Below are 129,080 nucleotides of genomic sequence, written 5' to 3'. Positions count from 1 at the left end.
TGGCGCTCCAAATACTTAACTATTGTTCTTTGTTGGACTTGACGTGAACGCTTTACTTCTAATTGGGTAATGACATTACGATTATACATTTAACTAGAAGATATTTGTACTGCCTGAAACCTGCCTGTTTTTTATAAAAAAAACTGATAATTGGTACTTTAAAAATGTGGATAATATAAATATATACATGAAGTTTCTTTGGAAACCCCGCATACGGAATTTACAAAAATCTGGAAATCCTCGTAGTTTATTTTATTTAAATCGGATTTTACTTTAACAAAAACTACTTTCGTTAACCTTTAAAAACAGTTTTAGATGTACGCAAATGTATGAAATACCAGTGCCATGAGACCATCTCGACCAAGTTGAATCATGTCTCATAAATTAGAAAGTACAAATGTTTAACTTTCTGCAATATGCAACTTATTGCTTAATTTTCAAGAAACTCCCAATATATGTGTTGATTATTGGTGGAAACCTGCCAAGATCCTAGAGGTGAAATGTATAATATTTTATCATTATAATAAATATACATATTTCGGATAGTTTTAATTTTATTGATTAACTGGGAACTTAATTTTTGTATTTTTTAATATTCCAATATGAGCAATAACTTTCAGTTGACCAGTTCAATTATCTTCTACAATTTCACAGTCACAATCAATTTCATTAATTTATTGGTTTTGAGAACGTAAATTTTACTATCGAATATTAGATGAATTTCCATTGTAACATTTCAGTAATTAGTAAAGAGGAACTATCTTAATGTTGAAGAAGTGTTTAACTTCTTTACGACCAACTACACGATCGTTTCTGAAATGTGTTTTCTTCAGTACTAATGTCCATAATTATTTGACAAAAACTCAATGTTTACTTTTTCTGTTTACGACGACTCACCTTCATCTGGCCTTCAAGTTGTGGAGAAAGACGGGTCTATTGATGGATCCCTGCGAAGAAGGTAAGGAGGGGGAGACCTTGAACTTTAGAGGTCTTTGAATCTGGGGGTCAGGCGTTGACAGCCAGTGGAATATATGAAGATGGCGCTCGACTCTACTCGGCAGGCGAGGCAAGCATATTTTGCTTACTTATATTTAGCTAACAGCGCCCTGATTAACTAATAAGTAAGTTAATACATTCTTGAAAATATCGAGCTGCAAAGTTACCGAGCTATGTGCTGCATACGTTATGTACAAATACGTATTATAACTATTTTATCTTAACTTTGTTTAAGAAAATCCTGCAGGGAGATCAAAAAGCTTGTTGGCTGAGCTCTACCGAAACCTATCACTCGTAGGACTGAAATTTTTTTTCTGTCTGTCTGTCTGTCTGAGAATATCTCGAAACCGAGCTGACCTATAGACTTGAAATTGTGCATAAAGCTTCGTTTATGAATGAGAAACACTTAGTTATATGACGGCACCTGTTACTCCATGGGATTTGGCTGAGCGTTAGAGAATATTTTTACATTGGGCTTATGGGCAACGACGATAGCAATGAGTAAATATCAGAATAAATAGAATTTCAGAGAAACTCAATATACCCATAAGAGATTCAAACGTGTGACATCAACGCATGTAACTATATAACACATACAGCATAATTTTATAGTGACTTGATGTGTAGACTTTTATTATTTAAACACTGATATGAAACCAAATTTAATTAACAAAAATGTGGATATATTATTTTGCGTATGTCGAGAAAGATTTCATACGTAAGCTTTAAAGTTTCCATGAAACATAATTTCTAAAATAAATGAGTTGTACGATAATTAATTTTCGAGTCAACCTCAATGTTGTTTGATTGCTTATAAGTCTATCTGTCCGCAGGTCATCAGAATGAAGAGAGCTAGAGATTTGAAACTTTGCATACAACCATAGCGAAGCCTGTTACGGCACAAGGTGAGGTTACATTGCTTACGTTAGAAGCTCAGCATAGGATTTAATTCAGGACAAAGTTGGGTATTTGCAAGTTTTTGGTTATAGTAAACTTATTTGGCGTTTCTATTTCTTTATAATACGATTTATTTGAAACTTTTAGTATGTTGAACGATCAGCCGTGGAAACAGGTAGGTATTGCTACCTACCTGTAAGCAGATGTGATAACACATCACACATCAATGGATAAAATAAACCATGTATATTGTCTCTTTAAACGTCTCTCAAGTGGCGATTCTATTTCATTCTATTAAATCGTGAGTGTGTCCAGTAATCAGATGTGATAACACATCACACATCAATGGATAAAATAAACCATGTATATTGTCTTTCTAAACGTCTCTCAAGTGGCGATTCTATTTCATTCTATTAAATCGTGAGTGTGTCCAGTAAGCAGATGTGATAACACATCACACATCTATGGATAAAATAAACCATGTATATTGTCTTTCTAAACGTCTCTCAAGTGGCGATTCTATTTCATTCTGAGTGTGACCAGTAAGCAGATGTGATAACACATCACACATCAATGGATAAAACAAACCATGTATATTGTCTCTCTAAACGTCTCTCAAGTGGCGATACTATTTCATTCTGAGTGTGACCAGTAAGCAGATGTGATAACACATCACACATCAATGGATAAAATAAACCATGTATATTGTCTTTCTAAACGTCTCTCAAGTGGCGATTCTATTTCATTCTATTAAATCGTGAGTGTGTTCAGTAAGCAGATGTGATAACACATCACACATCAATGGATAAAACAAACCATGTATATTGTCTTTCTAAACGTCTCTCAAGTGGCGATTCTATTTCATTCTATTAAATCGTGAGTGTGTTCAGTAAGCAGATGTGATAACACATCACACATCAATGGATAAAATAAACCATGTATATTGTCTCTCTAAACGTCTCTCAAGTGGCGATTCTATTTCATTCTATTAAATCGTGAGTGTGACCAGTAAGCAGATGTGATAACACATCACACATCAATGGATAAAACAAACCATGTATATTGTCTCTCTAAACGTCTCTCAAGTGGCGATTCTATTTCATTCTATTAAATCGTGAGTGTGTCCAGTAAGCAGATGTGATAACACATCACACATCAATGGATAAAATAAACCATGTATATTGTCTCTCTAAACGTCTCTCAAGTGGCGATTCTATTTCATTCTATTAAATCGTGAGTGTGTCCAGTAAGCAGATGTGATAACACATCACACATCAATGGATAAAATAAACCATGTATATTGTCTTTCTAAACGTCTCTCAAGTGGCGATTCTATTTCATTCTATTAAATCGTGAGTGTGTTCAGTAAGCAGATGTGATAACACATCACACATCAATGGATAAAATAAACCATGTATATTTGTCTCTAAACGTCTCTCAAGTGGCGATTCTATTTCATTCTATTAAATCGTGAGTGTGTTCAGTAAGCAGATGTGATAACACATCACACATCAATGGATAAAATAAACCATGTATATTGTCTTTCTAAACGTCTCTCAAGTGGCGATTCTATTTCATTCTATTAAATCGTGAGTGTGTCCAGTAAGCAGATGTGATAACACATCACACATCAATGGATAAAATAAACCATGTATATTGTCTTTCTAAACGTCTCTCAAGTGGCGATTCTATTTCATTCTATTAAATCGTGAGTGTGTTCCAGTAAGCAGATGTGATAACACATCACACATCAATGGATAAAATAAACCATGTATATTGTCTTTCTAAACGTCTCTCAAGTGGCGATTCTATTTCATTCTATTAAATCGTGAGTGTGTCCAGTAAGCAGATGTGATAACACATCACACATCAATGGATAAAATAAACCATGTATATTGTCTTTCTAAACGTCTCTCAAGTGGCGATTCTATTTCATTCTATTAAATCGTGAGTGTGTCCAGTAAGCAGATGTGATAACACATCACACATCAATGGATAAAATAAACCATGTATATTGTCTTTCTAAACGTCTCTCAAGTGGCGATTCTATTTCATTCTATTAAATCGTGAGTGTGTCCAGTAAGCAGATGTGATAACACATCACACATCAATGGATAAAATAAACCATGTATATTGTCTTTCTAAACGTCTCTCAAGTGGCGATTCTATTTCATTCTATTAAATCGTGAGTGTGTCCAGTAAGCAGATGTGATAACACATCACACATCAATGGATAAAATAAACCATGTATATTGTCTTTCTAAACGTCTCTCAAGTGGCGATTCTATTTCATTCTATTAAATCGTGAGTGTGTCCAGTAAGCAGATGTGATAACACATCACACATCAATGGATAAAATAAACCATGTATATTGTCTTTCTAAACGTCTCTCAAGTGGCGATTCTATTTCATTCTATTAAATCGTGAGTGTGTCCAGTAAGCAGATGTGATAACACATCACACATCAATGGATAAAATAAACCATGTATATTGTCTTTCTAAACGTCTCTCAAGTGGCGATTCTATTTCATTCTATTAAATCGTGAGTGTGTCCAGTAAGCAGATGTGATAACACATCACACATCAATGGATAAAATAAACCATGTATATTGTCTTTCTAAACGTCTCTCAAGTGGCGATTCTATTTCATTCTATTAAATCGTGAGTGTGTCCAGTAAGCAGATGTGATAACACATCACACATCAATGGATAAAATAAACCATGTATATTGTCTTTCTAAACGTCTCTCAAGTGGCGATTCTATTTCATTCTATTAAATCGTGAGTGTGTCCAGTAAGCAGATGTGATAACACATCACACATCAATGGATAAAATAAACCATGTATATTGTCTTTCTAAACGTCTCTCAAGTGGCGATTCTATTTCATTCTATTAAATCGTGAGTGTGTCCAGTAAGCAGATGTGATAACACATCACACATCAATGGATAAAATAAACCATGTATATTGTCTTTCTAAACGTCTCTCAAGTGGCGATTCTATTTCATTCTATTAAATCGTGAGTGTGTCCAGTAAGCAGATGTGATAACACATCACACATCAATGGATAAAATAAACCATGTATATTGTCTTTCTAAACGTCTCTCAAGTGGCGATTCTATTTCATTCTATTAAATCGTGAGTGTGTCCAGTAAGCAGATGTGATAACACATCACACATCAATGGATAAAATAAACCATGTATATTGTCTTTCTAAACGTCTCTCAAGTGGCGATTCTATTTCATTCTATTAAATCGTGAGTGTGTCCAGTAAGCAGATGTGATAACACATCACACATCAATGGATAAAATAAACCATGTATATTGTCTTTCTAAACGTCTCTCAAGTGGCGATTCTATTTCATTCTATTAAATCGTGAGTGTGTCCAGTAAGCAGATGTGATAACACATCACACATCAATGGATAAAATAAACCATGTATATTGTCTTTCTAAACGTCTCTCAAGTGGCGATTCTATTTCATTCTATTAAATCGTGAGTGTGTCCAGTAAGCAGATGTGATAACACATCACACATCAATGGATAAAATAAACCATGTATATTGTCTTTCTAAACGTCTCTCAAGTGGCGATTCTATTTCATTCTATTAAATCGTGAGTGTGTCCAGTAAGCAGATGTGATAACACATCACACATCAATGGATAAAATAAACCATGTATATTGTCTTTCTAAACGTCTCTCAAGTGGCGATTCTATTTCATTCTATTAAATCGTGAGTGTGTCCAGTAAGCAGATGTGATAACACATCACACATCAATGGATAAAATAAACCATGTATATTGTCTTTCTAAACGTCTCTCAAGTGGCGATTCTATTTCATTCTATTAAATCGTGAGTGTGTCCAGTAAGCAGATGTGATAACACATCACACATCAATGGATAAAATAAACCATGTATATTGTCTTTCTAAACGTCTCTCAAGTGGCGATTCTATTTCATTCTATTAAATCGTGAGTGTGTCCAGTAAGCAGATGTGATAACACATCACACATCAATGGATAAAATAAACCATGTATATTGTCTTTCTAAACGTCTCTCAAGTGGCGATTCTATTTCATTCTATTAAATCGTGAGTGTGTCCAGTAAGCAGATGTGATAACACATCACACATCAATGGATAAAATAAACCATGTATATTGTCTTTCTAAACGTCTCTCAAGTGGCGATTCTATTTCATTCTATTAAATCGTGAGTGTGTCCAGTAAGCAGATGTGATAACACATCACACATCAATGGATAAAATAAACCATGTATATTGTCTTTCTAAACGTCTCTCAAGTGGCGATTCTATTTCATTCTATTAAATCGTGAGTGTGTCCAGTAAGCAGATGTGATAACACATCACACATCAATGGATAAAATAAACCATGTATATTGTCTTTCTAAACGTCTCTCAAGTGGCGATTCTATTTCATTCTATTAAATCGTGAGTGTGTCCAGTAAGCAGATGTGATAACACATCACACATCAATGGATAAAATAAACCATGTATATTGTCTTTCTAAACGTCTCTCAAGTGGCGATTCTATTTCATTCTATTAAATCGTGAGTGTGTCCAGTAAGCAGATGTGATAACACATCACACATCAATGGATAAAATAAACCATGTATATTGTCTTTCTAAACGTCTCTCAAGTGGCGATTCTATTTCATTCTATTAAATCGTGAGTGTGTCCAGTAAGCAGATGTGATAACACATCACACATCAATGGATAAAATAAACCATGTATATTGTCTCTCTCTAAACGTCTCTCAAGTGGCGATTCTATTTCATTCTATTAAATCGTGAGTGTGTCCAGTAAGCAGATGTGATAACACATCACACATCAATGGATAAAATAAACCATGTATATTGTCTTTCTAAACGTCTCTCAAGTGGCGATTCTATTTCATTCTATTAAATCGTGAGTGTGTCCAGTAAGCAGATGTGATAACACATCACACATCAATGGATAAAATAAACCATGTATATTGTCTTTCTAAACGTCTCTCAAGTGGCGATTCTATTTCATTCTATTAAATCGTGAGTGTGTCCAGTAAGCAGATGTGATAACACATCACACATCAATGGATAAAATAAACCATGTATATTGTCTTTCTAAACGTCTCTCAAGTGGCGATTCTATTTCATTCTATTAAATCGTGAGTGTGTCCAGTAAGCAGATGTGATAACACATCACACATCAATGGATAAAATAAACCATGTATATTGTCTTTCTAAACGTCTCTCAAGTGGCGATTCTATTTCATTCTATTAAATCGTGAGTGTGTCCAGTAAGCAGATGTGATAACACATCACACATCAATGGATAAAATAAACCATGTATATTGTCTTTCTAAACGTCTCTCAAGTGGCGATTCTATTTCATTCTATTAAATCGTGAGTGTGTCCAGTAAGCAGATGTGATAACACATCACACATCAATGGATAAAATAAACCATGTATATTGTCTTTCTAAACGTCTCTCAAGTGGCGATTCTATTTCATTCTATTTAAATCGTGAGTGTGTCCAGTAAGCAGATGTGATAACACATCACACATCAATGGATAAAATAAACCATGTATATTGTCTTTCTAAACGTCTCTCAAGTGGCGATTCTATTTCATTCTATTAAATCGTGAGTGTGTCCAGTAAGCAGATGTGATAACACATCACACATCAATGGATAAAATAAACCATGTATATTGTCTTTCTAAACGTCTCTCAAGTGGCGATTCTATTTCATTCTATTAAATCGTGAGTGTGTCCAGTAAGCAGATGTGATAACACATCACACATCAATGGATAAAATAAACCATGTATATTGTCTTTCTAAACGTCTCTCAAGTGGCGATTCTATTTCATTCTATTAAATCGTGAGTGTGTCCAGTAAGCAGATGTGATAACACATCACACATCAATGGATAAAATAAACCATGTATATTGTCTTTCTAAACGTCTCTCAAGTGGCGATTCTATTTCATTCTATTAAATCGTGAGTGTGTCCAGTAAGCAGATGTGATAACACATCACACATCAATGGATAAAATAAACCATGTATATTGTCTTTCTAAACGTCTCTCAAGTGGCGATTCTATTTCATTCTATTAAATCGTGAGTGTGTCCAGTAAGCAGATGTGATAACACATCACACATCAATGGATAAAATAAACCATGTATATTGTCTTTCTAAACGTCTCTCAAGTGGCGATTCTATTTCATTCTATTAAATCGTGAGTGTGTCCAGTAAGCAGATGTGATAACACATCACACATCAATGGATAAAATAAACCATGTATATTGTCTTTCTAAACGTCTCTCAAGTGGCGATTCTATTTCATTCTATTAAATCGTGAGTGTGTCCAGTAAGCAGATGTGATAACACATCACACATCAATGGATAAAATAAACCATGTATATTGTCTTTCTAAACGTCTCTCAAGTGGCGATTCTATTTCATTCTATTAAATCGTGAGTGTGTCCAGTAAGCAGATGTGATAACACATCACACATCAATGGATAAAATAAACCATGTATATTGTCTTTCTAAACGTCTCTCAAGTGGCGATTCTATTTCATTCTATTAAATCGTGAGTGTGTCCAGTAAGCAGATGTGATAACACATCACACATCAATGGATAAAATAAACCATGTATATTGTCTTTCTAAACGTCTCTCAAGTGGCGATTCTATTTCATTCTATTAAATCGTGAGTGTGTCCAGTAAGCAGATGTGATAACACATCACACATCAATGGATAAAATAAACCATGTATATTGTCTTTCTAAACGTCTCTCAAGTGGCGATTCTATTTCATTCTCTGAGTGTGACCAGTAAGCAGATGTGATAACACATCACACATCATCAATGGATAAAATAAACCATGTATATTGTCTCTCTAAACGTCTCTCAAGTGGCGATTCTATTTCATTCTATTAAATCGTGAGTGTGTCTAGTAATCAGATGTGATAACACATCACACATCAATGGATAAAATAAACCATGTATATTGTCTTTCTAAACGTCTCTCAAGTGGCGATTCTATTTCATTCTATTAAATCGTGAGTGTGTCCAGTAATCAGATGTGATAACACATCACACATCAATGGATAAAATAAACCATGTATATTGTCTTTCTAAACGTCTCTCAAGTGGCGATTCTATTTCATTCTATTAAATCGTGAGTGTGTCCAGTAAGCAGATGTGATAACACATCACACATCAATGGATAAAATAAACCATGTATATTGTCTCTCTAAACGTCTCTCAAGTGGCGATTCTATTTCATTCTATTAAATCGTGAGTGTGTCCAGTAAGCAGATGTGATAACACATCACACATCAATGGATAAAATAAACCATGTATATTGTCTTTCTAAACGTCTCTCAAGTGGCGATTCTATTTCATTCTATTAAATCGTGAGTGTGTCTAGTAATCAGATGTGATAACACATCACACATCAATGGATAAAATAAACCATGTATATTGTCTTTCTAAACGTCTCTCAAGTGGCGATTCTATTTCATTCTATTAAATCGTGAGTGTGTCTAGTAATCAGATGTGATAACACATCACACATCAATGGATAAAATAAACCATGTATATTGTCTCTCTAAACGTCTCTCAATTGGCGATTCTATTTCATTCTATTAAATCGTGAGTGTGTCCAGTAAGCAGATGTGATAACACATCACACATCAATGGATAAAATAAACATTACCAATTGCAATAATGAAAAAATCACTTATTCTGTTTAACCCACCACTCATGGCAATTTTCACAATATGGCAGATAGTGTACATGAATTATGAGAACTTCTAATGAAGTCCATGGAATACGTAATCGTTAGTTTATTCTGACCAGGTACGTCCTCCAGGAGGCACGAGTCCACCTTGGTGGCACGAAGTTCGGCACGGTGGTGTGTACGAGCAGATACATAAGGTCATCATTAGCCTTCACCGTGGTTTGGCGGTGGAAGAAGTGTGTCTAGGTCAGAGGCAGACTAGGCGGTACCGGTTCTAGTTCACATTGGGATCCGACTTCGACATAGAGTCACCCCAACCTCGATAGTATAGCTCTGCGGACTCTACAAACACCGCTCTTGCAGACAACAAATTTGTGGTGAAACCCGATTTATTTCAACCTTCCATAATGTTGCAATACATGTAAAATTATCCAACATATTAAAAGTAATTTGTATAAAATATCTTTGATGTTCACCTGATGTGCAAAACGGCATCGTACCAGAGAGTGTACTTCTGATAAATCGAGCTAATCGTTATTAGGTGTATTGTAGTAGTGCACAGATCCATTAGATGGGTTATGTTTTTTAATCCAGAATTTACTGACACTAATCGGTTCTAACACTTCCAGCTAAAGTTCGACAAATTTGCTGAAGCATATGTTTACATGTATATGTTACATTTTTTAAAGTATTAAGTACACAGTGCTTGATCCGTAGTGTAATGCAGATAGCAAAAAGTTTATTCCAGATTGCGCCAGTTACGAATTTAAAACATGCATTGTAAATAATATTTCAACTCTGTTATAAAAAACCAACCTTAATGGACAAATCTGTTAATGTTTTTATTTAAGGTACTACAAACTGGTTGGCTACTATGGTAGGTCTAGATTGGATAGGTACCCTCCAGTTCAGACATTGTGTTTGGTCAATTTTGATTCGCCAACGTTAGGTTGATTGGATGGTGGGAGGTACTTCGAGAGCCTTCCGGTTGATTCAAGTGGGTTTTCAGGGGGAGTCTTTGCTGTGTGCTCAGAGAGAGAAGTTCATGCTAGAAGTGATTAGCCTACTCTTGCCGTGTAGATATTTCGGTAGAAAGGTTGAGTTTAAATTTAAATTCTTTTCAAAATTTGAAGTTTGAATTTACAATTAATTATCATCTGGAAATGTGTGAGGTACTGTGAAAAGTTAGAATTTAACATTTTAAATAGAAAATTACTTGATGGTGTTTTCCTGTTCAAGTTGGTTAAATCAGGAATAGCCTACTGATAAAGAAAATTTATTTGATTTTCTGAGATTCTATATATACATATATTACAAGTTCCTAAATTTAATATTCAAAGGCAAGCAGATTATTCTGGGTAATTCGATAATCCTGTAAATTGGAAATTAGCTGGAAATAAGTACTTAGTAATTGATACAACTTTGAGTTTAACTGGTTGGACATTGTCTCTGTTCCTATATTAAATATTAATATTACCTTAATTTTTTTGATTTTTATTTTGAGAAGAAGTCTTATTTTATTTTTTGTTTCATTTTATATTTGAAGAAGATTATTTTATTTTGAAATTTAATTAAGATTTTTATTTTGAGTTTGTGTAAAAAGTATTAGCACTGAGAACTTGAAGGACACAATAATTGAACGATTTGATTGATTGTTAATTTTAAGGCTGGACATGTGAACATTGGATGGCTTATAAATAAGAAATAGTGAGAATAAATTAAAAGTAAAAAGATAGCTTGGCGTTGCTCTATTATTAATGTTGATTACAATTAAAATTTCTATTAATCTATACTGAGTATAATTATTGGATTCCATTGGAACTTGTGCATTGTTAAAATAAAGGGTTATTAGTTTACAACTCACTTGATCGCTCTTATACTAAAACAAAAAGGTTGTAATTGGTTTATAGAAACTAACCTTCCTATAGACACGTTACAGCTACCTTGAAATTTTGATATGAAATTTAAACAATGGGTTATGGAAAAACAGACAATTGACACTAACACGCCTCGACGATCCACCTTCCTCATACTACAGTTCGAAAACCAACAAGACTTCTATAACGCAAAACAGAGAATTGACACTAACACGACTCGACGATCCACCTTCCTCATACTACAGTTCGAAAACCAACAAGACTTCTATAACGCAAAACAGAGAATTGACACTAACACGCCTCGACGATCCACCTTCCTCATACTACAGTTCGAAAACCAACAAGACTTCTATAACGCAAAACAGAGAATTGACACTAACACGCCTCGACGATCCACCTTCCTCATACTACAGTTCGAAAACCAACAAGACTTCTATAACGCAAAACCTTACAAACGATTACTTTGTATCTGGCATAAACTTAATAAGGAATTCCTCTTTATACCGGAAGTAGGTAAGATTTCTCCCTAAGGCGTAAATAGACTTCTCGTCCTAAGTATGTATGTATCGGGACGACAAGGCAAACTCTATTATGGCACAGGAAATACTGCAGACCGAAAGTATATTACAAGAGCTGGAGTTCCACACATTTTAACCGAAGTAGATTTCCGAGTGCTACTTTCATATATAGTTTTGGATCGGAACGATAAGGCAAACTAAACTGTAGGGCCGCAAATGAATTCAAATGGCCGAAAGTAGATATTTTTTAACCGAAGGAGGCTTCTCTTGAACGCATACCTATCTCTCATACGTATACATTTTTCTTCATCTGGAAACAAGTCAAAATCTATTATGCCACTATTTAAGACCGGAAGTATATGGCAAGGGCTGGAAGTAAAGGTTTCCAATTCACGTGTATCTGTGTACTTTCTTCATTGTGCCAACAAGGCAGACTGTAACGTTAGAAACATAATGAATTAGAACCAAACTTGCTCCTATACAAACAAAAAGATTATATATGAGTCAAAGTTAAACTTTGATACTTTTAACAATGTAAACTTGTATAATATCTACCTAATTTATGTCTACTTATGTTTGAAAGATTTCGTAGGGTTCCAAATTACATCGTAGTGGTTTTGCTTAGTAGTATAAGGGTATTGATTTTTTTGAAAGTGCGTGCGAAACCGCGGGCAACAGCTAGTAATATTAATACCATAGAAGTGCTGGCGTATTAATGTGAATGTCAATGAATGGTGGGAAGGGTTGATTCAACGCGACTGTCGGGTATGGCTCCTCTTACCTAATTCACCTTCCTCTTACATGCAGCATCCGAGATCTGATGCAGACTTGACTCCTGAAATCTGAAGTGAAATTCGTCTGAAGGGATCCAAAAACAGTCGGCGATGATGAATGATGAACGAAGACGCTCAAAAAGATGCCCTGCGATCGTTTCGATATTAGAGACAACCAGACTACTAAAATAAGTGCAAAATAGGTGAAGAGTCATTGTCTCATCAGGTGCACAATTCCATCGTAAAGCAACCGAGTATTCCACTACACATCTGTGCACCCGATGAGAGAATGAGAACCCCTCTTAATCTAGTTTACACTGGATGGCTGCTGGGCAAACCAGGCAGGCCCTTGAAACTAGAGACCATTATTTAAGAAATAAGTTCATTAATAAAACGGATCAACACTTAAACAAGGATAATATTGGAAATTATCATTAATATGATTGCAACAAGTGTTAAGTAAATACCTGTCAAGTAAACAAGAGTAATAGATTTTATGGTTACAATAAAGCTACATGTGTTGGATAGTCGTAAGATCCCCTGGAAATCATTGAACATTATAATATTGAATTATTGAATAATATAACAATGCCTACATACGGCATATTGAAGATGTTAGTACGTTATTTCCTTGTAACACTTTTAGAAATAGTATAAAATTTAAAAAAATGATCTTGCCGCAAACTGTATAAAACGTTAATCCTACATGTTCGCCTTTATAGCCACTTTCAGTGTAAAACTGAAAACCCATTTCTTGCAGCCTCAAAGAAGAAAATTTGCGGGTCCATTTTGTTAGCTCAAACCAGACCACTCAAACTGAAGAAGAAGAAGAATGATTTTATTTCTTGAGAACACATTTTTACAACAAATACAAAATACAGCACTGATCAAGAATTAGTTACATTTGAGTATTTAACTACACACTAATAACAATGTATACTTATAAACTACTAATACGTATTTTTTAAAAACACTGCAATTTTTCTCGAGAAAATATAGGGCCTCTAAGGCAGAGCCTGATTAGAGGTTCCTTCTGCTCACATTAAACATTGAAAATTGAGCGTTCAGAAAGCACTAGTTTACAATGTTGTCGGTTTTTCAAAAAAGCCTCTAATTACTAAAGATATGGCAATAATATGTGTTCTTTACTTAAACTAACTTTAGCTTGAACAAACTGTTGCATTTGTGTGTAAGAAAAACTTTGAGCTAAATTGGTTTTATTAAATAAATTGTGACCAAAATATTAACTAGGACAAACCTATTGTTGAATTGTAAATAGAAAACTTATATCTTCTAATTTAATAAGCCATTTTTTTAATCTGAACTGAAAAAAATACTTGTTTTTTGCAACCTTAATTTTTTTAGGTAGCAAATTGAACATTCTAGGCGCAAGAAAACTGTAGGTTTTAGTAAAAAAGACATTTCTAGGTTTAGGTACTATGAAAGTATCAACATTTCTTAGTTTTTGTTTATAAGCATTGTCGTTTTGGGGCATGTTCCCACTTTTTAAATAAAACAGTTTAAGAACTTTATATACAAACAAATACTTAAGAGGCAATATTCTTAGGGATACAAACAAAGGTTGTGTGTGTTCAAATTTAGACTTGTACAAAATTAATCTTACTATATGTTTTTGTTGAAATAAAATTGGGTTTAGATATGTGTTAAATGTGTTACCCCATAGTATAATTCCGTACTCTAACCTACTTTGCACCAAAGCAAAATACAAAGTTCGTAAAACATCACTGTTACTTAAATGTTTCAAGAAATAAAAGTACCTTAAAACTTTTCTATATGTGTTCTTTGTTCTCTTAGATTTCTTCATGAAGCTTAGAAAATTGCACCTAGTCCTATGAGGACCTTTTGCACTGCTTTCGGAGTAACAGGATATTCAGGATGGGTAAGGTAGAGTGGGGGGGGGGGGGGGGGGGGTAGAGGCCGTCTCCTGTCGAGATTCATGAGGAAAAACGTATGGCACTAATCTCAAGTCATGTTCCCTCGGAAGAAGGGAAAGCAAACTCTGAACCAGGCTCTTCAGTAAAAGCAGGCAGGGAGTTACACACCTTTATGTCTAGAATAGCAAGAACCTTTGACTCTAACAGTCATCTCCCGCAGTAGACTAGTCCTATCGAATCACCCTTGCGCCACAAAAACTCATTTGCGGTTAGTGATGTGCCGCTCCTCGACATCCATAAGGTTGTACAGATTTAAGTAATACATCCGTTTTTGCTGTCCCCAGTGTGGGTTCAACTAAAAGATATAAACCAGCCAGAAGTGATTCCTGCTGGGGATTTCTATAGGCTTCTGTACACTCAAATATTTGAATGCTCTCTTAGGCATTTGTTATCAGACCCTCTAGAATGTTATTGTGTTACATGATAGGCAGTATCTCTTGGGGTGTTTTATATCGTCAATAATATAGAAAAATTACCTCACTACATTATATATATATATATATTTGCAAAATTTGGTGTAGGTCAATAAAATATAATCTTTATTTTGGGCAAACTGGATATTTCTTTTTTTGTTTTCAAGGTATTTTGGATTAACTTTAAAAGTTTAACCCATTTAAAAAAACATTATACATATAATAAAACATTTCAAAAGAATAAAGTATTGCTGATAAATCCTCAACTATGCAAGCAATGTGAACGTAAAAATACAGAATGAACTCTTAACACGACTATAAAGTGGTTTTATTTGCCAATTGATGTTGCAAAAATTGAGACCCAGATGCATCAAATTCACATTAATTTTTGATTGTGCCAACGTTTAGTATTATTTGAAACAGTTATATACAGGATAATTTAACGGTTGTAGAACAAAATGCAAAGGGAGAACCATGTAATGTGGGGTAATATTCAGGAATAATTCAGGTCAGTCAGTCGAGGAACTTTGATTAGGATGACGTCACCTCCATCTTCTGATCCAAACTGCTACATGTGGAAGATGGGTCTCTCGTATGATTGATGTACTAACATATTTAAAGCTGTTCGAATAAAATATATGTTAAAAATAATGCACGGGTCTACTGCATAAGACTATAATGATAAATGTATTAGATTAATATAAGTTCAATTAATTAACTAGAACTTGACCTTGACGCGCGGGGCTATATTTGCACGTGGGTGGTTTCATCGAAGAATTATGGACATTTTTGATAAATTTAAAATATATCAGAAGAAAATGTATTATAGAAAATGTAAAGTATAGAGAGGGTAGGTAGTTCACTCTCAAGAAATTTGTTTAGTTTAATACATTTTCTTTTCGGCCAAGTCATACCTCGCTTGGCGCTATTGAAATATCTGGCTAAATTTCTATAAATACTGTGTTAAATAGTCTATTCAAGATCCCAACAAGTTTTCATATCCGTCTCTTACTCAAAATGATCAATGGTTTATCTAAGTATAAAGTTGAAATCTTGTTACCTACATCAGGCATACAGAAGGAAAGTCTCTATAAAATGACAAACATTACCCTTTAGCAAATGGTTTAAACCCCCATGTAAAGTGTTGAATTTTCCAAAAACACCAAGAGCATCTTTCTATCCAGTCTTAAAATTTCTCTTTAGTCCTAGCATTCAGTAAAATAGTATCAATGAAAGTAATACAATGAATATTATCTGTACTGGTGTATTAGGTTTCAAAGTTATTTTCAAATATCTTCAAAACCAGCAAAGCTAGAACTGGTCGTATAACGTATACAACGTATGTATACAACTTGTAGTCTGAAATTCCAGTTTTAGTGTTTGGAACATTTCTAACTTAATCCTCAAATTTATCAATTTTAGATTGCAAGTTACCTCGATCGCCCTCCACGAAAATTAATGATAGAGTGCTCAAGTTCTATGATGTTCTAATTTCCTTTACAAAATTCTGCGATTGTAGTTTTTATCTGAACTTCTTCCAACCATTTAGTGTAAGTATCTGTGACAACTAGAAAGTAATCTCCGTTAATAGGTCGCAGAAAGCCCAAATGTATTCGATTTTATGGTTCAGCTGGTTAGGTTATTCTCAAGGTCGAGTGTTGTCTGAGGCAGGTTCATTTATCTTTCAATTGTTACTAACACTTTTATATGCGGATTCAATGTGGTTCCAGTATAAATAGCCACGAGTCACACTAAGTGACCATTTCATAAGACTTTTAATTTTAAAGATACTATCGCTACTTTACTCTTTCTGAAAATGCACCCATTGTAAATAGTGAACTCGTTGTAATGAAATCCCATTTTTTCAACACCATTTAAATTTTCGAGTGCAGTTACAAATTTAGCGAGATCCGAGTCTTTCTCTCAGGGTTATGCAATTGAGTCTTCAGTAAACGTGAACATTTAGCGAAATCCGAGTCTTTCTTTCAGGGTTATGCAATTGAGTCTTCAGTAAACGTGAACATTTAGCGAGATCCGAGTCTTTCTTTCAGGGTTATGCAATTGAGTCTTCAGTAAACGTGAACATTTAGCGAGATCCGAGTCTTTCTTTCAGGGTTATGCAATTGAGTCTTCAGTAAACGTGAACATTTCGCGAGATCTGAGTCTTTCTTTCAGGGTTATGCAATTGAGTCTTCAGTAAACGTGAACATTTAGCGAGATCCGAGTCTTTCTTTCAGGGTTATGCAATTGAGTCTTCAGTAAACGTGAACATTTAGCGAGATCCGAGTCTTTCTTTCAGGGTTATGCAATTGAGTCTTCAGTAAACGTGAACATTTCGCGAGATCCGAGTCTTTCTTTCAGGGTTATGCAATTGAGTCTTCAGTAAACGTGAACATTTCGCGAGATCCGAGTCTTTCTTTCAGGGTTATGCAATTGAGTCTTCAGTAAACGTGAACATTTCGCGAGATCCGAGTCTTTCTTTCAGGGTTATGCAATTGAGTCTTCAGTAAACGTGAACATTTCGCGAGATCCGAGTCTTTCTTTCAGGGTTATGCAATTGAGTCTTCAGTAAACGTGAACATTTAGCGAGATCCGAGTCTTTCTTTCAGGGTTATGCAATTGAGTCTTCAGTAAACGTGAACATTTCGCGAGATCCGAGTCTTTCTTTCAGGGTTATGCAATTGAGTCTTCAGTAAACGTGAACATTTCGCGAGATCCGAGTCTTTCTTTCAGGGTTATGCAATTGAGTCTTCAGTAAACGTGAACATTTCGCGAGATCCGAGTCTTTCTTTCAGGGTTATGCAATTGAGTCTTCAGTAAACGTGAACATTTCGCGAGATCCGAGTCTTTCTTTCAGGGTTATGCAATTGAGTCTTCAGTAAACGTGAACATTTCGCGAGATCCGAGTCTTTCTTTCAGGGTTATGCAATTGAGTCTTCAGTAAACGTGAACATTTCGCGAGATCCGAGTCTTTCTTTCAGGGTTATGCAATTGAGTCTTCAGTAAACGTGAACATTTCGCGAGATCCGAGTCTTTCTTTCAGGGTTATGCAATTGAGTCTTCAGTAAACGTGAACATTTCGCGAGATCCGAGTCTTTCTTTCAGGGTTATGCAATTGAGTCTTCAGTAAACGTGAACATTTCGCGAGATCCGAGTCTTTCTTTCAGGGTTATGCAATTGAGTCTTCAGTGAAACGCGAGATGTGAACATTTCGCGAGATCCGAGTCTTTCTTTCAGGGTTATGCAATTGAGTCCAGCGTTAAATCGTGATTTCGCGAGATTTCGCAGATCCGATTGAGTCTTCAGTAAACGTGACTATTTCAGATTCCGAGTCTTCGCGAGATCCGAGATCTGTCTTTCTTTCAGGGTTATGCAATTGAGTCTTCAGTAAACGTGAACATTTCGCGAGATCCGAGTCTTTCTTTCAGGAGTTATGCAATTGAGTCTTCAGTAAACGTGAACATTTCGCGAGATCCGAGTCTTTCTTTCAGGGTTATGCAATTGAGTCTTCAGTAAACGTGAACATTTTCGCGAGATCCGAGTCTTTCTTTCAGGGTTATGCAATTGAGTCTTCAGTAAACGTGAACATTTCGCGAGATCCGAGTCTTTCTTTCAGGGTTATGCAATTGAGTCTTCAGTAAACGTGAAACATTTCGCGAGATCCGAGTCTTTCTTTCAGGGTTTATGCAATTGAGTCTTCAGTAAACGTGAACATTTCGCGAGATCCGAGTCTTTCTTTCAGGGTTATGCAATTGAGTCTTCAGTAAACGTGAACATTTCGCGAGATCCGAGTCTTTCTTTCAGGGTTATGCAATTGAAGTCTTCAGTAAACGTGAACATTTCGCGAGATCCGAGTCTTTCTTTCAGGGTTATGCAATTGAGTCTTCAGTAAACGTGAACATTTTCGCGAGATCCGAGTCTTTCTTTCAGGGTTATGCAATTGAGTCTTCAGTAAACGTGAACATTTCGCGAGATCCGAGTCTTTCTTTCAGGGTTATGCAATTGAGTCTTCAGTAAACGTGAACATTTCGCGAGATCCGAGTCTTTCTTTCAGGGTTATGCAATTGAGTCTTCAGTAAACGTGAACATTTCGCGAGATCCGAGTCTTTCTTTCAGGGTTATGCAATTGAGTCTTCAGTAAACGTGAACATTTCGCGAGATCCGAGTCTTTCTTTCAGGGTTATGCAATTGAGTCTTCAGTAAACGTGAACATTTCGCGAGATCCGAGTCTTTCTTTCAGGGTTATGCAATTGAGTCTTCAGTAAACGTGAACATTTCGCGAGATCCCGAGTCTTTCTTTCAGGGTTATGCAATTGAGTCTTCAGTAAACGTGAACATTTCGCGAGATCCGAGTCTTTCTTTTCAGGGTTATGCAATTGAGTCTTCAGTAAACGTGAACATTTCGCGAGATCAGAGGGAGTCTTTCTTTCAGGGTTATGCAATTGAGTCTTCAGTAAACGTGAACATTTCGCGAGATCCGAGTCTTTCTTTCAGGGTTATGCAATTGAGTCTTCAGTAAACGTGAACATTTCGCGAGATCCGAGTCTTTCTTTCAGGGTTATGCAATTGAGTCTTCAGTAAACGTGAAACATTTCGCGAGATCCGAGTCTTTCTTTCAGGGTTATGCAATTGAGTCTTCAGTTAAACGTGAACATTTCGCGAGATCCGAGTCTTTCTTTCAGGGTTATGCAATTGAGTCTTCAGTAAACGTGAACATTTCGCGAGATCCGAGTCTTTCTTTCAGGGTTATGCAATTGAGTCTTCAGTAAACGTGATCATTTCGCGAGATCCGAGTCTTTCTTTCAGGGTTATGCAATTGAGTCTTCAGTAAACGTGAACATTTCGCGAGATCCGAGTCTTTCTTTCAGGGTTATGCAATTGAGTCTTCAGTAAACGTGAACATTTCGCGAGATCCGAGTCTTTCTTTCAGGGTTATGCAATTGAGTCTTCAGTAAACGTGAACATTTCGCGAGATCCGAGTCTTTTCTTTCAGGGTTATGCAATTGAGTCTTCAGTAAACGTGAACATTTCGCGAGATCCGAGTCTTTCTTTCAGGGTTATGCAAATTGAGTCTTCAGTAAACGTGAACATTTCGCGAGATCCGAGTCTTTCTTTCAGGTTATGCAATTGAGTCTTCAGTAAACGTGAACATTTCGCGAGATCCGAGTCTTTCTTTCAGGGTTATGCAATTGAGTCTTCAGTTAAACGTGAACATTTCGCGAGATCCGAGTCTTTCTTTCAGGGTTATGCAATTGAGTCTTCAGTAAACGTGAACATTTCGCGAGATCCGAGTCTTTCTTTCAGGGTTATGCAATTGAGTCTTCAGTAAACGTGAACATTTCGCGAGATCCGAGTCTTTCTTTCAGGGTTATGCAATTGAGTCTTCAGTAAACGTGATACATTTCGCGAGATCCGAGTCTTTCTTTCAGGGTTATTATGCAATTGAGTCTTCAGTAAACGTGAACATTTCGCGAGATCCGAGTCTTTCTTTCAGGGTTTTATGCAATTGAGTCTTCAGTAAACGTGAAACATTTCGCGAGATCCGAGTCTTTCTTTCAGGTTATGCAATTGAGTCTTCAGGAAACGTGAACATTTCGCGAGATCCGAGTCTTTTCTTTCAGGGTTATGCAATTGAGTCTTCAGTAAACGTGAACATTTCGCGAGATCCGAGTCTTTCTTTCAGGGTTATGCAATTGAGTCTTCAGTAAACGTGAACATTTCGCGAGATCCGAGTCTTCTTTCAGGGTTATGCAATTGAGTGCTTCAGTAAACGTGAACATTTCGCGAGATCCGAGTCTTTCTTTCAGGGTTATGCAATTGAGTCTTCAGTAAACGTGAACATTTCGCGAGATCCGAGTCTTTCTTTCAGGGTTATGCAATTGAGTCTTCAGTAAAACGTGAACATTTCGCGAGATCCGAGTCTTTCTTTCAGGGTTATGCAATTGAGTTCTTCAGTAAACGTGAACATTTCGCGAGATCCGAGTCTTTCTTTCAGGGTTATGCAATTGAGTCTTCAGTAAACGTGAACATTCGCGAGATCCGAGTCTTTCTTTCAGGGTTATGCAATTGAGTCTTCAGTAAACGTGAACATTTCGCGAGATCCGAGTCTTTCTTTCAGGGTTATGCAATTGAGTCTTCAGTAAACGTGAACATTTCGCGAGATCCGAGTCTTTCTTTCAGGGTTATGCAATTGAGTCTTCAGTAAACGTGAACATTTCGCGAGATCCGAGTCTTTCTTTCAGGGTTATGCAATTGAGTCTTCAGTAAACGTGAACATTTCGCGAGATCCGAGTCTTTCTTTCAGGGTTATGCAATTGAGGTCTTCAGTAAACGTGAACATTTCGCGAGATCCGAGTCTTTCTTTCAGGGTTATGCAATTGAGTCTTCAGTAAACGTGAACATTTCGCGAGATCCGAGTCTTTCTTTCAGGGTTATGCAATTGAAGTCTTCAGTAAACGTGAACATTTCGCGAGATCCGAGTCTTCTTTCAGGGTTATGCAATTGAGTCTTCAGTAAACGTGAACATTTCGCGAGATCCGAGTCTTTCTTTCAGGGTTATGCAATTGAGTCTTCAGTAAACGTGAACATTTCGCGAGATCCGAGTCTTTCTTTCAGGGTTATGCAATTGAGTCTTCAGTAAACGTGAACATTTCGCGAGATCCGAGTCTTTCTTTCAGGGTTATGCAATTGAGTCTTCAGTAAACGTGAACATTTTCGCGAGATCCGAGTCTTTCTTTCAGGGTTATGCAATTGAGTCTTCATTAAACGTGAACATTTCGCGAGATCCGAGTCTTTCTTTCAGGGTTATGCAATTGAGTCTTCAGTAAACGTGAACATTTCGCGAGATCCGAGTCCTTTCTTTCAGGGTTATGCAATTGAGTCTTCAGTAAACGTGAACATTTCGCGAGATCCGAGTCTTTCTTTCAGGGTTATGCAATTGAGTCTTCAGTAAGTACGTGAACATTTCGCGAGATCCGAGTCTTTCTTTCAGGGTTATGCAATTGAGTCTTCAGTAAACGTGAAACATTTCGCGAGATCCGAGTCTTTCTTTCAGGGTTATGCAATTGAAGTCTTCAGTAAACGTGAACATTTCGCGAGATCCGAGTCTTTCTTTCAGGTTTTATGCAATTGAGTCTTCAGTAAACGTGAACATTTCGCGAGATCCGAGTCTTTCTTTCAGGGTTATGCAATTGAGTCTTCAGTAAACGTGAACATTTCGCGAGATCCGAGTCTTTCTTTCAGGGTTATGCAATTGAGTCTTCAGTAAACGTGAACATTTCGCGAGATCCGAGTCTTTCTTTCAGGGTTATGCAATTGAGTCTTCAGTAAACGTGAACATTTCGCGAGATCCGAGTCTTTCTTTCAGGGTTATGCAATTGAGTCTTCAGTAAACGTGAACATTTCGCGAGATCCGAGTCTTTCTTTCAGGGTTATGCAATTGAGTCTTCAGTAAACGTGAACATTTCGCGAGATCCGAGTCTTTCTTTCAGGGTTATGCAATTGAGTCTTCAGTAAACGTGAACATTTCGCGAGATCCGAGTCTTTCTTTCAGGGTTATGCAATTGAGTCTTCAGTAAACGTGAACATTTCGCGAGATCCGAGTCTTTCTTTCAGGGTTATGCAATTGAGTCTTCAGTAAACGTGAACATTTCGCGAGATCCGAGTCTTTCTTTCAGGGTTATGCAATTGAGTCTTCAGTAAACGTGAACATTTCGCGAGATCCGAGTCTTTCTTTCAGGGTTATGCAATTGAGTCTTCAGTAAACGTGAACATTTCGCGAGATCCGAGTCTTTCTTTCAGGGTTATGCAATTGAGTCTTCAGTAAACGTGAACATTTAGCGAGATCCGAGTCTTTCTTTCAGGGTTATGCAATTGAGTCTTCAGTAAACGTGAACATTTCGCGTATAGATCATCATTATATTCTACTTTTCATACAGGAAATCTTAATGCAAAATCTGCACTGGAATATTCTTATGTTGTTGTACTCTATGGAAAAATAAAAACCAACTAGAAAAGGTGCTTAATTCAACAAGCGTGTAGCTGAAATTGCAGGTGTGAACTATTGAGGTAGGCCGATACAATACTCCTATGATAAGATTGAATATTTTACCATAGAAGGAAAAACATATTTTATCTGCCCTCCTCCACTCCAATAAAGTAGCCTTTATTACTTTGTTGTAGTGTTTTCACTTCTGGTTAGTGTTCGGGGCGCTAATGCAATGGGTTTTTTTATAATATATCCTGAAAACTGTGTACGACCACAGATCTCAAAACATTTGGAAAGGACTGCTTTGAATGTAGTATATAAGGGTTTCATTATTTGCAATGCCCCTCCTGAGACGTTGAACATCTTTTTTCAAATTATTTAGCTCATTCATTAACATGCTTATTTAGTAGATTTAGTTTCTCTGCTTTCATTGGACGACCATATGTGTAGTAACTTGTCAGTAGGTATTAAGGGAGAAAGCAGATAATTAATATAATAGAGCAATTTTACCGCTGCAGTTGTCTCCACTGTTCCTATGTGTGTATGTTAAACTTCAAGAAGGCCATTTTTATAAATTGCATGTCCAAAATAAACGATTATATAATGAGAAAATTTAAATTTTTTTAATATTCAATCTTACATTTTTTTGCAAGTTTTTACAGAACCAGTTTCAATCTACGCTGTGCAATTTGAACCTTGAATGATGATCTCACCAACTGGTTTATTGAACATGTTGTCCGTAAACGGTTTCCACATGGATGGTGCCACTTTCACTCTAAACACCATTAAAAACCCTTTTTGTATTTATACTCTGTACAATTGCAATTTTCCATGTCCATAGGCAGATGTAGGTGAGCTACTGACTTATGTACACAACAGCTTTCCTCCATCTATTACTGTGGAAAATGTGTCCTATATTGTAGGTATAGGATAATTGCCGTGTTGATTTACCTTTTTAATGTTCCTTTGTAGCCTGACTTAATCCTTACTGACCAGGCTGTCTTTAATACTTGCACAATTTGTATTCCACACTTTGAGTAATTTAGTTTGGAAATAATACCAGAAATCTGTTTTTTTTTTTTCAAGTTTCCCTACAACGTTTTCTTTGGTAGAGTATGAAACTTGTCTGGGCTTGCACTTTCCTTGGACTGACAAGTGGATATCTTCATTGAGAATACAACTTGCCATTCTTGATAATACTGGCGAATTCCTTAAGGAGAATTATAGAAGGAGCATATGAGTTTTGACTTCCCTAAATCCTACATCTCTAAGCCAAATCACATCTTCCAAATTCGTTCAACATCTTGGCTAAAATGTAAAGCTTTCAAAAATATGACTTTCTTTAACATGGAATTGACCAATCATTGATGTTATGGATCTGTTAATTTCATCCATGCAAGAGTTTTAAACAGATTTTTACTATCAATATTCAGCTATATTTTATATTCTCTACAAGAAATAGAAACTGCGCCAGTCTCTAATTCCATTTCGAGTGGCCTACCTTCATATTATAATATCAGTCATTATTAACTCGTCAGAATCACTTGTATTTTGTTTGCATTGTCCAGCTCAGTTAGGTATTCATACCCTCTAAATCATGCTTCTCACTACCCTGCCCATACATACACTTGCTAAGTGACCTACCTTGTGCAATCCATTACAAACGTAATTCTTAAACCGGTATTTGCTATTCAATCAATCTTCACACCGACTTTATCCACGGTTTGACTAATCGCTTAGAGTAGAGTTTTAGCCTTACCAGCCACTGATTGTGTGATTTGTTACCTGCTGCATTACTCTATCTCTGTTTGGCTGACCTGTTACGTTGAGATGTTGCTACTTCCAATGTTCCTTAGAAAGTTTTTAGTTTTTTTTTCTGTACCAACTAACCTCTTATATCTTAAATCCCTTTACAAATTCCATCCAAAGTAACATATACGCATGGACTCGTCACTTTCACAACCAATCTTAGGCCAGCTTTTGAGTATTGTTACAGTGATACATCATTAGGTAATAGTTCCAAATACTCCTTCACTATCTTGATGATAACTGATAACAGTTATAATATAAATCCTACCACCTAGGGTCATCTGGAGCAACTAAGTCATGTGTTAGGTAGGTGGGAAAACTGTTATTAATGGAACAGTTATAATATAAATCCTACCACCTAGGGTCATCTGGAGCAACTAAGTCATGTGTTAGGTAGGTGGGAAAACTGTTATTAATGGAACAGTTATAATACAAATCCTACCACCTAGGGTCATCTGGAGCAACTAAGTCATGTGTTAGGTAGGTGGGAAAACTGTTATTAATGGAACAGTTATAATACAAATCCTACCACCTAGGGTCATCTGGAGCAACTAAGTCATGTGTTAGGTAGGTGGGAAAACTGTTATTAATGGAACAGTTATAATATAAATCCTACCACCTAGGGTCATCTGGAGCAACTAAGTCATGTGTTAGGTAGGTGGGAAAACTGTTATTAATGGAACAGTTAAATTTTACCATATGAAATGTTATTAAGTATCGAGAAATTCTCAAATCTTCTTATGGAGTTGGCGAAACATCTCCTTCTTGAAACGGAACAAAATTAATACCCTACCTAATATAGGAGAGGGTTGTATAGCATACTAAGACGGATAGGAAGTAAAGGAGTAGGTTTTGGTGTTTAGTTCAGTTCCTAATGTTTATTCAGTTGTGATTTACAATTCCTTTAAGCCCACAGTTAGAGTTCTCCTCCTTCAACGGTTAACTCAAGATCAGATTGTCCACTTTCAAATGATATTGTCAATACAATTGCGCAAAAAGGATCACCGTGATCAAATGTTTAGTCGAGGAAGCTGAGAAAGTTTGTAAAATCCACAAAAGAATGTTAAAAGTGAACGGAGACTTTTTTTAGAATCGGTTGAATGTTTACTAATGCGTATAACAGTGACAGAGTGCCCATACAAAAATGTCTTGACGATCAACCCACTGGATGAACGGTCGAAGTTGGGACTTCCTCTCTCAAATCTTGGAATGACGCGTTAATTCAGGACAATAAGGGTATTAATTTTGAACTTATGAGTATAATACGCGAGTGTTGGAACTGTTTATAAAACTATTGACAACAAGCTCAGTACAAAAACACCTGTGCGAGATAGGTGGCCAGACAACTCACGGACACTCACAAAGAAACCCGGATTCAAATCAGTTAACAGATGAAAACTCAATATTCGACTGAAGGAGAAGGATTTTGAAAAACTTTTAATATGTGATGAACACGGATCCACCACTATGAGCCATAGTCAAAACGACAGAGCCTTAAGTGTAAGCATATGACTTCTACTCACTCGCAAAAGATTTAGGACCCTGCCATCTGCCGGTAAAGTCCTGCTTACAGTATTCTGGGATTTTCAGGGGCCACTATATTGCCATTTTCTTGAAGGCCAAAGAACAATCAACAGCCAGTACTACAGTGACATACTGGAAACAATAAGACCTGCCAGTCGAACGAGACGCTGCAGGCTCTTGACCAGCGATCACATAAGACCAATAGATGGAGCACTCCTATTCCTACAACATTACTGGTGTTGAAGCCAGTGGCGGCCATCTTGAGAGCATCTAGAAACGCCAAACGCCGTCCAGAGAAGCTTAAAAATTGCAGTGCGCGCGCATAAATAAATCGCCACCTAGCCCACTTAAGATTAAGCCAAAATGTTCAAATTTGGTGTACGTATATTTCATAAAACACCGATTCCAATGGCGCAACTCAAATTACCAGTTTTGATCTCTATATAATTTTAATGAGCAAAAAACTTTAAAAGTTTTATACACATTTGAAATCGTAACATGAAAAAGTCGGTCTGTGAGGAATTTTTTGTTTTTAGGACAGGCAAGTTTTGTAAGCGGGAAAGTTTGAGATAAAGAGTTGAATTATTTTTTTCATTCGAAACTTTTTTTTCTAAGACCAGTCGTTTTCCTGATATTATCGGCAGAATATAGGCGAAAACCCTGACCGCATCGCCCGACCTAAAACAGATCGCCTACACTCCAGGCCGCTCGACAGCGGCCGACGCTCTTAAATTAAAACTCAACATATCGTTAATTTAAAATTCATTTAAATGTAATTAATTATTTTTAATATGTTAAACATTTTTAAACCCCATTTATAAGGCATTCGCTTATCATTTCATTTAAATAGAAACTGTCATTAAGTGCAATTAAATATTAACTAAACTTGAGACAATATAAGGTACGATAAAGTAAACCACTAGATATAGACTTATTATGTTTATAAACAATGTATTTAATATAATGGAAATTACAATATGAAAATTAGAAACATAAATATCCAAAGCTTACAATAAAACGTACCTCTCTACTGTCCTAAAAATGTTACAGTTTTTAATAAATGACTGCGTATTCTGCTTTTGTGTAATGATGCACTGACATTTTTGCAGTGGTGATGTAGTCGCACTTTGAAGTATTGTTTACAAATAGCTTTTTTAACTAATATAAGGTGATTTACCCCAGGATCTTGTTCAAAACAATGCCCTCCTGGGAACAGATTTACAACGATAAACTTTCGTAACACTATTTACCATTCTGTCCTCTAGTTTTTTCACAGTTGTCACGTCGCCTTTATTAATACGCAACTTTACTTCTGTTTCACATAACAAACAAAGTTTCACAACACCTTCAGAAGGTTGTAAAAGTCCTCCTCGGTTTTTACAACTTATCAAACTGTTGCGGTATTGCGTTTCCTCATTAGCCTGTAACAGCTGTAGGCACACGCTATAGGCTATTTTATTTCTTAACGTTCTTACTATAAAACCAGAAAGGTACTCCACAATATGTGTCGTTACATTTGAAGTGATCCCTACAATATCATAGAAATAGTCGAGATCTTCATCTTCCTTCTCATGTTCTAAGACCTGCCAGACAGCAGCGAACACAGTCTGAGCGCTCGCCACTAGGGTGAATCATCCCAAGGTCGCCGCCATTGTTGTAGCATCGCGCGCCAGAGTCGACTTCCACGGGCAACCCCACTGCTCCATCTATTGGTCTTATGTGATCGCTGCTCTTGACTGAAGGTGTTATTTTGCTTCGTGACAACGCCCGTCCACATACGGCACAGCTGACGAAAGAAAAACTTCAGAAGCAGGGGCGTGAGATCCTTCCACATCTCCCCTACAGCCCAGATCTCGCCCCATCATACTTCATCTGTTTGGACCACTTAAAGAGGGTCTACGTGGGAAACATTTTCAATCCGGTGAAGAGGTCAAAAATCAGGTGCAAAAGTGACAAAATATTCAAGGTCAACACAAATATGCCAAGGGCATTTACAAATTAGCACAAAGATAGGAATAGCAAGAAACGCGTTTCTTGAAACTATCTTGAGAATTAACCAAAAGTTTTTACTTATTTAATAAACTGTTTTTGAGCAGTATTAAACTCTCTCGTAACTTACGGAATGACCCTCGTACTTCCTCTTGTTATTATCTGAACCGTATTATGTATACAATTGTATACTATTCTAACTTTACACAATGTTATAAAATGAATACTATAAAATAGTACTTAAAACTATTTCTTAATGAAAAAAACAAGAAGGATACAATTTGTAACCACAAAAACAATAATCTGAAGAACTGATAAACATAAAAACATGAATATAAACAGATCGTAAACATCAACATCTGTTAGGCTGATGTGATATTCAATCAGCGAAATCAAAAAAGAACAAATAATCTATGTATCATACTTTGGTATACTGCAGTTTTAAAATGACACAAACCTATGTAAAATTTTCATTATTAGAGTTATTGGTACTCAGGTTGGAAGGAATAGTTATTCTGAGGTAAGGGCATGCCTCTAAGCCCTTACATTGACACCACGACAGGCGATAAATGTTGAACAGGAAGAGTACACAAAAAGCTTTAATAGGCAAAAATTAATTAGCACGGCGTAGCTTCAGTTTTTTAACTTACAATATTTTCAGTTGTTATCCATACCTTTGATGAATTCATCACAACATACTTATTATTCCAAACTTAGTGTTTTATATTTGCAATTTTAAAATGTTATTCTATGAAAGTTTAGAGGTGTAAGGTCTGGCACATGATAAACCTTCTAACCAATACATAATCAACCGGTTGCTATATATATTGCCTCTCAACGTAGATCTAGATTCGACACGCGATGATTCTCTTTAAGATAATTCTTACGTCAGGAAATCTCATTTTCTCAACATTACACGAAGAGTGGTAGGAATTTAAAGCAACATGATATAATCAGTGCCAAAATCCCGGTTTCTTATCAGGATATGACATTTTTATAGAATGTACATGAAATATGACTAGAGAATAGACAACACTCTTTATTTGTGTTTGCTATTCTGTAGATTGAATAATGTCAGTTGATTGAAATGGATAATTAACTGTTAAAATTGTAATAATCTATAAAAATACATTAAGATAAAATACTAAAATATTACTGACTGCAAAGCTTTACCAACAATAAAGTTCTTCAAAACCTTTCTAAATGTGTTTTTACCTTGTATGTCAGTAATGCTTTTAGGGATATGTTTTAAAAAGTTTAATCCTTAGTACGAGGTTTTTCCAGTTTGAATCCAGTGAGTGTTAGGCAATCCTGTATAATTCTTCTCTTGTATTGTATGGATGTCGCTTTTAACATAAATTAAAACAATTTTGTTGTCTAACATACGCAATACTTTATAAAATATATAGGACGTAAAGTGTTAAAATTTGGAGGTTTGAAAAATTTTGTTTTATTAAAGGGGATAATATATTTATAATTTTTTATTTTAAATTGTTTAAAACAATCTCTATAGACACATGTAACTTTCTTAAATTATACTGATTATAATTTAGTGAAATCAGAAATCAATAACAGCCATATCACAAATTTACATTCTTATATTGAGTAGTTTTATTTTTAGAGCTATGAATTTAAGATGAAAAATATTTTCTCAACCAAAAATTGATTGCATTACTTTAAACAAATTAGATGAGATAATTACTCGTTTATTTAAAAAAAATCGGAGTTTTGTGAAATGGACCAGTCAGGGTGACACAGAGGAGCTTGTAGCAATACACACGTAGCGTAGCTTGAATTGCGGACCCCTGTATTCACGAGCTCAGGTACACACCGTCAGTACTGTACTGTTGACAACTCCCTGTATTCACGAGCTCAGGTACAAACCGTCAGTACTGTACTGTTGACAACTCCCTGTATTCACGAGCTCAGGTACACACCGTCAGTACTGTACTGTTGACAACTCCCTGTATTCACGAGCTCAGGTACACACCGTCAGTACCGTACTGTTGACAACTCCCTGTATTCACGAGCTCAGGTACACACCGTCAGTACCGTACTGTTGACAACTCCCTGTATTCACGAGCTCAGGTACACACCGTCAGTACTGTACTGTTGACAACACCTTGTATTCACGAGCTCAGGTACACACCGTCAGTACTGTACTGTTGACAACTCCCTGTATTCACGAGCTCAGGTACACACCGTCAGTACTGTACTGTTGACAACACTCTGTATTCACGAGCTCAGGTACACACCGTCAGTACTGTACTGTTGACAACTCCCTGTATTCACGAGCTCAGGTACACACCGTCAGTACTGTACTGTTGACAACACCCTGTATTCACGAGCTCAGGTACACACCGTCAGTACTGTACTGTTGACAATACCCTGTATTCACGAGCTCAGGTACACACCGTCATTATTCACGAGCTCAGGTACACACCGTCAGTACTGTACTGTTGACAATACCTTGTATTCACGAGCTCAGGTACACACCGTCAGCACTGTACTGTTGACAATACACTGTATTCACGAGCTCAGGTACACACCGAAAGTACTGTACTGTTGACAATACCCTGTATTCACGAGCTCAGGTGCACACCGACAGTACTGTACTGTTGACAAGAGACGAGGAAAGCTACAATAATAAGTTGTCACTACTGTAGGCCCATGGCATTATAACAAAAACAGTAAGAATTGTGTATTTCTGTTTCCACAGCTTGTTGTTCAGCAGAAGGGTTGCCGTGCCACTCAGTAAATAATCGTACACTTTGTTCTATCTTCAATCTCTACAACAGTATTCAGGTGTTTTCAATGCGGCAAATGACTTGTTTGTGAAACATCGGAAAACATTTTTATCCTTTCTAATGTTTGTAATATTCCTCACTCACAGGTTTTAATTAGCAATTTAACACAAAGTCTTTTGTTTTTAGTCCGCACCTCTAATTTTCAATTTCAGGTAACCTTTGCCATTGATTTCTTTAAAAATATATACGGTTTATTATATTATTGTAATGTGAGATAATGGAAAACTAATTTTTATACGTTCCTTGTCTTAACATCTTTTAATGGAATAACACCTTTTAATAGTGATTTTAACGCCACTAAAAAGGACTAGATCACTATGATTAACATTAAGATATCTATAAATTATCTTTATCACGAAAATACTCTTTCTATTTTATGTTGAATTTCATATATATTTGACCTTAGCACCAATCTGACAGAGATTAATAATAGTAATTTTAAATATGTATGTCAAAATCCATGTACTTTCAGAATGTTCTCAATTTTGGTTGTATTCTTCACCAAAATTGGAAAATTCCAGTTTGTTTCGCAGAAAAATACTACGACTTCTAACCCCTACTCCTCCGTTACTGAAAAATAAATTTTTGAGACTTAAACATGTTTTTTCTATATTTCACTCGTTTTGATTGAAAGGAAAGATACGAGAGCAAAGTTGTGTATCATGTATCAGTTACATGTATGAAGACATTTCTCTATGTATAAGACCCTTCGATCTTCCTAATTTTTTTATGCCAGCGAGTGATTACATATAGCTTGTACTATAATTTTTGTAAGGTATCATAGACGCATTATACAGCGTATCACATGTAGTTCAGCGTACTATATGTAGCTCAGAGTACTGTATGTAGTTCAGCGTACTGTATGTAGCTAAGAGTACTGTATGTAGTTCAGCGTACTGTATGTAGTTCAGCGTACTGTATGTAGTTCAGCGTACTGTATGTAGCTCAGAGTACTGTATGTAGTTCAGCGTACTATATGTAGCTCAGAGTACTGTATGTAGCTCAGCGTACTGTATGTAGCTCAGCGTACTGTATGTAGCTCAGCGTACTGTATGTAGCTCAGCGTACTGTATGTCGCTCATCGTACTGTATGTAGTTCAGCGTACAGTATGTAGCTCAGAGTACTGTATGTAGTTCAGCGTACTATATTTCGCTCAGAGTACTGTATGTAGCTCAGCGTACTGTATGTAGCTCAGCGTACTATATGAAGTTCTGCGTACTATATTTAGTTCAGCGTACAATAAGCTTTTATAATGTTCTTTGAGATTCAATCGTGTTCGGTACGCTGATGGTTGCAGAAGGTGGCGTAGCTTCAAAGGCCACAATACACGTCTTCCCATTACCATCTTACAGGGAAGTCATCAGCTGAAAAGTAACACAAAATTACATATTATAAATCATATATAGATAAATTATATATGATAGATATTTCACATACAATCGTAATGAAAATGAATCCTTGGTGTATTTTAACGAAGTAATGACAAAGAAAACATTTATTATTTTATTTAACTAAATATTTTTCCTAGTTTTTGAACTCATAGTATTGGTAAGAAAAATTCAAAGTGGGTTTGAATCAAATATAAAATAATTTTTTTACTTAACCTTTTCCTTTTTTCCCCTAGATAGCCCCTCTGGCTTGCCTTCAAGGGCCAATTACACACTCCAGAAGTGAAGAACAGGAAACACACCACGAATAGTCGAAGACCACTGTTTTAGTCCATTTGTGGAAAACCACTGCTATTTTTCAGGTTATAGAGATTATGAAGCAATTGCTTATTTCCAGCGAGTAATCGAATAGTACGTTCTTCCGTATGTATTTCCTCTCTTCGTAGTAGACCGAGCGTAGTAGACCGAGCGTAGTAGACTGAGCGTAGTATCCATAAATCACATACTGTGAAGATCTTAATGTGACCACATCCCAATATTAGTATTTACTGCCAAGATGTGACCCTACCAGGTGTCAGATGTAACACTTTAAAATAGATGCGATTGAAAAATAGTTGGCCACCCAGCAGCATATTCAATTCATTAACTTCTTTATTTTTACGAAACATTCGATCACACTAGTTTATAGAAAAGGTAATATTGTTAGTTTATTTGTAAATACTAATAAATTATAATTAAAAACATACCAAAGATACGATAACTAAGTTCAGCTACATTTTACCATTTACTTAGTGCAGCGTCTGGATCTGGAGTCCACGTCTGTATGAAGAAATCCAAGAAAAGTTTGTGACGTAGACGTTCAAAACGAACTCTTTGCGGCGTTTCGGCATTAGACACACACAGACTACAAAATATCTTTGCCTGACTTACCCAGCAGCCCCCCAGTGTAATGACAGAATAGAAATAAACCAAAAAATTTTAAAGTAATGATCCGTAAGCACTTTGAAAGCAATATGAATGAAGCAGTTTTTTGTATATTTTTCAAATATAATGTCCGACTTAAACACTGATTAAGAAGCCTAGAAATATTGTGCACGTCGAATATACAGATTTGTTGTATATTTTAATGTTTGATAGCCTAGCTGTCCTGATGACAATGACATTTGTAGGCATAACGATGATCAAACGAGACTCGTTATGGATATTACTTGTCTGCCAGCCGCTCTGGGTACTTCCATTCCTTCAGGTCACATACGATTAGTTATGTATCCGATTAGTCGTGTGTTGTGTTGTGTGATTAGTCGTGTGTTGTGTTATGTGATTAGTCGTGTGTTGTGTTGTGTGTGATTAGTCGTGTGTTGTGTTATGTGATTAGTCGTGTGTTGTGTTGTGTGATTAGTCGTGTGTTGTGTTATGTGATTAGTCGTGTGTTGTGTTATGTGATTAGTCGTGTGTTGTGTTATGTGATTAGTCGTGTGTTGTGTTGTGTGATTAGTCGTGTGTTGTGTTATGTGATTAGTCGTGTGTTGTGTTATGTGATTAGTCGTGTGTTGTGTTGTGTGATTAGTCGTGTGTTGTGTTATGTGATTAGTCGTGTGTTGTGTTATGTGATTAGTTGTGAGCTACTGTTTTTATTTAGTTCATTAGCAATTTTAATACTACAAACCGTCTTGTAGTTAATTACACAACGTTGTTTACAAATTCAGATTTATAACTACATATATAATTTATAGAGTAATTCTATGTGTTTAAACTATATATTGTGTGGAGTTAATGATAAAGCGATTTTGATTATTTTAAATATTTTACGGCCTCGCTCCGCCTCCTCAACGAAAATAATGTGCTAAATCCAATCAGACACGCTTTACTGGATATTCAAGTAGACATTAACAAGTAATGTGTTTTGAGTCGTCTATTCTTATAAAAATATATTTACCAAAACTTGAGTTTTTTTAATTTGCTAATAAATACTTTCATAGCTGTTCTATCGTATTAAATAGGAAATTTTACCGAGGACACTAAGTCTCTTTACACTCATAATGTTATGTAGTATATTAGTTGTTCAGTATATGGGCATAAAAGGTGATACGCCTTTATTTTAAACATTACTTTTGAATGTCATTCAATTTATCTATTCTGTTTGTTACTATTGTCATTGGTTCACAATCAAAGTACATATTGATAGGAATGTATTAGGCCTTATTAATAATACTATCAGTGAGTTATTTTCTATAAATATTTCCTAGAATTCTCATACGATCATATAATCAAAGCATTATTGGCCTAATAACATTTCAGACAGTGCCAGCTCATGCGGAGGCCAGCTCGGACTGCGCATCATTGCGATTGGAATCGGAAAGAGGACTGGAAGAATCGTTACCTTAAGACCTTCAGCAACTTGAATGCTTGTTATTACCGTGGGTTTCAGATACATATTTTACGACACTAACATTTACGAATCTGAGCTGCACATTAAACCCAAGGCGTTATTAAAGATATCTAGTTTTCCACTTTAAAGATATCAGGTTAGTCCGGACCCTCCACAAATTTTAATTTTTTAAATTAATTTTTTAGTAAACGATTATTATTATTTAAATAACTCAGTGTTACTGACACGTACTACTGAAAGATCGTGTTCAACAAAGAAAGGAGTCAAGAACTTTTTATGGAACAAAATAGGCCTTACTCTCTGTCCACTACGGGAAAATATCAGTTGCCTGGACCTCCCCCAAATGTTTTCCTGGGTACGTTCTTGCCCATAACGTTGATAATTACACGCTACCACGACAGCATCCGGCAACTGTCGGTTGACTCCAGCGAAGATTCCGAGCTAATCTCTTGTTCCAGTTGCTTGATAGAGCTGCTTCGATTTTAACGCGGCTTTGTTAAGTTATCGCTCTCTTATAACATCTAATCCATCTTACAAGCTTGATAAATTCTTATCTGTTTTAGAACTAAGGAATAAATTATTTATGAACCATCCGCCTCATAGACGGGGCATCTGGGCTAAACACGGTATTAGCTTTCGCAGCTGAATGTAGATAGAAGTCTGTAAACTGTGTCTTGGGAAAGAAGGAATTTATTATGTAACACTAGAACTTCCTTATTACTTGTAAACAGCCTTGGATAGAACATATTTTAGTTACAGACGCTACAGAATACTTCCAGTACAAAGGCAACAATTGTGGAGATAGCCTTAGCCACCAACCAGTCTGCTCATTCATACATCCATTATAGTTGTCCTTGAATGCGGCAGCGTTGTCTGGGGTTGGAAGCGGGAAGAGATGCAGAGGAAATTCTTGTCATGGATGATCCGGAAGTTTCCAGAGTTAATGTAGGACCTCTGAGATAACTGAAAGAGAACTCGATTCCTTATACTTTCAGGTCACCACACTGAAGTAGGCTGAGTTCCGGAGGGAATGTAGGACGTCTAAGACTACTAAAAGAGTATTTGACTCCTTACTCTTTCAGGTCACCGCATTGAAGTGGACTACGAGTTTCGGAGTGAATGTAGGATGTCTGAGATGACTGAAAGAGAATTCGACTCCTTACTCTTTCAGGTCACCGCATTGAAATGGACTACGAGTTCCGGAGTGAATGTAGGACGTCTAAGACTACTAAAAGAGTATTCGACTCCATACTCTTTCAGGTCACCGCATTGAAGTGGACTACGAGTTCCGGAGTGAATGTAGGATGTCTGAGATGACTGAAAGAGAATTCGACTCCTTACAGAATACAGAATACAGAATACAGAAATCTTTATTCACAGTCTTGGAGATCGGAATGGTGTCAATACAATTAAATTACAAAGTCTTCAGTTTAGGTTAAAATTTTGCCAGTCCATGTACTCTTTGGCACTATAAAACGGCATCTTCGAGAACCAGCTAACTAGTTTCTTCTTCAGAGTCATTGGGTTGTCATCCTTCAGTTCTCGAGGAAGATTGTTGAAAAATCTCGCCCCGGCGTATGATGGCTTACGTTCATACAGAGTCAGGCGATGAGCAGGAAGGTTATAGTTTAACCCATTTCTGGTTTCATATTGGTGGACTTGCTCATTGCGTTTCAAAGCTTTGGTAGAGGCCAGAACAATGGATTCGACTATGTAGAGACTAATAACCGTTAACAGATTATGTGCTCTGAATACTTCTCTACAGCTATCACGCCATCCCACACCAAACATGATCTTCATAGCTTTCTTCTGTATTATCAATACTCGCTCCAGATGAGTGTGGGCAGCAGACCCCCAAACAGCAACTCCATATCTCAGATGACTTTCAAATAGGGCGTGATAAGCCACCAGTACAGCGTCTTGAGTGCTAGTAGACTTGACTCTTCTCAATGCAAAAAGAGAACTGCTAAGCTTTCGACAGAGATGGTCTAAATGGTCTTGCCAGGAGAGACGATCATCCAGCACAACTCCAAGATGTTTTGTGTTATTCACAGCAAGCAGATCTGGAAGTGGAGCAATCTCATCCTTTATGCTTCCAAAGGTAAGCTGCTTAGTTTTTGACTCATTAAAAATTAAGTCGTTGCTGCTGCAGTAATCTTCCGCGTAACCAAGCGCCACCAATGAATCGATCTCAAGAGATTCCGCTGAGCTTCCAGATGTCAAGAGAACAGAGTCGTCTGCGTACATGACTGTGTAGCAATGGTTGTTGAGAAATCCTGGAAGGTCGTTCGTAAAGAGGATGAAAAGAACCGGTCCAAGGACCGATCCCTGGGGCACACCCCGTGACATCGGGAGAAGACCGGATCTGATTTTCGACTTGCAATTATTCCGCACATCGTCCAGCTCCACCAACTGCTCTCTACCCTGAAGATAGTTGGAAATCCATCTCAGCGCAGTGTTCTTGAAGCCCAATAAACTAAGCTTCTCCAGAATCAGATCATGGCCAAGGCAATCGAATGCCTTGGTCATGTCAAGAAAGATGCCAGTGACTGTATCCCTTTCTTCAATTTTATCGATGATATGCTCAACCATGTCCGTCAGTGCAGTTAAAGTCGACCTCCTCCTTAAAAATCCATGTTGTCGATCGGATTGAAGGTGATTTCGAGACATGTGATCAAACATTCGCCTGAGGACTATCTTCTCAATAACTTTTGAGAAAGTTGAGATTAGGGATATAGGCCTGAAATTGCCGACATCTTCTTTAGGACCCTTTTTATGCAGAGGAACCACTCTGGAAACTTTCAACTTGCTTGGAAATTCACCGAGCTTGAAGGATAAGTTTGTGATATGGACTAACGGAGCTACTAGCTCGTCACTGCAGTTTTTCAATATTTGAGAGGAGATCTCATCAAGCCCAGCAGATCTTTTTGGTTTTAGCTGTCGAATAATCTCACTCATCTCTTTTACATTAGTTGGGGATAAAACGGTCAGTGGAAACTCTACATCAGGGGGTTGTACATGTACTTTGTATAGATGTCCTGTTTGCTTTTCATTCAATGTTTTGTCAGCCATTGTAGAAAAATACTCATTAAAATGATTTGCAAGCGCTTCGGATTCTGTAACAACTGTACCATCAATTCTGAGCCTTTGCGTTTTGTGTCCTGAATCTTTCTGGGTCCTTTCTAAATTTATAGATTTCCAAATCGCTTGACTTTTATTTTCTGCTTCTTGAATGAGCTTAGCATTTGCATCTTTTCTGAGTTCTTTCAGCTTCATATCGTAAAGCTTTTTTAGATCGGACGTATGGCGTTTGTCAGCCTGACTTCCACTGAGAACATAGGCTTCCTGAGCATCAAGAAATTGGGTCTTCAAACGTCTTGTTTCTTTATCGTAAGAATGAAATTTTCGTTTGCCATTTCTATCACGTGATTTCTTAAGAGGGCACGTGGTGTCAAGCGCCGTTGCAATTATGCCAATAAAGCTGTTGTATGAGCTTTCTAGATCGCATGCTTCATATACTGTGTCCCATGCTACACAACTCAGGTGTGCTTTCAAATTGGACAAGCTCTCAGTGTTGAGGTGGCGCCGAACCGAAGAAGTTGGATTGACAGTGGCGACTTTGAAATTGACCTCTGAAAGCTGGCCTGTATGGTCAGAAATTTCTGTTTTCAGCACCTGAACATTGATATCAGGAATAAGTCGTAAGTTTGAACACACTGTATCGATGGAAGTGGATGAGGTTGCCGTTATCCTTGTGGGTGGTAGTAAGATTCTTGCCATGACATATTCTGCCAGCAGTTCGTTGAACTCCGATTTTTGCCTTGAAGATTTCAGGCCATCAATGTTAATGTCTCCGACTAACACTACCGGTGAGTTTTTCACAGACAATGATTCCAGGGCACTAGATAGAACCTCAAAGGCCTCGGAGGTTTTCTCCAAACTATTACTCGGAGGTAGGTAGGTGCCAAGGATATGTAAATGTTCTTTTCTACTAGACCAGGAAATCTTAACTGCTGCAATTTCACAGACAAGAGGCACACTCAATGAATCAACATTCAAATTCTCTACCTCAATGTCTAGACCGTTTGCATAAAATATTGCAACACCGCCTTTCAAGTTGTGTTCTCTACTAAAAGAAGCTGCTAAAGTGTAGTTCAGGAGACAGGTGTTTGCCAACTTTTCCATTGACTGCCCATGCTCAGTTATAACCAAAATAGCTGGCTGTAATGAACTAAGAAGATGATTGAGTTGGTCAACTTTGTTATTGATTCGGTCGACATTCTGATGAAATATTGTTAGACTTTGCTGAGCTTTAGTTTGGAATTGATGAATAATCTGCTTCTTTGAGGGATTTTCCACCGGGCTTTCGCTGTTGAAGTGTTGCACAAAAAATGGGGATTTGGATTCCGTGTTGGTGAGCCGTCTTCATCCGCATCCACAGTCGGGTTGCCAGGAGATAAGCTTCGGTTAGTTCGATTTGCCGGATTACAGACTCTATATCTTTGAATATTTGCTTCAAAAAACTCTTCTATTGTTTCATCGGGTTTCAATGGTTGCGCACCAACTGGTGGAGTCGATTGAGGTTTCCAACAGGTTTGATCTAGAGAAGAAACCAGGCTTGGTGTGAATTCAACCAATTTTTCTGGTACAGGGGCGACACATGTCTTCATAGTAGCAGAGATGGATTTTTCTTCAAGATCTCTAACTCTTAAATCAAGCCTTTCTATTGTTCGTTTGAGTGCATTGAATCCACAGGAGAAAAGGCCATCACTTATATCATTGCTTGATTGTTTTATTATTTCACATTGAGATTGAACTGAACATTTTACTGGGTCATTTTCAACATATTCAGACTTTTTCTTGGAAATTTCTAGTTTTAAGGCATCTATATTTTCCTCTAACTTGAAGATGGTCAAAGACTGCTCATTATCATAGTCCACATACATTTCTTGTTCTTTTTTCCGTAGGCTGATTTCTTTTTGTAACTGGCGGTCCTTTTCACTTATTAGTTGATGTAGCTCTTCATGGGCCTTGTTAAGACGTTCGTTTTCTTCCACTACACTTTCCAGTTTAGCTTCCAAACTTAGAATAGTTGCAGACAACTTTCCATTTTCCTTTTTTAATTCAGAGTTTCCGTGTAAGAGGGCAGTGCCTAGTTCAGCTGCGATTTTCAAAGAGTTCTCTTTCAGGTCACCGCATTGAAATGGACTACGAGTTCCGGAGTGAATGTAGGACGTCTAAGACTACTAAAAGAGTATTCGACTCCATACTCTTTCAGGTCACCGCATTGAAGTGGACTACGAGTTCCGGAGTGAATGTAGGACGTCTGAGACGACTAACAGAGTATTCGACACCTTACTCTTTCAGGTCACCGCATTGAAGTGGACTACGAGTTCCGGAGTGAATGTAGGATGTCTGAGATGACTGAAAGAGAATTCTAATCCTTACACTTTCAGGTCACCGCATTGAAGTGGACTACGAGTTCCGGAGTGAATGTAGGATGTCTGAGATGACTAAAAGAGAATTCTACTCCTTACACTTTCAGGTCACCGCATTGAAGTGGACTACGAGTTCCGGAGTGAATGTAGGACGTCTGAGACGACTAACAGAGTATTCGACACCTTACTCTTTCAGGTCACCGCATTGAAGTGGACTACGAGTTCCGGAGTGAATGTAGGATGTCTGAGATGACTGAAATAGAATTCTACTCCTTACACTTTCAGGTCACCGCATTGAAGTGGACTACGAGTTCCGGAGTGAATGTAGGATGTCTGAGATGACTGAAAGAGAATTCTACTCCTTACACTTTCAGGTCACCGCATTGAAGTGGACTACGAGTTCCGGAGTGAATGTAGGATGACTGAGATGACTGAAAGAGAATTCGACTCCTTACTCTTTCACGTCACCGCATTAAAATGGACTACGGGTTCCGGAGTGAATTTAGAACGTCTAAGACTACTAAAAGAGTATTCGACTCCATACTCTTTCAGGTCACCCCATTGAAGTGGACTACGAGTTCCGGAGTGAATGTAGGACGTCTGAGACGACTAACAGAGTATTCGACACCTTACTCTTTCAGGTCACCGCATTGAAGTGGACTACGAGTTCCGGAGTGAATGTAGGATGTCTGAGATGACTAAAAGAGAATTCTACTCCTTACACTTTCAGGTCACCGCATTGAAGTGGACTACGAGTTCCGGAGTGAATGTAGGACGTCTGAGACGACTAACAGAGTATTCGACACCTTACTCTTTCAGGTCACCGCATTGAAGTGGACTACGAGTTCCGGAGTGAATGTAGGATGTCTGAGATGACTGAAATAGAATTCTACTCCTTACACTTTCAGGTCACCGCATTGAAGTGGACTACGAGTTCCGGAGTGAATGTAGGATGTCTGAGATGACTGAAAGAGAATTCTACTCCTTACACTTTCAGGTCACCGCATTGAAGTGGACTACGAGTTCCGGAGTGAATGTAGGATGACTGAGATGACTGAAAGAGAATTCGACTCCTTACTCTTTCACGTCACCGCATTAAAATGGACTACGGGTTCCGGAGTGAATTTAGAACGTCTAAGACTACTAAAAGAGTATTCGACTCCATACTCTTTCAGGTCACCCCATTGAAGTGGACTACGAGTTCCGGAGTGAATGTAGGACGTCTGAGACGACTAACAGAGTATTCGACACCTTACTCTTTCAGGTCACCGCATTGAAGTGGACTACGAGTTCCGGAGTGAATGTAGGATGTCTGAGATGACTGAAAGAGAATTCTAATCCTTACACTTTCAGGTCACCGCATTGAAGTGGACTACGAGTTCCGGAGTGAATGTAGGATGTCTGAGATGACTAAAAGAGAATTCTACTCCTTACACTTTCAGGTCACCGCATTGAAGTGGACTACGAGTTCCGGAGTGAATGTAGGACGTCTGAGACGACTAACAGAGTATTCGACACCTTACTCTTTCAGGTCACCGCATTGAAGTGGACTACGAGTTCCGGAGTGAATGTAGGATGTCTGAGATGACTGAAATAGAATTCTACTCCTTACACTTTCAGGTCACCGCATTGAAGTGGACTACGAGTTCCGGAGTGAATGTAGGATGTCTGAGATGACTGAAAGAGAATTCTACTCCTTACAGTTTCAGGTCACCGCTTTACAGTACATCAAGAGTTCCGGAGGAGTATATGGAGACTTGTTACAACTAAGAACGATCGGGGACGACCTGTAGTACTTTGATTTATAATTTAAAATCAATCAAAAGAATCTATTAAATGTACTTTCCTTGTTATTGTTGACATTCTATTCTTCCTTCACAAAATAGAATGTGAATTAGTAGAAACACAACAACACTAAACAACAAGACAGCTGCCTCGCTCGCGGCTACTGAAGCAGTGGTAGCGGGGAGAAGTAGGAATCCACCCAACACATCTTTCAAATCCATGTCAGCATCATAACTTGTAACTTCAGTTTCGTAGAATTTGCCTCCTGCTAGAAACATGAGGATCATTTGTTCCACCGAGGCGACAGCATCAGATGGTATCGGTCAGTTGTTATTCTTACCTCCCACGACTTCGCTGCAACTTTTCAGTAAGCCTTTTCCTCACAAGAACAAGGTTAAATCTTATGCAGTTTTACTATTTATTTTTAACATAGCGTTATGGGGATACCTCAGTTTAAAAATACAATTTATACGTATCCAAACATTCTTTTTTCTTTTTGCGTTTATACTATTAAAGCAATTGAATAAAACAATATTTGAGATCTTTTATGAATAATCTATGAAAATATCGAAAAAACTATAAAGCTTTAGGATGCATATTAATAACACATTTATAATGAGACATCCCTCACAATTCTAAGAGAAAAAATAAGGACGTAAAACTGTATGAGGTTTAACATCGTTTTTATGAGGAAACAATCGAGTGTATTTTAATACTGCCGGTTTAATGCTACTTTTCGATGCTCTATGGAAACAGTCGTGTACCTTTGACCTTGTCAGGTAGAAACTGTGGTTTCACAATAGTAGGATTAAACACGTTTCGAAAACACATTGGTGTAAGAACGTATCCTTAACATTGTAAATGCAAAGACCCACAGCACTGAAGGATACATGAGTCTTTCAAGTCTAATAATAATAATAATTCATCCTTACAAAACATTTATTGCATTTATTAAAACATAAATATTAATACATTTTTGTTGAAAACACTATAGGCGTTGTAAATTAAGAAATGTTCAAAATATTTCGGAAGCACAACTCTTCTTGACCTTGGACGCAGTGGGAGGGGGATATCCGGCGAATATCTCTAGGAATTCGCTTGTTCCATTTGACTCTCTTCGGAAGTATTTATTTAAAATTTTCAAACAGTTTTTGTAATTTTTTTAAACTATATTCGTTTATATATTATATAAAACATCATTGAATTGATATTTAATATTCCTAGTAAAGCTGCAACATTTTTATAAAAAAACTGCAATACTTTCACTATAAAATTCCCTGGAACAGCGATAAAAAATTCTGGCGTGAAGTGCCTACACAGAACCTGCCGTTACTCGTGCACAGCATTGCGTTTAAAGTGCTGCTCCGTGGTTGAAGGCGTTTTGTTTTGCCTCGCCTCGTAACTTGTCCAGCTAAAGGAATACTTTTATATGGTTTACACAGCAATTTATAAACTTTTGAAGATAATAATGATCTGTACAGCATTAAACGATATTGATATCGGTTGAAATCACAGCCAAAGTATTAAGCGGAAGCCTATGTTACTTTGTTCAGAGTCTGTCCGATTGTACACAGTTAAAATGTACAAATATTGGCTTAACAGTGTTGAAAGGTTACATAAATGCATTGCTAGATCTTGGCCATATAGGCTTATCTGTGCTAAGTACACTGGTTATGGGTGTTTAATTAAACATTACACAAGCTCTCTTTAGCTACTGAAAAAGTCTAGCTGGGAAACTGAGGAAAAATACTCAGGAAAACGCTGCTAACCCTTCCCATTACTCGCATATTTAATATGTGTTACATACGGATTGATCGAAGTTGCGATGTCGACCACGTGTGATTGATTGAAACCCACAATTTGTTTATAACAAAACGTATACTTTTATGATCGTAATTTTAAATATCTCAGTGAATTAGTCATATCTGAGAAATCAATCTGTTTTCATTAGTATATTGATTTCAGTGCTACTAAGAGAAGAACTTAAACTATAGGAAAAATATTTAACGTGAATATCTGTCCGTAAGAGATATTTTGTGAGAGCTGTGTGTAGCTCGTAATTTGCCATATTATGTGACGAGTGGTGATAAATCGTTGTGTATACAGTACACAAGTAGTATTTTTGAGAGCTGTGTCGGAACTAGAAATTTGCCATATTATGTGACGAGTGGTGATAAATCGTTGTGTATACAGTACACAAGTAGTATTTTTGAGAGCTGTGTCGGAACTTGAAATTTGCCATATTACGTGACGAGTGGTGATAAATCGTTGTGTATACAGTACACAAGTAGTATTTTTGAGAGCTGTGTCGGAACTTGAAATTTGCCATATTACGTGACGAGTGGTGATAAATCGTTGTGTATACAGTACACAAGTAGTATTTTTGAGAGCTGTGTCGGAACTAGAAATTTGCCATATTATGTGACGAGTGGTGATAAATCGTTGTGTATACAGTACACAAGTAGTATTTTTGAGAGCTGTGTTGGAACTAGAAATTTGCCATATTATGTGACGAGTGGTGATAAATCGTTGTGTATACAGTACACTAGTAGTATTTTTGAGAGCTGTTGGAACTTGAAATTTGCCATATTATGTGACGAGTGGTGATAAATCGTTGTGTATACAGTACACAAGTAGTATTTTTGAGAGCTGTGTCGGAACTTGAAATTTGCCATATTACGTGACGAGTGGTGATAAATCGTTGTGTATACAGTACACAAGTAGTATTTTTGAGAGCTGTGTCGGAACTAGAAATTTGCCATATTATGTGACGAGTGGTGATAAATCGTTGTGTATACAGTACACAAGTAGTATTTTTGAGAGCTGTGTCGGAACTAGAAATTTGCCATATTACGTGACGAGTGGTGATAAATCGTTGTGTATACAGTACACAAGTAGTATTTTTGAGAGCTGTGTCGGAACTAGAAATTTGCCATATTACGTGACGAGTGGTGATAAATCGTTGTGTATACAGTACACAAGTAGTATTTTTGAGAGCTGTGTCGGAACTAGAAATTTGCCATATTACGTGACGAGTGGTGATAAATCGTTGTGTATACAGTACACAAGTAGTATTTTTGAGAGCTGTGTCGGAACTAGAAATTTGCCATATTATGTGACGAGTGGTGATAAATCGTTGTGTATACAGTACACAAGTAGTATTTTTGAGAGCTGTGTTGGAACTTGAAATTTGCCATATTATGTGACGAGTGGTGAAAAATCGTTGTGTATACAGTACACTAGTAGTATTTTTGAGAGCTGTTGGAACTTGAAATTTGCCATATTATGTGACGAGTGGTGATAAATCGTTGTGTATACAGTACATAAGTCTTATTCTCGTATAGAAAAAGCGCTGGAAAGGCCTCATGCTCACAAAGATGACGCATTAAAAGTTGCACCCAAACCAAATGTTGCACTGTTTTCGAATAAACTGATCGACAATAAGATAAAAACTGTTGTGATATAGCCCGACCAAAGACTGCAGAGGCCATACGGTGGAGCTTAACCAGTAGAAGGAGCCGTACCAACGGCACACAAGTAATTCGTCAATTTAAACGCATCAATGTTTTATGTTCATGTTCTTCTAACAATTACTATATCGGCACTAAATTCAGTTAAGCATCTCACTAACTGGCACACAACGCTGGGCAGTCACTCGTAGACATGTCCTGCCGCAAAAATAGCAGACACAAAACTTTGGCAATCGCCAGTAAACAATTTGTTCTTGCACTAGGATTTAATCTACAACGATTTCAGGATGTATATTTAAATACTGTAAAACATTGCTCGACTGCTCTGTTTTAGTTTTCTAGTATTTAGTGAGTGGCCACCTCTACCACTGCCTGATAAGTACATATATGGATGAAAATCCGGTATAAAATATGGTAATCATTAAAATCCCTTTATAATTGGGGTGAAAAAGGCGTTGTAACCTGGAAACCAGGTGCCACTATACACCAATCTTTATTATTCTTGTACACCCATCTTTTATTAGGAGTATTGAAGGTGTTGCAGGCTGAGGTGAAACGTTTTCGGGAGAAGCTTCGTTGGATGACAGATTGCTGACCTAGTTGTAAATGCTGCAACACTCTCGAATTTACAAACACCCGGCAAGTAAACGACATCAAAAATTATCCTGTTCTTAGCCTTTTTTAATGATATCCTAGGGAAAAGACCTTAGATATTAACAATCGCTTATTGTGTTATAAAGTTTTTTTTTTATCTTAATTCATCTAGGAGCTGGGTGTCGGGGATGTGCAGAGTATAATGGTGGGCGTGCAGAGTATAATGGTGGGCGTGCAGAGTATAATGGTGGGCGTGCAGAGTATATTGGTGGGCGTGCAGAGTATAATGGTGGGCGTGCAGAGTATAATGGTGGGCGTGCAGAGTATAATGGTGGGCGTGCAGAGTATAATGGTGGGCGTGCAGAGTATAATGGTGGGCGTGCAGAGTATAATGGTGGGCGTGCAGAGTATAATGGTGGGCGTGCAGAGTATAATGGTGGGCGTGCAGAGTATAGTGGTGGGCGTGCAGAGTATAATGGTGGGCGTGCAGAGTATAATGGTGGGTGTGCAGAGTATAATGGTGGGCATGCAAAGCGAGAAACCCTACATAACATGCCCGACTAGCTTTACACTGTCAAGAATTACTTTCCAAATTCAAAAATCTTCTTAGCCAGCGTTTTAACTCGGAGTGACATTAGCTACAAGTTCCTCTTTGATTTCAATACCCAGTTGGAGCTATATGCAACAATTTGCCTTGGAGTTCGGTAAGGCCTGTGTTGGTAAGAAGGAATGGTGCTCATTTCAACAGAGGTGACGATTGCTTAGGTTCGCCATTTTTGAAAGCTATCTCTGCAGCCTTGTGTATTCCACTAGCGGTGTCAACCTCTCCCCTTGGTGTCCAGGATGAAGTTATCTCGGATCTCGTCGTCGATGACAACCATGGGGTCTGTGGTAGTGTGGAGACTTTGCAGGTATCGGGAAACTTTTTAGGGAAACCTAAAAGTCATCTTAAGATCACGCATTTTAACATAAGATCCCTAAATAAAGGTTTTGATAAAATGAACTCTATTGTGTGCATTTTGATTTAGATGTATTTGATGTTTCCGAAACTTTGATTCATTCTGGAACCCCATCTGACTGCTACATGGTGCCAGGGTACGCTTGTTACGGTATGATCGCCAGGGTAATATACAGGATTGCTATATTCAAGTACTAGGTGGAGGCGTGGCCCTCCCTGCATATTAAAGAGAATATTGCTTACGAGTAATATTCACTCGGTAATGATGTGAACCGTGGTATCGCAATTCTCTGTGTTGTGGTCGAGGTTAAAGGGGTTAGGATTGGTTTATGTGTGGTTTACAGGTCACTACGCGTAAGTTACTCTCTCTTTGTAGTCCTGGCAATGGAAGTAAACACAATTGTGTGTATAGGGGTACATTGACCTAATGTCAAAGAGATGTATTAGAACTCGATATCTGCACCGACTCTTGAAGCAATCAAATTCAATACAAATTATAACTGAACCAACTAGAGTGACAGCTACCTCAGCTACCTTGTTAGACCACTCTCGGCTGAGGTCGAAAGCAACGTCATGGATGAACCAAGTATTGTGGACAATAAAGGAATACAGATCATAGACCACAGGCTGATCTTTTGTACTCTACATTTACGTGAAGTCTACGAAGATTATTTACAGAGATGTTCAATGCAACTCGTGCTATCGCTGCTACAGCTGAGATTGATTGGGATAGTGCAATGAGGATGGGTGAGATCGATAATATTGAATATTTTATTACAATGCGTATTAAGAAAGTGTTTAATGAACAGGCTCCGCTAGTTTGAAAAAGAGTAACGAGAGAGAAAGCATCTTGGAGAGACGATCTCATAATGAATAAGACTAGGGTGAAAAACAAAATGTGCAACATATATTGAAAAACAGCGTCTGTCAAAAATTCGAATATTAAAAAAAAAAGAAAAAAGCGTAATGAATTTGGTGTGGAAGACTAATTTTATGGATAGATTATCATCTGATAATAAACCCAAAGAGTTCTGGACTACTGTGAAGAAGTGTAATGTTGTAGAGAAGTATATTACTAATAGTAAGAAATTATCACTCCATTTTAGTTTAGATTAAAGAAACACGAGTATTTGGCAGAAATGGGAATTACATATTTAGGCTACCGACGAAAACATAAATCTAACAAGAAAATTATTCGTTACCTGATTTAAAATTTTAATTTTACTAACTACAGGGCTATTGTTCCTAGTGATCCTAGTCCTTTTTATTGTCTCAGCAGCAGAGGCGATGACCACCGCTTAACTTGCTGAACCTCAGACATATGCTGAACCGGTGGTCAGCAGTCGCATTCTGTACCACATGTAGATAACATCGTGGTCCACAACTTTTATCAATTTTAACGAAACTGGTTAGTGCTTATAAATTGAACTGCATCTCAACCCTTTTGTTGCTTAGTTATAATAAAGTGAACTGTTATCATTTTTATCCCTTGTGAACTAATCTTTATTAAAAGTATCTGGTCAGTCGCTACGTGCATCTTTCGACATCGAACCTATTCATAGATCTAGTGTCGTAAAAACTACCAAGTTACGTTATTGTTGTTTACACGGGGAAGCAATGTACAACGAAACTAATATTTGTTGCTTACGGGGAGTGACAATTAAGCGGAACCTAGCTCGACTTGACTTTTCGTAGACTCCTTCACCACAATTCAAGACTGTAAACATTGTAAAGTGTAAGTTTCCTTTGTATGATACTTGCTTATATGCATTAACGGTATGATCTTGATTTTAGGTAAATAAGTTATAGTATAGGGGGGATTTAATAATATAATTATTCACACATAATACATATTTACATACCGATAAAATCTATATAATTAACAAAACAAAATATATTAGAGGTTTTTGAGCACCCGTGTTTACTATTACATCAGTTCAAGTGAGGCTTGTCTATAGAGCGATATCTCTGTACTTTTGAAAGTCATCAGAGTCGGACCCAAGAGAATATTTACTCCTAGAGTTGGGCTTGCTCGGGTAGAACGCGTTCATATTTTGTCTATAAATCAAATCACTGCCTTGCACAAACTGTAAATTCGGGTCTACGGGGAAGTCGCCACTCCTGAACGGAGGAAAGTAAGCGCTCTTCAACCTCCCTGAGACGTAAAACCCTTCGATCTGCGGTGGGATGGGTCTCCCGTACGCCGGTAACTTGAGGATTCGTCTGTCCAGACTTTGCGTGTGCGTGGGAGTCTTCTTCTCTACCGGGAAGTCGATGACGGAGGCGGTCTTGCGAGGGGTGTCCGACCCTCCTCCACTGCCCACACTCCTCAGATCCATCATCGAGTAGGACTTGTTCATCTGCAGGCCTGAGAAGCTTTGCAGGCTGGATGTCAAGGAGAGATCGAACTGGGAGGCGTTGAACTCGCTCACTCTCATGGCAGGGTCGGCCGCCAGGAAGGGGTGTAGCGGGAGCGGGAGGGGGGGAGGTGCCATCATCATCGAGGAGTTTGGTGGCCTCGACACCACCGACACCATGGATCCACTCCTGGAAATAGAAAAATTTACTTAAGTTTACCTTTTATAAATGTTCTGTTCATTTGAATTAAGTCAAGAAAATAAGGAGACCATACATTTAACTTAGTTCGAAAAGGACCTTTGTGCTGTTTCCGGAGTGGTTGAATTTTTGGAATGGGTAAGGTTGGGGTAATCCTGTCGAAATCCCATGACGAGGGATAATAAGCACTACTTTAGTCTTGTCACATTGGAAAAGGGGAACCTAGTTTTGTTCCAGCCTCTTCTAGTCAAAGTGGACATAAACCAGCCATAAGGTGCTGCTCCACACTGATGGCGATGAAAGATAAACATCCCTCGTCATAATACCATTCACGTAACAGAATAACATGGCAGAGGGTCTGATCGAAAATGCCTGAGAAACCAAAAAATGTATCAAAATGTATGTAAATCTATATGAAAGCAGCAAAATAGGAAAATTGTAACCTAATTATATTGAATATTAAAACCTTGTAAAAATTTAACTTTAATTTTAATATTGTCCTATTATTGCTTGTAGTTACAGTTTCTACTCTCAATTCCACAAAACAATTCTTAAATGCAATATTATTGAGAATATTACATCCAATTATGTATTAAAATATGCCACAGCAATAAGTGTAAACAATAAATGATTTACTGGCACTTAAAGTAAATGAAAGGGTAGAAAAATACGATCCATATTGATCCTTCAAATATCTTATTGGGCCTGAAATTTAATCTGATGTATTAATTATTACTACAAACTTATGTACCTGCGCAGAGGTGAGACGAAAGCCCCGTTGTTGAGCAGTTGAGGGGGAGGTGTGTATGCTACTGGGGCCACGAGGGGGCTCTTGATGTAACCATTCCCTTGGGAACTCACAGAGTTTCTGCGGTTAGGTATAACTCGTGTCTGAAACAGATTACGTGTTTGGCATTCAATATGTAAAACTATAGATACAGTATCCTGTTTGTTTGTTTTTACACAGTATTAACTTTTGATATTGTATACTTGAAAAAGTTGTTAATGAATTTAAATGTTGTACGAATAACTGATTATAGTTCTCTTTAAAATAGTTCTGAAAAAGTAGATGTGTAACATATATGTAGTATTTAGCAATTGTCTTGTACATTCCGTCCAAAATGTAATGCTGGTATGACTAAAAATCCCTTATATACGAATAGTCATCCAATTGACAAGAGAAGATAATACGTTCTCAGTAGACATTAGCCCTCAATAAATAAATGTTTAGAAATTTGTAATTATGTTACTACTGTAGATAGCATATTTAAAAGTTTCATACTATATGTATTTACTTACATGCTGCTTCCGGACTGACAGGATATTCAGGATGGGTAAGGTTAGGGAGTAGAAGCCGCCTCCTATCGAGATCCATGAGGAAGAATTCGGGCACTAATCTCAAAGTCATTTCCCCCCGGAAGAAGGGGAGGCCAGTTCTGAACCAGCCTCTCCATTCAAACCGGGCAGGGGGTGGCACACCCTTGTTGAGGCTAGCAAGAACCTCTGATACTTAGGGAACGAACCCCACCAACTTCAACAGTCATCTCCCGCAGTAGACTAGACCTATCAAATTATACTTGCACCCCAGAATTTCGACATTTGAGGCTAGTGATGTGCTCCTGGACATCCATAAGGTTGCCCAGATTTAAGTGACACATTTTGCTGTGGCCAGTGGTAGGTCAACTGGAAGGTATAAACCAGCCAGAAGTGATCAATGCTGGGTATTTTAATATAGTTAATTTAATAATTTGGATTCATACATTTTCCATGGAATGACATATTACAAAAGTGTTGTACTTTGTATTTAAAATGTACAGCTGACGCTCTAGTTTCTTGTATTTATATATTTTGATTATTTTGATAAATTATATTTTATTCCATGTTTTAACTCGTTTTAATAACGAAAAACTCGAAACACTAAATGGTGTCAAGAGTTATTTTGTGTTTGTGATATTTAAATCTATTTGCCGATTCACTGGAATATTTTTACATAGCTTTTTTGCTTTATTCAAATTGACAAATGATTGCTTATGCATAAAGATGTGAAGGATATTTATTTATTACATAAGCTATCAAATGATAAACTGTTGTAACTTTGTAGTTCGGTTAGCAAGTAGGTTGTTACGCAGAGCGAGTATGACTGTATACTACTGCGGGTATGACTGTATACTACTGCGGGTATGACTGTATACTACTTCGGGTATGACTGTATACTACTTCGGGTATGACTGTATACTACTGCGGGTATGACTGTATACTACTGCGGGTACGACTGTATACTACTGCGGGTATGATTGTATACTACTGCGGGTATGACTGTATACTACTACGGGTATGACTGTACTACTGCGGGTATGACTGTACTACTGCGGGTATGACTGTACTACTGCGGGTATGACTGTATACTACTGCGGGTATGACTGTATACTACTGCGGGTATGATTGTATACTACTGCGGGTATGACTGTATACTACTACGGGTATGACTGTACTACTGCGGGTATGACTGTACTACTGCGGGTATGACTGTACTACTGCGGGTATGATTGTATACTACTGCGGGTATGACTGTATACTACTGCGGGTATGACTGTATACTACTGCGTACTGCGTGCAGGTAGGATAGCGCAGGCCCAGTCCCAATCCCCTCGTTGTCACAACTTTACTATTTGGTTGAATTATTCACGTTGGATAGGTTTATTTGATATTGTTTGTTTTTGTTCATCCGTAAGAAAGGGTGATATTAGGAAAACTGTTATTCCTGAGGAAATGTTAAATGGAATAAAGACTAGAATTGCTAATTTGCAAAAGGAAAATGCCAAGCGGCCAAATCCCACGCTGTGTTTTTGAATCTAATCTTCGTAACCTAAAGTTCCAAGGAAACGCTAAGACAGTAACAGTACAGCAGTAACAATATTGTTTTATTGTTTAACTGTTTATTTAACAAAAATGTTTCATATTTATAAATTGAAATACGTTTTGAAATATATGTATTCCTAATCGTTTTAAAATTACTCGTAGCATAGTATCTCTGTATGTAGTTCCGTAAATCTGTTAGTTGTATGATGTATATTTGTACCAACTACTGCCAGAAAATACAAACATATATTTACGGATGGAATGAAAGAGTAGATGGCAAAATCTGTGTCGAGTTTTAGACATGCAAAAATGTATTAAATATGAAAGAGGAAAATAGTAACAAAATTTAGTAAACAATATATTATTGTTACAAACTCTTCTCCGTAAGTTTAGAATATCGAACTCTCGTATCAACTAAGTGAGTTATAATATTTATGATAAACACAGTTATACATATTCACGTATCTGCACAATAGTACACTTATATTGTATATAGCGTACCTCAATGTCTTTGCTTATGTCGATTACTTACACTCAGACCTGTAGTAAGGTAGAGAAAACTATTGTCAAAGTTTTTGAATTATAAAGGTGTAATATGCATCAGAGTTGCATCAAAAAACGATTTTCGGCAAATTTGTAACAATAAAATTACTATTACCATTAAATTATTAAACATATTCATAACTAAAGAGATATGCAAGTGATTGTCAATGTGACTTAGGATAACTCTAAGAAGCTATTTATATTTACCATATTAAGATCTCGGAGTCTTCTTAAAACTTCTTTCTCTTCCCTCCAATTAGAGTATAAAGACTGCACACAAATCATTCCCGATACCTGAAATTAAATTTCGAAATTATATCAAATAGAATGTCGGTTATAAAAAATTCGTATTAAACAATATAATAACAATACTTTATATATAAATATAAATAGTATTATATTATGTACTATTCGAATTTTAATCTTCACATACAGTGCACGATAAAACTAATGTCATGATAAGAGAAACATGTCTAAGTATTGTTTTGTGTATGGGTTTGTTTGTTTAATACATACATCAGAGAGTAGCCAGAATTGAAATCGATGAATTTGATGCCCCAGTCTAGACGAGCGAGCTTCAGACTACTAAAAAATTATCGCATACAACATTATTTTTGAAATGACTACTTGTTTTGGCGGGCTATGGATATATGTTTTGCATGGGGGGGGGGAAACTTCGTTTAGCGTCACGGAACGTGACGTCACGCTTGTTCGCTCTGTAGCCGTTTTTTTTTTCTCTTGGGATTTCCTCCATAAGGAATAGTTTAGGCCACTCACTAATCTCAAGTGATGTTCCCTTGGAAGAATCGAAAGCCAGCTCTGAACCAGCCTCTTCAGTCAAAGCAGGCAGAGGGTGGCACATACAAAATTATACACGATAACGAAAATAACGAAACATATCTCTAATCTAGTAGTGTTTTACAACGATTTGTTCTCTAATTGTTCGATCGGTTTACTCATGTTATTATTGACGTAAATGATCGAAGTATCAGATCGTCTGGATCTGTCCCTGTTTCTGCAGACTTTCTTTGGTTATGGAATTGTTCAGGTTAGGTTACTTATGCTCCAATTTAAAAGATGCCAAAATGTACAAAATCAATTCATACTCTGCTATTAGTAGCTATGTTTATTTTAACACAATTAAAAATTCCAACGCCAAACAATCATTATATTGAGCTTATGGATCACTTCTGGGATGTCAGGACACCGACTCTCTGGGCATGAACCTTCATTGCCTGCATATTATCCTCCTCCACCACCCTAGGTAGCCGAACAGGGACATCCTGGATTTCTAGGTTAACTGTGAAAGTACAATACTATCCGTTATAATTCACTCTTTCTGATAAAGATTGGCACTAGCCTCTTATTTCTTGACAATTTTCTTTAATTCTTCTTTAAAATATTTTTTCTTTTGATACAGTACCTTAATTTTTCTAATAAGATCATCGTACTGACTATACAGACACAAAGTTTAATTTGGGATATTTTAGGTATTATCTTCATTAGGCTTTCTAGCTTGGTGTTAATTTCCACAGTCGGAGTTTAATTTTCACCCTGTGACAGGCTTGGGGATGTTTCTTTGTTGCGGCACTGAGCACGTATCAATCAATTTTACTTGTGCAGTTTTTTCCAAAATCTTTCCAAAAAATTAGTCTTCAATGAACAGTGGTATCTCAACTGGCAAAACCTATGCACATTGCATGTTTAAAGTTTTTTGACGATGGAAGGATTGTGAAGGAAACAGGATTTTCCGGTCATTTGCCATCGTTCGGTGATACAAAAAATCAAGATTTAGTGTTAATGATTTATTAGTGTACCATATTCTTCATTATTTTTAAATTAAGCGAGTGTTAATCTTGATAGATTACGTATGTCATGCAGTATGGAAATGTAAAAATAAAACAGGAGAATGTATCAAAATGCTCATACATGTGTATATCAAACATATACAAATATTAGACTGGTCAAATCCTATTTTCGTTAAATATGCAATAATAGCAATTACCATGGTAAGCACTCTAATTGCACAGCTATAAAATCTTCCATCAATATTATAACAATAACTGTTATTTCTGGTATTCTTTCATAAAATTTTAAATACACCTATTTGATAAATTATTGTGGTGATTGCAAATGTGGTTGCTGACTTCCCTATCTCACTCATGTTTGATTATGATACTTTGATGTACCATTTTTCAGAAATTTCTGCACATAGAAGGCTTTCATTAGAATTTACTTTTAATACAAAATCTTCTTTACCCACTGAGTTTTTTCTCCCTCTAACAATATGTTTTCTATACATAAAATTAATTCCAAAACATCAAAATCACTAATTTATTATAGAATGTTACATTTTTTTTTTATTTTACGTCTTACATTGTTGCCAACATTGGAGGTAAACACAGTTTCATTAACATCAAGTGTTAGAGTTGCCAACTGTGCAACAGTGTTTTTGGACATTAGAGTATATTATATTGTTCACCGACTCGTTTTGATTTTGGGTCTTGCTATGCTAATATTTACTCAAAAGTTATCTTAGTGCAAGTCTCGGAAAATTGGTTTTATATTTTTTATTACATCTTTGGGAGGTAGAATAATTTGACCATTTGAGTACACCACCATTCATTTTGACTTTATGAAGTATTACTATATTACCAGTGCAATTTTAGAGATTGAAAAATTCACCATTGCAGTGAATTTTCAAAAATATTTTATACAAGGTTATGTTTACTGAAATGGCACATATTATGCATTATTTAACCGAAAAGAAACAGATTTATGGAAAAAAAACAAAAATAAATTGTGTTAAGATTTTTGAGGTATACAATTTCATATTTAAAAAACCCCGTTTCCTTCACATTGCATGGTCTTCTTCGTTAGGCAAGAATCTTTCGTTCCACTTTCTTTCTTTACATTTCATACGTATATCATATCCCACACTATTACACGTTTGGTACAAAATGAAAATAAAAACTAAAGAAAAAAGTATTCGAATTAAATAATAAAAATTAATGTAAATTGTAAGGAGTAAGTTTGGAACCTGTCCACACTACATCAGTACTAACTGGATAATCAAATATATGTTTTAATATATATAACTTCTCGCTACGAATAAGTAAAATATAATGTGCAACCTAAATATTTTATTTTTTTCAATTCCTATATCAGTTAAATGCGAACAAAGTCATGGTAACACCAGAATAGTAATAGCAACAATTTTGTTTATTATCATAATAAAAATAAAATCTCTCTGTATGTTGCATAATCGTATTACTTATAATCGCAATAGATTTATACATGGCAAATATCAAATGAATACTGAATGACACTTACGTTTACAATAGCTCTGCATATCCAACAGGTCAACTCCATCAGTCCATACAACGAACGGATATTCTGGAAAAGTACAAAACGGTGGAATAAATATTAAATGGAAATTTGCTTGTAGAAAAACAGTTTCATTTTCATGGTTGACAGGACTGGAGTGGCATATTGGTGTTCGTCTGAATAAACGTTGTATTCGTTACATTTTTACTTTGTTCCATGACAAAATTGTTTTAGGCAATGACAGCACATATTTACACAAATCGTTATCAATTGGTGATTACGTTTGTTTATATTTATTACTTTATAAATAGTTTTTTTATGTCCCCCCAAAAAAGAAGGTGGCCAACTTAGAACCAGTTCCACCACCCAGTCCTAACATGTAATATTACAGCAGTTAGTTCCGACTAATGCAGAGTTTCTAATTTTAACGTCTGCTTTATCAAAAACTGCCGTGGCCTTTACTAAAATCAACCTCAACTAACATAAAAATAAAAGTAAAATATTTGTCTTGGGTGGGGATAACGGGAAACTGCCTTCGATTCAACAATGGGACCTGGTTAAATGGCAATAGATTATTTTTAAACTGTCTTCAAAACCAATGAAATAAGATAGAAGCTGTCACCATGAACTCTATGCTGTACAGTATATGGTATATGTTACTGAGCCTACGTCAAGCCTATTATTAAATAAGAAATGTACAACAAATTATTCGTACAGTACTTATGAGAATACGGGCATTCCTACCCGTATCCTTGTACTTAATAGTCTGTTTTAGTGGTCTATTGTTGTGTTTGTCATTATATATAAACTTTTCCCGACTCGAGAGAAACTGATTGAAATTTATATTCCTTAACGGAAATTTACAGAAATTGCTTGTTTGTTCCAGAAAAACTAAGAACGATTGTCAATATAATCACCTAATTTAAATATTGTGATTTACGCAAGCCAATAAAATCAATATACCAAAATATAAATACGAGAAATTAAATGTTACAATTTAAAACATTATATAAAAGAGCAAAATACTACTATTTAGCACACATAAATACTAAAGACAGTAAAACAACTATCAAAGTTTTCCGGAACAAAAATTTGGTATTGCAACCAAATCTTAAAATATTTCGGCCTTGCCGTGGAGAGCCGTGGAGAGCCGTGGAGAGCCGTGGAGAGCTGTGGAGAGCGGTGGAGAGCTGTGGAGAGCCATCTTCAGTCAACAGATGTTCGACCGAAACCGAAAAAAAGAGTATTCACAACGAAGCCAAAATATTGTAAGGTTTAAACCCGTGATGGTAGTTATGAAACTGTAAGTGTAAAAACTACTTTACTATACAAATTAAAGATAAAATATGTAATTATTCTTATTATCAAGAAAAATTATAATCAAAATATGAAACTCCCGCAGAATTTGTACGTAAAATGGTTACTCGTATATCTGTAAATCTGTTTAAGCTGTCAATACTAAGTTTCTATGCGTTGGTGGTTTAAAAATGCTGTAACTTATTAAAAAATAAGTCAAGTAAACATATTGCATGTGTTCTTGATGTCTAAAGAGTATAAATTATGAAAAACAGAAGGAAGTATGAATAATTAAAAGTAATAACTAGGTGAGAAATGTTTAAGTACGGGCAAGGACTAGTTATAAATCTGGTATATGTTTGAAAAGAGGTACTATACATATTATGTAACAACTGGGGATACAATAGGACCATCAATTTCCGACGATTTATTGATGGACAGAGATGGCTCTAAATACAAGCAAACAAACGCAAAGGGAGGAAGGTGTATCTACCTAGGGTTGAACCTCAGGGTTGAACCTCAGGGTTGAACCTCAGGGTTGAACCTCACCAAAAGTCCTCTAAAACCATTGCCTAAAATAGAGAAAGGGTGACACATTGCTGGCCAAGAATGTGTCACTAGAGTTCGTACCAACAAACTGAAATGTCAAAAATAATGTGATACATCACTTTAAAAATTACTTGATACACGTATGAGAAGGAGAGAAAGGGTGACACATTGCTCGCCAAGAATGTGTCACTAGAGTTCGTACCAACAAACTGAAATGTCAAAAATAATGTGATACATCACTTTAAAAATTACTTGATACACGTATGAGAAGGAGAGAAAGGGTGACACATTGCTCGCCAAGAATGTGTCACTAGAGTTCGTACCAACAAACTGAAATGTCAAAAATAATGTGATACATCACTTTAAAAATTACTTGATACACGTATGAGAAGGAGAGAAAGGGTGACACATTGCTCGCCAAGAATGTGTCACTAGAGTTCGTACCAACAAACTGAAATGTCAAAAATAATGTGATACATCACTTTAAAAATTACTTGATACACGTATGAGAAGGAGAGAAAGGGTGACACATTGCTCGCCAAGAATGTGTCACTAGAGTTCGTACCAACAAACTGAAATGTCAAAAATAATGTGATACATCACTTTAAAAATTACTTGACACACGTATGAGAAGGAGAGAAAGGGTGACACATTGCTCGCCAAAAATGTGTCACTAGAGTTCGTACCAACAAACTGAAATGTCAAAAACAATGTGATACATCACTTTAAAAATTACTTGAGACACGTATGAGAAGGAGAGAAAGGGTGACACATTGCTCGCCAAGAATGTGTCACTAGAGTTCGTACCAACAAACTGAAATGTCAAAAATAATGTGATACATCACTTTAAAAATTACTTGACACACGTATGAGAAGGAGAGAAAGGGTGATACATTGCTCGCCAAGAATGTGTCACTAGAGTTCGTACCAACAAACTGAAATGTCAAAAATAATGTGATACATCACTTTAAAAATTACTTGATACACGTATGAGAAGGAGAGAAAGGGTGACACATTGCTCGCCAAGAATGTGTCACTAGAGTTCGTACCAACAAACTGAAATGTCAAAAATAATGTGATACATCACTTTAAAAATTACTTGATACACGTATGAGAAGGAGAGAAAGGGTGACACATTGCTCGCCAAGAATGTGTCACTAGAGTTCGTACCAACAAACTGAAATGTCAAAAATAATGTGATACATCACTTTAAAAATTACTTGATACACGTATGAGAAGGAGAGAAAGGGTGACACATTGCTCGCCAAGAATGTGTCACTAGAGTTCGTACCAACAAACTGAAATGTCAAAAATAATGTGATACATCACTTTAAAAATTACTTGATACACGTATGAGAAGGAGAGAAAGGGTGACACATTGCTCGCCAAGAATGTGTCACTAGAGTTCGTACCAACAAACTGAAATGTCAAAAACAATGTGATACATCACTTTAAAAATTACTTGATACACGTATGAGAAGGAGAGAAAGGGTGACACATTGCTCGCCAAGAATGTGTCACTAGAGTTCGTACCAACAAACTGAAATGTCAAAAACAATGTGATACATCACTTTAAAAATTACTTGAGACACGTATGAGAAGGAGAGAAAGATTGAGGAATTGATATATTGAGTAGTATAAAAATAATGTGATACATCACTGCAATAAATTCTTGACACACTTATGTAAGTGAGGGAAAGGATTTAGGAATTAATTAATAAGTCAAGTGGTTTAAAAATAGGAGATTTGAACAATTTAATTACGAAACACTAGAGAGGGATGGTATAGAAGCATCTTCTACTAGTGGGTTAATGGTTACCGCAGCTAAAACAGTAGTGGTCACATGGTACACTTCTCCGCTCTTTCTTTTGTCGATTTCTTACTTACAATTTATAGTCTGTTAATAAGAAATGGACTTTTGGCTAGGTATCTAGTTAAGAATTAACACAAACATATCATGTAAGAAGATCGATTGGTAGAATCTACCTACCCAGTAATGAATGCTCATAAAGTAGACCAAGACACCCTCTGGAACTGATAACGCTGCCACGACCACCAACCACTCCAACAGGTACAGGGAGTTCTTCTGCAGAACAAGACATCAGCGATAACGGCAATAGTCCATTACAAGGTGGGTTATCTCGTACATACATGCCTTCACATTGTTGAGCAGTAAATACTTTTCTTCGCATAGTGACTATTGCTTTGTGTCAATATTTTGGGATTATTATTTGTGTTATGAACTTTATAGTGTTTTGTGGTCTGGGACTACCTTTCGTGATCAATCTGATTTTTGAAACTGTGTCCCTTTATTATTTTTATTTCGTTCTCAAGATGAAATATAATTATACTTAATACAAACAAAATCCAATTTTCCATGTATTATTGCATTTGAGATGACTCTTTGCCGACGTTTGTTCAGTATGGAACTGCTTTCAAGACTATTGAAAGGGGAATAAGAAAGCACTAATATGATCCTCGCATACTACTGTCAGAACTCATAGAAACAGTCCTGTACTCATACTTTAGAACTTAATTTCTTTGTTCTCTCCTTAATCGTTGATCAAGCAGTTGAATCCTAAACTTAATTTTAAAATTGATGTGATATTTTCCCATTTTAAAATGTTTAGTTGATAGAAATCTCAAAGCTTACCTTTCAAATTTACATTTATAACATAATAAGATTCAAAACTACAAGTTACTTATCAACTAAGGCTTATATAAAACTTTTTCGGTATTTAGGTACGTACACTTGTGCTGATAGTGTAGAGCTTCAAATTGCAGGGCTATGATGGGGTGGGCTCCCCATGTTTATAGTGGGTAGCGTTTTGGACGACGTATGTTTTAATTTTTACATTTTGTGGATTTAATTTTATAAGAAAATAAAAAACGAGTTCTTGTTATTAAGTAGATTTTCAGACGGTAGGTAATGAAATGTACTCCTTTGAAAAGTCTGCTCTTGTTACTTGAGGATAATAAATTAATTCTGAGTTGAGCCTTTGTTGTACCGGTCCAACTATTACTGGGTTTTGGTTGGTCCAGGTCAGGAAAACTGTAGGTTAATTTGTTGGTACGGTTGGGCTAATGAAGTAGCTCGGTTATGACATCAAGAACGTAAATAAGAAAAAGTTTTGGGGGAGGGTCAAGACAACTGATATTTTCTCAAAGTGGACAGAATGATCTTTCAGCAGTACATGTCAGTAAAGCTTTAAGAATTATTTAAATGATAACAATCGTGATTGAAAAAAGTTATTGAAACCATTGTAAACTTGAGGGGAGGGTCCGGACCCCTTGGAACCCTTCGCTGGCCAGCCCTTTTCGACATCCGTCCTGATGTTTCTGTTATAAGAGTGTGTGGATCAGTCAGTCCATTCCGTGAGTGATTTTGGGTGAGTACCAAATTTCTTTCCGAATTACATTAGATATTTTTCCTGGCCTGCACCTACTTTAGGGGTTTTCTTGTTATAGGGAATTTTACGCAAGACTGGATTGAAGATTTATTTAAGTAATCCATTGAAAAATGCGTTACAAGAAAGAAAATTTTCATGTACGATACTTGTTTTTCCTATTTGAAGAAAGAATTAATTTCATCTTTATAACATTTAAGATTTGAACTCTTTGTGACTAATTTGTGTATTTTTGAACATTAATAAGAGTTCAATTTGTACCAAAGGATTTTTTTAATAAAAACTTTTTCCAAATTTGATAGTAATACAAAGATTGAAAATTTTACAGCAAAGTGACTTAATATTGAGTTTTCCATGCGACATTATTTTTTTTAAATTTACATTGAACTCCGAGTTTGATTTTAAAACACTCCAGTAATATTCCGTGGGTTTAGATGTAGTAGGTGTTCACTGATTAAGCATTGCTCAAGTATAACTAATCAAGAAATATTGTTATAACCGACTTGGAGAGTTTATTACAATTTAATCGTTGGATTTTAGTAAAGGTTTTGTGACCGACAACACAAATATATACAGTGATAGACCGATCATTGAACTAAATGCTGCCTTCTATTAAAAATAGGGGGTTTACAAATAAATTCCGCGACGGTTTGTACATTCACCCGCTTACACTTAGAAACTGATGGCAGTGAGCGGTTCTTACTTTATTCATCGATTTACCCTCAAGCGTGACAGCGCGCTCTCGAAGTGGTACTAATCATGTAGACGTAATTGGTAACACATCCACTGAAAAAGCGAAACCTTCCAGTATTTCAGGTCTTGTACACTAGGTGTGTTAAACTTTCACAGCAGGTTCATCGAATAACGGCACCGACACTCAAGAGAAGTTTAAGGATTTGTTGCACCATTCTCATAATTTGACATACATATAATTTTTCTTTCACGGTGCGCCTAATTTTTGGGACGCACTTTCTAGAAGCGTTTACATTGCTTTTTGGACTGCAACTTGAAAGTATTCGGCAACGCCTCAATAGACCGATCTATCCTGTACACGGTCAAGGGTTTATCGTTCACGATCGGTAACTGCCCAGTGTGGTTGTTTACTGACACGACCGTTGCGCGACCTGGCGTCATCAATATAAGGGGCCTCGCGAAAGAATGGATTACGTTTTGTGGTATACTATTTATAGATTTAAATGATTTACTCTCGAGAAATAAGTGCCTAATAAATTTCGAGAACAGTCTTGATTTGATGGGACGAATGTTAAATTCAAAGTCGTTTCCTTTTCGTAGAAAAAGTTAAGTTCCACTGTGACAGGCCAAAATTAGTTGATTCTATCGAGTAACGTAGCGTCTATAAGGAGCAACATGTTGTTGACAGTTTAAGCCTAGGTAGTAATAAAATTGCTTTTAAACTTGCCGATGATAATTATTGTTGGTGATTATGATAGAATGCGTACAGATCTGCATTCCGTTAGACCTACCAAGCTATGTGCAGTGACTGACCGTACTGGGGAAGAGTTAAGTGCAGGTCACCCTACCGCAGGTGCTCCCAGAATGGGTCTATTGAATGTAGTAATGTCGATTGTTTCGGGACTCATGAGTCGGTGGGACGCACGTTGCAACAAGACGCCTACGCCTAAAGTATTACAATATAAGGTGTCCTTGATTTTGATTGAAAAGTACAATCATAAAATCATGCATTAAAGCGATGTGGTTATTTATAATTAATTATACTAAGTCACGTTTAAAGCATTAATGTTTACTTTTAAACCGGTTTGACATTTAAAGTCATGAACGGTTAGGAAGTTATGTAAATATTACTCTATTATCCGTTGAAGTTTGTGGTTTTATTTATTTAAAACTCTTGACTAACTCCGATGGAATGATAAAATGTTTAGTACTCAGCGATATGAAGATGTCTACTAGTTGAACACATAAATGTTACAGGACATGTTTTAAATCTATTTTACTTAAATAAAGTTTCTATTGTAAAAACATTGTATAAGACAAGTCTGCTTTTTTCTTTAAAGGGAGACTCCACCCTTTCATTTTTATCTCTAGCGGTAGCCTGTTAAATGCCGAAGTGCATAGATATATTATGCCCCTTTTGGAAAATTCTAGTTGAATGTTGCTGCTCAGCCAGCCGCTCCCCACCCCTCGTTGAATACGAGTAGCAAGCCCCTCTGATAGTAAACAGACATAGTCATGCAGATATTTATGTTCAATTGCAGAAAAATCCAAGATGAGACCATTATGTTATTAGTAGATCTTCAACTCACTACCGCAAGCATAAATAATTTCCATGGTAGTAAGTCAGCCGTTTTGTACCGAAGATGAGTCACAGAGTGACTCAAAACTTGCACAGCACCAAACAAAGACAATATAATCTAGTATAGCTTCCTTTGTGTTCCGATGCTGTTACCGTGATAACTAGAATATTGTTTTAGGTGTTTGGTTATTTATGATTACTCTGACCTTGAAACGATTGGGCGCATGCGCAGATAGTTCAGAGGCTTAACCTCGTCTTTCACTTCACTGCAGTCACGCATAAGTCGCAGTGGCGTAGGCGTCCAGGGTTATTGTATCTATACTTTGAGACCTGTTCTTCTACGTTGGCGAAACCAGTTTTTTAAGAAAGTATACGCTAGCTATGAAATTGCTGTAAAAAAATGATGTAAAAACTTTGTATGTCGAGTTCGTATCCACATTATAGTTCTATAAATCTCTGGTTTATTCGTAATAGAATATTTCTCGCTAAATTCCAGGCTTGATATTATTTGCTCGATGTGACATTGTTTACTCTGTTAGTTAAATGTTTTATAATTCAACCATGTGCGGCTTTCTGAAATAATTCAACTAAAAGAACGAGCTGACATGTCACAGTCATACGCCAGTAGCTTTTGTAATGTTATTTGAAATATTCATATGTTAATGCATTATTTTAGTAATGAAATATTACGATTCGTTTTAGTTAAAAATGTGTGTCTTGAAACTTACAATAGAAAGTCCTCGAAGCAAAAGGCCGGAGAAAACGAAGACGAGAAGATATCCCGCACACAGTACATAGGCAGGAGATGGTAGAGACACTGTAACACACATACGTCATAGTGATATAATAACACACAACATACACGACAGTATGAACATAAGGAATATGTCTGGGTTAATAGGACTGTGGCTGAGGGTCTTATATATAACTTATAAATTATAGCATTTTATAGGTTAAGGGGAAGAGAGGAGTTTTTAGTCCTAACTTCACCTCTTTAAATAATATATTTTCGATTTCATTTCATTTTTAATTTAATTTTTATGGTCAATATCTAGAAAACAAATAAATACTAAAACCTTCTGCTTGCTTCAAAATACTTTGATGTTGTCTTCTCTCTGATAAGAAACGAAAGAGAAATCACGCAACCAAATGGATTAAATTAACTGTATTTCAGTATTTTAATGTTGAAATTAATACCGATGCTGAATATTTGGAAAAAAATATAAAAACCTTAATTTTGCTCCTAGAATGATAGGTTTTCCATTTACTTGTCTGTTTGTGGGTTTTAAATTATTGTAAAAATTGTGGTAGAAAAAATAATGTTTTTTCTGAGTAACTGTTAAAACTAAAGCTACAACGAGAAACTGAAATGTTTTGGCAAAAAATTTTAAAATAGTGGGCTCTTAAATAAATTAATGTTACATTTTATGAAATCCTGTTTGTGTATAAATATTTCATGTCAACTATATTTTATGGGGTTGTATTAATCAAAAACTCATAACAAATGGTAACATTCTTCTTATGACTAATAATTTAGCCGTAAGCCTATACAACTATTTTTCTCCACCTTTTTCTAATAATTCTGTGTGATTCCACAACTACCATCACATTTCTACTAGCTCACACATAATTTGTGAATGTATTAATGTAAACTTCATGGGTAAATTCCGTGAATCTTTACATTTTAATTTTGTCTCACTTAAGAGAACTTGTATGACGTAGTATTTAACATGCGTTTAACAATTATGTGGTATAGTGTCTGGCACAGTAAAGTTTAAATTGGGGGAAAATATAAAACAAAAGGACTTTTACTTTATTACACATAAAAGCTGCAGGAGAATGAATGTGGTTGAAAGTAAGAAAAGGAAGGTTGTTATGTACCAATTACCATAGTGTTTAACTAAATGTTGATTTAATCTCCTCGGTAATCAACTAACTGGGTCAATTATCACTTGGCTCTATGCAAACTGCACCACCTGCATCATACAATGGGAAAAGCAGGACTTTCTAATAACGATAGTGTTCTCTGTACTTTTATTTTAATTGTTGTTGTCATAGGTGTATCTTTCAACAAGAGTCCATCAAAACAAATAGAGTTGGAAATAATTGGATTTCACGAACTCACCTAAGTTGTTGAACAGTTATGTTTAGTACACACAAATTACTCATGAACCACAGAGGATCGCTACAGTTTCAAAGAATTGTAACTACCATATTGCATTCTACATAAAACGTATTCTGGGTTTGACTGTTAATTGATATAAAACAGAATAATGAGCGAGAATGTGTAAAGCAATATGAGCAGGAAGTGGTTTTAAGTCGTCTTAAGCCCTAAGTATATTGACAGAATTAATATATTATTATTTTATGTTGAATGTGAGCTTTAATAAGGTTCATAAACACGTCATCAAAGTTGGTTTCCAAATTATTAATGGTCAATTAACACCACTCCATAACTCTGCAGAGAGTTTATTGCATTGTTCATTCCAGTTTTTGTTTCTGGTTATTTATTTATGGCCCATAAAATGTCTATCCTACTTTATTAATCTGGGTGTAAAAGCTTTTAATTTTGAGCGTGTAATCGCCGATTAAGTTCTATTAAATACACCGCTCCATATCACTGTCTACTCGGTTTTTGCGGGCTTGAAGGAAGTGAGTGGGTACTACGAAAAACACTCATTGACAGTGAATATTGAGTTTATCTCCAGACACTGTAATAAAAAGAAGGTGGACTGGAGCGAAAATAAACATTCAAATTTAACCAACCCTTCTTCCTACCATAGCTACGTTATGTGTAGAAAACACGGTTCTTCGCCGTGCTTAGAGATCGTGTCACAAGCATCGTGGTGCACTCAGCTGTGCACCTGATGAGACAATGAGACTGCCACTTAACCTATATATATATATATATATATATATATATATATATATATATATATATATATATATATATATATATATAGTTGGCCGATGTCGAAACGATGTAAAGGTTCGTTTTAAGCTTCTTCGTCAGCGACTTTCTTTGGGTCTCTTCAGACGAACATTAATCCAGATTCCGGGAGTAAAGTCTGAGACAGCGTCAGATACCAGACGCTGTAATGAAAGGAAGGGGAACTGGAGTTAAATTAAACATTCAAATTGAATAAACCCTTCCAACCATACCTACGCTATGTGCAGAAAGCTCATTGAAAATATTGTAAATTACTCACTGTACTGTGTTTTGGTTCTAAAAATGTTAAAATATAAAAAAATCTCATAGCACTAAGTTAAATTATAATAAATGTCATTTAAGGGCCATTACATTTTTTACTAATATACTGCCAATTACATAGGACACTTTACCACAAGATACGACATAATCAGTTGTAACTTTCCCCATAAGACTGTTATCTCTTGAGGGTCTATAAATTTGTTGAACTGTCTTGTATGGGACATCAGGTAAGGTATATCTTAGGTATCTTGCTCTATATCTGTAAATGTAAGTAGTGTCCTGTGTGTAACTGGCTGTCTTGTATGGGACATCAAGTAAGGTATATCTTGCTCTATATCTGTTAAATGTAAGTAGTGTCCTTGTTGAACTGTCTTGTATGGGAGATCAGTAAGGTATATCTTGCTCTATATCTGTAAATGTAAGTAGTGTCCTTGTTGAACTGTCTTGTATGGGAGATCAGTAAGGTATATCTTGCTCTATATCTGTAAATGTAAGTAGTGTCCTTGTTGAACTGTCTTGTATGGGAGATCAGTAAGGTATATCTTGCTCTATATCTGTAAATGTAAGTAGTGTCCTTGTTGAAACTGTCTTGTATGGGACATTCAGTAAGGTATATCTTGCTCTATATCTGTAAAATGTAAGTAGTGTCCTTTGTTGAACTGTCTTGTATGGGACATCAGTAAGGTATATCTTGCTCTATATCTGTAAATGTAAGTAGTGTCCTTGTTTGAACTGTCTTGTATGGGAGATCAGTAAGGTATATCTTGCTCTATATCTGTAAATGTAAGTAGTGTCCTTGTTGAACTGTCTTGTATGGGAGATCAGTAAGGTATATCTTGCTCTATATCTGTAAATGTAAGTAGTGTCCTTGTTGAACTGTCTTGTATGGGAGATCAGTAAGGTATATCTTGCTCTATATCTGTAAATGTAAGTAGTGTCCTTGTTGAAACTGTCTTGTATGGGAGATCAGTAAGGTATATCTTGCTCTATATATCTGTAAAAGTAAGTAGTGTCCTTGTTGAACTGTCTTGTATGGGAGATCAGTAAGGTATATCTTGCTCTATATCTGTAAATGTAAGTAGTGTCCTTGTTGAACTGTCTTGTATGGGACATCAGTAAGGTATATCTTGCTCTATATCTGTAAATGTAAGTAGTGTCCTTGTTGAACTGTCTTGTATGGGACATCAGTAAGGTATATCTTGCTCTATATCTGTAAATGTAAGTAGTGTCCTTGTTGAACTGTCTTGTATGGGAGATCAGTAAGGTATATCTTGCTCTATATCTGTAAATGTAAGTAGTGTCCTTGTTGAACTGTCTTGTATGGGACATCAGTAAGGTATATCTTGCTCTATATCTGTAAATGTAAGTAGTGTCCTTGTTGAACTGTCCTTGTATGGGAGATCAGTAAGGTATATCTTGCTCTATATCTGTAAATGTAAGTAGTGTCCTTGTTGAACTGTCTTGTATGGGAGATCAGTAAGGTATATCTTGCTCTATATCTGTAAATGTAAGTAGTGTCCTTGTTGAACTGTCTTGTATGGGACATCAGTAAGGTATATCTTGCTCTATATCTGTAAATGTAAGTAGTGTCCTTGTTGAACTGTCTTGTATGGGAGATCAGTAAGGTATATCTTGCTCTATATCTGTAAATGTAAGTAGTGTCCTTGTTGAAACTGTCTTGTATGGGAGATCAGTAAGGTATATCTTGCTCTATATCTGTAAATGTAAGTAGTGTCCTTGTTGAACTGTCTTGTATGGGAGATCAGTAAGGTATATCTTGCTCTATATCTGTAAATGTAAGTAGTGTCCTTGTTGAACTGTCTTGTATGGGAGATCAGTAAGGTATATCTTGCTCTATATCTGTAAATGTATGTAGTGTCCTTGTTGAACTGTCTTGTATGGGACATCAGTAAGGTATATCTTGCTCTATATCTGTAAATGTAAGTAGTGTCCTTGTTGAACTGTCTTGTATGGGAGATCAGTAAGGTATATCTTGCTCTATATCTGTAAATGTAAGTAGTGTCCTTGTTGAACTGTCTTGTATGGGAGATCAGTAAGGTATATCTTGCTCTATATCTGTAAATGTAAGTAGTGTCCTTGTTGACACTGTCTTGTATGGGAGATCAGTAAGGTATATCTTGCTCTATATCTGTAAATGTAAGTAGTGTCCTTGTTGAACTGTCTTGTATGGGAGATCAGTAAGGTATATCTTGCTCTATATCTGTAAATGTAAGTAGTGTCCTTGTTGAACTGTCTTGTATGTGGGAGATCAGTAAGGTATATCTTGCTCTATATCTGTAAATGTAAGTAGTGTCCTTGTTGAACTGTCTTGTATGGGAGATCAGTAAGGTATATCTTGCTCTATATCTGTAAATGTAAGTAGTGTCCTTGTTGAACTGGTCTTGTATGGGAGATCAGTAAGGTATATCTTGCTCTATATCTGTAAATGTAAGTAGTGTCCTTGTTGAACTGTTCTTGTATGGGAGATCAGTAAGGTATATCTTGCTCTATATCTGTAAATGTAAGTAGTGTCCTTGTTGAACTGTCTTGTATGGGACATCAGTAAGGTATATCTTGCTCTATATCTGTAAATGTAAGTAGTGTCCTTGTTGAACTGTCTTGTATGGGAGATCAGTAAGGTATATCTTGCTCTATATTCTGTAAATGTAAGTAGTGTCCTTGTTGAACTGTCTTGTATGGGACATCAGTAAGTATATCTTGCTCTATATCTGTAAATGTAAGTAGTGTCCCTTGTTGAAACTGTCTTGTATGGGAGATCAGTAAGGTATATCTTGCTCTATATCTGTAAATGTAAGTAGTGTTCCCTTGTTGAACTGTCTTGTATGGGAGATCAGTAAGGTATATCTTGCTCTATATCTGTAAATGTAAGTAGTGTCCTTGTTGAACTGTCTTGTATGGGACATCAGTAAGGTATATCTTGCTCTATATCTGTAAATGTAAGTAGTGTCCTTGTTGAACTGTCTTGTATGGGACATCAGTAAGGTATATCTTGCTCTATATCTGTAAATGTAAGTAGTGTCCTTGTTGAACTGTCTTGTATGGGACATCAGTAAGGTATATCTTGCTCTATATCTGTAAATGTAAGTAGTGTCCTTGTTGAACTGTCTTGTATGGGACATCAGTAAGGTATATCTTGCTCTATATCTGTAAATGTAAGTAGTGTCCTTGTTGAACTGTCTTGTATGGGACATCAGTAAGGTATATCTTGCTCTATATCTGTAAATGTAAGTAGTGTCCTTGTTGAAACTGTCTTGTATGGGAGATCAGTAAGGTATATCTTGCTCTATATCTGTAAATGTAAGTAGTGTCCTTGTTGAACTGTCTTGTATGGGAGATCAGTAAGGTATATCTTGCTCTATATCTGTAAATGTAAGTAGTGTCCTTGTTGAACTGTCTTGTATGGGACATCAGTAAGGTATATCTTGCTCTATATCTGTAAATGTAAGTAGTGTCCTTGTTGAACTGTCTTGTATGGGAGATCAGTAAGGTATATCTTGCTCCTATATCTGTAAATGTAAGTAGTGTCCTTGTTGAACTGTCTTGTATGGGAGATCAGTAAGGTATATCTTGCTCTATATCTGTAAATGTAAGTAGCTGTCCTTGTTGAACTGTCTTGTATGGGAGATCAGTAAGGTATATCTTGCTCTATATCTGTAAAATGTAAGTAGTGTCCTTGTTGAACTGTCTTGTATGGGAGATCAGTAAGGTATATCTTGCTCTATATCTGTAAATGTAAGTAGTGTCCTTGTTGAACTGTCTTGTATGGGAGATCAGTAAGGTATATCTTGCTCTATATCTGTAAATGTAAGTAGTTGTCCTTGTTGAACTGTCTTGTATGGGACATCAGTAAAGGTATATCTTGCTCTATATCTGTAAATGTAAGTAGTGTCCTTGTTGAACTGTCTTGTATGGGAGATCAGTAAGGTTTATCTTGCTCTATATCTGTAAATGTAAGTAGTGTCCTTGTTGAACTGTCTTGTATGGGAGATCGGGAGATCAGTTAGGTATATCTTGCTCTATATCTGTAAATGTAAGTAGTGTCCTTGTTGAACTGTCTTGTATGGGAGATCAGTAAGGTATATCTTGCTCTATATCTGTAAATGTAAGTAGTGTCCTTGTTGAACTGTCCTTGTATGGGAGATCAGTAAGGTATATCTTGCTCTATATCTGTAAATGTAAGTAGTGTCCTTGTTGAACTGTCTTGTATGGGAGATCAGTAAGGTATATCTTGCTCTATATCTGTAAATGTAAGTAGTGTCCTTGTTGAACTGTCTTGTTATGGGACATCAGTAAGGTATATCTTGCTCTATATCTGTAAATGTAAGTAGTGTCCTTGTTGAACTGTCTTGTATGGGAGATCAGTAAGGTATATCTTGCTCTATATCTGTAAATGTAAGTAGTGTCCTTGTTGAACTGTCTTGTATGGGAGATCAGTAAGGTATATCTTGCTCTATATCTGTAAATGTAAGTAGTGTCCTTGTTGAACTGTCTTGGTATGGGAGATCAGTTAAGGTATATCTTGCTCTATATCTGTAAATGTAAGTAGTGTCCTTGTTGAACTGTCTTGTATGGGACATCAGTAAGGTATATCTTGCTCTATATCTGTAAATTGTAAGTAGTGTCCTTGTTGAACTGTCTTGTATGGGACATCAGTAAGGTATATCTTGCTCTATATCTGTAAATGTAAGTAGTGTCCTTGTTGAACTGTCTTGTATGGGACATCAGTAAGGTATATCTTGCTCTATATCTGTAAATGTAAGTAGTGTCCTTGTTGAACTGTCTTGTATGGGACATCAGTAAGGTATATCTTGCTCTATATCTGTAAATGTAAGTAGTGTCCTTGTTGAACTGTCTTGTATGGGACATCAGTAAGGTATATCTTGCTCTATATCTGTAAATGTAAGTAGTGTCCTTGTTGAACTGTCTTGTATGGGACATCAGTAAGGTATATCTTGCTCTATATCTGTAAATGTAAGTAGTGTCCTTGTTGAACTGTCTTGTATGGGACATCAGTAAGGTATATCTTGCTCTATATCTGTAAATGTAAGTAGTGTCCTTCGTTGAACTGTCTTGTATGGGACATCAGTAAGGTATATCTTGCTCTATATCTGTAAATGTAAGTAGTGTCCTTGTTGAACTGTCTTGTATGGGAGATCAGTAAGGTATATCTTGCTCTATATCTGTAAATGTAAGTAGGTGTCCTTGTTGAACTGTCTTGTATGGGAGATCAGTAAGGTATATCTTGCTCTATATCTGTAAATGTAAGTAGTGTCCTTGTTGAACTGTCTTGTATGGGAGATCTGTAAGGTATATCTTGCTCTATATCTGTAAATGTAAGTAGTGTCCTTGTTGAACTGTCTTGTATGGGAGATCAGTAAGGTATATCTTGCTCTATATCTGTAAATGTAAGTAGTGTCCTTGTTGAACTGTCTTGTATGGGACATCAGTAAGGTATATCTTGCTCTATATCTGTAAATGTAAGTAGTGTCCTTGTTGAACTGTCTTGTATGGGAGATCTGTAAGGTATATCTTGCTCTATATCTGTAAATGTAAGTAGTGTCCTTGTTGAACTGTCTTGTATGGGACATCAGTAAGGTATATCTTGCTCTATATCTGTAAATGTAAGTAGTGTCCTTGTTGAAACTGTCTTGTATGGGAGATCAGTAAGGTATATCTTGCTCTATATCTGTAAATGTAAGTAGTGTCCTTGTTGAACTGTCTTGTATGGGAGATCAGTAAGGTATATCTTGCTCTATATTCTGTAAATGTAAGTAGTGTCCTTGTTGAACTGTCTTGGTATGGGAGATCAGTAAGTTATATCTTGCTCTATATCTGTAAATGTAAGTAGTGTCCTTGTTGAACTGTCTTGTATGGGAGATCAGTAAGGTATATCTTGCTCTATATCTGTAAATGTAAGTAGTGTCCTTGTTGAACTGTCTTGTATGGGAGATCAGTAAGGTATATCTTGCTCTATATCTGTAAATGTAAGTAGTGTCCTTGTTGAACTGTCTTGTATGGGACATCAGTAAAGGTATATCTTGCTCTATATCTGTAAATGTAAGTAGTGTCCTTGTTGAACTGTCTTGTATGGGACATCAGTAAGGTATATCTTGCTCTATATCTGTAAATGTAAGTAGTGTCCTTGTTGAACTGTCTTGTATGGGACCATCAGTAAGGTATATCTTGCTCTATATCTGTAAATGTAAGTAGTGTCCTTGTTGAACTGTCTTGTATGGGACATCAGTAAGGTATATCTTGCTCTATATCTGTAAATGTAAGTAGTGTCCTTGTTGAACTGTCTTGTATGGGACATCAGTAAGGTATATCTTGCTCTATATCTGTAAATGTAAGTAGTGTCCTTGTTGAACTGTCTTGTATGGGAGATCAGTAAGGTATTTCTTGCTCTATATCTGTAAATGTAAGTAGTGTCCTTGTTGAACTGTCTTGTATGGGACATCAGTAAGGTATATCTTGCTCTATATCTGTAAATGTAAGTAGTGTCCCTTGTTGAACTGTCTTGTATGGGGACATCAGTAAGGTATATCTTGCTCTATATCTGTTAAATGTAAGTAGTGTCCTTGTTGAAACTGTCTTGTATGGGAGATCAGTAAGGTATATCTTGCTCTATATCTGTAAATGTAAGTAGTGTCCTTGTTGAACTGTCTTGTATGGGAGATCAGTAAGGTATATCTTGCTCTATATCTGTAAAATGTAAGTAGTGTCCTTGTTGAACTGTCTTGTATGGGAGATCAGTAAGGTATATCTTGCTCTATATCTGTAAAATGTAAGTAGTGTCCTTGTTGAAACTGTATTGTATGGGAGATCAGTAAGGTATATCTTGCTCTATATCTGTAAATGTAAGTAGTGTCCTTGTTGAACTGTCTTGTATGGGGACATCAGTAAGGTAATATCTTGCTCTATATCTGTAAATGTAAGTAGTGTCCTTGTTGAACTGTCTTGTATGGGACATCAGTAAGGTATATCTTGCTCTATATCTGTAAATGTAAGTAGTGTCCTTGTTGAACTGTCTTGTATGGGGACATCAGTAAGGTATATCCTTGCTCTATATCTGTAAATGTAAGTAGTGTCCTTGTTGAACTGTCTTGTATGGGACATCAGTAAGGTATATCTTGCTCTATATCTGTAAATGTAAGTAGTGTCCTTGTTGAACTGTCTTGTATGGGAGATCAGTAAGGTATATCTTGCTCTATATCTGTAAATGTAAGTAGTGTCCTTGTTGAACTGTCTTGTATGGGAGATCAGTAAGGTATATCTTGCTCTATATCTGTAAATGTAAGTAGTGTCCTTGTTGAACTGTCTTGTATGGGAGATCAGTAAGGTATATCTTGCTCTATATCTGTAAATGTAAGTAGTGTCCTTGTTGAACTGTCTTGTATGGGAGATCAGTAAGGTATATCTTGATCTATATCTGTAAAATGTAAGTAGTGTCCTTGTTGAACTGTCTTGTATGGGAGAGATCAGTAAGGTATATTCTTGCTCTATATCTGTAAATGTAAGTAGTGTGTCCTTGTTGAACTGTCTTGTATGGGACATCAGTAAGGTATATCTTGCTCTATATCTGTAAATGTAAGTAGTGTCCTTGTTGAACTGTCTTGTATGGGAGATCAGTAAGGTATATCTTGCTCTATATCTGTAAATGTAAGGTAGTGTCCCTTGTTGAACTGTCTTGTATGGGAGATCAGTAAGGTATATCTTGCTCTATATCTGTAAATGTAAGTAGTGTCCTTGTTGAACTGTCTTGTATGGGACATCAGTAAGGTATATCTTGCTCTATATCTGTAAATGTAAGTAGTGTCCTTGTTGAACTGTCTTGTATGGGAGATCAGTAAGGTATATCTTGCTCTATATCTGTAAATGTAAGTAGTGTCCTTGTTGAACTGTCTTGTATGGGACATCAGTAAGGTATATCTTGCTCTATATCTGTAAATGTAAGTAGTGTCCTTGTTGAACTGTCTTGTATGGGAGATCAGTAAGGTATATCTTGCTCTATATCTGTAAATGTAAGTAGTGTCCTTGTTGAACTGTCTTGTATGGGAGATCAGTAAGGTATATCTTGCTCTATTTCTGTAAATGTAAGTAGTGTCCTTGTTGAACTGTCTTGTATGGGAGATCAGTAAGGTATATCTTGCTCTATATCTGTAAATGTAAGTAGTGTCCTTGTTGAACTGTCTTGTATGGGGACATCAGTAAGGGTTATATCTTGCTCTATATCTGTAAATGTAAGTAGTGTCCTTGTTGAACTGTCTTGTATGGGACATCAGTAAGGTATATCTTGCTCTATATCTGTAAATGTAAGTAGTGTCCTTGTTGAACTGTCTTGTATGGGAGATCAGTAAGGTATATCTTGCTCTATATCTGTAAATGTAAGTAGTGTCCTTGTTGAACTGTCTTGTATGGGACATCAGTAAGGTATATCTTGCTCTATATCTGTAAATGTAAGTAGTGTCCTTGTTGAACTGTCTTGTATGGGAGATCAGTAAGGTATATCTTGCTCTATATCTGTAAATGTAAGTAGTGTCCTTGTTGAACTGTCTTGTATGGGAGATCAGTAAGGTATATCTTGCTCTATATCTGTTAAATGTAAGTAGTGTCCTTGTTGAACTGTCTTGTATGGGAGATCAGTAAGGTATATCTTGCTCTATATCTGTAAATGTAAGTAGTGTCCTTGTTGAACTGTCTTGTATGGGAGATCAGTAAGGTATATCTTGCTCTATATCTGTAAATGTAAGTTAGTGTCCTTGTTGAACTGTCTTGTATGGGAGATCAGTAAGGTATATCTTGCTCTATATCTGTAAATGTAAGTAGTGTCCTTGTTGAACTGTCTTGTATGGGAGATCAGTAAGGTATATCTTGCTCTATATCTGTAAATGTAAGTAGTGTCCTTGTTGAACTGTCTTGTATGGGAGATCAGTAAGGTAATATCTTGCTCTATATCTGTAAATGTAAGTAGTTGTCCTTGTTGAACTGTCTTGTATGGGAGATCAGTAAGGTTATATCTTGCTCTATATCTGTAAATGTAAGTAGTGTCCTTGTTGAACTGTCTTGTATGGGAGATCAGTAAGGTATATCTTGCTCTATATCTGTAAATGTAAGTAGTGTCCTTGTTGAACTGTCTTGTTATGGGACATCTGTAAGGTATATCTTGCTCTATATCTGTAAATGTAAGTAGTGTCCTTGTTGAACTGTCTTGTATGGGAGATCAGTAAGGTATATCTTGCTCTATATCTGTAAATGTAAGTAGTGTCCTTGTTGAACTGTCTTGTATGGGAGATCAGTAAGGTATATCTTGCTCTATATCTGTAAATGTAAGTAGTGTCCTTGTTGAACTGTCTTGTATGGGAGATCAGTAAGGTATATCTTGCTCTATATCTGTAAATGTAAGTAGTGTCCTTGTTGAACTGTCTTGTATGGGAGATCAGTAAGGTATATCTTGCTCTATATCTGTAAATGTAAGTAGTGTCCTTGTTGAACTGTCTTGTATGGGACATCAGTAAGGTATATCTTGGCTCTATATCTGTAAATGTAAGTAGTGTCCTTGTTGAACTGTCTTGTATGGGACATCAGTAAGGTATATCTTGCTCTATATCTGTAAAATGTAAGTAGTGTCCTTGTTGAACTGTCATGTATGGGACATCAGTAAGGTATATCTTGCTCTATATCTGTAAAATGTAAGTAGTGTCCTTGTTGAACTGTCTTGTATGGGACATCAGTAAGGTATATCTTGCTCTATATCTGTAATGTAAGTAGTGTCCTTGTTGAACTGTCTTGTATGGGAGATCAGTAAGGTATATCTTGCTCTATATCTGTAAATGTAAGTAGTGTCCTTGTTGAACTGTCTTGTATGGGACATCAGTAAGGTATATCTTGCTCTATATCTGTAAATGTAAGTAGTGTCCTTGTTGAACTGTCTTGTATGGGAGATCAGTAAGGTATATCTTGCTCTATATCTGTAAATGTAAGTAGTGTCCTTGTTGAACTGTCTTGTATGGGAGATCAGTAAGGTATATCTTGCTCTATATCTGTAAATGTAAGTAGTGTCCTTGTTGAAAACTGTCTTGTATGGGACATCAGTAAGGTATATCTTGCTCTATATCTGTAAAATGTAAGTAGTGTCCTTGTTGAACTGTCTTGTATGGGAGATCAGTAAGGTATATCTTGCTCTATATCTGTAAATGTAAGTAGTGTCCTTGTTGAACTGTCTTGTTATGGGACATCAGTAAGGTATATCTTGCTCTATATCTGTAAATGTAAGTAGTGTCCTTGTTGAACTGTCTTGTATGGGACATCAGTAAGGTATATCTTGCTCTATATCTGTAAATGTAAGTAGTGTCCTTGTTGAACTGTCTTGTATGGGAGATCAGTAAGGTATATCTTGCTCTATATCTGTAAATGTAAGTAGTGTCCTTGTTGAAACTGTCTTGTATGGGAGATCAGTAAGGTATATCTTGCTCTATATCTGTAAATGTAAGTAGTGTCCTTGTTGAACTGTCTTGTATGGGAGATCAGTAAGGTATATCTTGCTCTATATCTGTAAATGTAAGTAGTGTCCTTGTTGAACTGTCTTGTATGGGACATCAGTAAGGTATATTCTTGCTCTATATCTGTAAATGTAAGTAGTGTCCTTGTTGAAACTGTCTTGTATGGGAGATCAGTAAGGTATATCTTGCTCTATATCTGTAAATGTAAGTAGTGTCCTTGTTGAACTGTCTTGTATGGGGACATCAGTAAGGTATATCTTGCTCTATATCTGTAAATGTAAGTAGTGTCCTTGTTGAACTGTCTTGTATGGGAGATTCAGTAAAGGTAATATCTTGCTCTATATCTGTAAATGTAAGTAGTGTCCTTGTTGGAAACTGTCTTGTATGGGAGATCAGTAAGGTATATCTTGCTCTATATCTGTAAATGTAAGTAGTGTCCTTGTTGAACTGTCTTGTATGGGAGATCAGTAAGGTATATCTTGCTCTATATCTGTAAATGTAAGTAGTGTCCTTGTTGAACTGTCTTGTATGGGACATCAGTAAGGTATATCTTGCTCTATATCTGTAAATGTAAGTAGTGTCCTTGTTGAACTGTCTTGTATGGGGAGATCAGTAAAGGTATATCTTGCTCTATATCTGTAAATGTAAGTAGTGTCCTTGTTGAACTGTCTTGTATGGGAGATCAGTAAAGGTATATCTTGCTCTATATCTGTAAATGTAAAGTAGTGTCCTTGTTGAACTGTTCTTGTATGGGACATCAGTAAGGTATATCTTGCTCTATATCTGTAAATGTAAGTAGTGTCCTTGTTGAACTGTCTTGTATGGGAGATCAGTAAGGTATATCTTGCTCTATATCTGTAAATGTAAGTAGTGTCCTTGTTGAACTGTCTTGTATGGGACATCAGTAAGGTATATCTTGCTCTATATATCTGTAAATGTAAGTAGTGTCCTTGTTGAACTGTCTTGTATGGGAGATCAGTAAGGTATATCTTGCTCTATATCTGTAAATGTAAGTAGTGTCCTTGTTGAACTGTCTTGTATGGGAGATCAGTAAGGTATATCTTTGCTCTATATCTGTAAATGTAAGTAGTGTCCTTGTTGAACTGTCTTGTATGGAGATCAGTAAGGTATATCTTGCTCTATATCTGTAAATGTAAGTAGTGTCCTTGTTGAACTGTCTTGTATGGGAGATCAGTAAGGTATATCTTGCTCTATATCTGTAAATGTAAGTAGTGTCCTTGTTGAACTGTCTTGTATGGGAGATCAGTAAGGTATATCTTGCTCTATATCTGTAAATGTAAGTAGTGTCCTTGTTGAACTGTCTTGTATGGGAGATCAGTTAAGGTATATCTTGCTCTATATCTGTAAATGTAAGTAGTGTCCTTGTTGAACTGTCTTGTATGGGAGATCAGTAATGTATATCTTGCTCTATATCTGTAAATGTAAGTAGTGTCCTTGTTGAAACTGTCTTGTATGGGACATCAGTAAGGTATATCTTGCTCTATATCTGTAAATGTAAGTAGTGTCCTTGTTGAAAACTGTCTTGTATGGGACATCAGTAAGGTATATCTTGCTCTATATCTGTAAATGTAAGTAGTGTCCTTGTTGAACTGTCTTGTATGGGACATCAGTAAGGTATATCTTGCTCTATATCTGTAAATGTAAGTAGTGTCCTTGTTGACTGTCTTGTATGGGACATCAGTAAGGTATATCTTGCTCTATATCTGTAAATGTAAGTAGTGTCCTTGTTGAACTGTCTTGTATGGGACATCAGTAAGGTATATCTTGCTCTATATCTGTATATGTAAGTAGTGTCCTTGTTGAACTGTCTTGTATGGGACATCAGTAAGGTATATCTTGCTCTATATCTGTAAATGTAAGTAGTGTCCTTGTTGAAACTGTCTTGTATGGGACATCAGTAAGGTATATCTTGCTCTATATCTGTAAATGTAAGTAGTGTCCTTGGTTGAACTGTCTTGTATGGGACATCAGTAAGGTATTATCTTGCTCTATATCTGTAAATGTAAGTAGTGTCCTTGTTGAACTGTCTTGTATGGGACATCAGTAAGGTATATCTTGCTCTATATCTGTAAATGTAAGTAGTGTCCTTGTTGAACTGTCTTGTATGGGACATTCAGTAAGGTATATCTTGCTCTATATCTGTAAATGTAAGTAGTGTCCTTGTTGAACTGTCTTGTATGGGACATCAGTAAGGTATATCTTGCTCTATATCTGTAAATGTAAGTAGTGTCCTTGTTGAACTGTCTTGTATGGGACATCAGTAAGGTATTATCTTTGCTCTATATCTGTAAATGTAAAGTAGTGTCCTTGTTGAACTGTCTTGTATGGGAGATCAGTAAGGTATATCTTGCTCTATATCTGTAAATGTAAGTAGTGTCCTTGTTGAACTGTCTTGTATGGGAGATCAGTAAGGTATATCTTGCTCTATATCTGTAAATGTAAGTAGTGTCCTTGTTGAACTGTCTTGTATGGGACATCAGTAAGGTATATCTTGCTCTATATCTGTAAATGTAAGTAGTGTCCTTGTTGAACTGTCTTGTATGGGACATCAGTAAGGTATATCTTGCTCTATATCTGTAAATGTAAGTAGTGTCCTTGTTGAACTGTCTTGTATGGGACATCAGTAAGGTATATCTTGCTCTATATCTGTAAATGTAAGTAGTGTCCTTGTTGAACTGTCTTGTATGGGACATCAGTAAGGGTATATCTTGCTCTATATCTGTAAATGTAAGTAGTGTCCTTGTTGAACTGTTCTTGTATGGGACATCAGTAAGGTATATCTTGCTCTATATCTGTAAATGTAAGTAGTGTTCCTTGTTGTTGAACTGTCTTGTATGGGACATCAGTAAGGTATATCTTGCTCTATATCTGTAAATGTAAAGTAGTGTCCTTGTTGAACTGTCTTGTATGGGACATCAGTAAAGGTATATCTTGCTCTATATCTGTAAATGTAAGTAGTGTCCTTGTTGAACTGTCTTGTTATGGGACATCAGTAAGGTATATCTTGCTCTATATCTGTAAATGTAAGTAGTTGTCCTTGTTGAACTGTCTTGTATGGGAGATCAGTAAGGTATATCTTGCTCTATATCTGTAAATGTAAGTAGTGTCCTTGTTGAACTGTCTTGTAAGGGTATATCTTGCTCTATATCTGTAAATGTAAGTAGTGTCCTTGTTGAACTGTCTTGTATGGGAGATCAGTAAGGTATATCTTGCTCTATATCTGTAAATGTAAGTAGTGTCCTTGTTGAACTGTCTTGTATGGGAGATCAGTAAGGTATATCTTGCTCTATATCTGTAATGTAAGTAGTGTCCTTGTTGAACTGTCTTGTATGGGAGATCAGTAAGGTATATCTTGCTCTATATCTGTAAATGTAAGTAGTGTCCTTGTTGAACTGTCTTGTATGGGAGATCAGTAAGGTATATCTTGCTCTATATATCTGTAAATGTAAGTAGTGTCCTTGTTGAAACTGTCTTGCTATGGGAGATCAGTAAGGTATATCTTGCTCTATATCTGTAAATGTAAGTAGTGTCCTTGTTGAACTGTCTTGTATGGGAGATCAGTAAGGTATATCTTGCTCTATATCTGTAAATGTAAGTAGTGTCCTTGTTGAACTGTCTTGTATGGGACATCAGTAAGGTATATCTTGCTCTATATCTGTAAATGTAAGTAGTGTCCTTGTTGAACTGTCTTGTATGGGAGATCAGTAAGGTATATCTTGCTCTATATCTGTAAATGTAAGTAGTGTCCTTGTTGAACTGTCTTGTATGGGAGATCAGTAAGGTAATCTTGCTATATATCTGTAAATGTAAGTAGTGTCCTTGTTGAACTGTCTTGTATGGGAGATCAGTAAGGTATATCTTGCTCTATATATCTGTAAATGTAAGTAGTGTCCTTGTTGAACTGTCTTGTATGGGAGATCCAGTAAGGTATATCTTGCTCTATATCTGTAAATGTAAGTAGTGTCCTTGTTGAATGTCTTGTATGGGACATCAGTAAGGTATATCTTGCTCTATATCTGTAAATGTAAGTAGTGTCCTTGTTGAACTGTCTTGTATGGGAGATCAGTAAGGTATATCTTGCTCTATATCTGTAAATGTAAGTAGTGTCCTTGTTGATATGTTTTGTTTTTTTATGCAAACATTTTTAGGTAGGGCACCATCGATTAGATGGGAACCTCGGTTCGGAGAAGGAGTAGCTACTTGTATGTATCGTACGAGGAAGGACTAGCGGGACCTCGTCGCTGTATCGTGGCTAAACTACAAATGCGCACTGAGTCAGCGTGTGGTGCTATTGTATATGGGAGTGTATTCACTGGCTACTCAGACCGATACCTGTGTGACGAGGCGTCATGCGTGTGGTGTGACTTATAACACATCATGTTCTCGTGCTCAAAGCAGAAACGTGTTTCCTAGCCCACTCCTTCATTGGTAGTTACATATCTAACACGCGAACGTCTTTACGTTAGTTAGAGATTAGCTCATCCATTGTCATCATTCAAACGTCTGGACTCTCACAAGGCACCTGTATGGAGCCCGTGTTCTTCAACGTTTACTTAAAACATTACCGAAAATATTAACTCTTTGCCGATAGTCTTAAAATCTTCAAAATCATCTCTTGCCCTTAAGACCTTCTTTGACAAGATACCTGAACTAGGTTGTAAACAGATGTTAGATAAGCAATACGTTGTAGAATCGTATGCATTGCATTTTACCGCAATACGTTTCTATGAATTGGTGACCACACCGTAGATGGCTAGCTCTCACGTGGAGATTATGTTCTTAGGTTTACATTCTCCTTCTTTTAGGACGTGCAGGTATGCTTTGCTTGCTGTAGAGACCCATATTCATATGGTGAAATATGTTTGTCTTGACCTGAGCAATAACGTGGTATACCTTTGCCACAGTTATGGGGTATCCTGTATATTTAATACCACGGGTTTCTGGAAAAATATTGTATCGCTGTTTTGTACCCACCATGGCAACGGGACACTGACACATCTCCTCACCATGTGTTTCTGAAGGAAGAGATGAAAAATGTTCAGGCAGAGTTCTATGTGTTTTGTGTCCTGTGTTCGTACTCCGATGGTACAAACGTTATCGGGATGTCAATTCGGCCCGCCCTCGTTCCCATCGCTGCCCAGGCCCCGTATTACTTTATGGTTGCACCACCGCACTGTACCGCTGTCCCAACATCCTGCTTCATGCAGAACTGAAGCTGCCCATAAGGATAGGTTCATAGCTTTACCACCAAACTCTAATATAATTTTACAAGAAATTTTACCATCTTTTGCTGAGAATTTTCCATTTTAGGACAACGTTTGTGGGTTTGAAGTAACCAAAACTATAATAAAAAATGTGTTTGGTAAATTTAAAATCTTTATAAATTTACGACAGTGTTCAAAAAATTACGTATGTAAAATTAGAAACATTATTACTTTACCGAAAATTAATGAACATTTCCAAAAGTTGTGTTGTATAATTTAGGTGAAGGAAGGATAAAGCAGTTTAAAACAACTGACATCCTTTTTCTTATTTTGAGAAATAAAGGGGTCTGACGATTGATTTCTCTTTAAGATTATTCTCGTAAGTGCTTGGAAATATTAAAGAATGTAAGCATTAAAAAGGGAGCTTGAAGCTTCTAGGTGTGCTACAGTAGGACGGATGCAAGATTGCATTTCTTGTAATAATCGTTATTTGTCTCAAAGAAGAGGTATTTAAAACTGGATGGCTGTGATTTCCTTGATATGCTGCGAGGGAAGCACAAGTAGTAGTCAATGCATTATAAATCCTATTCATCTCAAATTCAGCACAGGAACTTTTAAGCAAACAAGAAAATAGTTATTGTTATAGGACAAATCACCAAATTCTTTGTACAGAAGGGGCAGACGGGTCATGCATTTAAAGTTTGCATACATTATCACTGACCATGACTGTTTGTACATGACATCTGAGGCCGAATTTTGAGGAGCAAGGATAACAGCGAGACGGTATAGATGAACAAAAGAGGTTCTCGTCACCAGTTTTTATCTCATCTGTCTCATCAAGAGATTTGGAATTCACAAGAATCAGATATCTCGACTTCGCCAGTCTACTAAATCTTGTCGGCCGATGATTAATACTAATACTACTAATTTTATTGTAGCCATCATTTACAATTTCATTAAATATAATGTATTAAAATGTGAAAGGATCCTTCTGGAGCACTATGTTTGTTAGTTTAAGTGGTCTAATGGAATATCTAACAAATGATGTGTTTGTCAGAGTGTCTGTTTTAAGTTGACATACAGTTGGAAATCCACAATAATATTGTATATATTGAATAAGGTATTTTTGTATACAATACTATAAATTTATATTATATTGAAAAAAATAACCCCCTGATGAGGCGAGAAGAACGATATCAGAACAATTGTAACTGTACGATCTTGGGAGAAATAACAACCATAAATACGCGTTATGGCATGATGAGGTGGGAAGAACGATATCAGAACAATTGTAACAGCACGATCTTGGGAGAAATAACAACCATGAATACGCGTTATGGCATGATGAGGTGGGAAGAACGATATCAGAACAATTGTAACTGCACGATCTTGGGAGAAATAACAACCATGAATACGCGTTATGGCATGATGAGGTGGGAAGAACGATATCAGAACAATTGTAACTGTACGATCTTGGGATAGATAACAACCATAAATACGCGTTAAGGCATGATGAGGTGGGAAGAACGAGATGAGAAAAATTGCATCTGTACGATCTTAGGAGAAATAACAACCATTTAAACAAGTCACTCCATGATGAGGTGGGAAGAACGAGTTAAGAACAATTGTATCTGTACGACCTAGGAGATAATAACCATTTGAAAACGTTATGACATGATGAGGGAAGAAGATCGATATGAGATCAAATATATCCGGGTGACCCTAAGGGAAATGACGAGCACTTACCACACGATAATTGCAAAACGTGAATAACTTTTTTACAACTCTGGCAGAAATTATTGAACGAGCTCTTTTTTCCAGGTAAAGTTAGGACTCTAGATTACTTAGTAACACTCAACCTGAAATTGCAAGCTCTTAAATGATTCGCTACATCAATAAGTAAAACCTTGTTGTTATGATCTGCTTTTTCCATCACCTCAGTTAACGAGTGTTTACAGATGCAAATCTAGAGTTATTTATATTACCGATAAAACTTGTTTCCCCAAATGCCCTCTTCTACTACGATCCACATAAGTTATCCTCTTTAAGTATGAACCATGGTTACCTGGTGTGCTGACAATCCACCACGTCTCCATAGAGAAAGCTATCAGATACGCCACCTGCAACAACCACATTATTACAGAGTTGATAGAATACAATATAGCACTGCATATTTAACACAAGTTAAATACTAAAACAGGAATGCTCCTATTCAAGAACTTCAAGAATTAAATTTATTACGGTCAATAAAATCTGACATAGATATTCTAACAGATTTTCATTAACAGGAACAACAGTCCATTAGAAACAATGTGCCAGCTTGTTTAGAATTTAAGTATTGTTACAAAAAGAAACAATTAAAACTTACAATGATAAACTTAAAATTTAATTTTAAGAGAAGATAATATCACATGCCCAAATTGTTTTAGTCATAACCAATGCAATCGAACTGCCCGTTATACTTTCATCTGTTAGACCAGTGAAGTCCATCAGTATATCCATCATGGTGTAAGGAACAACAGTGTGCTCTCATCTGTTCGACCAGTGAAATCCATCAGTATATCCATCATGATGTAAGGAACAACAGTGCGCTCTTGTAAAACAGTGTGGCATGTAGGTAAAATTAATGTCGCTGGAAGCGAAATGACTTCAGTTAGTTAGGAAGATGTGAATGTTAAGAGGCGTTTCATATATGTGTGTGTTCCATACATGATCACAAAATTATCGATCAAAATTAATATTAAATATCAGAATCACATAAAAATTCGTATTCATTTAAATCGTCAAGACTTTATAACTTCAATAGAATTTGTTATAACCCATCTCCCATCTGTTCGACAAGTAAATTCCATTCAGTATATCCATCATTGTGTAAGGAACAACAGTGTGCTCTCATATGTTCGACCAGTGAAGTCCATCAGTGTATCCATCATGGTGTAAGGAACAACAGTGTGCTCTCATCTGTTCGACCAGTGAAGTCCATCAGTATATCCATCATGGTGTAAGGAACAACAGTGTACTCTCATCTGTTCGACCAGTGAAGTCCATCAGTATATCCATCATGATGTAAGGAACAACAGTGTGCTCTCATCTGTTCGACCAGTGAAGTCCATCAGTATATCCATCATGATGTAAGGAACAACAGTGTGCTCTCATCTGTTCGACCAGTGAAATCCATCAGTATATCCATCATGATGTAAGGAACAACAGTGTACTCTCATCTGTTCGACCAGTGAAATCTATCAGTATATCCATCATGACGTAAGGAACAACAGTGTGCTTTCATCTGTTCGGCCAGTGAAATCCATCAGTATATCCATCATGATGTAAGAAACAACAGTGTGTTCTCATCTGTTCGACCAGTGAAATCCATCATGATGTAAGGAACAACAGTGTGCTCTTGTAAAACAGTGTGGCATGTAGGTAAAATTAATGGCGCTGGAAGCGAAATGACTGTAGTTAGTAAGACAGATGTGAATGTTAAGGGGCGTTTTATATATGTGTGTGTCATATACATGATCAAACAATTATCGATCAAAATTTATATTATATATCACAATGACATAAGAATTCGTATTCATTTAAATCATCAAGACTTTATAACTTTAATAAAATTGTTATATGCCATAAATCTGTAATAATGTAATACATTTATTTTTTAAACTCGTGATAAATGTTTGATCAAAACTGTTTCTTCGTTTCATTTACTTCACCTTCCGAATACCGGAGCGTCTGGAATGTAACAGGTACAGGCTTGACTCCTGGAATGTAACAGGTACAGGCTTGACTCCTGGAATGTAACAGGTACAGGCTTGACTCCTGGAATGTAACAGGTATAGGCTTGACTCCTGGAATGTAACAGGTACAGGCTTGACTCCTGGAATGTAACAGGTACAGGCTTGACTCCTGGAATGTAACAGGTACAGGCTTGACTCCTGGAATGTAACAGGTACAGGCTTGACTCCTGGAATGTAACAGGTACAGGCTTGACTCCTGGAATGTAACAGGTACATGCTTGACTCCTGGAATGTAACAGGTACAGGCTTGACTCCTGGAATGTAACAGGTACAGGCTTGACTCCTGGAATCTGAGGTCTACTAAGTCCGTCTGAAGAGATAAAAAAAGTCGGCGACGGAGAAGCTCAAAATAAATTATTTGCATCGTTTCGGCATTAGGCACACCTGACTACAAAGTCAACTGCAGATGAAGACGTATTCCCATTGTCACATCGGGTATAAAATTGAGTGCACTAAAATGTTTTAGACAAGATCTCAAAGCACGATGAATAATAAAATAAAACTGAATTCAACATTCGCATTGAATCAGCCCTTCCCAAGATCAAATCAATCACTACTTACAGAAATTGATTGCTGAAATTGTTCAGTATTAATATTCAGCAACGTACTAGTACAAGTACTACATTTAGCTTTGGTATGTCAGTTACTTACGAACTTCACCGTATAAAACTTAAGTTATAAAAGCCGTAATATAAAAACTGAATCCGATGTAACAAACGTAGTATGCGAATTTTAAGTTACCTTCAGTTCACCTTCCTCTTACGTGCAACATCTGAAATGTGACGCTGTCGCAGTCTTGACTCCTGAAATCTGGAGTTATGTTCGTCTGGAGGTTGTTCACCTGATAAGACAATGGTACTTCTTCACCTGGATTGCAATAAATTTTGTAGCCTAGGTGTCTCTGATAGATTTCTTTTTGAGCTCCTTCGTTCTTCGTCGGCAACTATTTTTGGATCCCTTTACACGAACATGACTCCAGATTTGAGGAGTAAAATCTGCTACAGTATCAGATTTCAGATGCTGCACGTAAGAGGAAGGAACTGGAGCTGAACTCGACGTTCTCGTTGAATCAATCCTTCCCACCATAGCTGGGTTGTGTGTAAAAGTAGTATACAATATTACAGTAGTATCATAAAACTGCGAGAAAGTATGAGCATACCGGAGCATTGTATTGAGGAGGGATTTAGCGTTCAGTTGCCAATTGAGTGACGTCGTGCGCGCTTCCGACCCGTGTTCTCCCAGCGTATCACAATGAATCTATCATTCAATAATAATGTATTGCTTTGAAACATTATACAGTGTATTCCCAATCGCCATTTGATTATGATAACAAACTGAAACTCTGTGTTCCCATCACAAGGTAGGAGTAGCCTCACCACTTGTCGCGTGTAACAGCCTTCACTGAGGTTCAATGGCTCAATTCATTATTGACAGATAGTACGACAGACAATCGTAAAAATAAATTTTTACATCCCGCCCTGCAAACAAATTGAGAAATTGTGTCAATCTACTCTGTGATACATTTCAACGACGCTCAACCAAATTCCATCGTTGGGCAAGCACAATCAGTTCATTACTGTCTGTGTAAAGAGTAAGTTTCATGCAAAATTTCAAGTCTTAAGATGAAATTCTACTCTTAAGTCGTGATAAAATAATTTTTTATGTTTTAGTATAGATGGGCTACATGTGTTAATAAGTCAACTGTTAAATGTTATTATTAGTGTATTGAGTGTTTTACAAATTTGTTTTTCTGCTATTTTCTCGTTAACATCATGATTACCCATTAGACCAATGTAAAGATATTCACAATCGCTCAGCCAAATCCCATGGCGTGACACGCATGCTCATCGAACTCGATATTCCCCACATAAAAAGCGTCATGCACAATTTTAAGTTTATAGGCCAGTTCGTGTTTGTGACACCGTGCGAACTGACAGAGAGAAATGAAATTTTCCAGCACCTCGAGTGGTAGTTTTGCTAAAGCTCAGTCAATTAAACTCATTCGTAGCATTCATACACACATTAAATCACATTCGTATCTTGAATTACATTCATTCATGATTTCAATATAAATAAATCCAATAAATCTATTATACTGCACTTTACATCATGTATAAAACGTGAAATTGTGTTTAAATGATCCATTCATGCTTTACAACTAAAATACATTCACACATATAAACAATTGGACCTTTTCCACTACCACTGAACTTGTATTTTCGATGCCGTTTATTAGTTACCAACGTTGGTTTACTTATATTGTCACGCATAGAGACTTCAGAAAACACAATAAATTAAGTATAAAAGTATCAACATAAATCAGTACAAAAACATTTTAGATAACTAATTAAATAAATGCTTCACTTTACAATATATATATACACACACACACAGGCCTATTGGCTCTCTAAACATCATAACTAAATAAAACTTTTCTCTCTATGACATAGTAATGTTTATTTTGGAGACGGTTCACTGTTACCACTGGAACAGCAATACAGTGTGTATCATCACCTGAGTCACATTTTAAACAGGAGAAAATCGGATAAAATGGAATTTTCACAATTAAGGTATCCATAAATTCGAGTTAATTTTTTAAAAGTACTATATGGGGAGAAAAAATTAACTTTCTAAGTATTAACACCTTATTTGTAAGTATAATACACGATGAAGTCTAGGAATATTTCAGTCCAAGCAAATTTTAAGAGATTTGGAATCACTACCTACTTAAACTTAAATTTTTTGTCGATTTCTTCTTTCCTCTTTAAAATAGTTTTTCAACTTAAACTTAAACACGTTCCTGGAAAAATCGTAAATATTTTTTGAACAAAATATGGTTTTAATGTATTTTATAAATTATAAACTCTCCATAATTTTATATAAAACGAGTCCTACAATTTGTTTATCCCTCCCGATTCTCCCAATAACTATAACTCTATCGAGAGGAACCTAGAGCGACCTTTGATACTAATAAAAGTTGCGACCTTGAACCAGACCCGTTTTACCGAATAGGCACGTGCCTAGGGCGCTAGGCAATTGGAATTTTGGGGGGGGGGGGGCGCAGAAAATTGAAAAACAAATTGCCGTGGTTGTATCTGCATGCATCATCATCAAACGGTTTTTTCTAGGCTGTCTTAAGCTGATAAGTGAATTTGATCCATTTCTCATCCACCACATAGCAACACATGGTAACAAATGCAAAGTGTATCATACCTTTCGTCTGAAATTTGCAGTGAATTTATTGAGATTATGAGCAAAGAAATACTGAAACAAATCTTAAATGAAATCAACCAAGCTCGCTATCTCTCCTTAGTCATAGACTCCACACCTGACGTGTCGCACACAGACCAATTGGCTGTAGTACTTCGGTATGTTTCATGGCCCAATGCTTGGGCCAACGAACGCCTGATACAACTCTTACCAACGGTGTGCCACAAATTTGGAAGTTTGGAAGAAGCAACCCTCAGTTTTACTTGAGAAACTTGAGCTGGATGTCGATAACTGTCGTGGACAAAGATACGACAATGCATTAAACATGTCGGGCATATACTCAGGTCTTCAGGCAAGGAATAACAGCAAAAATGATCTTGCTGTACCATGTGCAGCTGACTCACTAAACCTTGCTGGGTGTTTTGCTGCCGAGAAGGCGTGTCCAGATAACACACAACATTTTTTACATTCGTACAAGGGCTTTATGTTTTTTCTCGACTTCCACTTACATGTGGAACATCCTAAAAAGTCATATTGAAAAGAGTAACGAAGGAAAATCAAAGGAAGATCAGAGAAAACTAATTATAAAACTCTTAGCTTGATTGACACAAGGTAGTCTGTTAGGGCAGACGCCGTTCGAGCTTTAAAAATGACATGACATCGACATGAATTAAAAGATGCTCTTGAAGAGCTAAATAAAGACGATACTCAGACACCAGAAATACAATGCACAGCCGCTGGGTTTCTAAAAACACTTAGAAATTTCCAAACCACGTTATTAACTGTGATCTGGGACGAAATTCTCGAGAGAATTGATGAAACAATTAGGACTCTTCAAAATCAAGATTTAGACCTATTTGGTGCTGCAAAGGAACTTGAAACGCTATCCTCGTCTTTGAGTGAAAAGAGAGATTTATTTGATGATTTCGAAAGCATTGAAACTTGCAGAAAAAGAAGAAGCTGTATACGACAAAGTTAGAAAAAGAAAGTTATTGCCCAATGAAAAGAAGGATAGAAACATGGAAGAAACATCTCCTCGAGAAAAGTTTCGCACTGGGTTGTTTATTGCTATTGTTCACAACATAGCTTTGCAACAAGGGAGGTCATTTTGAGCAACAAAGATTTTGTCAGTTGAAAGGTATCACCTGTTTTGCATAAGTAATAAAACATTTACACAATGTTAAGTATTTTGAAACATTTATAACGTTTCCAACGGTAATTTTTTCAACGAATTCCATCAACGCATAAAAGAGCACGACAAATTTAAAAGTACGCTTGCACAAGCTGGTTGCATAAAATATGTCACAGTTGAGAGTATTACTTGGTTGACGGATTCCATTGAAAACCGACCGTTGGAAACGTTATCAAAATTGCAAAATAGTTGTTATCCTCTACATTTCTTCTAACTATACTGGTTTTTTCTGTTATTTGACTTTGAACAGGCGCCATTTTGTTAATATTAAAGCAAATCACACCAATATTTTTGTGTAATTTTCCTGATTTATACCTATACGTTGAATTTAATATACGGCGTTATTAGTTCTAGAGGTATTAATTTGTTAATAAAAATGTCGGCTAACGGCAAAACGACACATTTCTCGGCCTATGCTTATAGGGCATTTTGTATATGGCATGATAAGTATTATCAGCCACAGACGTTTGTGACACACTTTTGTGAACACCCTTTACATACTTTTATATATCTTACATTATACAAATGTTCTATATGTGTTCTATATACTATTCGTATAAGCACAAATGGCAATTAATTCATTTACAACGATCAATTAGTCCGATTCAGATAAAAGAAATAAAAAACGCACACCCACACGTACGCACGCGCATACACACATATTTGTATAACTGGTTTAATTTTTAAATGCATCGGTAGAAAGGTTTGAAAACTATCGGAATAACAATAAATATAGTTTAAAATAAGTATTTATACTTTTAAAATGCCGGTGGATTGTGGCAACGGGAGTTTTTTTTAGTAAATATATTGTTTCATGTTTGCAGCCTACAAGTCTCTTCGACGACTCTGAAGTTTCTGATGATACAGAGGGAGGAGAACCAGTTCTTAAGTTGTCAGGGTGGACAAACAGTCATATCTGCACTCGGTACGCTTTTGGAACGCATTGTATCCGAATGTTGTCATCTTCTAGATGTCGTATAGTCTGTAACATGTTTTTATTTCGTCTCTTAGAACTGCGCAAGAATCTTTTTTTTTAATCTCTCCGCCGATGTCGCTACATTAGTTCACAATTTGCTTCAGTGTAAATCTTTTCTTTTGCCATTTTCAGTTGTATTGTAATATCTTCAATGTGGTCTTTTGACTTCATTGATAAAGTAGTACGCTTATTTATTCAAAATACCGATTCATAAATTCATCTTTAGCTTTTAGATTTTCGTCATTGGTTTGCACCTGGACCTTGCGAGTAATATTACACGTCAGGATTTGAGAAATAAGGGCAGGCGAGGTCGGCACATTCAGTCGCGTAGATGAGGCGTGTGAGGTAGCAACGGGCGGCAGAGTTGAATTAGCGGTAAAGTTTTTGTTTTTGTTTTTGTTTTTTTGAACATGAGAACCATTGCGATAAAACTTGTGTTTCAATCACTAATTTCCGCCCTTGCTCAATTGGTTTTTATTGATGAACCAGAAGTTCTGGCAATACACCTCCGTTATACATGATCATTTATTAAAATCCTGTAATTACGAGTAATACATTATTTTGCTTTGGCATTAGATTATATTTCAAATTTAATTTTACGAAAACGAGTTCAAAAGAACCCACATTTAATCAACCATGTGAGTATTTTTTAAATGATTATTTAATGCTCATACAAAGATCGAGCAGCAATACTATTTGTCTCTGAAATTACGAACCAATAATCCTAGTGATGGAAGGCCAATGTCCTTCGACTGTACTACAGTGGTTGTGAGTTGACGGAAGTGATAAGACACTTATATAAGAGCCTGATAAGAGCTTAAACGATATAAAGTACGGTACTTCCGGGTTTTATATTGGTTTATCCTATGAACCTTGGCTCTATATCTTACCCCTGTAAAACATTAAAGTATAAATTTTGAAATATGCAGCGGCACTCTAGTCTATGTATCACAGTTCCAGACTGTAACTTAATTTCATTTATTCTAAAGCTAGTAAAATTATACAGGTGGAATAATAAGTTAGAACCCTCCTCTATTTATTCTAAATTCTATATAAGGAGATATTCTTTTCGGTAGTGGTGCGATGTGGAAAGGAAGTTTAATTTGATTTTGAGAATCTTTTATCCCCCAAAAGTACGAGATCTTGGGAGTAACTCATAAATTTTTAATATAAAACGTCTGAAGTAATCCCTCATTTTGAAGAGCATAAACAAACTTCAAGAATGGTGATCACTATCTCTTTCCCATCCAAAATATAGCCAGTATTACCACAGCAACTCACCACGTTGCCAAGTCTAATCAATTTTTCAAACTGAAGCCTTCCTACTATTTGGCAGTGAGACAAGTGTAGGGTGAGCTACTCTCTCTCGTTTTGAAAAGTATGAAGTGGTATTTGGTTGCAAGCCTGAATAATCCTATTTCTTAAATCTTCGACGTTTTCTACTTGTGTTTTGCACATGTTAGTGTAGAGACTTCGTTAAAATTATTTTGGATAGGAAAGAGATAGCGACTCTGGCTTTCACCATTATCTAAGTTTGTTTATGTTCTTTAAATGAGGGACCATTTGATGAGGGGGGTTAACATTTGAAATTTTGAGTTGCGCCCAAAATATTGCATTTTTGGGGGACTCAAAAGATGTTCAAAATCATCAAATTAAACTTTCTTTCCACACAGCACCACTACACAAAGGATATCTCCATATATAATCTTTAGAAAAATCAGAGAGGGTCCTGACTGTTTGTTCACCTTGTATATAATGTGTACGTTTTATATATAGACGCATCTCCACCCTTGTCCTTACATCGTGTATATCCGCAATGTTGAAAGTCCTAACGACTGTAGAATATTATCAGATATAGGAGTCGAACTAACAGATGCCTTGCAGCAAGGGATTTTAGGACAGGTTTGTAGACTTGATAACTGTCTATTTCCGGAATAATCTGCACGAACTACTCCTTTGATTTTCCATCGAAGAAAGCTAGGTCGTTTCATTGAATTTCAAGTACCCACAGACTAATGTCGCGTTTTAATTGTGTTTTCCCAATGACATAAATCGTCGGACCTAAGAAACAAAAACTTACTAACAGCTTTGTAACTAATAAAAGTTTTCTTACTAGTGTTTATCACTCCTTTGAATAAAAATTAAAAGCACATTAGACTTACTTCTTATCGAATGTACACTGTGATACGAGGGATTAAAAGTGGACGCCAGTTTTCGGCATTGTTTTCACCACTGTTATCACCAATAAGGGGGCGTGATTCGGCTCCAACCCCTGTTATGTAAATCCTTATATGAAAATACCCAGTATACCTTTTATTTGGTTTATGGGAGTCAAAATCCATCTATCGAGTCCAGGACTGTTCATAAGCAGCGTCTAAACTACTTTGATATTTGTTAAATATTATTATAGTAAAGAGTAGATTATTTGTTTGTTTCACAATACTCCTTTTAATTCCTAATGAAATGTTTACATGTTCTTAAGGTTTTTTACGTTTTTTAGGATGTCAAACTCTCCTTCCCATTGCCAGTTAATTTATATAATGAGATCTCTTCAATATTTATTTCACTTTAGTAGGCATTTTGCGGAAGAATATTCACTACAATATTTTGCGAAGGTGAATTTATCTTAATACTTCTGCTATCCTTAGTAAACAAGTTGTGTACTTAAATTTCTTAGCAGCTTTAAAATTTCGCCAACACAGCATGGAGAAGTTGGATGGGGGAAAGCTTTTACGTACGCACTTGCAGGAATGTCCGAGTGTCACTACGGGTATCTGCCGGCGATTTCCACTTTCACTGTCAGCATGATGTAAGCTGCCGCTCCATCCTTGTATCCTGATCCTGCATGGCGCTCTCGACCGGACCAACTGTGGGGCAGGGCTAGTCTGGAGCCACGAGAACTCTGAGTCAATCTTGGTACTATACATTACAGCGAAACTTTCCCTTAGTCAGTTACAATGGCTCACATTGATGAAGTACACTGTAATACATTGTTATACACGCAGATCTTAACCTACTTCAGCGTTTTAAATCGAAGTAAATGTCCTGTTTTGAACAGGATGCACACTTTTGCCGATAGTCTAAATAGGTTGTTATATCATGCTTGTATGCCGAATCAATTCATGCAATATTATTTCGGTCATACATCCAGATGGTTACAAACTCGCCGCATTAAATAAAAATACTTATATTCCGTTAAGTGATGTGTGATTTCCCTGAACTCATAAACCTAAATCCTTAAAAAATCAAAAAGATGTATTTTTTCGATTTTTATCAAATTTTTAAGGTTGCTGTAATACCAGTTAACAATAAAGAAAATAGTGTTGTTTTATAATCTGTTTCTAAGATTTGACTTGACCCATTAAAAGATCGTTATCGTTGGTATACTACCCGAATAAATATAATCATAAGTTTGAAAGTGTCTAATCTTAAAGTTTTACTACAGTTTAAACGATATAATCAGACTATATTTTGGCAGCGTGACCACTTCATGGGTATATCGGAAAGTTTTATAAATTGTGTTCATTATTACATTGCAACTGTTATACAAACTTGGTCCTGATAAGTTGCAAGTGATACATTCATCATAAAACATCTTAGCGAACAGGCATGAACTGTATAAGGTTATAAGGTCTGAGGTCTGTATGAGTGTGCAGGTCTTGTGAGCATAATATCGTTTACATTATTATTATTATTATTATTATTATTATTATTATATAAATCTTAATGGCTCCTGAGGTATGATTGGTATAAAAGTTTATCTTATTTTTGAACTTTTCGTTTTAATTTCATAAGTGGGTGAAATAAAAAAATAACCCCATGATAATTTCTATTACGTGTCGTGTGCTCGTAAAACATTACCTTTAACCGTAATTTCACATGTCCAGGTACTCCAAAAATAACAACTCACTTCCACCCATTAACCTTTCAACTATGATATATGGACTAATATCCGTGAGAGGGTCGCTATAAGACTAAAAATTATGGTTTTTGGAATCCATGAAACTTTCAACCCCCAACCCTAAATGCTGGATTAAGGGGTTCAAATGTTTAAATATAAACCCCCAGTGAGTGTTAAATTAATTAGTTTAAAATTGATTTATTTAGTCATTAAAACAGATAGTTTTTTAGCAAAAGTACTGACTTGTAGTGTAATTTTTGAAACCTTGGATATTCCACAATGTTGTACACAATTGAGGCAGAGGACATTTGGTTTGTGGGATGTTCTTCTTAGAGCCTTTAACTTATTAGAGGCTAAAATTTAAAAACTTTACTTACCTCCTCAATCCCACAGGTTTTTGGGGTTAAAGTTCTCTTATTATTTTACACATAAATAGGCTCAGATTAACTAATCGGGTTACTTATTCTTACTACTTTATTACTTACTACTTACTTATTAAATATAATAAAGTATATGTATTTTAAAAAGAGAAATCTGTATATTAGCAAGATAAGCCAGAGTTCAGCTCTCAGACTCTATTCTAACCAATATTTTTACGGTATCCGAATCTATCGTTTCTCGGATTTCGTTATCTCCAGCTGCAACATCCTCACACCTCATTAGCCATTGAAATCGAACCACTTATGAAATTATGCAATCCCTGTATGAAATTTTCTTACAGTGTAAAGTGTCTATCACGCCTAAACATTGGATTATGTTGAATTGTAAAATAAACCAGTAGTAAGTAATTAAGAGAAACTCTTTAGGCAATGTAGTTGTATATTGCGGTTTACGAATTTCCCTCTAATCATTTTCCTATACCGCTAACGCTTGCGTTGACAACTGCCGTCTATGAGAAAGACGTGTCCGCCGTTTGCAGGTTTGTATTAAAATATGTTAATATTTCAACGAGTCACTACTTAGAGATGTCAGCTACCCACGCCTACGTCGATTACCGCCTACGCCTTCCTCCGCACCATGCCGCTGTATCCGCATGGAAGTGAGAGCATCTTACCTCACGGTATACAACATCAGGTTTGCACGCGTGTCAGCTACCCACGCGTACCTCGTGTACCGCCAACGCCTTCCTCCACACCATGCTGCTGTATCCGCATGGAAGTGAGAGCATCTTACCTCAAGGTATACAACATCAGGTTTGAACGCGTGTCAGCTACAAACGCGTACCTCGTGTACCGCCTACGCCTTCCTATACACCATGCTGCTGTATCAGCATGGAAGTGAGAGTATCCTACCTCAAGGTATACAACATCAGGTTGCACGCGTGTCAGCTACCCACGCGAACCTCGGGTACCGCCTACGCCTTCCTCCACACCGTGCGCTGGAAGTGAGAGGATCCTACCTCACGGTATACAACATGAGGTTTGCACGCGTGTCAGCTACCCACGCGTTCCTCCTGTACCGCCTACGCCTTCCTCCACACCATGCTGCTGTTTCCGCATGGAAGTGAGAGGATCCTACCTCACGGTATACAACATCAGGTTTGTACGCGTGTCAGCTACCCACGCGTACCTCGTGTACTGCCTACGCCTCCCTCCACACCATGCTGCTATATCTGCATGGATGTGAGAGTATCCTACCTCAAGGTATACAACATCAGGTTTGCACGCGTGTCAGCTACACACGCGTACCTCGTGTACCGCCTACGCTTTCCTCCACACCATGCTGCTGTATCGGCATGGAAGTGAGAGTATCCTACCTCAAGGTATACAACATCAGGTTTGCACGCGTGTCAGCTACACACGCGTACCTCGTGTACCGCCTACGCTTTCCTCCACACCATGCTGCTGTATCGGCATGGAAGTGAGAGTATCCTACCTCAAGGTATACAACATCAGGTTTGTACGCTTGTCAGCTACCCACGCGTACCTCGTGTACCGCCTACGCCTTCCTTTACACCATGATGCTGTATCCGCATGGAAGTGAGAGTATCAAAATCAAAATCTTTTTTATTGCAGCGACATTGTATATACATTGTATGGCAAACGTCAATACGGGGTTTTCTAAAATTCCAGGCATTCATACACACAATACACATTCATGCTTACAATTTTACAATCACGCCTCTTTCATTCTTCGCCAATGCAGCCCACTTAGCACAGCAGAGTCAGTCTTATAATTGGGCGGTCTCCCAGTCAAATGCCAAAAACTCACCCGCATTTTAGAATGCCTGAGACACCAAGAAGCGTTTGAGGCGAGTCTTTAACGCCTTAGGCGTTTTGGCATGTTTAATTGAATTGGGCAGTCTGTTGAGGAACTGCACACCCGCTTGCGAGGGTAGGCGTTCATAAACCACCGTTCTGTGTCTCCCAGTCCGGTAGTTTGCTCTGCCACGCGACTCATACATGTGTATGTCTTGGCCTCTGGTTAAGGCACATTTACTCATACAAAACAAAGTTGTTTCCAAAATGTAGAGGCACGGCAGAGTCAACAGCTGCAATTTCCTGAAAGCTTCCCTGCACGACTCTCTAAATTTGATTTTGGCGATTACTCTAATTGCTTTTTTTTGGAGTCTGAATGCTCTTTGAAATTGAGTGTTTGCGCAAGCTCCCCAAAGGACCACTCCGTAGGCAAGATGGGGGTAAATCAAGCCGTAATACGCCGTAATCAGTACCTGACTCGGACAGTATTTGGCTAAAGACCTCAAAACAAAAATGCCTGAGCAGATTTTTGCGCAAACATGGTCAATATGCTCATTCCAAGTCAGCCCTCGATCGAGGTGCATTCCTAGGAATTTTAAAGAGCAGACTTCTTCCAGTGTGGAGTCATCTAACAAAATGGCCGGCTCACACTGGTTGCCTGCAGTGCGCAAGGATAAATTCAAAACGTTGGTTTTTGAAGAGTTTGTTGTTAGATTGAGGCTGTGGAAGTATTGGACACAGTTGTTGATGTCAACAAAAGCCTGTTGTTCCCAAACTTCGCTTGACATTGCATTGAAAAAAAGAGTCGTATCATCGGCAAACTGCACCAATTTTCCATGGAGATGCGATGATTTTATATCGTTCACGTAAAGCAGGAAAAGCACAGGACTGAGGATAGACCCTTGAGGAACTCCATATCTCAGGTCTATTGGTTTGGATGATTTACTTGATATTTGGACAACTTGGGATCTCTGACTTAGGAACGAGCCATTTAAGAGGCACGCCTCGAATGCCGTGGGACTCAAGTTTGTCGAGCAGTGTACCGTGATCTACGCAGTCGAATGCTTTGGACAGGTCTAAAAACACATTCATTGTGTGGTTTCGACATTCAATTCCCTCCCTCTACAATTATATAGACAAGACTCACAACTGCGTCTGTTGTCGATTTGCCCTTTTTGAAACCAAATTGTTCACTTGAGAGCTGATTGTATTTGTCCAAAAAGTGAAGCATTCTTTTAAGAAATTGCTTTTCAAAAATTTTGCTTATCACTGGCAAAATTGAGACATGCCGATAGTTAGTAATTGAAGCTGGGTCGCCTTTCTTAAAAATAGGAATAACTTTAGCAATTTTCAGGAGAGAGGGAAACACTCCTTTTTGGAATGAATAATTTACTAATTGGGTTAAGGGTCTCACTAAATGCTTGCAGCATTTTTTTATGAGCCATGGAGACATTATATTGAGGTCGTTTGATTTTTTTGGCTGGGAGCTGCTGAATAATTCGGTGAAGCTCATCCTAAACGACGGGCGCCAACACCATTGACGATGTGGGGCTCTGTCTTTGCAAGGGGCGTACTTGAGGTTCAGATGGCCGAGGACCCCGCCCATCAGCAACGGATGCAAAAAAGTTATTAAACTGATCGGCAATCTCCGTTTCATCGTCCACAAGCCTAGACCCAATTTTAATTTTGACTGATTTATGAGTTTTCGTTTTATTATTAATGATGCCCCAAGTTGTTTTTGAAACATTTTTGGAAGAGAGAATAGATTTTGAGACAGCATATGCTTTTGCAGCTTGGATCACTTTCCTGTATGTTTTTTTGTAATTCTTGAAGAAAGTTTTAAATTGTTCGTTTGAAGTGGTTTTGTAAATTTCGGAGAAAAATTTTAGTTTTTCTCTAGAAACTAAGATACCCGCCGTGATCCAGTTATTTTTGGAAGTTTTTTCGCAAACATTGATAATTTTTGTAGGGCAGCAAATGTTAATGTGGAAATTTAGAGTGTCGTTAAACAATCTAAACTGCTGCTCTACAGGTTGAAATGAATTTAGAAAATCCCATCTTTCTTTAGAAAGAGAAGTGTTGAGGTGAGCGATATTTTCTGGCCTTATGTCTCTTACTGTTTGTTTAATTTTGGGCTCCCTTTTGAGTTGTACCCCACTAATGACGGCTTCTTGGCCATAATGGTCTGAGACAGCTGTATTCACTACAGACACCGCGACACTTGAGTGGTTGGTGATGATATTGTCGATAGCAGATTGTGCTGTAGCAGTCACTCTCGTCGGAGTTCTGACTAGAAACTCCAGGTCAAATGACCTAAGTAAATCGACTAATCGAATTGTGAAATGGTGAGTGTTGTCCAACGCGTCAATGTTGAAATCCCCCATCACGACAAATTCCTGATGTTGGTTAGTCAGGCATGTCAATAATTTTTCGAATTTAGAAAAAAGTGTCTACATTTCCACTATGAGACCTATAAATTCCGATCACTACTAATTTTGATTGATGCGTTTGAAGTTTGATCCCGACTGCTTCAAAATCTTTTTCGGTTAATTCTTGGATCGGAAAGGGGGAAAACAAGAAATTCTGTTTAAGAAAAATGCTAACGCCTCCACCTTTGGAGTGAGTTCGACAAAACGCGAGAGCCAATTTGTAATTTGGAATTTTGCAGAGTGCGACGTTCTCCATGTTGAAACCGCTTTCGGTTAATACAAGGAGATCGGTTTTCAGATCCTCGCACATAAGTTGGATTTGATCCAGTTTGTTGGTTGCAAATTGAGAATTTTGATGAAGCAGTCTTACTTCAGTTTGTTTTTTAGTGTTTGTTAGTTTTAATTGGGTTTTGTCTGTCAATTTTGTCCGCTGTTTCCAAGTGGGGTCCCTAAAAAAACAGAGTTTGATTTTTCATCAACAACTGTAGAGCGTTCGTATGAGGGTGAAGATCTCACTGCCTCCGCGTAGCTGTTGTGGGGTGATGTCCAGGGTGTAGCCGGGATGGGCGGCACACAGGGGACCATGGTGTCGGCTGCCGGCGACGGCATCGGCAGACATCGCGGCTCCGCGGTGGTGACGCTCGAAGACTGCGTAGTTGATGACGGCGGCTCACCCGAGGATGGAGGTGGCACCTTAGGAGAAGGCCTCGAGGTGAGCTTATGCATCTTGGCGAGGCTTCGCTGTATCAAACCAGCTAGTTTTCTCTTGCCTCGCTGGGACAGATGCATGCCGTGCCTCGTGAACATCTTCCGGTCCAACTGGTTAAAATCCAGGAATCGAGCGTCGTGTCTCACGGCCAACTCCTGGATGTAAGCGTTCACGAGGCCGATATCTTGATTTGTGCCGTCATCTCCGGGCAGGTCGTGGCGATATGGCAGAGTAGAGATGACCAGGCTAGTGTTGGCGGGTCTGGTAGTCATATGATTCTCCACGTGACGGTATATATTCTGCTGTTCACCTGAAGCCAGATCGTTGGTACCCGCTATCAGTATCTCGCAGCGGGTACTGTACCCTACCTCACAGTATACAATCAGACCCTGCCTCACGGTGAGTATGTAGGATACTCACGGTATACAACATTAGTTTTGTACGCGTGTCAGGTACCCACGCGTACCTCGTGTACCGCCTACGCCTTCCTCCACACCGTGCTGCTGTATCCGCATGGAAGTGAGAGGATCCTACCTCACGGTATACAACATCAGGTTTTTACGCCTGTCAGCTACCCACGCGTACCTCGTGTACCGCCTACGCCTTCCTCCACACCGTGCTGCTGTATTCGCATGGAAGTGAGAGGATCCTACCTCACGGTATACAACATCAGGTTTGCACGCGTGTCAGCTACCCACGCGTACCTCGTGTACCGCCTACGCCTTCCTCCACACCCTGCTGCTGTATTCGCATGGAAGTGAGAGGATCCTACCTTACGGTATACAACATCAGGTTTGCACGCGTGTCAGCTACCCACGCGTACTTCGTGTACAGCCTACGCCTTCCTCCTCACCATGCTGCTTTATCCGCATGGAAGTGAGAGTATCCTACCTCAAGGTATACAACATTAGGTTTGCACGCGTGTCAGCTACCCACGCGTACCTCGTGTACCGCCTACGCCTTCCTCCACACCATGCTGTTGTATCCGCATGGAAGTGAGAGTATCCTACCTCAAGGTATACAACATCAGGTTTGCACGCGTGTCAGCTACCCACGCGTACCTCGTGTACCGCCTACGCCTTCCTCCACACCGTGCTGCTGGAAGTGAGAGGATCCTACTTCACGGTATACAAAATCAGGTGTGCACGTGTAGTTAGTAGCTACGCTACCAACTCACTTTCATGACCAAAGACATGCCTTTCAGTCTGTAAAACATTGTAACAGCCTCGCAATTATCTGCGTAAGCGTAGTAGTGCGTTATTAAATAATACAAGTGGACGAGACTGATAAACTACAGTTTGGTTCTTTTCTTCTCCATAAAATAAGTTATGAGGATATGCATTTCAATTTTGTCAGTGTTCAACCTTGTAAGTATTTTAATAGGTGTAAATAAAAACAAACTTGAAATACACAAATAACATCACCGGCTATTATATTTGTAATAACTATAAATATTAAATGGGCAACAAAATTGCCATAACATTTTATTACAAGTCAATATGGACATATGATTTCACAACGACCAATTAGATACTGGATGTGGCAGATTGCATTGTTGACAAGATGTGGTTATATATTTACATTATCACAAGAATAGTTACTTTTTATTTATTCTTTGATAATGATTTCTTGAACTTGAAAAATTAAATTTTCATACCTTTTTACTTGTCAGGTGTTACATATCTATTGAAATTATGATTTAATGTGTTCGCCATCAGTTTGACGACTTGGGCAATATATTTATTTGCAAAAATGCGTGAAGTAGCATATTACTGACATTAACACGAAGATGTACAGACATGTGTAAAACAGAATAAAAATACCACACTAGAAAAATCAATAAATGTAGCAAAACCAAAAATACAAAAAATAATAATTAGTAATAGACATGTGAAACACACACACACACACACACACACACACACACACACACACACACACACACACACACACACACACACACACACACAACGAAAATATAAACCTGTTGCAGATCTGCTAAGACATACTTACAGAAGTAACAGAAAACTAAATCATCTGTTAATGCCTGGGAGTTGTCTATATTTTATTGTTTCTATTATCATTTGTAAAGTAGGCTTTATTTATACTACGGAGATTCATATTCTTGAATAACAAAATTGTTCATAAATTCTACACACTTGTATAAACAACCTGGCGACATTAATATCCATACACGTACACGGTCGCGCAATAGTGATTTACAGCACTTGGCAACATTTGTACTGTACTGTACTTTGTATTTTTTCGAAATAATGATGACTTGAACTGAACTGAATTGATTTGAACTGAATAGTGATTAATGTGTTAGATATAAATTAACCAGATATATTTTCAATGCAAAATTCAAATTAGAAGTACAAAACAAATAATTAACTCTGGAACTATTATCAAACACTACCGTTAAATGCACAGTGGTTTATAGGAGTGCAATAACAAACCAATTAAATCTAATTAATAAACATAATTAACTAATAATTAGTTTGTCTATTCCTTTTAACTGACTCTATAACAAGTCTTTAAAATCTATTTTGTTTGCCCACGCCAAACTAATTAAAGACCAAAGCTTTATATACGAAACTATTAAGCTTAAGATTTTCATTCTGTACATGTATAAATTACCTTGATTTAAAAAAAATGGTGGTTGGGTAACTTCCCTTCTTATCTTATCTACTAATTTCTCCATCAGTGCGGGGGTAGCTGGCGCGTACCACACTGGTGGAGACGAAAGAAAACTATTCCTGGAAATAGTGGCACCACGTAACAAAATAATACTGCCTGAAAGAGCAACAAGTATTAAAATATATACTAGGCTGCAGAAAAATTTAGGGATTTAATGCGGGCTAACAAAAAGGATCCTACCATTTCCAATAACGCTAATTTTGCATTTTAATAACAACAATAATATTTTTGTAATCCATACTGTTAAACAATATAAAAGTAATTTAGATAATGTAATTTCATAACTTTCTCAGCTATGCATTGGTAAACCTCACAATGCCTATCAAAGGTTCCTTTAGTCTATAACACAGTGTGCACAATGTATGAGGTTTCGCTTTGTTATGAATGAGTATTATTTCCTAAACGTAGTGCACGAAAGTCCCGGAAACGACAATTCAAGGCTAGTTGAAAAAGATAAGAGCACGCCACTTTGCGCATTCTCGTCTAACGATGTAAACGACCTTTAATCGCTCAAACAGTACAGAAATAATAGTTGCAAAATACTATAACCACTCGTATAATGTTAGATAGGAACATAATCGTTGTACCCTCTACCTCTCTTATACATTATCACTGCACAATGCATATGAAAAGTCCAAAATATTGGTCACGCAATATACTAGACAATTTTCCAATATTTTTAGACATTTCAATATTTGCACTGGTTAGACTCACAAGTAAAATGTATTTTAGAATCATATTCTTAATTAAAGTTTTCAATTTATAATAAAAATAAAGGCATTAATTAAACTCAATAAGCTGTTTATTTTACTATGCCAACCAAGCTAATAAAATTATATAAAACTAAACAATTTTTAATAGAGTAAACATAATTACATCTTTTCTGATAAAATAGTATGTAGAATTAATAAGGTACTATAAATGTATAGAGCCATTTTTTTAATAATTGAAGCAGTGACAGATTATTATATTGTCTTGTTAAAGTTACGATATCAGAACCGTTCTCATATAACATTATTCACTTCGAAGCGAGAGAGAGAGACAGCCCTAAGGGATTGATTCGCCTTTTTATTCTTTCACAGATCTTCCACTCTATATTGCTTTTATAGAATCTCCTCCACCTCTATCTTGCCCTCTTACATATCCGTTCTTCTACGCTTTTCGTACTCTGTTCCCATTACCTGATGTTTGTTTTTCTTGGGTATTCTACCCAAAACGTTCCAAATTTATACTAACCAGCTAATTGTATACGACTGGAAAACACAATAATTTTATTTAGGGTTTTAAGAACCTCTGGTACATGGGAGCTCCCTTGAACCGCAGGTTGAACCTCCTCGAACACCCTTAAACTCGCCTATCACAGCCGCAAGTGAGAATATTCCCTTGGGTCCTCATCTAGGTCCCGAAAATGTTGATTCATTGCTATCAGAGTGGCAGGGTTGCTTACTGGCAGTGGCTTCTGTAGGAGTTAGTGTCACTTCAGCAGTAGCCAACTAGCGGAATTCACGTGCTATGTATACCCACTGGACGTCTAGGGCACTAATCAATACTAGTACTTAATTTTTGAGTATACCTAATATTATGCCTTAAGATTTTGACAGGTACTGAAGAGGATAGATTCCAATCCAAGAAACCTAGTGTTCTATTTTGTAACATTAACGATGGCAAATGTCTGAAAACCTGTTCCATTCTAATTATCATGTTGTAAAAGTAATCCTGTAACAAGGAATGTACCCTGTGGCACACCAGTATTTAGTGCTCTCCTTCATAACATACTATTGATCACATTGCATCCACGAGTGATGGTTGGCATAAAGTTATAAGTTTAAATTTTTCAACTAATAGAGAATGATTAAAATAGTAAATAACTTTGAAGTATTAAATTATACTGGCTGACTAGGTTGTGAAATGTTACATTATATAAAATCTAACTAACTAACGGTACAATAGGTCTGCAGTTTGACGAAAAGCGAGTGATGAGATATTATATAGGAAACAGATAACACAAACTTCCACATGTTTGGGACGACAATAGTTATTAAACGTTCTTTAAATTGAGATAACTCATTGAAATGTAGAACCTGCGCAGATGCAGTTAGGGTTCTGCAGGACTGCACTGAACTACAAATGTCCATGCTATATGACAGTCCTCCACTGTGCAGAGAACTTAGTAGAGCTATTGTTTGGTTTCGATAAGGATATAAAATAATAATTCAAATTATTATGTGGGAATTTGGTTTAGTCTAGGAAAGGATGCTTAAAACCAAACTTTGTTTCATTACACCAATGAACTGTAGAAGTCGGTTTTCTGCAAATTAATAGTTTGTTATTTTATGCCCAATTGGAATTTTAAAGACTGCTTGACCTTGATGTGTAGCCACCGGTACTGTTTGATGGCCTGGCTCTTCGCTAGACCGAGTACTATTAACCTATTTCATTAAAAATATTAATAGTGGCCCAGCTTCTAAAGTTCATTCTGTGAGCTAATTTTACACTATTTGAGCATTATGGACTGCTATATGTTTCATAATATAAAGACACTTGTACCTTAAACTTTCAATTGTGTATGGATATTGTGGATGATTTCAATAGACAATACCTTGCGTTCCCAGTAGCATTATCAAACTGTAATCTCCCGTTTATGTGTCGACTAAGGCAAAGCAGCAGGAAATATCAAGTATTACGATAGATCGGCCAATCGCATTGGAATGATATCAGGGCGCTTTCTTCATCAAGTTGGCGATAAAAGAGCAAATTTATTATTGCACATTACAGCCACTATGTCAAAAATACACTCTATGTAATTGTACAATGTGGTAATTGTTCTAAAATCAACATTATATATCAACTCAGTGTCGGTTATTATTATTGCCATGAGGGGTTCACTTCACGCCTAAGAGCTACAACTGAGTTTACCAATTGTAGTGAGCCCAGAATCATTCTACAGAGACGGTGGATTCATAAGTGGAATCGCGACGGTCTTAACATCACAATTGTTATTCAGAGGAGAGGTTAGATCACGAGTATCCATCTGGCAATGTCTGTAGCAGTCTAGATAGCCAGTATCACTCACCAGGGTGTAGACACCGATGACGGATGCTGCCACAGAAAGGCTGCAGAAGAAGCAATCCTCGAGAAGCGCCATATCATGCCTGAAGAATTTTGAACATCTCAGTGTCCGATGCAAAGGTAAACTCCACTCCGGTCCCCGTGAGAACCCATGTCAGTGCCAGGATCATAGACTTCTCGTCGTCCCACCACGTGTTCAACTCGCACCCCGAAGCACAGACCCGAGCCACATATCCACTACGGTACGGCCTCGGCTTGCGACACACCGTGTAACCAGTGACCACGCACCGTATCACAGCTGTGATGACGGGAACACTCGCCTACTAGTAAACTGTGAACACTGCAGTGAACACACCTGACTACGCCACACTTTCCACTCAGCTCGCTCCCCACCACCTACCACCTACTCCTGCCGCGCTCACTCTGCCACTGCTCACACCTAGTCTACTTGTATTGCCTCTTGACCTTCGTCGAGCTTCCACCATTCATTCTCTATAACCGTTAACACCCTATCTTACCGTAGGCCTACATTCATCTTATGTCCATAATTAGCCCAAACATAAACAAGCGAAGAGTATGAAACAGGTTTCTGTCCATAAGTGTAGAATACGTAACAGTTTAAAATTTCTCAATAGCGACTTAAAATCACCCATTGAATTTTAGTATATGGATATTACATAAAAGTTACTTTTTGTAGCAAATTTGATTTTTTGAGGCTACATTGGATCCGTATATATCCATCATAATGAAAGTTTAATATTTCAAAAACGGATGTGCTCGTTTGGCTTATCATTTTAAACTTTCGTTTTCTGTTGAGTTCAAAGGTAAAACCTGTTTTTCATACTTGAATCCAGTACTACTTATCAAGGAATAAACTGCTGTCGAATCTGTAATAGTCTTACTATCCATGACTTGATTTACCATTATTCTTTTTTGCTTCTTGCCTTATCAATGTATTATGAGTAACTAAATAAGGTGATTCCTAAATAGTTTATTGTTTGACTCACAGTGGTGACAATTTATGATGCACTAAAATATTCACTGTCATTAGTTCTCTAATGAGAATCACTGATAACTGGAATTCGTCACAAATAACATTTTCTATCTCGGGATAAGACCACCTGCTTCCAAAAGTTACTTGTGTATTAACATTTTGCATTTCCATAGCTACATCACAATCAACTGTTTTGTTTAGACAGGACAATATGATTATCAGTTCTAAACTTCCTTTAAGGAAGTTTTTAAGTAGGTTTATACTAAACAAGCAGCTTCTCTTGCCTCTGGCAGTCTTCCAATTACTATCTAACTAAATTAAAAATGGAACACTTTTAATGTTATTACAGTTAAAATCAGTTTAAATATATTAAGGACAATCATTAGAGTACGGATAATGAGTATTTTTTACATTTGCATTAGTCCCTTATTCATTCAGACGTTTCTAATTTAATAATTTATTATGCAACATTCGTATTTTAGAAGCAAAATTAAAACTCAAATTCCTTGCTTTTAAAAGTTACCATGTATCAACTTGGCATAACAACTCAACTTCGGATAGTATAAGATCATATATATATATATATATAATATTATATATATATATGAAAATATATAAACTGGTATGTATAACAAAATTTATATATATATATACCGGGTGTCCCACGAAGAGCTTTTTAAAAGTTTGATTTTATATTACTTGCCCATTTATTCACCGAATATTTTCAAACTCTACTCAATTCATTAAATATGTTTTAAAATTATTAAAATTTCACCTCTCTAGCGATTCTTGAAACTAAATGGTGGCATTTTGAAAAGCTATACTTTAAAAACAGTAAAATAACAGTATTTTTTGTTTTGTAAAATGATTTATTGTCATATTCTAGAGAAATAAAGCATTTCAGTCAGAAAATTAGAACATAGCCTATTAAAAAACTACAATTACAGTTCACAATTATTGAACTGTAATCCATCCACACACTGATAACAGCGCGCAACAAATGAATCGTAAGCTGTTACAAAGAAATTCTGCGGTATCCGGAGAAGTTCCTCTTCAATTGATTGTTTTAATTCCTCATCATTATTGGAGGTACGAGTATAAACTTGTTCCTTTAAGTATCCCCATAGAAAGGAATCACACACAGTTAAATCTAGGGATCGGGGTGGTTATTTAGATATGGTCAATCTAAATAATCACTTCCACGACCAATCCAACGGCCATGAAGGTTGTCATTTAGTAATCGCTTGACAGAATTTGCGAAATGAGGAGGAGCTCCATCTTGTTGGAAGATTGCTTGATCCATTTGTGGAGCCATAAAATGAGGCAAGACTTGTTCATTTTTAAAATGTTCATACCTGTTTCCAGTCATTGTACTGTCTGAAGTGTCGTAAAATAGCACTACATTACAACTAACAGCTGCCCAAACAGTAATTCCTATTGATTTGAGTAGAGTCTGTTCTAGAATGTGTGGATTACCGGTGTTGTAATAATTACAACTATGCCTATATACAGCAGCATTACGGTAGAAAGTGAACTGTCTGAAAAAAAACCATTTGAGTATGCTAATTAGGATCCAGCTCATGAAACTCAATGATACGAGAACAAAATTCCATTTGATCCTCCAGAGTACTTTTTTACAACACTTCCAGATTCTAACAAAATATGTTTCCACTTAGTAATTGTTGTATTGCTAGGTGGTTCAACTCCTGGGTAAGCAACCTGAAATTGTCTAATTGATTCTGTAATGTTGCCAAAAGCAATAGCCCAACGCAAAACACTTCACTTTTTGTTCAACATTAACAGCCATTTCTCGAACTTCAACATCAGTAAAATATGTCACCATTTTGTTTCTACAATTGTTATCGAGCTTCACAGAATATTTATAAACCCTATTTTTTTATTATGTGCAGTGTGAAAATGTTCGGTGCATAAATGGGCAACTAATATAAAATCAATCCTCTTCGTGGGACACTGTGTGTGTGTGTGTGTGTGTGTGTGTGTATATATATATATATATATATATATATATATATATATATATATATATATACAGTACCATGTCATTGTATGTTTTGTAAAATACGATTTTAAATGCTGCTTTATTAGAATAGAAAAGTATAATGCGATGAAACAAAAAAGAATTTTTGTATACAATGCCTTTTGATATCCAAGATTTAATAATCTTCCACATCAAAAGTATCAAGTTCTACATTTAAGATGAAATTATCAGCCACCAAGTATTGATGGCTGAAGTGTTCAAACAGTTCTTCTCCTCATTTGCTGAGCGGGGAGGACATATACCTGGGTCTCACATTCCCGTGTGCGGCGGACGTGACCCGGTTGGCTCCATGGTGTTGGCCCCCTGTGACCGAACAGGAAATGACACGCGTCATCCAACAACTCCTTTCTAAAAGAACCATAGACACATAACATTTGTAAATGTGGCTGATACAAAATGTTATTCACATTTTCTCAGCCCGTTGACGTTTAACGTTATAAACTCTTCTTTTATTGATAGAATCTTTCCTTCGACTCTAAACCTAGTTTCGATTCCAATTTCAAAATGGATTTTCCTCGCTCATTGAATAACTACCGACCAATGACAATTCTTCCAGTTTTTAGCAACATTAAAAAAACTGTTCTTTAATCAAATTATTCAATTTTTGTTAGAAATTTTAGTTAATGGCAGACACAGAAGTAAGTCTTCTGGACAAGATTGTTAAGGCCATCAGGCAAACACCAGTGTCTTTCTTAAAACCTCTAAATTGATTGATTCTGTTGATCACCAAATTTCGTTCAAAAAACTTGAGTGCTATATGGCGTCGAGGATTTCCACTCGCGTTGTTCACTTCTTGTCTGGACACTGGACAGCAGTACATAGTTAAGGACAATCACACATCCTTAAAAGTACAAATGAGATATGGTGGCTCTGAGGGGAAATTCTTAGCCCGCTTTTGTGTTTGATATATGTGAATAATGTAGCCCAGCATGTACTCGTACAGTATTTAGATGGCACGACTCTCCTTTTCAAAGACGCTTCAATTGTATTTGGAAATGGAAACGTCGTTGCGTGGAACGGCTATATCCAACATTTAAACCAAATCAATATGAAAACAAATACAAAAAATCAAACTTTCAAAATTTCTGCTAGTGGTCGAAACGCTTCATTGAGTATAGTCTAACAGTTATGATAGAAAACACTACGTCAAGGAAGCCGATTCACTAAAGATCGAGGTTTGACGTGGAACTATCAGTGTATTGGTTACGCAAATACGTCTCTTGGGATCTTTCTTCTGAGGAAACTATCAAAATTCTGAACAAAGCAAATCTTCCTCATTACTTATTACCCTGTAATTTGTTCCCATCTTACGCACTTTCTCCTTAACGAGAGGTTCCTCAAACACAAATTTCATAAGATTATTCAATTTCACAAAAAAAACAGTTCAAAATGAGATAATCAAAATTATGCACAATCGTGCAAAACCGCTTTCATCGAATTGGGACTACAATAAAAGTCACTTATCTTAGTCCCAACTCGATGAAAGCTGTTTTGCATGATTTTCCATAATTTTGATTACCACATTTCGAACTGCTTCGTGACTGTTGACACTCCTGTACCTCTATATTTTGGAAACTACAACGTTCTGCTTAAATAAGTGCAATGCAGTACGAGGCGCGGACTAAGAAGCAGAGACTACTGCAAAATGGGCCAACACCTTGTGACATGAACTTCTGCTCTCTCAAGCAGTTTCGGTGTTTGTTAACAGTCGATGAGAAGAAAAGAGCTATGTTTCTGCCATTGAAACATCTATTTCGACATCACTGGATTTTTACTCGCTGGGGAATTCCTGTCTTACAACTGGAAGAGCGAATACACAAGGCCTGGAGCTGGGAGAGCAGCTATGACTGAATGTGTGAGTGAGTGAATATTTATCCATGTATGCCCTGCACAGACGAGGGAAGTCACGAGCGCGGCCGTCTAGTTTCCGATCAGCGCATGAGCACACCCTTGTCCCCTTAAATCATGATAGTCTTCAGCCTTGATATCATAGAAGAAGAGAACAGTTCTGTTCCAACCTGTGGCGGTCAGAGCGGACTGGGAAGTTACCTACACCAAGATTCAGGTATAAAGCCTTTAACATTAACGGAGCACCCATTCTAACCATTATCTCCCACATTAAACTAGACATCGATATAATTATCCCTTTATCCCTATGTCTTGATAGTTACTGTTGGTGATGTCCCGCTCCTGGTTATCCATTGGCTGTAAAGTTGTGACAAAATATGTTTTTGGAGTATCCAGTGTAAGATCTAATGACATGTATAAACGATCCAGAATTGAGCCCTAATGAAATTAGTACAGATTTAATGTGATTTGTAATACTATATAATTTTGCTGGCATTGCTGAAAGCGGATATTTATTGTGGGCATCCTTTGCCTCCTCTTCTACTGTGACAGCATATGGTTTTAGAAACTGGAGATTGCTTTAAAATAATACGTTTGATTTCTATTTTTAGCTGCAGATATTATCTACAGTAGGAAGTGGCCAAAAATACATGTTATCAAACTTGTGAGAGGAAGGGGACTGGAAATGACTATATCATTTCACTGCCACTTTTGTATGCTATGGTAATTGACCCTTGAAGAAGAGAACAGGTTCCAACTATTGAAACGTCGCATTGTGTCATGATTTTATTTATTATCTATGGTAAAGACCCATAGTCCTGTTATCCCTTCAAACCAACAATCATAAATAATGAACTTAAAATAAGACAGACAGAATCTTCTCCGACCCTTGGTCATAAAGAGAAAATTAATTTCTCTACTCATCTGGAATTTATCTTTACAATTAAAAATATGTAATTAGGAAGATAGTTCAATTGTGACTTTACTCTTGCCACGCGGGAAATACCGGGAAATGAGCATGCACGAATACGATTTCATAGATGATTATCAGATGCTGACGTAGTAATATGTCATAATTTCACGGACCATGTGTCGGAACGTATGCCTCGGATTAACAGATAACGAGTAAACATAACGAGACATGGAACACCAACTCTCTCATTAGCTATACTATCAAGACTTTCATCACTACTTTCAAAATATATTAGTTAAATTATTTTTAGGTATAGTCTCTAGGTGAAGGGCCGGGAAATGATTTAAAATAACAATTTCGATTTCTATTGTTACCTGGCAGACATATTTTTGGAACTCTGAACTCAGAAGCTCTTTATTTACAGACAGAATAACACTGAAAAATAGCGTCAACAATAATATGTAATACTTAATTACATTAGGTGATTCAAAATAATCTAATTACATTAAATATAAAAACAGTCAGATTAATTGCATATAAAAAATATAAAATAGCACTAACGTTTTTGTTAATGGTAAAACAAACTAAAGCTTAAATAATGTGGCTACATTAAACTAGTTTGACCAGAGCACTCAACAAAGTCTCTGACACTGTTTCCCAAAAACTGCTCTCAACGACCATTTCTGGAGTTTGAAAACGGATTTTGTGCGTACAGTTTCACATCCCCAAACAACTACCGCATATGTGAGAAAGGGGTAGATCAGCTCATAGTAAGCAGCTCGAGTCACTCTGGTATCAGCAAACTTTGATAGGTTTCTTATAACAAAAATCTCCGAGCTTAGTTTCTTATAGACGAGCTCAATATGATCGTGGAAGCTTAATTTATTGTCAATCTGAATGCTATGCTAAAAACTATACGGACTTATCAGACGAAATCTCTTCATCCTCCAAACGGAATGTAATATGCTTAAAATCCTGAGAACTCCTGATAGAAAAGTTAATTATTTGAGTTTTCTTATTATTTACTACGAGCTAGTTATGCTGAAACGACTGAGATATTTTGTGTGTTTTTTCAGAAGCCAGATTCATGAGGTCCAAGCGATTTGGGTCCTTCACTGTAAGTGATGTATCGTCTGTAAAAAGACGAATTCTAGCATTGGCACCAGTAATGCAATTTGGGACATCATCCACAAACAAGAGGAACAGGATTGGTCGAACCCTGCGGGACTCCTCTTATTACCTCACTTGATTTTGATGAGGCTGATCTTTGACAGCTATGGCTGTCCAAAAAATGAAACTGAACTGATTGTGTCCTACCAGGTAGGTAAGATGAAGTCCAAGAGTACGATACACCTCTAATGACAAGTATATGGAGTTTGTTTTAGCAAAATGTTTTGATTAATCATATCAAAGGCCTTGGTCAAACCGAAAAACAATCCCATTGCTGAATTGCCCGAGTCTGGAGCCTGTGTCAAAAATTAGAGTTAACTGCGCCAGTGGTTTATGTTCTTTTATAAAACCAAACTGGCTTGGAGAAAGAATACCATTCCTTGCCAGAAAATACCAAAATCTTTCCAGAAATATTCTCTCAAACATTTTAGAAAAGGATGTAACCAAGGAAATCGGCCTGAAATTACTACAAACGTTCCTCGCTCCTTTCTTCAGCAGAGGGTGGACTAAAGCGTATTTTATTGAATTAGAAAAAAATAAATGTTACACACAGAAAAAAGATAAACAAGCAAGTGAGAAATAAATCAAATCATGGATCTACCTGAAAGCTTTGACGATAATCCATGCAAAAGATGGCTTTAAAGGTTTTAAAGAAAGTATCACACACGATACTTCTTGCTCTGTGGTGGGGAATAAGAACAACGACTTGGTTATTAAGTCGACAAGGTTTGCTGTCATTAATAAGAGCCAAAATGGGTTTTCACTTATTTGCTGATTCAGAGTTCCTACTCAGGAACTGATCCGACTTAGACTTATTTATTGCACTTTTATAGGACCATCTTAATTTTCTGCATGCCAATCTGGAGGGATGTAAGGGTTCTATGGTCTTAGCTGGGAGGTCGATCACAGCTTCCTGACCATGATAACCGATAATGCAGTTATCACCACATTGCTATTTATCAAGCTAGGATAAATTTTAGTAAAGATATTGTCGATTGAAGATTTTGAACCCTTAAACTCCCTGGTGTAAGTGGTTATGTCTTAGACCGAATGTTTTCATGATATGAATTAAATGTCTGCTGGATGCCTGATCACTCAATAGATCTATTTTTAAGTCTCCAATAACAACAAGTTTACAACTCTATCAAGTCAGTCATCAATCAAACGTAAGAATTCTTCACAGTTATATCCAGGAATCTGTAGACAGCAATAATTATAATACTCTCACCTCAATTATAAACTGAACCTTTGTAACAGATAATTGACAAGAACTCTCTGGACAAAACTGAGACACATCGCACGTTCACAAACCACATTACTATTTGCCAGGATACATATTTGCCGAGATTGGCAACAAAAGGCCGACACATTGTTATACTCCAATAGTCAATAGTCAATAGTCAATTTTTTATTGCGGAGACAAAATACATTTGTATAGCAAACGTCAAATATGTTAAAATTTGGACATACATACCACATCGAGCTCTCATTCAGACATACATTTGATCACTCATTCCACGTTCATCCATCGCCAATAATTCCCACTTCGTTCGAGAGTCAGTCTTGTTATTGTGTGGTCTCCCAGTCATACTCCAGAAACTCTTTTACATTGTAAAATGCATTTGACGCTAAACAGCGTTTTAAACGAGTCTTTAACGCCTTGAGCGTCGAAGCTTTTCTGAATTCATTAGGCAATCTGTTAATAAAATGAACCCTGCCTATGAAGGCAAGCGTTCATAAACCACCGTCCTGTGTCTCCCAGTTCGGTAGTTGTCTCTGCCTCTAGTCCCGTACGAGTGAATGTCTCGGCCCGTAATCAAGGCACATTTAGACATACAATACAACGTAGTTTGTAAAATGTAGAGGCTAGGCAGAGTTAACAGTTGCAACCTTTTGAAAGTTGACCTGCACGACTCTCTAAACTTCAATTTTGCAATGGTGCGGATCGCTCGCTTCTGTAATTTAAACACTCTTGAAAATTGGTTCCTTGCACAGGCACCCCATAGTACCAATCCGTAAGTGAGGTGTGGATAAATCAAGCCATAATACGCCGTTATCAGAACTTGACTTGGGCAGTATTTGGCTAGAGACCTCAGAACATAAATGCCTGAGGCTAATTTTGAGCAAACGTGGTCGATGTGAACATTCCATGTCAAACCTTGATCAAGGTAAATTCCAAGGAATTGTGAGGAATAGACTTCTTCTAGTATTGTATCCCCTAACATAACGCTAGGTCCATACTCAAAGTCTACTGGGTTTAAAGTGAAATTTAAAACGTTAGATTTAGATGAATTTGTATTTAGATTGAGGCTATGAAAATGTTGGACACAATTGTTCATTCCAACAAATGCGTTTTGTTCCAAATCTGATTTCGAAGATTCGTTAAAACAAAGAGTCGTATCATCAGCATACTGCACGATTTTCCCGTGTGGTAGTGATGATTTTATGTCATTAACATAAAGCAGGAAGAGAATTAGACTGAGAATGGATCCTTGAGGAACTCCATAACTCATATTTACAGAATTTGAAATATGATTAGAAATTTGGACAACTTGAGTTCTATGACTTATGAGAGGCATAAGCCTCTAGCACATGTGAGAGGCACGCCTCGAATGCCATGCGATTCCAGTCTGTCAAGCAGTGTAATATGGTCAACACAATCGAAAGCTTTAGATAAATCGAGAAACACACTTAAAGTGTGATTTCGACTTTCCAATCCCTCTACGATCATATCGACAAGACCCACAATTGCATCTATTGTCGATTTGCCCTTTCTGAAGCCAAATTGGTCATTTGAGAGCTGATTGTGTTTATTCAGAAACTGAAGCATTCGCACTAAAAACAACTTTTCAAATAGTTTGCTTAAAATAGGCAAAATAGAGACAGGCCGATAGTTATTCATGAGTGTAGGGTCGTCTTTTTTAAAGATAGGGGTTACTTTTGACATCTTCAGGAGTGAGGGAAAAACTCCCAATTGAAATGAGGAATTTATCAAGGCGGTCAGAGGCCTCACAATATGCTTCGAGCATTTTTTTTATGAGCCACATTGAGTTTGAATTAAGATCATTCGATTTTTTGGCTGGGAGCTGCTGAATAATACTGACGAGTTCTTTCTCGTCGACCGGTGCCAAGCACATAGAGGCTGATGGAATTTGTCTTCTCGTGGAGTTTGCTACAGGAGCCGATGGCCGAGGGCCTTGGTCACAAGCCACAGTTGCAAAAACTTGTTAAACTCGTTAGCCACCTCAGTTTCATCATCCAAAAGCCGATCCCCAATTTTGATCTGTGCTATTTTTGAAGGATTTGATTTATTGTTGATGATGCCCCAAATAGTTTTAGAAATGTTTCTTGAAGATATAATCGCTTTTGAGACATCATATGCTTTTGCTGCATGGATCACCTTTCTATAAATTGTTTTATATTTCCGGAAAAATGTTTTAAAATTGTCATCTTGTGTTTGTTTATAAATTTCAGAGTAAAACTTAAGTTTTTCTCTCGAGATGAGAATTCCTTTAGTGATCCATTTATTGTTTGTCATTTTTTGACCAATTTTAATGGTTCTTTTTGGACAACATAGATCTAAATAAAAGTTTAAATAACTATTAAAAGTTTCAAACTGTTGCTCAACTGTTTTGGATACATTTAGAAAGTCCCACTTTTCTTTCGAAAGGAAAGAGTTGAGGAGAGCGATATTTTCTGGCCTTGTGTCTCTTACGGTTTTGGAAATTTTGAGCTCCCTAATGAATTTTGTTCCACTAATTACGGCCTCTTGGCCATAGTGGTCAGAAATCGCTGTATTCACCACAGACACTGGGACATTAGAGAGAAGGACTCGAACTGTTATTTCGATAGATTGCGCTCAGATAAGCAGATTATTTCAGGGTGGTCACTCTCCAGGTGTAGTTCTAGAAGGTCTTTGTCTGTTCGAATCCTACAGATTTTCTGGGGAACAAAGCCTGCATGAGCATGACTCCCAACCGTAGGAAGAAGATCGGCTTCATCAGGACAAGATGTTCTGTCGTCAGGACAAGAACATCAGGAGAAGATGTTTGTTAACACCACTTATGACCACTTATCTTTAAATTTGGGCCATCAAATCTCTTGCGAATGCCCAATGCACACATTGGTGCTAACCAAGTCCCTCCAGTGCTCGGCCGAGAGACACGCAAAGCCCATCGCAGTGGTCAGGAACATTGTTCGTACCAGCCAAGATGACAACATAATCCTGTTTTGTGAGTTGGCGGCCACTGAGGTTGTTACTGAGGTAGAAGATTCATACAAAGAAAATATACGTATTCAAACTTAAGAGAGGCAGGGGAGTGGTCATGATTCTCTACTTTTAACACCATCAAAAAAGTGTCAAACCGTCACGAAAATCTGGCTATCTTTGATAAAAGAATGCATATTAGTTGCTGTTTAGTCATATAGGTCGTTGATTGGTAGAGCCAATCACGACACAGATCCCTCCACAGAACAAAGGACAGTTCAATTGTTCTACTTTTCTACTCTGTGACCCCGTCCCTTCTACTGGACAGAAGATTTGTACTACTGGCAGCTTCGGTTTAACAACTTCAGCGAAAACACAGTCTTTCGTGGTTTTAATTTAGTTCAGTGCAGTAAAAATCAGATAACCTACATTATACTTTTATCATTTTTGCTAGATAATATTTGTCATTTAAATCATGTTTTAGCAATTTCATGCAGTAGACATTTTTACAGATTGGTGTTTACAATACTTTTGTAATGATCGAAGTGAATCCGGGTGTTACAATATAATTTTTAAATTTACGTAGCTTCGTTGTAGCTAAATTATAAAAGCTTCAATTTTACCTATTGTATAGACGTCAGGAGAAGACCGTGTGTCCACAATGCATTTCTAATAAAACAAAGGATTCTTTTTAAGCTAATTTTGTTTCTCCATATTTCTTCTTTAAAACAATAATTTAAAAACATCCTGTTTATTTGCTTTTAAGTTATCTCTTGGGATAAAGTCTTCTTCACCATATTTTGATTATACATATAATTATGTCAGATACACATTTTTGAATTTTGCCTCTAACCTAATACTGTACATTATTTCATTCAAATGCAATTGACTACATACAATTTCCTTTTCATACATGATGGAATATATGCCATAGTGTATATTTGGCATAATATTACTTTACTGGCTGAAGGCCAACGTAATTCATGTACATCAACTACATACGTTTATACTTATCCGATTCTTCTGTTATATACCTCTGGTAGACATATTTACCTTACTAAATATCGATGTTTTACAGTCGTCCATTAATAGTTGAGTCCCATTACTATTCCGTAGCCTACTTTCCTGGAGACATGAGAGCTTGCCTAGCGACCAACCCATAACAGGATCCGGTTATTCCTTTTAGGTTGGCTCTTTCTTCATTTAGATCTGTCCCGCAATGGAACTGTATCAGATTCTAAGCTATCGCCGCTGCGGTTCTCGAGGTTTTAAAAATATACAATACCTATTGCTATGTCAAAAAAGGATGTCTTTAGTGGTATACAGAAAAACAACATCACTATTATTATTGATAACTAATTATTATGGCTGGTATATACCTTCCAGTTGAACCTACCACTGGGCACAACAAAAACAGATGTGTGACTTAAATCTGGGCAACCTTATGGATGTCCAGGAGCGACACATCACTAACCACAAATGTCGAGATTCTGGGGTGCAAGGGTAGTTCGATAGGTCTAGTCTACTGCAAGAGATGACTTTGAGATTAGTTCCCTAAGTATCAAAGGTTCTTGCTAGCCTCAACAAGGGTGTGCCACCCCCTGCCTGTTTTGACTGGAGAGGGCTGGTTCAGAGCTGGCCTCCCTTTTTCCGGGGGGGGGACATAACTTAGAGTTTAGTGCCTCTCATGGATATCGATAGGAGGCGGCCCCTACTCCCTAACCTTACCCATCCTGAATATCCTGTCACTCCGGAAGCACCGATAAGGTTCTTATAGGACTAAATGCAATTAATAAGCGTCTTGTCCTAAGAGAACAAAAAACTAATTATTAAACTAAATTTTAATTAATATGTCAAACTCGCAGTATAATTTATTGGCCTCAAGTATTAAAATTTATTTTTAGATTTATTCCTAAGACTTTTTACCCTCCAACTTTCTTTTTAAAAGTTTAATCTCTAAGGTGCTGATCGTGGGACCTTCACCCCTTCACCAAGACGTTACGTACACATGGCTTTCCCCTCCTCCGAATTTGGGTTGTTAATTGGTCACCTCCTTTACACTTGACGACTAATCCCTCTTCGGATGTCAATGAAAATATACCTAAATCAGGTAATGAACACGCAGAACGTGATGTGGTACAATACATCTATCTCCGGTTAGAATAATCTTACATATTAACATATTGTCATATAAAACTTACAAATCAACTAAACTAGAAGTATATCGTGAAAACCCCAATATAAACTAATTTCTCGCTACAAGAAGAGATGTAAAGGGCAACATTGTTTCGTTTCACATAAGAATATAAATTGGCTTTAGTAGACAATTAAACCTTGTCTTCGACAACGTTCGAACCATGTGATCTAGCCTATAGTGATTACTATCTCTAACAGTCTATATACAAGTATCTCCATGAATAGTATGATATCTCATTGACTTACCACATTGTACTGAATAAGAATAAAATAGAAAAATGCGATAAAATACAATATTTAAAACTAACAAAATTAATGAAAATAAAATTACACTAACATTTATGAGGATCAATGCTCCCAAACATGTTTCATAGTACAATAATTATAACTTACTATGTTCACTTGCTATATCTTTGATAAGGATTTCTTTTATTTAAATTGTAAACAGTACGATAACAATATCAAAAATTAAGGAAGTAATGTTACTAAAAATCTCATTGTTATCTGTTAGCCTTGTAATTTTAAACTTTTGGTTAAAATGACTGATCCTGTTGTTAGTCCATTTCTAAGAGTATGTATCTATTTATTATTGTTTTTATGTATGAATGTATTAATAATTTTGTTTTCTGTATGAATTCGTAATTGCTACACTATTGCAAAATCTTGTTTCCTTGTGAGAACACAACAATAATTTGTTACGTTCTATCAAATCCTTATCCTTCTTATTTGAATAGATTATGTACACATAACTAATTACAAAATAGACATAAATATTTATTGCGATTACTTTTAAACTGTTAGTATGAATCAAAATTCATTCCTGATATTCTGAAAATGTATTGACCCTTCTTGTTTTCTACCAAACAGCAGAAATTACAAGAGCAATAATAAATTACACATATGTACCGGGTGTCCCACGAAGAGGTTTAAACGTTTTATTTTATATTACTTGCCCATTTATGCACCGAACATTTTCAAACTCTACTCAATTCATTAAATGTGTTTTTAAAATAATCTGTGTAAATCTCAGCTCTCTAGTAATTGTTGAAACAAAATGGTGAAATTTTGAAAAACTACACTTTAAAAACAGTAAAAAAAGCATTTTTGTAATGTAAAATCATTTATTGCCATATTCTAGAGAAATGAAGCATTTCAATCAGAAAATTATAAAACAGCCCATTAAAAAACCTACAATTACAGTCCACAATTATTCCAACTTTAATCCATCCACAGCGACACACTGATAACAGCGCTTAACAAATGAGTCGTAAGTTCTTACAAAGAAATTCTGCGGTATCCGGAGTTTTTTTTTTACAATTATTCGTTTTAATTCCTCATCATTATTGAAGCTACGAGTATAAACCTGTTCCTTTAAGTAACCCCATAGAATCAAATCACACACAGTTAAATTGGGGATCGGAGTGGCCACTTCCACAACCAACCCAACAGCCTCAATCTTTTAGGTTGTCATTTAGTAATCGCTTGATTTGCGAAATGAGGAGGAGCATCATCTTGTTGGAAGATTACATGATCCATTTCTGGAACCGTACAATGGGGCAAGACTTGTTCATTAAAACCTGTTCATACCTATTCCCAGTCATTGTACTGTCTGAAATGTCGTAAGATAGCACCACATTACAACTAACAGCTGCCCAAACAGTAATTCCTATTGATTTGAGTAGAGTCTGTTCAAGAATGTGTGGATTACCGGTGTTGTAATATTTACAATTATGTCTATTTACAGCACCATTGTGGTAGAAAATGGTCTCATCATAAAAATCAATATGAGTATGCCAATTAGGATCTAGCTCATTAAACTCAATGATACGAGAACAAAATTCCACTCTCCTGTCTGGATCATCTTCAAGAAGATTATGGACTAGGGGACTTTTGTAAAATTTAATTTTGTTTTTCTTAATTATTCTTTGTACTGAAGACTTTGGAACACTAGTTTCGAGTTCAATTTTTTTAGTGATTTCGGTTTACCTAGAGATGCGATTGATGCGCATACTAGAACTTCTCTTTCCTCATTAATTGATCCTCTAAAGTACTTTTTTACACTTCCAGTTTCTAAAAAAATATTTTACCACTTAGTTATTGTAGGCAACCTGAAATTGTCTAATTGCTTCTGCGATGTTGCCAAAAGCAATAGCCCACGCACAACACTTCACTTATTGTTCAACATTAAAAGCCATTTCTCGACCTTTAAATCACTAAACTGTAATGGAGGAGGTTAGGTTATGCTTTTATAGCACAAGCAATATTCTTCAATCAAACAGGTGTTTTCAATAATGAGCGTTATTAAACAGCTGATCTTTAAAACTGGAACGCAGTAATCAAATCAGGTAATTCAAGATATGAATTTTTATAGGAAGCAAAATGGTAAAATGTTCAATACATTCAAACCATTTTTTGTTTCCAATTGTTAATGAGATTTAATTTTTACAGAATATTTTTAAAACCTACTTTATTAATTGTGTAGAGTTTAAAAATGTTCGCTGCATAAATGGGCAAGGAATATAAAATCAAACTTCTTCGTGGAACACGCTGTACATTGTGCAATGTAACAACAACAAAAACAATTCAAACAGGTAAACTACATTACAGGTGAAATTAAAGTAGGGAATCGACCGAGATTTTCAGATATCAAGACTGAAAGATAATCTTTATATTTATACAAATCCATACTAAATGTAAAGCTATCCATGTCTTAAATTTTAATTTTTACCCAAATGAAAAGGAGCAGTTTGTCATATTTTAAATTCTTTAAAACTTTGTACTCGAAATATTTATTATTTTACAAAGGTAACTTTGGCCAACAGATTTGTAACAAATCTTGCTGCAGCCTGCCCAACATAATCTCTCCGACTCTCCGAGTTCTGTGTCTGCTCCTAAAATATTTAGCATGCAGTACGTTCTCCGCGACTTCCGGTACGTACGCCAGTCGCGGGGTCTCCTATATGGCGCTGAATCGTGGCGGACACCACCGGAACACTAATTGACTAGTACTGGAGCTTCCTCCTCTGTTGCAGAACAAATAGATTGCCAGTAACTGAACATCCGGTGTCTCAGAGCTTCAAGTTCTACTGCGGGTCACTTCTCTCACTGCCAGTAACTGAACATCCGGTGTCTCAGAGCTTCAAGTTTTACTGCGGGTCACTTATCTCACTGCCAGTAACTGAACATCCGGTGTCTCAGAGCTTCAAGTTCTACTGCGGGTCACTTCTCTCACTGCCAGTAACTGAACATCCGGTGTCTCAGAGCTTCAAGTTCTACTGCGGGTCACTTCTCTCACTGCCAGTAACTGAACATCCGGTGTCTCAGAGCTTCAAGTTCTACTGCGGGTCACTTCTCTCACTGCCAGTAACTGAACATCCGGTGTCTCAGAGCTTCAAGTTCTACTGCGGGTCACTTCTCTCAATGCCAGTAACTGAACATCCGTGTGTCTCAGAGCTTCAAGTTCTACTGCGGGTCACTTCTCTCACTGCCAGTAACTGAACATCCGTGTGTCTCAGAGCTTCAAGTTCTACTGCGGGTCACTTCTCTCACTGCCAGTAACTGAACATCCGTGTGTCTCAGAGCTTCAAGTTCTACTGCGGGTCACTTCTCTCACTGCCAGTAACTGAACATCCGGTGTCTCAGAGCTTCAAGTTCTACTGCGGGTCACTTCTCTCACTGCCAGTAACTGAACATCCGTGTGTGTCTCAGAGCTTCAAGTTTTACTGCGGGTCACTTCTCTCACATCGGCGATATCGTTCTTGAAACTCAAACTCGAGTCCTCGTGGTCCTTCTTAAAAGCCGTTATTTTCCTGGATATTAAAATTTATAATACTGTGTACTTTTTCTCACTTACATACTTTATTTATCGAGCTAGATAATCGGATTGTTTTTCGCTACCAGCAACATTACAAGACCTTTGTAGGAAAGGAATAATGTAATAATATTTACAATACTTACCCCTGTTTAACTGACCCGAATCCCACACTTGGGACAGATTGATGAATCATATAATACCATATTATACTTACAATAATTACCCCATTATCTGACCCGACTTCCTCACTAGGGATAGATAGATGAATTATGTGATTTTACTTACAATACTTACTCCTGTTTATCTAACACGGCTGTCGCACTTGGGATAGAACTATGAATTATGTAATAATACTTACAATACTTACCCCTTTTTAACTGACCCGAATTCCACAATTACTGAATTACTCGACCCCGTACAGCCCATTCAGCTTTAGCGTAAGTGTTAATCTACCGACTGCAGTTCAAACAGCTTTCCTGGAAACATTTAGCCTTACAAAATGCCGAAGTGTTTTGCCAAACATCTCACCGAGAAATCCGCGCTATGAGACGACAATATCTGTGCACGACGACGAGATAATGTTATAAGGCACATTATAGTCATAGTGAAAGGTATGTCTCTATATATAAAGTTATTTCACTATAAAAGTATGTATGCATATAGTCATATTCCATAATATGAACAAGGTGCAAAGAATATCATCATTTCAGTTTATTTAAATGTACTAAAATAAGTAACCGAAAACATTTTTCTTTAAATTAGTTAATTGGTTTTCATTATTAAACTTTCCTCAAAAGAATACAGAGAAACTTAATTAACTAATTCTATACTTTTTTTAGTTTTAACAGATATGTTATAATTATAAATGCAATTTGTAAATTATGTAAACATCTCGCAACGTTAATATGTTTCGAACTAAGATCGAAATATCTGTTAAAACGAGTATCATGTATATATATATATATATATATATATATATATATATATATATTTGCTATTTTACAAAACTAATGATTTAATATGTAACTAACATACTGTTAAAATGCCAAGTTGAGAAAAAATATGTTTAACAGAATCTGTATATATCTTAAAGATTTCATGATTCCCAAAGATTTTTTTATAAACTGTGTTTGTGACACGATCTCGGAACAACCGAGTTTTCTACACATAACGTAGCTATAGTGGGAAGGGTTGATTTAATGTAAATGTTGAGTTTAGGTCCAGTTCACATTCCTCTTTTTTTTAACAGAGGGCCAGGTTTCCTGGGCCTGGTAGTTGCCTTCCAGCCATCCGGCTTATTGTGCACCCTCTTCCAAGTTTAAGCTGTATCAAATTCCAGGCATTTACAAAACCACGAGATCTTCTGAACAATGCTTTCCTGTTCCAACCCCTCTTCCGTATGCATAAGAACACCTAGGGATCTTGAGCGTTTGCTCTTTAATGCCGGACATTCAAATATGACGTGCTTGGCTGTTTCGTCAGCCTCGCCACATTTCCTGCACAGTGTTTCCTGAACATGAATACTATTCTATTCAGGTCGCTTCGGAATATCCAATGACCTGTAATAAAACCAGTCATCTTACGGATCTCCATTCTACTCATTCCAAGGGTATCTGCTGCAATGTCCCTTGATGGTCCATTGAGCATACGCTTTGCTTGTACGTTCCTCTCAGTTTTTCTCCGATGTTGTCGGTGTTTGTTAAACACCCACTTGGCTACTGATATACGTGCTAAGTTATATGAAACCCCACACGTTGGTTCAGGACCAGTAAGAGGACAGTTGGCTCCTTAGTTAGCACAACTGTCTGACCGTTCATTAACTGTGATTCTTTTATGTCTAGGCACCCATGTTAGAATAAATTTAGTGGTTTTCGCAAGAAATAGTTGTCCAAGGCCTGAGAGCAGCCCTGCTGTCCGCTTAATGTAAATGGATTTGCCTTTGTAGCCTCTTTCAACGTCAATTCTCGCGCATTCTGCAAGGGTTGAAACTTCAGCCTGAATGACAGTTACCGGTTTACAAAGGCTAAAGCTTAAGCTACCTCTAGGTCTGGCTCCCCAGACCCCTGCCCCAGTACCCTTCAGAGTTTTCGACCCGTCCGTGTACCAAGTTAGAGCCTTCTTTATGTAGACAGGCTGACCGTTTGACCATTCCTTTCTTTCAACAATGTTAAATTGAAATGGTTTTTCCCAGTCTGTAACCTTTGACATTCTGTCAGACATCATCTCTAGAATGTCCAGTTTGAGAATTTCCAGGGGTCTTGGAGTGTTTGCAAGCATGGTAATGATGGCATTTCCTATTGCACTGCAGTCTGTAGGCAGCCTTCCTAGCCTCTCCTATGACAAATATGTCAAGGAGTGAGGTTTAGCACTACATGGTGGTTTGCCTCTCATGGCGCCCGTTGTCCCCAAGCACGCCAACCGCTGTACCATTGACAGGTTTTTTGCGGCAGTCACCTGTTGAACCTTTGGCCACCATACCAATGAGCCATACACCATCATTAGTCTAATGACTCTAATGGTGTATAGCTAATATGACATGTCGGTTCTAAGCCTCTATGTGTATCCTACCACACGTCTCACCATCATCATTGTAGTATGAGATCGGCTGTTTATGTATTCCATATGATTGTTCCAGGTGAGTGTGTCATCCAGTTTGACTTCTAGATACTTGAACTCCCTGCTTACCTGTATCTGGCCCCCACATAGGACTGTGGGGCTGTGTGTAGGGCTGTGGGGCTGTGTGTAGGGCTGTGTAATTTCCAGATACCTCCTACTTGTAAATGATATCATGACTGTCTTCGAAGGATTCACTGCAAGTCCTTCTCCATCACACCACCGGTCCATAATGGGCAGTGCTGTCTGCATCATTTCCAAGCACGTGACCATATGCTTGACCGTAATGAGTATGACAACATCATCTGCATAGCCTTGAGCATACATGCCCTGTTCATTCAGAGTCCAGAGTAAATCATCCACAACTATGTTCCACAGGCTTGGTAACAGTACACCACCTTATGGACATCCCCGCTGCGTTTGGACCTCTAATGTAACTCCACACAGAGATGCCTATACTCTTATGCTACTAAGCATTTTCTTTATCCATCTGAACAACAGTTTTCCCAGTACCCCTGGGTGTAAGCTTAGACACTATAGAGTGAGTACTCGTATTATCAAAAGTTCCTTCTATATCCAAGAATACTGCAAAAGCTATTTCCTTTTGTACAATAGCTTGCTCAATCTTGCCAACCAAACCATGAAGGGCTGTTTCAAAAGATTTACCTTTCTGATAAGCATGTTGATTTGGATTTAAGGGACAGTTGATGAGGACTTTGTCGCTTTAAATTCATATCCAGAACCTCCATGGTCTTGAGTAGGAAGGATGTTAGGCTTATTGGTCTATAAGCCTTTGCAACGTCATAGGAGGGTTTATCTGGCTTCGGGAAAATAATAACCCAAGAGGTCCTCCAAGATGAGGGTAAGACTCCTGTCGTTAGGCTAGTTCTAAACAGTCGTAGGAGCAGAGGTATCACCAAGTCCACACTTTCCTGCAGGAGAGCAGAAAAAATGCCATCGGTACCTGGTGATTTGAACGGCTTAAAGACTCTAGGGCCCATTTTATCCCCGAGTAGTTGATGACAGTCTTTGCACATTTCCAGTCCTCCTTAGACGAGCTCTCTAGGTTCTCTCCGGCAATCGCTAACAACTGTTTCACTGGTCTAGAAAGATTCTGGGAAGTGTGTGTTCAGTAAACACTGAATGGTCTCCTCAGGATCCTTGTTGTGAGTCCCATCTTCACTTAGTATAATACCCACTGCATTTATGAGGCTTCGAGTTAGGACTTTTTGAAGTTTTGCTCAACTAGGTACCTTATCAATGCTCTTACAGAATTCTCTCCATTCAGAATCCTCTTAGCTCTTCTCTTTATTGTATTCTGTTAGGGCAGCAGAATACCTATCCCAGTACCCTGCACGTTTGCATATATTATATGCTCTACGTTTTTTCTCAAGATTTCCAGCCCCTGGTTCAACCAACATGCTTTGCCTTGAGTTCTTTTCTGCTACGGGGCAGGCTGTATGGTACAATTCTTTTATGGCGTTTTGCAGAGAGTTAGCCATATCATTGACCCCTTGCCCTTGATACCCATTTTCCCTTACTAGATTGTTTCTTAGCTCCTCATTTAAAGCTACACAATCTGTTTTCTTTGGATTCATGTAGGTATGTCTAATTTATTTTGTTCGTCCTCATGTTAAAGGATATATAGCTATGATCTAAAGCTTCATCTAGCACACTCCAGTTTTAAACTTTAGTCACAATATAGTTGCTAGCCAGAGTTATATCTAAGACCTCTTCTCTTTCCCCTGTAACTCTTCTTTGTAAAAAAGTTTACGGCCTTAATTCATACTAACTAAGTTAGATTCTACTATAAAATCCAAGAGGCACTCATCCTGATTGTTGATGTTGCTGCTTCTCCAAGCAGTGTGGTGAGCACTCGCATCACAACCGTCAATCAGGTGCCTCCTAGTAAGGGTTTCGAACTCCACAATCCGCCTCATCTCCGCAGTTGGCGGTAGTTCTGGAGAATCGTATGTGAGAATCCTCTGCAAACAGTATTCTGATATT

The 129,080-nt window shown here is 36.9% G+C and overlaps 3 protein-coding genes across 3 annotated transcripts; 1 reads left to right on the top strand and 2 right to left on the bottom strand.

Annotated features, from left to right (window-relative positions):
* The first annotated feature begins 42,567 nt into the window (after nt 1-42,567).
* LOC124369357 (cold and drought-regulated protein CORA-like) lies at nt 42,568-46,919 on the top strand. Its single transcript, XM_046827334.1, has 2 exons — nt 42,568-42,613; nt 46,528-46,919. Exons 1-2 carry the CDS (start codon nt 42,568-42,570, stop codon nt 46,917-46,919), a joined length of 438 nt encoding a protein of 145 aa, XP_046683290.1.
* Nucleotides 46,920-49,126: 2,207 nt separating this feature from the next.
* On the bottom strand, nt 49,127-107,668 carry LOC124368678. Its single transcript, XM_046825962.1, has 8 exons — nt 107,264-107,668; nt 85,144-85,198; nt 64,851-64,939; nt 60,434-60,529; nt 56,605-56,667; nt 53,479-53,565; nt 50,621-50,760; nt 49,127-49,860 (listed from the first exon to the last, which is right to left on the bottom strand). Exons 1-8 carry the CDS (start codon nt 107,333-107,335, stop codon nt 49,266-49,268), a joined length of 1,197 nt encoding a protein of 398 aa, XP_046681918.1. The 5' UTR covers nt 107,336-107,668; the 3' UTR covers nt 49,127-49,265.
* A 19,345-nt stretch (nt 107,669-127,013) lies between these two features.
* Nucleotides 127,014-127,346, bottom strand: LOC124368469. The gene has a single exon (XM_046825713.1). The coding sequence runs from the start codon at nt 127,344-127,346 to the stop codon at nt 127,014-127,016; it is 333 nt and encodes a 110-aa protein (XP_046681669.1).
* Between the last annotated feature and the right edge of the window lie 1,734 nt (nt 127,347-129,080).

Source organism: Homalodisca vitripennis, chromosome X, assembly GCF_021130785.1.
Source record: "Homalodisca vitripennis isolate AUS2020 chromosome X, UT_GWSS_2.1, whole genome shotgun sequence".
In the NCBI taxonomy this organism is placed as follows: domain Eukaryota; kingdom Metazoa; phylum Arthropoda; class Insecta; order Hemiptera; family Cicadellidae; genus Homalodisca; species Homalodisca vitripennis.
Note: the sequence above shows the minus strand (reverse complement) of the source record. Positions and strands in the feature narration are given on the sequence as shown.

Excerpts from the sequence above, each read along its gene's own strand:
- LOC124368678 (XM_046825962.1), bottom strand. The coding sequence starts at position 107,335 with ATGGCGCTTCTCGAGGATTGCTTCTTCTGCAGCCTTTCTGTGGCAGCA. Across the intron at positions 56,668-60,433 it reads TTATGAGCATTCATTACTGG|AATATCCGTTCGTTGTATGG; the intron begins GTAGGTAGATTC and ends GTACTTTTCCAG. Across the intron at positions 50,761-53,478 it reads GACTCCGAGATCTTAATATG|ACACGAGTTATACCTAACCG; the intron begins GTAAATATAAAT and ends AATCTGTTTCAG.
- LOC124368469 (XM_046825713.1), bottom strand. The coding sequence starts at position 127,346 with ATGGTCACGTGCTTGGAAATGATGCAGACAGCACTGCCCATTATGGAC.
- LOC124369357 (XM_046827334.1), top strand. The coding sequence starts at position 42,568 with ATGAGGATCATTTGTTCCACCGAGGCGACAGCATCAGATGGTATCG. Across the intron at positions 42,614-46,527 it reads GACAGCATCAGATGGTATCG|GAGCTGGGTGTCGGGGATGT; the intron begins GTCAGTTGTTAT and ends TAATTCATCTAG.